Source organism: Halichoerus grypus, chromosome 6 (assembly GCF_964656455.1).
Source record: "Halichoerus grypus chromosome 6, mHalGry1.hap1.1, whole genome shotgun sequence".
NCBI lineage: Eukaryota > Metazoa > Chordata > Mammalia > Carnivora > Phocidae > Halichoerus > Halichoerus grypus.
Window position 1 is genome coordinate 154,439,383 of NC_135717.1, and position 142,878 is coordinate 154,582,260.

General features: G+C 43.2%; 2 protein-coding genes and 1 non-coding gene across 5 annotated transcripts; 1 reads left to right on the forward strand and 2 right to left on the reverse strand.

Annotated features, from left to right (window-relative positions):
• Positions 1–1,285: 1,285 nt before the first annotated feature.
• On the reverse strand, positions 1,286–25,558 carry HAL (histidine ammonia-lyase). 2 transcript variants are annotated; one of them, XM_036085835.2, is made up of 20 exons: positions 24,986–25,558; positions 24,322–24,382; positions 24,188–24,215; positions 23,783–23,857; positions 23,621–23,693; positions 23,449–23,515; positions 23,111–23,148; positions 22,381–22,506; positions 18,804–18,943; positions 16,987–17,034; positions 16,199–16,346; positions 15,341–15,436; positions 15,194–15,252; positions 14,194–14,274; positions 11,567–11,632; positions 11,324–11,489; positions 8,769–8,903; positions 4,798–4,906; positions 4,629–4,698; positions 1,286–1,595 (listed from the first exon to the last, which is right to left on the reverse strand). In XM_036085835.2, exons 1-20 carry the CDS (start codon positions 25,230–25,232, stop codon positions 1,455–1,457), a joined length of 1,974 nt encoding a protein of 657 aa, XP_035941728.1. In that variant the 5' UTR covers positions 25,233–25,558; the 3' UTR covers positions 1,286–1,454. The 2 variants fall into 2 exon arrangements, with proteins under 2 accessions (XP_035941728.1, XP_035941730.1); XM_036085837.2 differs by having other exon boundaries at positions 24,698–25,128.
• Positions 25,559–29,381: 3,823 nt separating this feature from the next.
• Positions 29,382–62,085, reverse strand: LTA4H (leukotriene A4 hydrolase). 2 transcript variants are annotated; one of them, XM_036085846.2, is made up of 19 exons: positions 61,824–62,084; positions 55,841–55,971; positions 54,309–54,429; positions 52,687–52,755; positions 50,497–50,601; positions 49,459–49,511; positions 46,823–46,895; positions 46,414–46,554; positions 45,604–45,627; positions 45,075–45,145; positions 44,501–44,612; positions 43,592–43,736; positions 42,294–42,397; positions 41,803–41,873; positions 39,197–39,251; positions 33,274–33,369; positions 31,253–31,335; positions 30,539–30,643; positions 29,382–29,658 (listed from the first exon to the last, which is right to left on the reverse strand). In XM_036085846.2, exons 1-19 carry the CDS (start codon positions 61,980–61,982, stop codon positions 29,541–29,543), a joined length of 1,836 nt encoding a protein of 611 aa, XP_035941739.1. In that variant the 5' UTR covers positions 61,983–62,084; the 3' UTR covers positions 29,382–29,540. The 2 variants fall into 2 exon arrangements, with proteins under 2 accessions (XP_035941739.1, XP_035941740.1); XM_036085847.2 differs by lacking the exon at positions 31,253–31,335 and having other exon boundaries at positions 61,824–62,085.
• A 399-nt stretch (positions 62,086–62,484) lies between these two features.
• Positions 62,485–62,556, forward strand: TRNAD-GUC (transfer RNA aspartic acid (anticodon GUC)). Its single transcript has one exon. It is a non-coding gene; the product is annotated as a tRNA-Asp (tRNA).
• The last annotated feature ends 80,322 nt before the right edge of the window (positions 62,557–142,878 follow it).

Sequence of the window (142,878 nt, forward strand, 5' to 3'; positions counted from 1 at the left end):
TATTCCACGTTTACCTTGACATTCCCTTGGAGGCATGTGATAATTCGTTTGTCAGAGAGCTGTCTCGAAGACTCAATCAGAAAGTGCCCTGGAAGACCGCAGAGGCCCGTGGGGATCCAGTCCTCCCCAGACTGCTGGGAAGAGCCGCCACCAGACCGCTGGGTTTACTGGCTCGACTGGGCTTCGTGGCTAAGCACGAAGAAACCTCATTCGTGCCTGTTGACACTTTAGCAAAGGACAGAGTCCCCAGAAGGGCCTTTTGGTAGACAGGCTCCTCGGCCCACTTTCGGTCACCGAATCGCTGTAGGCAGCGGTTTTCACTTTGGTCTCCACCTTTTCCTGGGGACGGGGTGCCAGCTAAGGAGTGAAACCCTACTGTGAAATACACCGTTGGACCCGTTTCAGGCTGGAAGCGGGTCAGCAAGCTGGCAAGTGTGTCTGTTCTTTCCTCGGGCCACCGTAGATGTATTAGAGCCGTGGGCCCAGGCTCCCACCCTTGGAGTGCCTTGCACGCCCTTGCACACGTAGGTGCGAAGTCACAGTTAGCCTCGGGAAGCCAAGAGCTCCTCCAACCCGTCTTTCATCCAGATGATCCCAGACGGCCCTTTGCCTTCTTTTTTGAGGAAAAAACAGATTGGGTAACACATCCCAGGGCCCCATCGACCTTTGTCAATAATTCCTCCTTTTAAGGATTACCATTACAGAGAAGGGGGTGGTTACCTTTGATAAGATTCCTTATCTGTGGGACAGGAGGCTTCTTAATGCAGGGTTGTTAAAGGACTGTGAATAAAGTACTAACACATAGTAAGAAGGTAATAATACTAACCTCTAACTCCAGCTTAAGCATCTGAGATTTTTTTTTTTTTTTTGAGATGTATAGTGATATTTGATAAATATCAGTAAGGGCCACTCCAATAGCAATGCTTTACACAAAACCTCGTTGGACCTATTGACTATACTATGATGCAATTAATAGAAGAAAGAGAAGCTTCAGGACAAATTATGACTTCAGAAGAAGTTGTTGATCAAAGCCTCGTAAGGAACATTCATCATATCGTGGTATAATTCAAACAGCCACAGTTATCTAGTGGAGAGCTTTTCAAACCATAAAAAAAAAAGATTCACAAAAGTCTAATGTTTTTGGAAAAGAATATCATCAATCTGTTTCAAATTCAAATAATGTTAAATGGCCTGTGGCCTGTTGATACTGTTAAGGAAGAAAGAAAACTCCTATAATCTGAAAACAGCTTCTGTGTCTCAAACCAGGTCAACAAGAACACAGTGCTAGAGTGAGCAAATTTAATGCTGTCACCAGCCTAAGCAAAGGAGGTTTTAGCAGAACTGAACAATATAATGGATTGATCTACTTAAGAAAGTCCTCAGGCCTCTTCTTCAGCATGATATTGCTTGCTGTTCAACCAAGGACCTGAGCTGCTAATCTATGACAAAGCCCATTAAAGATCCCTGGACTCTGGAATTTTGATGGATTTCTTATGTAGAAATTCCAGTGAAAAGGCTGTTGGAGAAACAGGTCTGGATTCTGGAATATGTTCCATTCTGTATTTTTCAATATATGGTGCAGCGACCTCCCAAACCTGAGAAGGATAAAACAGAGTCAGAATGTTGATGACATTGTTCTCACATGCCAGTAAGCATCAGCTTCAACCGATCAAAACGTCTAGGGCGGAGTAGGCACGTAGCAGCTGTTTGCTTGCTTTCATTATGAGCCATTTGACACACGATCTGTGTCCATTAGTCTTTGGTTGCATTAGCAGCTTTTAAAATACAAAGTCTAAAGCCTTTCTAAAGTTACCCAGGAGGTTTTCAGCTGCTTACTCTTCGGAAGCAAAACAAGCCAACACACAAACAAAACCTGGACAATTCAGTGTGGACGGAATTAAGGAAAATTGCTCAAAGGTATGAATGTGCGTTTTCTGAAACAAGCTTTGAATAGGGCAGTGGATTTCCTCGTTTGCTGGGTCTCCATGGCGCATGTGCTCTACTCCTTACACTCTTTTTAAAAATTTTTTTTATTTACTTATTTTTGAGAGAGAGAGAGAAAGAGAGAGCGCGCACATGCATGAGCTGGGGGAGGGGCAGAGGAAGAAGCAGACTCTCTGCTGAGCAGGGAGCCCGATGCGGGACTCGATCCCAGGACGCCGGGATCACGACCTGAGCCGAAGGCAGACGTGTAACCGGCTGAGCCATCCAGGTGCTCTCTTTCCTTACACTCTTACTGCTCCCGGTGTGACCTGTGGGCCAGCAGCATCGGCCTCCCCTGGAACCAGACCCCCAGGAGATTCATATGCACAAGACGGTTTGAGAAGCAGCGCTTCAGACCCTTTTTGCTCTGTAGCTCCGCCCACCAGCCTATTCTCTTTCAGGCATCGAGTCTTCTCAGGTTCAGGTCCTGGTTTTGATTGACAGCTGCTTTTTATCAGCTTGCTGCTAACAACCAAGGAGCATTTCCTATCCTTTTGTATTACCTTAGAAAGTGTATCCTTGCAAAGGCTAACTTCCTCGAAAAGACCCCCGCGCCTCCATGGTCGTTGCTGCTTTATTTACGAACAGCCAGACGCGAAAGCCCCTGAGTGTCCACTGACGGATGTAGAGTAGCGCTCTAGCCCATCTTAAGCGTTAACCTGAGTCGAGGTAACACACTTCTTGCTTGCTGACCTAAGGCCCTTGATTGTAACAGCATTAACTGACTTTCTTTGAGATTTGCAGACCTCTGGCCTTGGGGAATGAAGGACCAGAACTTTCCCAGGCCCCAGAGGCCAGCAAGTCTGTTGGAAGCCGCCTTGGCTTTCTGATTAGCCCAGCGATCTTTATCCAAATGTTTTTCTTTTTTAAGGTCACACACATAAATGATTTTCCTTTCCCTTTGCACATGTGTAGCTCTTGCCCTCCTTTGCAGAAAGAACAGAACACTCTTGTGCCACCTCTGGGTACCAAGGAACCAGACCTCCTTGCTCAACTGACCCCCACCCCTGGGCACCAAAAAACTAGAACTTCTTGCACAACCGCCAAGGACCAAGATAACTCTGTAGCTGACATCATCAAGTCTGCACGTCGGCAAGAAATGTCACAGACCGCTGTACTCCGTTAGCTGATTAAGCCCTTTAAATATCTCTCTGCCTGGCAGAAACCGGGAGTGGGCTCTGGGACAAGAGCCCACCTTCTCCCCAGGTGGCCGACCTCCTGAATAGAGCTCATATTCCTTTCCCACCAAAACTCATCTCTTGAATATTGGTCTTTCAAGGGATTGGCAGCCGAATTTGGGTTTCAGTAACAGATGAACGGATAAAGACAATGTGCGTATTATTCAATCATAAAGAAGAAGGAACTCTTGGCATTTGTGACAACCTGAATGCTGTGAGGGCAGTATGCTAAGTGAAATGAGTCAGAGAAAGAGACTGTGCGATCTCTATGGTATGTGGAATCTAAATAGCAGCAGCAGCAACAACAAACGAACTCAGAGACACAGAGAACAGACTGACGGCTGCTGGAGGTGGGGGGCAGAGGGTGAGCGATACGGGTACACGGGGTCAAAAGGTACAAACCTCCAGTTTTAAAATAAACAAGTCCTGGGGATAGAATATGCAACAGGGGGACTAGAGTTAATAAGACTGTATTGCATATTTGAAAGTTACTAAGAGAGTAGATCTTAAAAGTTCTCATCACAAGAAAGAAATTATAACTATGTACAGATGTTAACTAGACTTAGTGTGGTGATCGTTTTGCAAAATACACAGATATCAAATCATTCTGTTGTACTCCTGAAACAAATATAATGTTATATGTCAGGTATATTTTAATTAATAAAAAAGGCTAACCCCTCACACACCTCTCTACCAGCACCAAAGTTGGCGGCACATGAGGGGCTTCCCCTCAAAGGGTGTAGGGCACAACTTAGGAATGACAGGTGTGAAGATGAAAGGGAAAAATCGTTCCCCAAGAGCAGAGCAATGGTTCCAACGGAAATCAAGAAATTCTAGAGAACATGATACCCACAAATTACAACAATAGGTCAAAGAACTTTAAAAAATATATTTAAAAAATGAGTCAGCCTATGAGGCATCTGACTCTGTTGGATAAATCTATAGTCAATGAAGCCAGAGGAAATAAGCAGTAAAGAGAACCCGTATCTCACCCAGGGTGATGGGGTAGGACAAACCACAGCGCTAGACAGACCCACAGACCTTTGAAGTAAAACCCTGGGGCTTTGTTTTGTCTTCAGGTCTGTTTAGTCATTGGGCCAGTTGGAGGTGGTGGTGATAGCATCACGGAAAGAGAACATGCTTTTGAACGAAAGAGAATATTGTTGGTGAAGGGGATCCATTAACCTTTCATCGCATTTTCTCCTCATGAATACCTGTCCCACACTCCATTTAAAGTCATTTCAGTTTCCAATCGCTAGATAGTCAATCTTTGGATGCAACATGGGACACTTAAGAGTTTATCAAATAGCGTTTTAGTTGCCTTGGAAGTTGCTTAAGTTCCTTTTTGTTCACGTCCAAGGAATAGACAGGAAACAGAGAGTAAGACAATATTTCTTCAGTCCCCACTCCCACTTGGCTTTCCCATAATGACCCAAAACTAAGAAGTAAGCCAAGTGGCCAACTTACCTTCTGCTCTACAAGCAGCCTGTGAGCAGCCTCAATGTCTGGAGCCATGAAGCGATCTTTTATCCAGGGCCTACCGAGAAAGCACATCAAACTATCAGCCAAACATGAACTGCTGCCAGGGTTCACAGTTCTGAAATGATGTCACATCCAGGGACCTGTTGGACTTTACCTTACAACAGAGCGCACCAGGTCATAGACCTTCTCCAGAGGAGTGGTTGTTCTCAGCGGGCGTAGAAACTCTATGCCCTGGCAGGCTGCAAGAAGCTCGATGGCCAGCACTACGAGAAAGGTGGAGGGTACAGCTGTTTGAAGCTGATTTCATGCTGCGGGGACGTCACTCACATGGAAGTTGACAGCCAACTCTAGCCAACTCAGAGGTGGCCGGTTCTCTGTCTATTGGTAAAATGAAGCTGCCTTGGTATTTGGTTACCATTTAAAATTTGCTTTTCTACCCCCTTGGCTGTATCTTTAATGTTGAGAAGGGCAGTGCTATCCAGGTAAATGTCTTAGTTCTCTCCTTCTTCCTTCGTTTGATCAAGATGGATGGCATCTGTGTCCTATTTCTACCTTTGTGTAAATGTCCATTTGTTTTTAGTCTTGCTGTTTCCCTTTGGCCTGAAATACCTGGCACATAGACTTTCATCAAAGGACTGAAGGAGTCAGTGAATGAGCAAATCTTCTGTTGAGCTGGATAATTCTATATAATGTTCCTTTCAAGCCTTCAAACTCAGAGGCTCCCAAGCCCACTAAAACTGAAATTGTAGAAATGGGTATCTTGCCAACTTTAGGTTTCTTGATAAAACAGTCTTTACATGTTTTTTTTTCCCCCTAGTTAAGAACTCTTATTAAATGTACCATACCTTGCTATCAACTTTGAATACTGAAATCTAAATTTCTGTACATTTGGGTTCCATTATTTGCCAAGAAAATAATTTAGAAGCTTCAAGTTGATCAAACCATTTACGTGGTCAACTGAAATGGAGTACTAAAAACATTTGACTTCTTAAAATTTATGAAGCACACTCCAAACTCTGGTGAGTACAGACAGGTCACCATGGGAAGGGATGAAGTCATGGAATCCATTTTGGACCTGGAAGAAACTTCACATCTTCTAGTGCAGTCCCCTCACTCTATGCATAAGGAATTGGAAACTTCCAGAAGTTGAGCTGGGGTGGACTGGGAAGACATCTGAGATGAAATCTGCACAGCTACCAAGGTGGAGTGAAAAAGTGAACTGCGTGAAGGCCTAGGGGAACAGCGTTACAGGCGGAGGGGCCAGCAAGGACACAGGGCTGAGGTACGGGTGTGTCCTTGGCGGGTACAAGAACCACCACGGTTCTAGTGTAGGGAATGGAATGGAGAGAGGTGTCAGTAAGAGCCAGAAGCCAGATCACGCATGACCCTTGTAGGCTACAGGAAGGGGGCTGGATTTTGTTTTGAGCAGAAGTAAGGAATTGGCATATTTTCAGCAGGAACATGATGTGGTCAAAATTACATTTTAAGAACCTCACCCTAGTTATCATATGGGGTGACTGTAGAAGAACAGTAGTGAAAACAAGGAGACCAGTCAAAAGGAGATGACGGAGCCTTGATTTGGTGTCTTTTGATGGTAAGGTTGATTTGCTGATGAATTGGATAGAAGATCTGAGAACTGACAAGTGTGACTCCTTAAGCTTTTGGCCAGAGCAACATGTTCAATGGGGACATTAGGAACACACCTTGATAGGCAGCTAATAATAACAAGTGTTGGTGAGGATGTGGAAAAATCAGAACTCTCAAACACTGCTGATAAGAATGTAACATGGTAGAGCCACTTTGGAAAAAACAGTCTGGCAGTTCCTCAAAAAGATGAACATAAGTTACCATATGACCCAGCAATTCCACTTTAGAGAAATGAAAATATACATCTGCGCAAAAACTTGTACACAAATGTCCATAGCAGCAGTGTTCATATTAGCCAAAAAGTGGACAAAACCCAAACATTCCTCACCTGATGAATGGATAAACAAAATGTGGTATAGCCATACAATGGAATATTATTTGGCCATAAAAAAGGAATGAAATGCTGACACATGCTACAACATGGATGAACCTTGAACACATTATGCTGACTGGAAGAAGCCAGTTACAAAAGACCATATATTGTATGACATTTATATGAAATGTCCAGAATAGGCAAATCCACAGAAAGGGAAAGTACATCCATGGGTGCCTGAGCCTGGGGGCAGGGTGGGGTAGGGAGAATGGGAGAATGATAGGTCAAGGGTGCAAGGTTTCTTTTTGGGATAAAAATGTTCTAAAATTGATTTGTGGTAGTGATTGCACAACTCTGTGAATATACTAATAACAACTGAAGTGTACAATTTAAATGGGTGATTGTGTGGTATGTAAATTATATCTCAATAATAAGAGCACTTAACTCTCCCACATGTATCTTAAAATACCTTAGTCCTTGCTTATCTGCTGTTTCACCTTCTGCTGTTTTGGTTGCTCACAATCAACCACGGTCTGGAAGCAGGTGAGCCTTCTGGTGATTCATCATTTTCCTCTTTCTGACAATCATCAGAAAGTCAAGAGTAGCCTAACGTTACCTCACAACCCCTGCATCATTCTCCTCACTTCATCTTACCCCGTAAGCATTCTGTCATCCCACATCGTCACAAGAAGGGTGAGTAAAGTACAGTAAGGTATTTTGAGAGAGTTCACATTCACCTAACATATTTCAATATATTGTTATAATTGTTCTATTTGATTAGTTATTCTTGTTACTCTCTTACTGTGCCTGATTTATAAATCAAACTTTATCATGGTATGTATGTATAGGAAAAAACATGGTATACAAAGGGCTTGGTACTCCCCGTGGTATCAGGCAGCCACTGGGGGTCTTGGAACATCCTCCCAGCCTCCATAAGGGGGGGCATTACTGTAGTGATATTCTTTTGTCATCCAACGGCTTCTGATACAGCTGCAAAAACTTAGTAGCTTAGATAACAATGCTTAAAGGAAGGCAATTCGTCTTTAAAAAAACAAACAAGCAGTAATTAAGAAGGCAGGGAGAGGTTGGCCTAATACAGCTCCACCCTAGGAACTATCTACTGAAAGATATGGATCTGAATCTTGTTAAGTCTTCCACAACAACCGGGAAATGCAGGGGACAGAGATAACATGCAGAGAGCAAGTTAAAAGTAACACCACAAGGAGGCTAAAAGGTAAATCCAGAATGCCAGTCTCTAACAGAAGACTGACCTGTCTTTTTAACTAGTCAATGGCATGAAGAAAAAAAAGGGAGAGGGAACTGTTCTAGATGAAAAGAAGCTTGAAACTTTGACCACCAAATTTAAAATGTGGGCCTTGAATCCAGATTTGAACAAACCCACTATACAGGCATTGAGATATTTGCGAAATTTTGAATATGTATTCAACGGTGTTGCCAAGACTTACTGTTGATTTTTGTTTGATATGATAATGGCATCACGGTGGATAAAAAAAGCATTCATATTTAAGGGAAGAAAATAATGTCATGGGATTTGCATGAAAATAAGAAAAGTCAAGGAAAAAAATGAAGTAGGGGCGCCTGGGTGGCTCAGTCGTTAAGCGTCTGCCTTTGGCTCAGGTCATGATCCCGGGGTCCTGGGATCCAGCCCCGCATCGGGCTCCCTGCTCCGCGGGAAGCCTGCTTCTCCCTCTCCTACTCCCCCTGCTTGTGTTCCTGCTCTCGCTATCTCTCTCTCTCTGTCAAATAAGTAAAATCTTTAAAAAAAAAAAAATGAAGCAAATGTGCTGTTGAGTCAGAGTACAGGAGGGTTCATGGTACTAATCTCTCCACTTTTGAATATGTTTTCAATTGTTTAAAAAATTAAGCCAACCAGTGAACCTGCTTAGACAGCAGGTGTGGTTCTTAATTTTCAGCGAGCTTCAGAATCACCCAGAAGACTTGTTAAACCCAGATGGTTCTGCTCTCTTCTCTAGAGTTTCTGATTTAGCAGGTCTGGGGCCGGGCCCAAGAATCTGCCCTTCTAACAAGTTCCCAGGTGATGCCAATGCTGCCGGTAGGGATCCTCCGGTAGGGATCCTATGTTGAGGATCGCAGATGTAGTCGTTTATCAGTGAGGCTCGCTGTCCCAGACTGGCTGGGTTTACCTTGTTCCACGTGCTCGATGACCCGAAGGGCCTTCCTTGCTGCCCATCCTCCCATGGAGACGTGGTCCTCCGTGGCAGCGCTGGTGGAGAGAGAGTCCACAGACGAGGGGTGGCACAGAGCCTTGTTCTCAGAAACTGCAAGAGGCCAGTGCAAGGTAAGTATGCTGCCTATAGGAAAAATTGCCACGTTGGCTTCCCAATGTGCTCGGCAGCATGGAGTATCCTCTCCAGGAGCTCTTGGTTGTTATCGAAACACCAGATGGTCCAAAATTATTTGGGGAAAAGGAAACAGGTTGGGTTTATATCAAATTGAAAAGGAGGGAATAGTGAGTTCTGAGGTAAGACCAGATAGGAGCCCTATTACAAAGCCTAGTTGAAAACACTGGAAGCGTTTAGCATGCTGGGGAGAATAGGGGAAAAAAGACGTGATGGGCTTTTCCAAGTACTCGAGAACAATGGACTGACTGTGCCACCAGGGGAGGCATCAGAACTCAGGGTGGTTATTCGGGGATGGAGACCGGGCCCACAGGTCTTGACCAAGGAGATTTCACAGCTCAGAATATCCAGGGATGACAGAGGGCTCCATGACCGCCGGACATATCTTGGGGAGGTGGGGGAAATTCTAGAGATGGCCTAGATCAAACTTTATTGTGCATATGACTCACTCCATCTTGTCAATATGCAAATGTCGAGTTTCGAGTGGGGCCCGAGATTCTGCTGTTCTAACAAACTCTCAGTGGATGGCTGGATTCTTGGCTCGAGGACAACACATTAAGTATGGAGGACCTAGATTCCAGAGCTCCTCCCTGGCTCCAGAAGCCACGGAGAGAGTTTTCTCCCTTACATTTTTGCTCCCGAGAGTGGCTGGGTGAGGCTTCAGTTGTTCTCTATGCTATAAAGGATCCTGAGATAATCTAGCGATGCAGACCAGGTGGTCGGCTCGTCCTGGTCCTCCCAGAACTTTCCAGGTTTCAAGCACTGCAAGTCCCAGGTCCTGGGACCCTAAACCTCCTTATATGGATATGCAGTCTGTGGTTCGTTCAGAAAGAGAAGTTCAGAAAGAGAAGTTACGTGTCCCCGAAAAAGAAAACTACCCATTTCATTATAATGAAAGCAAGTTGAACAACTTCAATAGGCAGTTTAGGGAAAGCCAAACACATTCAAATGAAGCTTTCCGAAGTCCCTAATGTTTTCTAGATCAGTTACCACTACCTCCCTATGTTAGTGTGAGAAGTCGCTACCCTTTAAAGGAGTATTTTAATAAGGAGGTAAGCGAGCAATTAGAAGTTACTGGGAGGAGGACACAATGAATTCAGGGACTCCTTTGGGTTGTGTAGAGTTTTCATGTGAGGCTTCGGTGAGGAAGGGGTTAGGAGTAATATTAATAGCAACTAATATTTATTTAGTGCTTACAATATGGCCAGGCACAGTTCTAAGGCTTTATATGCATTAATTCATTTAATCCTCAAATCAGTCCCATTAGGTAAATTTATCAGCTCCATTTAACAGAGGAGCAAACTGAGAGTAAGAGGATTAAGAAACTTGCTCCATATCACACTCCTGATCAATGGCAGAGTTGGAATTTGGACCTAGAGTCTATGTTCTTAATTAAGCACGTGCTCTCCTGCCTCTTGGGTAGGTTTGCCTAAAAAAATACAGAATGCTCAGTTAACTTTGAATTTCAGATAAAAACAATCTTTTAGTACAAGTATGTCCCAAATAATTCACATTTAATTAGGCATCCTGCATTTCTATTTGTTAAATTTGGCAACCATATTTTAGGATTAAGTATGGATTAAAATGAGATCCACATTAATTGAAGTGAGAGCACAGATTTGAGAACAAAAATGCCTGGGTTTGAATTCAATTCTACTTACTAGTTGTCCAGTGTTGGGTAAGTCACTTAACTTCTCAGATCATCGGTGCAATGGAGGTAATAATAGTACACGCCTCATGGTATTGTTGTGACCATTAAGTGAGCAAATATAAATGAAGCCCTTAGCACGTCCTTTGTACCGGACCCTGTTCTGATGTGTTAACTCACAGTTTTGAGTCAGAAATCAGCTACACTGAAGCTCAGTTTTCATGGAGGGCATCCTCTTATAAGCATTTTTGCACATTGTAATCACGTATTTATGTTCTTAGTGGTTGGTATATCTAATAGGATGTACCCAAAGCTTAATCATTCAGGTCAGTTCAAGTTTTGCCAATAATTGTAGATATCTTTGTCTTTTTCCTTCTGATAGTCTTCAAATTGAGATTAGGGAAAAAGCTACAAAGATGAAGTTCCTATGTGATATCAAATTGCTTCCTACAGAGAAATTATGGAAACCTCATCATTTACAAACTTATTAGGGTGTTATTATGTCTAGCTTTGTTTAGGTTTTATTTAGTTTTTTTCTAAAGAGACTTCCCTTCTGCATTTCTATCAAGACTGGCAGGATGCAAATGAGGTAGGCAAAAAGATTGCATTCAAGGACAAAACGTGACTTTCAGATGAAATGGACAGGCTTGTGTTCTGGGGAACGGGCAGTATTCTTGGGCGGTATTCTTACCAAGCGCCGCGGCGGTGCAATGAGCAATCATGAACCCAGAGTTCAGACCACCTTCAGCCACCAGGAAGGGAGGCAGCTCGCTGAGAGAGGGGTTACAGAGCCTTTCAATTCTTCTTTCACTAATTGAAGCAAGTTCATGGACTCCAATGGCCAAATAGTCTAGGGCCTAGAAAGAGTATCTCAATTCAGTTGGCTTAAATTGGAATATGCTTTCAGGGTCAGGAACAATTCTAAAAAGCTTACTTTGGCTGGGTATTCACCATGGAAGTTTCCTCCAGAAACAGTCTCTCCCCTGCTGGCAAAAACCATCTTGCAAAACAGGTTAAGGCTAATTTTTAACACTTGTAGCCCTTGTACAAATATGGGAGGAGGGAAGGAGAGTCTACAAGTTGTTGACATAAAGGGACACAAAAACAAACAACAAAACAAATACCCGAAACCTTAAAGATGAATCATGTACACCTAATTGGGGGCCAAGGAAACATGGAACATGAAATTTTTTTTTCTGAAATTAGAGTTTCTCAAACACCATAACTATCATAGTCTAATGGTTAGTTAGTACTTTCCCTCAAAAAGTTTGTATCTGAAACTAAGAACAGAGACCAGGACACCAGTTCTATTTCTTCAGGGGGCAATGTGAGCTTGTGCTTGGTAGAAGAATTTGCTGAATGGAAGACTCTGCTGATGAGCAACCACCAAACTGTCTGGAACAATCAGTTCTGGGAAGATTTTCAAGCTCTCTACTCAGTGATCCTGCAGCCGCATCCATAGCAAATGGCAGCCAATGGGCTGTTGCAAACCCATCTAAGGAGGAGCATATTAATGCCCTCAAGGATCATTCCATTCTATCATGCACTTCACTTAGAACAACAGGCACCCAGACAAAGGCAGTAACAGACCCTTCTTAAAGATTCCAGAGAGCTGATTTATACCTACTGGACTAAAGAATATTTATTATTTATCAGCTAGGAACTCACTCTGTGTGAGAAAGGTTCTGACTCCCAAAGAGCTGGAGGTGCATGTATTACATTAACTTCACCAAGTTGGGAGTTACCCTTTTCGGTACATATAACCATGAGCCTATTAGGCCCAGCACTGGCTCTTCTCCACTAACCCACCCCCAATCGCAGGCCCTAGTTTTCTCTCCATTCTCTGAATCCTTATAACAAGTAATCTCTGCACCTACTTAGAACTTAAGCATGTTCAGTTCTCCAGTTGTTCCAAATTTGTTTGTTGGCTATCAGAGTATGGTAATTAGAATTTAGCTTCCATAACATTTAGCAACTGTGTAATAGGTACTTTATATCTATAATAGAAAAATTGAGAAGAATATTCTTTCAACTAACACCAGTATTGCAGGAGAACTCCCAAATATTACCTTATTGGAAATTCATCAATAATTAATCTTTAATTGAGAAAGGAAAGTACTTTTGGCTGAAATTTTTGCTGGGGCAAGTGGTGGGAGAAGAATTTAGTGAGGAATTATCCTTCTCCCATATCCACTAATTTAATGGATTTTTATTTTATATATATACTCTTTGTTTTTACTATATAAGATACCCTTTCAAGTCTAAATTATGGGGGCACCTGGGTGGCTCAGTTGGTTAAGCACCTGCCTTCAGCTCAGGTTGTGATCTCAGGGTCCTGGGATCGAGTCCTGTATCCCGCTCGCCGCTCAGCGGGGAGTCTGCTTCTCCCTCTCCCTCGGCCCCTCCCTCCTGCTCATGCTCTCTCACTCTCTCACACTCTCAGTCTCTCTCTCAAATAAAAAAAAAGTCTAAATTATGTAAGTGTAGGATGGATATCTCTCTTCTACAAGAACTGATAGATGAGACAAGACTTACATAGACTTCATGAAAGCGCTACTCCATTGTGGGGTGGGGGGAGAGGGGTGGAGTGGTGTTGAGGTGAGTTGAGAATTACTTAGTGTGGGTCTGACTTAACTGTAAAATAACCTGACACTGAGGACATAAAACATACATCCTGAAGTAAGCTTGTCAGAGAAACCACACTGGATAAATCTTACACAGCTGCTGTGAAACCTGTCTGCTAACCTCAGCTAGGAATGGCTTCCAGGGTGGTTAACTCAGCACTTTCTCCGGTGTTAAGAACTGAGGCAGATGTGGGATAGGAAAAATATATTCCTAAGGGCTTGGGTGGTCTTCAAAGGCAGTATTGAGTATCTCTGTGAAGTCTTTGCCGGTGTGACTTGTGACTGATCACCTCGACATCTGTAGGGAACTATACCATCAAAGAACATTCCAAAGCAGAAATAAATGGCTCTGCGATACCCACACCATGAAGGAAAGAAGGGCTCCATCTTTGAGAAATGGAAGCATTCTTACTATTCTTTGTAAAATTTGGAAACACTGACTGAAACACCATGTCAAAAATAAAAACTTGAGACGAGGAAAGCCATAACTCTTCGAGCAGTACTTTGGTAAGTGTTAACAAGTTGCCTTCTGTTTAATGTGTCACTAGAACCAAGAAGGCTTGCATCAATGCCAACCTGCCCGGGGTCCCCACAGTCACACTTGTGACCTATGTCTTCATCCTCTATCAGCAATCTCAGCAGCAAAGGTCTTCATGAACCCTCTCAGCCAATGCTGGAAATATCTCCTTTAGCCTTTAATGGGTCCATTTGGAAAGCACAACATGTTAGACTCTGAAGTGAAATCAGGTGCACAGACCTGCCTCTGTCACTTACCAGCTCTGATCTAGAGAAAGTCACTTAACCTCTGAACCTTAGGTACTTAGTCGATGAAATGGAGTGACAGAACAGAGATGCTACACCGGATGATCACTTCAGCAGATCTAAAATTACCAGCTGGAATTCTACAATTACAGTTTAGTAAGCAGTCAAAAGATACAGGATTATCTGTTGCACTATTAAGTTCTGTGGTAATGATGTTCTTCACGAACGCTATTGTGTCATTCACCACACCATGGACCTACAATACAAGATTAAATGAGTGAGTACATTGAAAACACTGATAATGGCGTCTGTCACACAGAGTCTGATATTCATATTAGAATAGCAAGGAAGCAAGTTTTAAAACTGGGATTTGGTTGTGCCATAGGGCTAATTTAGCAGTTCTTTCCCATAAATGTTTTCGATCAACTAGCTAGAATGGAACTTGCTGAGTCAAAGGAAATGAAGGTGTTTACTCTAGGGAGGATTCTTGATGATTACACTCTAGACTAGAATCTGGCACAAAATGAAATATTGTTTCATTCTTGAGAAGTACATTAATCTCTCATCCAACTAACTGCCACACACAAACGAGCTGTAACCTCTGCAATGCTGAATGCCTCATGCCAACTCCTGTCTGCTGCATTTTTTTTTTTTATCCAGAGTTAAGCCTCACAGATTTATTTGTGATGGTTTATGTCTGCTTATTAAATGCAGATAAGGTACAACAATGATGTGCACTTGAATTATGATTCGCCTTTCCTGTGACCATCTCTGTCAGGCTCGTTCTTGTGGAATCTAAAAGAGAGAACCAGTAAAATTCCACTAACTGATTAGGATGATGTGATTACTAAGAATTTTTTAAAAGCTACAGCAGTAAACCAACACAGCAAGTTGTCTCTTGTGCTTCTGTACAAGAGAACTGAGCAAAGCAATTCAAAAAGAAACAAACAGCTTATCCTGGAGAATAGAAACTCTACAATGATGGGACAAATGGAAGTATGATATGCATAATTTTTAAAAGAGGCAGTAAAGACATTTGGATTATAATTGACCATTACATGACTTTTTATTTTTTTATTTTTTATTATTATTTTTACATGACTGTTTTAACACTTTCCTCTTTTTCTATTTCCGCCCTGAATTGGAAAATAAAAAGACTTTTTTCATTCGTTTACCTGTGGACAGCAGCGCAAGGTGTATGCATCCTGAACACGATCACAGAACCTGTGACTTTCTGTGCAAGGGGATGGCAAGGGACACGTGATCAATTTTTCCACAAAACACACCACCAAATGAGCTCACTCACATAAACATGCCCAGACCTGCTATTTCAGATGGGTGGTGATCTGAGTCCAAGAGTGACCGAAACCGAAAAGCAACTTCAATTTGCCCACGGTGAGGGCGGACTGCGTGAATGTCTAGAATTGATGAAGGAGAAGAAGTCTGAGCAATTCTCATATTAGAATGAACTACCACTGATGGTTCAGGATCATCCACGCTGCTGACACAAGCCCTCAGAAGTCCCAGAGGTTCTTACCAGCACTCACAGTTAGAAACTTCACTCCAAAAGCAAGATTTTCCTCATCAACCGCATTTTTTCTACTTTAAATATCCAAGTGCAAACTATGTGTTGAGCCCACTGGGAATTCAACTCAAGACCCTGGGTCTACCCTAAAAAGATTTAGGCTCACATAATGGAAGGGAGCTCCACAGTGGCCAATTTTTGACAGTTTTCAATCATTTTTAGGCCATTTTTCTGTCCCACTACATATAATGGTAGGGAGTCTTCAAATTCACCACTTTCCAAGTAAGCTACGACTTCTATAGTTTTTCCCTCCCAATTTTCTAATGGGGACCAACTTTAATCCCACTCTAGGTCTAAAACCCTGTGAGCAGATTCCTAAGACAGTTCACAGTTGGATGGGAGTCAGACCTGGGTGATCCAGAATTCTGGGTGAACTCTAGAGTCAGCATCTGTCCGTAAAACGTGGTCATTTCAAGATCAAGTGTGGCATCACTTAGAGGGAGCTGTAGCAATATTGTGTATGCCATAGGCATTTGGGTATTTCCTTTTTCCCCTACCGTCCACCCCCACCACTCTCATGTCTAAAGACCTGGACCAGTCCACCCAACCAGCTCTGGTTGACTGAATAGCAAGCCGGTGGAAGAGCCATGCTGACCAGTATCGAAGGCTTTGGTGGTGCCCTTCAGCACCTCAAGGGTCAAGGCCGCCACGATGTCTGCCTGGCGCGCAATAGCACTGGCTCGCTCCACGGCTTCACAGCCCAGGGAGGTGATCATCTGTGTCCCGTTGATGAGCGCCAGCCCCTTTGGAAAGGAAGAGATAAGTCCTTTGCTGTATTTATTGTAATCCATGTACAAGCTGATTTCATATCTTTTGCTTCCATAAGAGAAGAGTTAACCAGTCAGCTGAATGATGTTTCTGTTTTCTAAAGTGCAGGGCAGGAATGCTCAGTAAGCACTGGAAGATTAAGTGCCATCCTGTGTGAAATGGTTAGTAGAAACCTGGCAAGTGAAACGCCTGTTACGTATCCCCATTCTCAAGGCAGCAATGAACCTCCAGTATAGGACTGCATATAAAATCTTTAGCTCCTAATTATGCTGCTTTTCTTTAACTGGTCAACATTGTGGACAAGACAGCTTAAGACATTTCTGGTCCAAGACTTGTTTGAGAGCACCCTGAGGGATTTTGACCTACAGCATCCGTTAGGGATCCTTAGGGATCCCGATTTGAAGTTTAAGTTCTTAGGTAAGAGAACCCATAAGCCTCTGTGGCATGAAGAATCTTTTGAATGCTCGTGGAGGAGTCCTTTCTTCAGTGACAAACTTTTAACAAACATGAAAACCACGTTTATTTTAAGAAACCAGAGAGACAGATATTAAGACTGAAAATAGTCTATAAATAAAGACTTGTAAGAATGAGTAAATTTTCCTCGAATCTCTTTACCTCTTTCGGTTTCAAAACAACTGGTTTCAATCCATGAGCTTCCAGGACCTGCAGAATGATTAAAAAGATAAAAATGGGTACCCAGTGAAATACCAACCTATTTCTGATTTCATAAGGAATCGATAAAATATCCTTAAGCCTAAAGATCTGTCTCATAAAAGGTTGGACCTACGTGAATTGATTCTGTTCATCTACTCTGGTCTATGCTCTAGTTCTGTTCTTTAGTCTGAAAGCAGACTTCTAGTTCACATAATTTTTATACTTAAATCAGGGGCTTAGTGTCTGCAGAAGTAACCCTGAATTTTGGTTTCTAGGTCCTTTGTATTCAGCTTCCACCTTAGTGACTCCCTTTTTTCCTGCTGCTTCCTGAGCACATATGAGCACCTGTACTGTGCTGAGGCTGAGTTCCTGACTGTCCTCAATTCTCTGCCTCCAGAGCTTGACCTAAAAAGTCCTCCACCCTCATCCTACTTATCTTAAACACTGACAGAAATAAAAGAAGTCAAACAGTCACTATGCTAAAAACCCTCTAGGGAGGAAGGAAGACAGAGTCAATACCATTCACTTTGTCCACATCACAAGTTTACTGGAGTACTTGCTACACACCAGACTCTTCTGGGTGTTGGCCTGGGGCTGGCCTAGGAAAACCGAGACAGACTAGCTCAGGGGCAATTACAGAGTAAGAGGATGTTAAGTGCTCTAGGACGTAGGAAGTGCATGGGGTTTGCTGGAAAATGAGCACGTAAGATGCTAGGAGAGCACAAAGGAGGGGCTAAAGACATTTGGAGGGTAGGGAAAAGAACCAGAGGAGCAGAGGGGGAAGTTTCTCTGAGGACTTCTCAGAAGGAGGAGCAGGAGTGAGTGGGGAAGAGAAGAATGAGCATGTGCTGGTCCCTCTGTCCCTGACACAGCACATTCCAGCTGTAAGGAACCTCCAGTTCCTGTAGAACCAAGGGGGAGGGATTCGACCAAGACGACTCTTATAAACCACACTAAGTTTAGACTTCATTCTAAGGACAATGGGAAGCATTACAGGCTTTAGCCAGGACATGCTGGAATTTGCTGTGTGAAGGGGGCTGGGCAAACACTGTACACAGAGAAATAAAGATCAGGCCATAGGGAACAAAGGTGATCTGGAACCTGTATCCCCCTAAGGATGATCTGTTCCCTTAACTTCTTCCTCCCCCTTGGTCCTCTGCCCTTTCACTGAGGGGGACCTCTCAGCAATTGACCTGAGGTAACACTTCAAATAATTCTTTGGGCTGCTCTGATGGAATCTGGATATGGATGAGGAAAACATTAAAGCTTTATCAAAAACAAGCCCTTCTGCTTTGCCACTGGGGTAGGAGCTTGGGGGGAAATGGAACCAGCTCTCCAGAGGCCATATAGTAAGTGCTATGATCCACGGCTCTGCACCGTGAGACCAGCAACTCAATAAATTCACAACAGTGTGTGACCTGGAGAGGCACCGGAAGAGCCTCTGTGTTTTACAACTCCTGAAATTCCCAGCAGTGTGTGACCTTCTGGATAGGTACTAGGAGAGTTTTAGTTGCAGAATAAATTGCTGGGATTAACAACCGGCCACTGTACCTTTTCACCAAGGTGACCACCAAGTCCAGAAGCCTGACGGTAAAGTATGGGAGCTAAGAGCCTTACCCAGTTTGACTTGTAAGCTTCAGTTTTCATCTACAAAACAGGGACGGCAGCGGCTCCCTCACGGGGCTGCCGCAAGGATTCGGTGCCATAAAGCATGCATGTGCAGCCGGCATCCAGCCTGGGGAAACTTCTGCACACGGAAGTTGTTATTAAAGTCTTACGTATTTCGCATCAGCCCAGCCACTCTTTGGAGACCACATCTTCCCTTCTCCAATTAGCCCAAGAGCAAGATGAGAGAGCGGGGCAAGGTCCCCACTGGCGCCAACGGTTCCTTTCTCTGGAACGTAGGGCAGGCAGGAGGCTGGGAGAGAAGGAGGCACCCGTTACTTCTGGCTACCCTCCTTTTGCCAGTGAGACCAATCTCCCCCAGCAGGAGCTAATATCATTCTATGGCACAAATACCTGGGAAAGACGACTTCTCAAGCACAGCTAATGCTTAAGGGACCTGGCTGAGCTGTTATAAAAGACAGAGGGGAATAAGGTGGGGGGGGGCAGGAAGGGGCACCCTCCCAGTAGCAAAAAGCCATCTCTTGTGAGCCCCTTGAAGTTTAGACTGTAAAGACCTGTACTGTGAAAACTAGAAAACACTGATGAAAGAAACTGAAGCCAACACAAAAAATTGGTATATTTTGTGCTCATGGAGTGGAAGAACTAATATTGTTAAAATGTCCATACTACTCAAAGCCATCTACAGGTTCAGTGCAATCCCTATCGCAATACCAATGGCATATCTCACAAAACTAAAACAAAGAATCCTAAAATGTGTATGGAACCACAAAAAATCCCAAATGGTCAAAGCAACCTTGAGAAAAAAGAACAAAGCTGAAGGTATCACAATCTCAGAATTCAAAATATACCACAAAGGTGCAGTGATCAAAACAGTATGATACTAACATAGAAACAGACACACAGATCAATAGAACAGAATAGACAGCCCAGAAATAAATCTGTGCCTATATGGTCAATAAATCTATGACAAAGGAGGTAAGAATATACAACGGGGAAGATAGTCTTGCAATAAACGGTGCTGGGAAAAGTAGACCACTTTCTCACACCATACACAAAAATTACCTCAAAATGGACTAAGGACCTAAATGTGAGACCTGAAACCATAAAACTCCTAGAAGAAAACATAGGCAGTAATTACTGATTGGCCTTAGCAACATTTTTCTAGATATGGATCCTCAGGCAACGGAAACAAAAGCAAAAATAAAGTATTGGGACTATACCAAAATAAAATGTTTTACACAACGAAGGAAATCATCAACAAAATGAAAAGACAACTTACTGAATGGGAGAAGATGTTTGCAAATGATATGTCCGATAAGGGGTCAATATCCAAAATATATAAAGAACTTACAGAACTCAACACCAGAAAAAACAAATAATCCAATTAAAAAATGGGCGGAGGACCTGAATAGACATTTTTTCAAAGAAGACGTACAGATGGCCAGCAGACACATGAAAAGATGCTCAGCGTCACTCATCACCAGGGAAATGCAAATCAAAACCACAATGAGATATCACCTTACACCTGGCAGAATGGCTAAAATAAAAAACTCAAGAAAAAACAAGTGTTGGTGAGGAAGTGGAGGAAAGGGAACCCTTGTGCACTGTCGGTGGGAATGCAAATTAGTGCAGCCACTGTGGAAAACAGTATGGAATCTCAAAAGATTAAACATAGAGATAGCATATGATCCAGTAATTCCACTACTGGATCCAAAGAAAATGAAAACACTAATTTGGAAAGATATATGCCACCCCTATGTTTACTGTAGCATTATTTACAAGAGCCTAGATATGAAAGCAACCTAAGCATCCACTGATAGATGGATGGATAAGGAATAGGTGGTGTGTACACACACACACACACACACACACACACACACACTGAAATATTACTCAGCTATAACAAACAATGAGATCTTGCCATTTGTGACAACATTAATGGACCCAGTGGGTATTATACTAAATAAGTCAGACAGAGATAAATACCAGGTGATTTCATTTATATGAGGAATCTAAAACAAAACAAAACAAAAAGACAGAAACAGACTCATAGAGAATAAGCTGATGGCTGACAGAGGTGGAGGCACTGGGCAAAATGGGTGAAGGGGATTGGGAGGAGTCCAGGCTTCCATTTATGGAATGAATAAGTCATGAGGATGAAAGGTACATCATAGGAAATATTTTTCTTTAAAGTTTAGACTCTGTCCTAAGGACAATGGAAAGCATTACAGATTTTAGCCAGGACATACTCAGGTTTGCTGTGTGAAGGTTGTTGGGGGAACGCTGTACATAGAAAAAATCCAGATCAGGCTGTATGGAAGAAAGGTGATTTGAAACCCAAATCCCCATAAGGATTATCTATTCCTTTAACTTTTTACTCCTCCTTGGTCCTCTACCCCTTTGCATTTACTATGCATGTTCTAATCAGACCTAGACATTTTTAGAAATTGTAATAATGTATCTTAAAGATCAGGAACTAGCTGTTGTTCATTATAGTCTTGTTCCTAAAAACAAGTTAGAAATGATCTAAATATGGAATTAAGAGACTTCCATTTGGCCAAAGAGTGTGTGTAGCCATTAAAAGCTATTTGGGGGGAAAAAAAATGCTTGGAGAATGTTTGGAAACATGTAAATATTTACACCAGAAAAATAATATAAAATGTTCTAGAAGGATAAGGCACACCAAAGTATTCACAGGGGTTCTCTGAGGAGGTAATTATAGGCAACATAGTCTCTTTTTCTTTTTTTGCCCAGATTCCTAGGCACGTAGCCTGCTACCTCACCACCACTTATAAACAGACATGTACTGTTTTGGAGGAAATTCTCAGTTATAAAAAAAAAAGTCCTCTATTTTCTAAAGTAAACTCAGACTCCTAATAGCAGTGCGTTTTCCAACTTCTAAATAATGTCGGTAGGATAAAGTAGTGCCATCCATAGGCCAGCTTCCAGATCATAGTTCACCCTAGGAATTCTCAGAACTCTGGGCACCCAGAGGTGCCCTATATACCTATATACCTTCACCCCAAAGAGTTTCCTGAGCCTGCACTGATCTATACTGTTCATCCTTATCTGTGAGAAGGGATAGTGGCCTCCCAAGCATTTCAAATCTTGTCTCCATGTTGGACTTTTTCTGTCCTGAGAAGTAAGGTCCGAAGAGCTGAACTGCATTGTATCCTGGCACAAGATGGCTTCCTGGTCCAGAAGCAAATCTTTGATCTCTTTACATTTCTGTTCTATCTTCGCAAGAAGTTAAATTTCAGTTATTTAAGTCTGGTTATCCCACCATCTGGGGAGCGTTAAGATTTCAGATTCCTAGGCACTAACCAGAACTACTGAAATGGTCTTTGGGATGGACATCCAGGAATCATTGTGTTTCCCAGATGATTTGATGCAACCTCTCTAACCACATCTGGGCATCACTGAATTAAAGGTTCTCTCCAGCTTTGAGCTCAGGGACAGACTTAAGGGGTTTGTTCCAGACTTAAAGATGCCAAATACTAAGTGAAGGGTGATGAAGAATGAGTTGAAGGTATACAGGAGTAAGCATCTCTGTCCCCACCCTCACCCCCTCAGCTATCCTCCTCTTCTCCAAGCCCATTTCCATTCATCTCCATTATTTTATGTCGTCTTGTCTCTGCTAGTTCCTCACTATGCCATCAACGAACCAAGTCTACCTGTGGTACATGCCCAGCCTCAATGGAGGGTCAGCCTGGGGACCCATGGCATTACCATTAAATACTTCGATAACTTGCTTGAGGGTCTCCAGGGAAATGCCACTGTATCCTTTGGCTAAGACATTGATCCTTAAAGCCAAGAGCATCCGACATCTCTCAGGGATTAGTGGTTTCCCAACACCTGCAAAACGGAATTGATGTTTTTCTCTCAGAAAATCAAAGTCTTTTCTACCTCCATCTCCCAAATCTTTCTCCAGTTCCGTCCAGTCTCCTACCACCTTTCTCTTCTTGACTCAGATATTTGGACTGCTCTCCTTCCTGATTGCCCTGCTTCTTAAAGTCCCATCTTCTAGAAAAATGGGAAACCCCAGTTTTGCCTTTTCAGTTCTCTTTCCTAGAATGCTTCAGTGAGCCCCACCTTCCCCAAGACCCTTAGAATAGCACCCAGCCTGGATTCTTGACAGACCTTCCCATCTCACCTCATCCTGATGAACACATTCCCTAAGTTCACTTCGTTCCCTGAATGCACCATTCTGTTGGCATGGCAATATACATGCTCCTGCCCCAATCCCATCCCTCTAGTTGGCCCATTCCTTTTCTGAGATTCAGCTGAAAGGTGGTCTTGTTTGATTTCTGTTTTCCTTTCCCACCTGAGCCAGAACTGGTACTAGTTTTTAGAATGCACTAGCTATTCACGGCTGTTACAGGATACCTCACACTGTGCTGTACTTTATTCACCAAATCAAACAAGATCTAGAAGTCATTTAATGTTTGAAATGATTTACCTGAAGAATGTGAACGTACTAAGTTGACCTGGAGCTCTCTGGAAGAGAAAGGGAAAATCTCTCTTAGATACCTCACAGTGAAAGTTTCCCCTCAGCTGGGGAAATGAAGGGGAGAACAGGTGAATCTTTGGTGGGACAGAATAAGGCAGTGTGATGCAATGGAAGAAACCAGCAAGCCTGTGTTTTCAATGCCAACTCATATGCAAATGAACAGGAGATTTATCCTCCTCATTTGGAAACTGGGGCAAGTGTTAATTATTTCTCTTGTTGAAAGAAATCTCAAAGATGGGGGCAGGTGGCATGTGAATGTGTGCTGAGGAGGGGGGAATCAGACTTACTCTAGCTTACTGACAGGAATTACAGTTCTGGCAAATTTCCCAAAACCTGTAGTTATACCATAAACAACTAGAACAAAAAAACAAAACAAAACAGTAACAGACATGGTACCATTAGATGCAGGCCACTTTTTAAAAGTCAATAAAAAGAACTGTATGACATAGAAAAGGATACCAGTTTTTTCTTTCACGATGCTATCTATGACTTCCCTGGATTTTTGCACCTTCTTTTCAGCAGCTGGGGTGAGCTAGGAAAACGGTCAAAGCTGAGCCCGTTGAAGACTCCCATGTGCAGTGAAAAAGATCAGAGGACATCCTTCCCCACCCTCCCCCGTACCTTTATTTTGTAGCGTCCTTTCCCCAAGTTGACCAGATCCTCTGTGGTTAGAGTTTCCCCATCTAAGGCAATGTACTACACAAAAGAAGGGGACCCCGGTGAGCTTGAGCAGCTTAGCTGCTCCACCAAGAGCGTAGGGAAGCCTCAAGCAGAACTGAATTTGGACACTCAAGAGATTTTATCCCTGCTCTGAAACATAATTGTGCTAGTGAAAAAGCTTGCTCAAGAGGAGGCGGAGTAAAGAAAGCTAGAAATGAGCATAATGCCTTTTCCTAACTCCATAGAGCAGGATAAAGCCCTGTGCTAACTGATACATGTTCGCTCATAAATTCTGCTGGCCCTACCCCTCCTGAAACGAGGGGAACTTAATTTTCTTTACAAAAAGAGTGTTGACTTGAAGCTTACCTTTTCAGGCTCCCGGTATTTGCTGTATCTGAAGCCAGGTAAAGGAAAACCCTGGGTAGTGTGACAAAGCCCCAGCCCAGTCCCTGGCAGGAGTAGCCCCCAGAGCAGACCATCCGGCCTGCAGGAAAAGATACAGGTAAACTCCTTCTGGTTGTGATGGAATGAAGTCAGGAGACATGGCATCGCCCTCTATAACTGAAACGAGAATACCAGAGAGGCTCCTTTACGGATCGCTACGGAGAGCCACATTCGGCGTTGCTGGTAAGCCAAGAAAGGGCTCTTCCACTGCCTCTGGCTTCCATAGAAATGGCTGCTTTAAGACGACCTCAGGGGCTTTCAAGTGCTCTTAGCATCTTTGTGAAGGAGGAGGGCAAAAGGCAGAGACACAGGTGTCAGGTGTGGGCAGGGGTTTAAACGGAAGTTCAAGATCTAACCCCCTCCCTGACCCCAACCCCCACCCCCAGCTTTATTTTGTTTTCAATCCGAACCCCTTAGGTCTATTCCACTGGCCTCCAGTCCGCTGAGGTGCTTTTGAAGGGAAGAAGGATCTTCAAAATGATGCTGGAACGGCAAAGGGATTCAGACAGGCAGTCTTGGGTTCGAATGTAGCCTTTGCAGCTTACTAGGTGTACGATTCTAGGAAGTCAGCTCGTTTCTGGGTCCGTGGCCTTGCTGTAACGGGGGATGGGAAGCCTCCCCTCTCCCAGGTGCGTGCTCACTCACAGCCAGCCCCACCTTCCCTGGGATGGCCGGACCGCCGAGCCTCCTTCCTGGGCATGCGTGGACTCGGCCACTCACCCACTTCCACGAACTCGTTGTCCTCCAGGGCCACCTCCAGCGGGTCTTCGTGGTCCAGCAGGCCCAGGCCCTTGCACCGGCGCACGAGGAAGCGCACGTCGTCCACCGAGGCGAAGCCCCCGTTGTCTGGCTTATTCTTGATGTACCTCCTGACGGCCTCGCGGCCCAGCCAGCCGATGGTGAGCTGCGCGTCCCGGCAGGGCACGGCCAGCCATTCTCCGCGCACGTGCACCGTGTACCTGGGCATGGCTCCGCGTCCTGAGGGGGCCCCTACACCGGCTCCTCTGTCCGTGGCGGCCGCCCGGCGGGGAGAGTTTTATCTGGGAGTGACTACTGAGGTGTGGTCGGTAGGGATGAACTTCCAAAACACGCCCCCTCTCTTGCCTTTACTCATCCACACATTGGACAAATATTTATTGAGGGCCGCACGGTGTCCCTTTGGGTTTTCACAGCTGAGCTTGGGGCAGGAGAGGGGGATGCAGGCAGGCTGCGTGGTGAAGCCCCACTCACACAAGGCCTGGCTTCTCCTGTGCTGGGGGTCCCAGTGCTTGCTGTCACTTGCTGGGGCCTCTCAGGGTCCCCGATTTCTCTCTCCCCTGGCTTCTGTGTTCTCCTCCACTGAGGGCAGCTTATAAACACCATGTTCCTGTTTTTATCTGGAATTACTCAACTATAAAATGCACCTTCTGGTCCACTGTGACACCAGGGAGTGTGGTAATCTTCATTTTTTTGTTTATTCCACAAACATGTGTTGAGCAACTATTCCCTGCCACCACTAAGGTTTTCTAAAGCTGTCCCTCCACAAGGGAGACTGCAAAAGTCAGAGATCATTCTCACAAGGAAAGGTCACCATCTGGATGGATGAGCTGTTGTGGCTTGACGGTTAATAGCTCAGACAGCCATGGTTGGGACTCCAGCTCCACCATTCATTAGCTTTGAGCAAGTAAGTTATTAATTAGCCTCTGTTTTTTCTTCAAAAGGGAAGAGGCAAACTGCCTCACTGCTGTATTTGCAGTATCTACTTGGGATCCAATCCTGGCTCTGCCACTTACGAGCTATGTGACCTCTGGGCAAGTTATTTGACTTCTTGGGGTCTCAGTTTCTTCATCTCTAAGCTGGAGATAATGATAGCGCCTATTTCAAAGGGCTTTAGGGAGGATTAAGTGAGTTTGTAATATGTAAAGCACATGGTGCATTGGGAATGTTCCAGAAGTGTTTGTGATTACTATTATTTGCACTCGAATGCTCTGTATACCTATATTGCTTTCTAAATTTCTTTCGTCTTGGTACGTGGATATCCCTAATCCAGTTAAGCATCTCAACACAGTTAACTGCTCCCTGCACCCAGTTCATTACCAGTAGATTAAGGAACCCTGAAAAGCATGAAAAAGGAATCAAAGAAATGTGGGCACTGTTGTAATAAGCAGCATTTTAGTAATAAGCCAGTTTCTAGAGATTTGATTATTGCAACAGAAAGATCTTGACATGTGTTTCCACTAAAACTGACTTGTGTTGGGAATAGACACAGTTGTTCACAGAAAACACGAACACTCAGAATCTCTCTTTCCCTGACAGCTTCTTGAGAAGCATACAAAGAAAGAACTACCCCTCCTTGAAACTTGCACTTCAGTCACCCACATCCTGACCGCACTCTGGAATTTGTCACCACCTGAATTTGATGCACATAAGAAATCTTAAATTCCACTACCCCACCTTCTGACTATGACCTTCCAGCCTTCCAGTTCTCCCCTTCCTTCAGTCCTCTTTGCCCTTGGACCTGACTTCTGGTTGGCTCCTCCTTCCCTCCATTTCCCACCAGCTTCCTCACTTTCTCTCCTAGGAAGCCGGCGTCCTTGTTGCTTACCTGGGCCGCTCTTTCTTTACTACTTTGAAATCCTTTTATAACCCTAAACCTATGCCTGCATGGAGTAAAACTCAACCCCTGGGTCATCACAACCGACTGCTATCTGTGTTCACCTGGTGGAAGCCTCTGCTACGGAAGGTTCTGTGGTGGTGACATCACGGCACTGTCCTTCTACCTGCCCCTCCCCCTCAGCAAGTTTCCAAAACATTCACCCTGCTTTTCAACATTCACCTCCTCTAATTTTCAGAGGAGGACCTTACCTCTTACCTCTCTGAGAAAACCGAGGCCCTTAGATGTGAAGCACAACTTTCTACCCTCCTCCATTCACTCAGCCAACAAATATTTCTCAAACACTATTGAGATAGCGTTCTATCCCAAGCACGATGCTAGGTGCTGGGAATAAAATGAGATACATTCTCTGCCTTCATGGTGCTACTCTCTGGTGATGTTTGCACTTACCAAGAAGACTAATAAGAAGTCCAAGTATCCACTGTGCTGTGAGAAAACCCAAATTACCTGGGCACTCCAGTTGCCAGTCTCCGCGGAGCCCAGCTTTTGCATAATCTCAAGACAGACATCAGACATGTGAGGGAAGAAGCCTCCAGATGATACCACCTCCCAGCGACGTGAGTTTGAAGATTTCAAGTTCATGCCCTAGGCATTGCGGAGCAGAGACAGCTATTTTCACTGTCTAGATTGATGATCCAAAGATCCCATAAGTCTATGCCTTTACTTCTGTTACTCTTTATCCATCTGGAACACACTTCCAACTTCCTTTGCTTAGCTAGGTATTTCTTATCTTGTAAGCCTCAGTGTAGGCCTTCTCTTCCCCAGTAAGCATTCCCTAAACCCTTTGGTTGGGTTAAGTAGCCCTTCCCCAGGTTGCTTTAGCATATTTCTTCTTTAGCCATATATAGAAATTACTTATCTTTGTTCACCCAGAAATTATATGTATATCCCAGCCTGGCACAAAGACATCCATCACACGCTTAGTAGCTGAAGTGTGTAAATGTGGACTCCATTGAGTTGGCCCCAGGCAAACCTGTGATGTGTGTGTCTACTGCCCTCTACCTGCATCATAGCATCCTTCACCGCCACCCTTCTGGGGGCCCTTGCCCCAGTTCACTTCCAGGCTCACTCATCAGTGATCACTGGAATGTGACATTAGCCCAGAGCGCGGGGAGAGCTTACGGGGCAGGGGAAGCCTTCAAAAGCATCATTTGAGTCTGTGGATTTGCTGAAGTTTAATCACTTAGAACCTGATTATATACCAGGGATGTGACCTGAACTCTCACCTGTGGTCTTCCTGCCTGGAAGACAAGTGACAGCAGAGCCTTGAGAAACAGAATCATTTCGGTGTAGATGTGTCCAGGAGAGAACTGCTAAGGACAGTAAGCAAGCAAGCAGCTCGGGATTACGGGGATGGACAGGAATCTCTGTTTCTTTGATACCTGCCCCGCTTCTGGGGTGTTTGCGCCTATTTTAAGACTTCTAGCTAATGCTAGCACTTTTTGTGTATTTAATGACACCCTCACCCACATTTATACTCTAAGACACCATTCCTCTTGCTAAAGTTTATTTGGCCAGGGTGGACTCAAGCTGAGTCAGAGTCTCCCACCTCTGGGAATCTGGAATTGAGACAGTCTTCCCATGTGATAAGAACTATTTACAACAACAGCAAAGCTGGAGAGAAGCAGAAATGAGAGACAAGAAAGAGTATTGCTCCCTTGACAGTTCCAGGTGTCAGTCCTCTCCCGTCTGTCCATAGGTTCTTACAACCTCCCCCTACCCTGTATCCTTAAAATAATCCTCCCTTTCCTTTTCTGACTTTTAATCATTTGGGTTTTGTCACTTACAATCAAAGAATCCTAACTAATATGACTGTGGTTCCCAGACTGCGTGCAGAGGCGCCCTGGGGTACTACCGTGTACTCATGGGATGCTTTGTTACTCTCTTAGTTGGTTCAAGTCATTCTATTACTTCCAGTATGTATTATATGTGTGTATAATGGGTATTATCATTGTATTATTGCCCCTATGTGCTGCATGCTCTACATGGGTGAAGGATGTTTGGTGACCATTAAGGAGATGAATCAGCTTAGACAGGAGAGTATCTGAGGGACTGATGGGAAGTACTGGGGTTTGGGGCAGTCATCTGACCCTGATGGACAGGAGGGCAGGACAAGTCCAGTGGAGCAGCAGGTGGATCTGGGGGTGGGGAGCAGAGTGCTTCCCGGAGAGTTTATACATTTTGGAAAAGTGCGTTTATACTATGCCCACTGTGTGGCTGGGTGAGCAAATCCACCTGAGTGCTCATGTTATTTAAAAAGCAGAGCTCTCATCATGTTGAATTTTTGGCATGCGGCAGATTCAAATTAAAGAACTTAAAATACCAGGCAAATACTATGCTGACACTCTTGTGGTTGTGCTGGGAAAACTAAATATGTAACTAATGAAAAATTTTACACTTATAAATTAAAAGGTTAAACTTTGTTAAAATGCACCTAACAAAGACCATGGCACCGGTGGGGGGGGGGGGGGAAGGTAGCTCAGCTTTATTCATGAAAATCACTGACAAAACAATAAAAAGCCAGAACGAAAACAACATTTTTAGTTACAATATGAGCTGAACTTTTTTATATTTCTTCCGTTTAAAAAAGCGAAATGTCTGAAATCAGCATTTGGTAGGTCCTTAATCCACTTTTAAGTCTTTCCCCACCAGCATGGCAGTCACCGGGTGCATACTTGCTTTGTGCCCCTGGTAGGTTTGCACGGCTTCATGATGGGATTTGTCAAAGGCAGCAAGGTCCCTGGTGAGGGAACAAAGATGGATAATGACTGATTTTGGTAAGTAATATTTTATTTGGCAAGTATAATTTTATTATACTTGTGAAGTAAATGAAAAGATTAATGACGACTATCTGTGTCATGGTTCTATAGTTTTCAGAATTCCTGCCAAATCCATAGTCAAAATAACTTCACCAAGATATTCTTAAATTCTGTCTTGCAGCCAAGCTACAACTTGTTTCCCCTCTACCAAGCACTGCTTTAGTATACATCAAGCAACTTAGCCTTCCAACTCATTGCAGCATTTGAATCAAAAAGGTGTGCCTTTACCGGCTCATTTCTTGTTACCTGTCAATAACTTCAGGTTCTTTTGTGTCCCTGCCTACTCCCCAGTTATCTCCTACTTGCTTTTAAAGATCTTTCTGGGTACATAAGATTGTTTTCTATTTATTTCCTTCTCACCAGTGTCTAAACCGATTTGGCCCATAGTAGGTAATCCATATATGATGTTTCTAAAAAAGCTAATGAAATTACTTCAAATTTTAAATATTTAGAAGTGTTCATTCCTATTCCCAAATTATACCTACACTCTTTAACAAATTTAAAAATATTATTTTTAGATGGTGTTTTACAAAGTATTTTAGCAACAGGAAAAACATCTAAGATTGTTCTTCCCCATTCCTTTTTTTTTTTTAAGGGGGGGAGGAGCAGAGGGAGAAGGAGAGAATCCTAAGCTGATTCCATGCTGAGGGCCCAGCCGGCTGTGGGGCTCGAGCTACCGACCCTGAGATCATGACCTGAGCCGAAATTAAGAGTCAGAAGCTTAGCCCACTGAGCCACCCCATGGGGGCGTCCCCCCAACTCCTGATATAAATTCAAAGCACAGTCTGAGCTGCTTCTTACTTGAATAGGGGCCGTGTAAACTTCATTCGTCCTTGCTCAGTCGCCATTTTTAGAGCCAAAGGAATCGCTTCCTCCCATTTCGATTGAATGCAGAGCCGTAACCATCTGGAAAGTGGATTTTTAGGGGGCATGGGGTAGGAAACGAGGAGGACGGGGCAGGATATACAGGCATATCTGAAGATTACTTTTGTAATGATGAATAATCCCATTATAGTTATGCTGTACACCACTGTGTGTCTTTATTCTGAGAATCTCAAGTCCTTGTATATACAATTCAGTAATTGGAGAAGTGAAGAGGAGTTTGTTCTTGAAAAAGACCATATGTCTTAAAAGGTTTAGATTATGTCTCACACTACAGATCAGAATTAAGAAAGATTAACCACATAACAGAATTAGAGATTTCCAACTATTCCCATATCAGAGTCCACTTGGCTAGTTGCAGAAGAATGCCTATTTACCACGGGATTCCTAATTCTTTTTTTTTTTTTTGGTAAGGTAAGAGAAGCTTAGAACAAATTCTAATAAAAAGATTAATACTATCATCTTACAGTACTGCAACTATTCCTCAAAGACCACTATAATTATTTACTCAAGTGCAGTAAATTTCACAAGGATTTCTTAAAACTCCTGTATGTCTCAGACTCTGCTTTCCCTTTCTCCACCTTTTAAACTAGTTTCTACTTTCTTCCACAGAGACAAGTTAAAATGATGTACCTGAATCGTATTTCAGAATTGTTAATGGCATTCAAGTTGTACACCTCTTGCATTCGCTTTATGTGCCCCAATGGAAGAGGTGCCTAAGAGCAAAATAAAGAAGTACGATGTATCATTTCAACAGGATTCCTTGGAAGAAAGGAGCTGGAGAGAAATTCTTAGCCAGATTAAAATCCTAAATATTTTATAATATAGAAATGTCAGATAAAAAGAAAAGAAACAAATGCACACTACAATAAATTTTGTGCAAACTTATTCTGGATAAGGATGTTCTACTGGGAGCAAAGGGATAATTTAATTGGTGAGGTACATAAAGAATTAAATGAGAATTACTCTCCTCAGACTTTTTGGTATATATGAACACTAACTTTCTAACCCTTTCCAGAGTCTTTCAAGTTCTTCCTTATACCTTATAGATCTTAAATTTATTCCATTCTCCATGTTAAACCACAGTCCCTTAATTGTTTCCTCACTGATTATCCTCAGCTTTATCTTCGCTTATTTCCTCTGAAATCCCTTTTAAATGATCTCTATCCCTACAAAATAGCAGTTTTTAAACTTTTATATTACAGACCCCTTTGAAAACCTGATGAGTAAAATGGACCCTTTCCTCAGGGAAAAGAGAGATTTACTGTATAAACACAAACGTCTGTATGAAATTTCAGGGGGTTCACAGACCTCCCGTGCCCATCTTCAGCCATGCTAAAAGGGGGAGCAAGTCTGGGGAGGAAAGAAGAGCAGTTCAGTCTGGACAAGCAGGGAGGCTGAGGTGCTGCCCGGCGGGTGGCTACTGTTCTCTCCCAGAACGACTCCTCTTACAACACTCACCCCACGCTCGGGGAAGCATCTCTGCTCCGAGCGCCAGACCCTTCCCAAATCCTTTGGTCTCGGCTAGCCTCCAAGTCCGCCTTGGTAGGTCCACCGGTTAAGGTCACCTCCCAGACCCCCAGCTTTCACTAATTTTTGCCATGCCTATTCCGGAGACATCCTGTCAGGTGCTGCAGACATTTATGAAACCTCGGTGACTTGATGCCCTAAAAATGGATTCTTGCAAAGCCCCTGTTGCCTTAAATCCTAGTCGTCCTTTTGTGTTGATTCCATAGGAAACTCTGTCTAGTCTTCTCTATCCCTCTCAAGGTCCTCAGACCCAAGAGCGCCTTTCAGTGTAACAGTAAAGACCCGTCCTTCCCTCCCTCTCAAAATGCAGCCTCTGCTTGCCATTTCACATGTTCTTTTAATTACTTGGGTTTGAAACCTTAAAATCTGCTTGGACTCCTTCCTGTTAACCGCAAAATCCAGTCAGTCACAAACCCCATGCTTTCATCCTTCACCCCTGCTCATCTGGTCTGTTTCCTCCTTTCCTACTAGCTTCCCCTGCATGTCCTCCAAAAGTCCCCCAATGAATTCCACCCACGTTCCTCATGTTGATCCACTGGTGGACTTGTAGGATAACCCACCCTTTCCTCAAATGACTTTCCTGTTAAAAATGTTAGCTCCTTTCCTAGCTACTAAAACAGAACCTAAAATTCTTAGCTTAGCATTCAAGATTCATCACATCTGATGCCACTAGCCGTTCTAGAATTATCTTCATTAACTTCTGCAACACTGAGGCTTGGGACCTGAATTTCCACCTCTGCTAACACTGCTCTGGGCAAAGCAAGGCCCACTCCCACCAAACCTTTCCTTGACACTGCCAGTTGGAAGGGAGTTGTTCTTCACTGATTAAGCTTTTCTCAAATGATACCTAAAATATGCCTCCTCTTATTACCAAATTTTGTACGTGTGACCTTTCCTACTAGATTGATTATAAGCTTTTTGAGGACGTGCTATATTTCTTTCTTGCATATTTTCATATTCACAACAACACTAAACATAATGAGCATTCAACAAATGAATGAATTTTATGTTATTTTTTTCCATTAGTTTTCACATTAACTTTTTTTTTCCAAGTTGGGTTTGACATAAATGCTGCGCTTTTGTTATGCCCGTTGTAATTTCTCATGTTTTGAGCTAGTACTTACTCTCTGGAGCATCTGTGCTAAAAATTCGTTCAACTGATGAGAAGAGAGATCCTTCAGGTCTGCTGAGGTAAATGAATTTAAATCATCTTCTTTGGCCTAAAATAAATGTTACCTGGTTATTTCCATTCATGTACGATTTAAAAATATTTATTGGTCTATCTGACATAAAAGTAAAGATTAAGAAAAAGACAGAAATACAAGAATGCATAAGATGGTGAAAAATGTATTTAAGCCTTAGCTACTTTAATAGTTTTGAGATGATGTTACTATAACTTAAAAGCTGACATGACTCCTAAAATCTGTATTGCTTAAGAAAAATTAGACTATTGGGGCGCCTGGGTGGCTCAGTCGTTAAGCGGCTGCCTTCGGCTCAGGTCATGATCCCAGGGTCCTGGGATCGAGCCCCGCATCAGGCTCCCTGGTCTGCGGGAAGCCTGCTTCTCCCTCTCCCACTCCCCCTGCTTGTGTTCCCTCTTTCACTGTCTCTCTCTCTGTCAAATAAATAAATAATATCTTAAAAAAAAAAAAAGAAAAATTAGACTATTAATAGTAAAAGTGGAAGAAACTTTTGACATCCTTTGTACCATTCAAGATATACGGATTTTCAAAGTAAACATTACAAAAGCATATCAACTAATTAATAGGCCTATTTAAAAATTTGGGTAAAGGATCAAATTGCATATTCTCTTAAATATCACTAATGAAACTGATAAGACCACAAACTGATGTTTCCCTCCATCCCCACACGTTCTGTTTTTCCTACTTAATCTTGGAAATCATCTAAGAGAAAGAAAAGTCTGTCTGTACTTTTCTATTTAGGATTCACTGCCAAAAATCTTTGAGGATATGATTAAGAAATATTAAATAAAGCTTATCAAAGTAAGTATTTTAAATCTTTAAAACTAGCTTTAAATTCTTTCAAATTAGGGTTTCTTTTTTTTTTAATTATTTTTTAATTTTAATTCCAGTATGGTTAACATACAGTTATATTAGTTTCAGGTGTACAATATAATGATTCAACACTTCCATACAACACCCGGTGCTCATCGTGACAAGTACACTCCTTAATCCCCATTACCTGTTTCACCCATCCCCCTTAACACCCCCCTGTAACCATCAGTTTGTTCTCTATAGTTAAGAATCTGTTTCTTGATTTGTCTCACTCTCTCTCACTCTTTTTTTCCTTTGCTCATTTGTTTTGTTTCTTCTATTCCACATGAGTGAAATCATATGGTATTTGTCTTTCTCTCACTGACTTATTTCACTTAGCATTATTCTCTAGCTCCATCCATGTCCTTTCAAATGACAAGATTTCATTCTTTTTTATGGCTGACAATAGTCCATTATAGATATATACCATTAGAGATATTCCTATCCATTCATCTATCGATGGACACTTGGGCTGCTTCCATAGTTTGACTACTGTAAATAATGCTGGTATAAACATAGGGGTGCATGTATCCCTCTGAATTAGTGTTTTTGTATTTTTTGGGTAAATACCCAGCAGTGTGATTACTGGATCATAGGGTATTTCTATTTTTAACTTTTTGAGGAACCTCCCTCCTGGCTTCTACATAAACTAGGGTTTCTCTTAAGTTGAAAAGAAATATATGCAATGTTTAAAAAAAATCAAATAGGGCCAAATGAAAAATTCCTTTTTTTTGCTCCCTGTCTCCAAGTCCTATTCCTCAGTAACTAATAGTTCCTTGTATATCCTTCCAGAAAATTTAATGTATAAATATATAACCTAGTAAAGAAACATTATTTTACACCTTCCTCCCCTTTCTATCTCACTGTGAAACCATACCTTAGTATTAAAACTTACAGATCTCATTCTCTGCTCAGAAACACGCAGATTTAAACTGTCTATTAAGGATATATCATAAGTGGTAAAAACATGAAAAGCAATGGAACAATAAGCCAAAGGTCAAGGTGATGGTTACCCTGATGGGAAGGCAAGGTGGGTAGTGAGGAGCATGAGGCGGGGAGGGGTGTTCCAACGGTACTGGTGAGGTTTTATTTCTTAGGTTAGCGGTGGGTACATAGGCATTTGTTTTACAGTTGATTTTTACACCTTCAAACAGGTGATGTACATTTTTTTCATCTGCTTTTATTTAATATTTAAGAAAAACAACTGAGCCATCAAATGAGGCAACGAGAGGACTTGCTGTAATCACTAGTGGTTCCACAGACCACGAGTCCTCAGTCTGTCCCCGACACTGCCCGTTCCTGTTAATACTGAACTATTTATAATCGTCCGCCTTGGCTGCTGAGCCTAAAGGAGTATCTAAGCAGAAATCAGGAGCAGAAGCAGTTTTACCGGGTGGGCTGCACTACATTTTTCAAATGAAAACAGAGGTCCTAATACATCACACTGTTGTTAAAAGATCCCGTTTCCCTTTGATCTCTCTTAGGCTTTTCTCCATGACATGTCTGTGAACTACACAAAACATCGATTCAAGACACGGGTAGAAGAGCTGAAGCATGATCTGTGGCAAGAGGTATTACCGGATTTCCCTCCCTGCATAGACAGAATGATTTAGTGTACATAACGAAACCCCTCTTCTAACCATAACTTAAGACCTCTGGTCCCTGTCATTACGACACTGAACACAGGAAGCCCCCCAGTCCAGGCCAAGTACTGACAGCAGACGTGCAGACATGCACAGCTAGCCTGGGGGTGGGGAGCTGCCTAGATATTTTCTACCCCCTCAAAAAGATCCTGACCTAGATCTAAAGAGTTAGTAATAGTCTAACTTTGTTATGATGTTATGAGAATCTTCAGAAAGATGTCTATATTTTATTTTAAAGGATGGTGTCTTTTCCCTGGGGTTTCTGGTTCCATTTTCCTGATGTGACTTACTCCTGATTTGTTTTTCTTTCTTCTTCTGGCTGTCAGAGGGTTCCCTCAAAACCTGGAGCTTTCTATGCCTCTTTCTTCTTCTCCACATTTGATCGGTTTTCAAGGTCTTAACTAGCTATTTAAAATTAAACCTCAAAAATCTTTAAACTCTTTTATTTCCTCCTGCACTGTTCTAGTTCAAACCCCTCAAGCCTTCCGATCTGAGCTACTATCTCATCCGAACCGCTAGCTGGCCTTCTTACTGACTCTAACTTTCTCATCTCAGCTGAGCCTATATATTACACAGCTTGACTAAGGGTCCCAATAAACAGCTCTAGTCATTTCGTTTGCAATTCAAAAACCTTCAGGGATCCACTGCTGTTTACAGATTACGGGTTACAGTCCTTTGCTTGACAATCAAGAGCCTCTGTAATAGGGAACTAATTTATCTTTCCAACTTTGTTTTCCCTCTACTAATCCATGTATTTATCCAACAGTGGATAAATGTAGATGGCCCTGGGCATATAGAGGTGAATAAAAACAATTTCTGCTCTCAAGGGGCTTATGGCCTGGTGAAAGAAACAGATGCAAACAGTGCAGTAAAAAAATACAAATATAGTAAAAGCTTCCTTAAAATGAGCTCCACTAAAACCACTCATTAGATTAACTGATACTCTCCACCCTCTCGTTATGTAAAATGAATGGACTCATGTCCAGGGCACACCCTATGCTCAGAGTGGGTGGGCCACCCCGAGTACCTGTGCTCTTCTCCTCCCCTCTGTTGATTTATGTGTTAACCACATCAGCTAGAATTGTCTCCAAATGTGTTGATGTCAGTTGTAGTTGTAATCAGGAAATCTCGTTGAATAATAGGCAAACTGATCAAAGCAGAGTGCCAAGAAAAAGAAATTTCTATAAATATTAAGTTTATTGCTCTGAAAAATCTAAGTCAACTTTAACTTAAAAACTGCTGTACAAAAGAATGTTGCTACCGAATTTGTAGACAAGGTGCTTGTAAAAAGATGGGAATAACAACAGAAAAATCTAGAAGGGATACACATTGCTTTGCAAGTGTATTTAAATTCTATTTCCACTTTAAAGAAACTAAAATTAGAAGTTATAGGTTCATTAAGAATTTAGTTTATGCACTTGACATACAGCTTTGGCCCCATAGTCAAAGTTTGAGTAATTTATGTTTTCAATTAAAATAAAGTGTCTTCCTTATGATCAATTTTTATGACACCCTGCTTTAACCAATTTTAACCAATTTTTTTCAGTTAGCTGACTGGTTAATTGAACTGGCTGACTTATTTGTTCCAATCTGATAAGAGTACTTTAATGATAGCACAAAAAAAGCCAGAAATGGTGTGATGGGGCTGTTTACAGGATTCTATGGGAGGTAAGGAAGAAAAAGCCTTACTTAGCCTGGGATGAGGAGAGAACGAAGGTGGGAGGAAGCAGAGCGGGCAGACTGTAGAAGGCATGAAGGAATGGAATAACACTATCTTCATGAAACTTGATGGAACTTAATGGAAGTCAGTGTGGCGATGGCCCCAGGTCAGAAGGGGGGAGGAGGGTTGAGAGATGAACCAGAAGAATAGGCTCTAAGCTCTAACCAGATTGAACTCACCTCTCCATCTAGGCTCCATGTTTTGTTGCTGCTTTAAAAAAAAAAACTGTTTGAACTCTGTCCCTCCCACCCAGAATGTCTTCCTCTACCTCCTCCATGCCCAAACCATCCTCAGTCCTAGCTGAAATGCCCTCTTCTAGACAAAGCTCTCCTCCATGCTGCAGCCAACCTCAATGCACTCCCCCACCCCCCCAGGTGGAAGTATTGGTTCTTTCTGGTGACCTCTCGTTACTTCATCTGTGTCTTTTTCATGCTGCTCATCACTTACTGTTATTTATCACTAAACTTTAGAAACAAGTGTCAAAAGGCAACATCTAAATTTGTTGAAGATAACAGGATGAAGGATAGCAAAATAGGCTACCCCAAATATGCCTCTTTAGTATACTGATTATTTTAGCTGCAGGCTCTTGAAAAACAGGAAAGGCAAGGAGAGGTTTTCTCTGAACTGCACTCATCTGCCTAAAGACAGATCTTCCAAAAGGAACCCAATTGTCCTAGATCCCCTCCCCTGGGAGTTTCATCAGTCAGGCAAGATTGACTCTGATCACAGGAAAGGAAAAAAAAAACCTGACATCACACCCAGACGAACTTTGTCCCACACTATCATACCTCCTATCTATTCTTCTAAGGGCCCATTTATCTTTCCTAAAAATCCTTTATTTTCCCCTAAAAGGCCTTCTCTTTCCCTACTGAAATGGTATTTAATCCTGAATTCTGGGCCACCTCTGAGTTACTCATTTTTCCGCTGGCCTCTCCCCTGTATGCATGAGATAGACACATTAATACATTTGTTTTTCTCCTGGTAATCTGCCTTTTATTACAGAGGTCTCAGCTGAGAACTCAGAGGGTAGAGGGAAAATTACTTTTCTTCCCCTACAAGGATTATTCCTACATTTTCTGTTATTTTTCATGAAAGCATTCCCCAGGGCACATCTGCATTCTGGTTTCTCTAAGGGTTATATTTCAGGATAGACACAAAGAAGCTCTTCTTTAGGAGGTTCCACAGATGTCAACAACTAACACCGACCGACAGAGCAGAAGGGCCTCCGTTCTTCCCTAACAGCTGCACCAGCGCTCACCTAACACCCTTTGAGATTGACCTGGGATGGGGAAGGGCTGTATCTGAAGCAGCGTCTTACAAATGACTGATGAGGAAAAGAAGCAAGAGAAAACGCAAGTATTTCTGCATACCTTTTTTAAGACTTGAAAAGAAGCAAGAAAATGAGAACTAACACCACCAATATCTATTTGCTCCCCCAGCCAAACTTAACTTTACACATTGAGGGCTGGTATGCCACCACTTCGGACAAACTTGGCTTATGAATGACCTTTCCAAATACGTGAGTTTGTGAGTAAAGTACCCTCCCGCTCCCGTCCCTGCCACCTCCTTCCTGAGTAGAGACATGTTTGTACAATTCAAAAAGGAGTCAAAATCACACGTTAGTACTCACAGTCATCCACCGTTGACTTAAGGCAATGCAAGCATTTGTCAGCGTCATATCATAACTGCAAAGATGAAAAAATACTAGAGATTAAATTTCATAAAAATGTACCTGCTTTTCCATAAATGCAATGTTGAAGTTACAGAACATACTTAACTTTCAAAGTTCTTTTTTTTTTTTTTTTTAAAGACTTTATGTATTCGTTTGAGAGAAAGAGCAAAAGAGAGCCCGAGGGAGACAGCATGAGAGTAGGGAGGGGCAGAAGCAGACTCCACCCTGAGCAGGGAGCCCGATGCAGGGCTCGATCCCAGGACCCTGAGTTCATGACCTGAGCCGAAGGCAGACGGTCAACCGACCGAGCCACCCAGGCGCCCCTCAACGTTCTTTTTAAATAAAGCCCGGGGGGCACCTGGGTAGCTCAGTCGTTTGTCTGCCTTAGGCTCAGGTCATGATCCCAGAGTCCTGGGATCCAGTCCCACATCGGGCTCCCTGCTCCGTAGGGAATCTGCTTCTCCCTCTCCCTCTGCCCGTACCTCTACTCATGCTCTCTCTCTCGCTCACTCTCTCTCTCTCAAATAAAAATCTGGAAAGAAAGAAAGAAAAGAAAAGAGAAAGAGAAAGAAAGAAAGGAAAGAAAGAAAAAGAAAAAGAAAAAGAAAGAAGGAAGAAAGAAAGAAAGAAAGAAAAAGAGAGAAAGAAAGAAAGGTAGAAAGATAGATAGATAAAGAACTCCAGAGTGCTGGAAATAGGAAATCTTCTACCTGACTTAAATATACTGGTGTCATCTGAGAACTTGGAAATCCAAGTGGATACCAAATTAATGAAACACCTGATTATCCTCCGGAGAGAATGCCTCACCATCTCAGCAAAGATGGTCAAAAGCTTCAGTAGCATCCGCTGAAGGCGCTGGGACTCAGGTGGGCACATTTAGGGTCTGCTGTGTGGCAGGCACATTTCTAGGTGCTCATGACAACACAAAGTCCCTGCTTTTGTGGATTTTACATTCTGTTGTTCCAACTATCTAATCTTCCAACTTTGTAAACCATCCAACAAATCTGCGAATGCCTACGTGGCAGGCACGGTCCTAGACACCAGGGAAATGATGGTGTCACGGGAGACCCTTGGGAGACTCCGAAATCATGTGATGATTTTGTTCCTCTCTTTTCAGAAAAGGGTGGAAATAACAAACTCTGACCATTAAAGCCAAGCAAACTGCACTAAAATCTGTGTGTTCTCAACTTAGAAAATAAATCCTCTGTTTTGCAACAACAACGGAAGAAACTGTATAAGGTGCAAAAATTCTTGCAAAACATCCCTCTTTGTCCATAAATGATGCTTGCTTGCTGTGAAATGTTTCTATTAGAGAACAGTGGGTTCCTGCCCCTGTGGGCCTAAATGAAATGAGTTTTGATTAGAAGTTACCTCTGAACCTCTGAAAGACAGTTTGTGCTCTAGGGGAGATTATAAAGGAGTTAAAGCAGCGTCCTCCTTTGAAGTAGCTGCCAGTTAATCTTCGTGAAGTAGCCAGGCTGTGGACTGAAGAGAAAGCCTTTTGTTTGTCCCGGAGACCAAATGGGATCAGAGGTGGTACATTGCTCAGGCAGTAAATCACCTTCAACTAGAACATTCCTTAGCACTGATTTTGTAAGGAACAATAGGACAATACAAAACCTCTGCTGATCTCTTTCTGGGTGTCCTGAAACTTCCTTCTCATTGTCATGAAAAGAACTAGGTAAGGATTAGCCCAGGAAAGGGAAGCAGCCCTTATTTATGGCAAGGTCCTAAGAAAAGAAGTGAGCAAAACCAGATCAGAGCCCTGCTCTCATGGGGCTTCAGTGTCGTGGAAGACTGGAGTCTTCGTGGAGAAAGACTTTAATAATCACACAAATTAAAATTACTACTGTGGTAACAGCAATGAAGAGGCCATACACAGCACCAGGAAATCCTAAATGGGGACCGGATTTGGTCAGAGAGGTCAAGGGATATTTCCATGAGGAAGCAGTTCTTGAGCTGAGATTGGAATGACCTGGGTAAAGAGTACTGCCGGTGGGGGGAACAGCATGATCCTGGCTGGAACATGCGGTAGTTAGCATCCTCACATGACAACGTGTGGGGACCAGAGTTTAGGTCTCTGATTCGAGGAGAGTATTTAGTTTAAAAGGCAGTACATCGGAGGGGTAAAGCCTGCCAAGGTTTGAATCTCAACTCTTTACTTACTGTGCAAACTTCGGCAGGAGACCTTTACCTTGCTAAGTCTAATGTGCCTCCTCTGGAAATGGGGATGACAAATTAGAACACTGCTGTAATGATGACCATAATACTTATAAAAGTTGTATTTCTTATTGCAGAGGTTTTGACAGAAAGGAAAATATCTTCTCTGTATCACCATCCTTCAGCTGAAAGGAGGCATTCCATAATGATTTGCAGTTAATTGAATTTATATTTGTAATATCATGGAAAATTTTTTTTTGACCTCAGGGTTAAGGGTCAAACACCTACTATGTCTACTCTCTAACTAGGACGAGCTTAAGGAAGTCCTCAAACCCTGTTAGGTATTTTGACGGGCTCAAGGATTTCAGTGAGTAAGAAGGGAAGCATTAGCGGGAAGTACTGACTTGGGTTTTACAGGAGGCATTCCAGGAGAGTAGAGCCAGGTGGTCCAGTCAACTTGATTGAGAAGATCAACCTGTGAACACGAAGAACACCGAGGTTGCTACGGAATAACTTTCTCCAATGGGGGCGAAAAATAAATAGAAAAACAGACTTTTAGGTCCTCAAATCTGTAATTTTGTCTATACTGACATGTCAAGATAATTTCTAAGTCTCTTTCCTAAAATAAATTTATATTAACCAGCACTCTGTTAAATGAAGCAGGAAAATTAAATACATACAAAAAAATACATTTCTGAAACCTACTATTGCAGATCTCTCTGAAATAGTCACATGTTGTTGAGATCGCATTTTACATAGGAAAAAGTACCATGAAAGGTTGAGTCTTAAATTCTAAACCAATACTACTATTAAGGAATTCAAATCAGCCTAACAAATAGCCATTAAATACAGGTATATTGGGCATAAAAAATAAGAAAGCTTTTAAAAAGCCAACCTTATCTTTAAAGTGGGAATACAGGAAATCCTTCCAGTCATCAGTGGTTATGCTCTTGTAGGAAAACTTCTCAACATAAGCCTTTAGGAATCCTAGGAAAACCTCTAATAGTAAAAGAAAAAAAAAACTGATTAATGGAAAGGTAACTACTTAATATTTTTTTTGGTGCATGGTATGGTATTCTTGACCATGGAGAACAGAGAACTTTCAGAGAACAGGGAAACCAATAAGGGCTTTAGTGGTGAAAGAATGTTCAAATCAGAGGAGGTAGGACTTAAGCTGGGCCTTGAAGCATATATGTAATTTGGTGGAAGGGAGAAGAGAAATCCTAATTACAAGTAAGAGGACAACGCAATGAAGAAACAGAGAAGGAATCCACAACACAAATTCTAAAAGCAATTGCCTTAGTGTAACCAAGAGGAGGAGAACAAGATGGGACAGTCAGAATGTGTGCAGGTGAGGGAGGGCCTTCAAAGTCCACAGACAAAGGAGAACATCCAACACCTATCAGAAGGGGAAGGCTGCATATGTTCAGCCCATCTATATCATGGACAACTCTGCTGGCATTAAAGAGCATAAGGTAGATTTGTATGTTCTGACGTGGAAGGATGTCTGTGGAACATTGCTGAATTTAAAAAAAACAAAGGTAGAACAAATTTTATATATGTAAAAATGATCCATTTTCTTTTCTTTTTTTAAGACTTTACTTATTTGAGAGAGAGAGAGAGCGAGCATGAGCAGGGGAGAGGGAGAAGCAGGCTCCCTACCTAGCAGGGAGCCCAATGCGGGACTCAATCCCAGGACCCTGGGATCATGACCTGAGCTGAAGGCAGACGCTTAACCAACTGAGCCACCCAGGTGCCCCAATGATCTATTTTCTGTAATTAAAATATATTTGTCTGTTTGTTCACTTATACTTAGAAAAAGATCTGGAACCATGCACACCAAACTGCTAACAGTGGTTACCTGGGGAATGGAAAGGGGCTGAAGGACTCTCACTTGTTACTCTTAGAAACTTCTGTACTACAGAATTTTTTTTCATTGAGTACATACTATTTTCCTAATTTTTAAAATACTGATGAGTTTTTTTTAAAGTTATGGAACACGATTTTGAATTCAGCATATTCAAGGTTTGAAGTAGAGAGGTCACGTTAGAAGATGATACAGATTTTCTTCAGCAGCTACACACAGAATGAACCGGAAGAATAAAATGGAGCAAAAACAACAGTTAAAAATGCTTCCTTATTCTTCACATTGCCCTCAAAAAAAAAAAAAATCAGAAAATGCCAACTACTTGCCTGGGCCCCCAAGAAGTTGTTCAAGGTAAAAGAGTAAAGCAAAGCCCTTCTCGTAGGGCACTGAAGAATATGCCACGTCGGGGTCCACATTCGTCAGATCGACCACAAGTTTGGTGTAAGGATGCGTATCTCCAAAAGTCTTTACCTGCAAGACACAAAATCAGATGAACGTTCAAATATGTTGGTTATTAGCATGCAAGCAAACTAATAAGGAAGTATTACTTCACTCAAAGGGATAACTTTAGGGGAATCTAGAACTTAAACTGAGAGACTAGAAATTGTAGGGTATGTTAGCACAAATTTCTGTAAGTCTGTTAATGGAATGGCTACTTGTGTCATGTTCCATGATATTTCCTGCTCAGCAGTAGGCTTTATTCTTATAAAAAAACTAGAAAAATGTTTCAATGCCTGGTCAGCAAATTCAGCCTTCAGGAGGGAGCACTGAAAAATTCAAACTAAGTAACTGACTATATTAATTGCAAAGACCCAATGAGGTCCTACTGATCATGAACGTGACATTACACAGGCTAATCGCTGTATCAATAAAGTATTATACCAGGGCCCCTGGGTGGCTCAGTGGATTAAGTGTCTAATTCTTTTGCTTCGGCTCAACTCATGATCTCAGGGTCCTCGATTCGAGCCCCACGTCGGGCTCTGTGCCCAGCGCAGAGTCTGCTCAGGGTTTCTCTCTCTCCCTCTGCCCCTCCCCTCCGCCGCCCCACACACTCTCTCTCTCAGATAAATAAAGCTTTAAAAAAAAAAATGGAATATTATACCAGTATCTGCTTGATTTTCCACACCTGTAAGTATGGCTTTCTTGTTGCTACTTAGGAAAGCTAGTTTACAAACTAAACTTTCGAATGCCTATTCAACTTTGGAGAAATGCTTTTCAAAGCATGACTCACTTACCGAATTCTGTAGTTCTCCCCATCCTCCCAGTGCGTGAAAATGTCTGAACTTTTCACCAAACAGTCGTCCACAAATGTGGCGTTCCAAGTACACAGTATGTCCTTCGTTTAACCTGAAGAAAGGTTTTTTGTAAATAAAAAACAGTGCACAGCTGCAAGGAACAAGCAATTTAATCAAGATATTTTCTTTTTGGCTTTAGTAAAGAATTGTAGAGCATGGACACTATAGTCTAAGCAGATTGCCTATTTGGCTACTCTGCATTCCATTCAGAACAATGGGAAGCACAGCCCAGCAGATGGCAGCGGGGAAAATCCAGCCATGGTTCTCATTTTACGTGCCCGTGTATTAAAATGTGACCCTACCAGGAACTAAGTAACAAGCACGAGCCGAATGCCCCTACTCTACCTGACAGTGTGACAAGTGTTGTGGAATTTTTTTTTTAAACTGTCTACCAAAGAGATGATGACAAAGAAAAACAAGATACTGCCACAAAACAATTTAGAGTGGCGGGAGGCAGGGAAAGAAATTAATAAGAAGAACCAATAAAGAAACATTAATAATAAAAAAATCTTACCAAAAGTGGTCCCAAGTTTTGTTGGTCACTAGATTTCCTGTCCAACTATGAGATATTTCATGTGCAATAACCTAAAGTGGAAATGATGTGTAGTAAATAGTGGAAGGGATTAGTGGTAGAATTGATCGCCTTACTCTAAAATAACTCTGTAAGTAAGCATTCTAGTTCTTTCAGTTCCACATTGTTCAATTTTTTTTTTAACATCAGCTGAGATATTCAGGGAGTTAGCTGAGCAAACAAATCATCATTTAGCCAAAGACAAAAGTATGGTTTAAAAAATTAGAAACAAAAAATTATTTAGAAAATATTAAATGGACACAACTTTCCATTAAAATATATTTCATAAACATCTCAAGAGATCAGATCATAAAATGTTATGAAATCTATTAAATCTAACTGTTAATATAACAACCCCTAAGTTATCTTTTATAAGTGTATCTTCAACATAACAATACAATGGATATTTAAAAAATCAGCTGACTTAATAGTTCTTTTGAGGGTAAGACCACAATAACAAATTTTAACTTACATTGGAGAGTGACTTGTCTCCTGCCTAAAAAAGATGAAAATTACCTTAGTATTCAAATTACAGACTATATTTAAAAGACTGCCTACATCAGGACGTATTCCAGCATTAATAGTACGCTGTATTTCTACTGTCGCACTCAAAGGGGTTCAAAAGCAGAGTATGTATTGAGAAAATAAAACAAAAAAAGGCAGGACTAAAAAAATAGCATGATTCTTTCTCTCCCTCATCTGGGAATTTTTCCATGACCAGGAAGGCCAGTATACCTATCTCCAACTTCCAGGAAACATTTCTCCTTCCACTTTTTTATATCTGTTCTTATTTCCCTTATGTACCTTATTCTCTCCTAATTACCCACAGCATATTTAAGAAAAGTCCGTAGTGATTTAAAGTAGCATACAAAGGCATATAAATTATAGTTATATACTGTAGGTCTAATCCTTCCCTATACATGCTAAAGTGAGTTTTTGTTTGTTTTGTTTGACCTGTCCCTACATGCCAAGTATAAATGGTCTAGTTTCTGTGTCTGCATACAGAATTCGTCCATATATTGCTATGACGCTGCCTCCCCTCCCCCAACGCCCCCACACACCTTGAATATAATAGTCTTGTCTCCCTAATGGCCAACTTATTTTCTTTTGAAAAAATGAGATGATGAAAATGACCGTAATAAGCAATAACATCAGGAGGAAGAGGTATATAAATAAGAGAAAATATTGTTTAAAACAAATAGATGATCAGGAGCCTAAGGCTCTTCACACCCAGCTGTGTGTGTGAGAACTCAGCTGTGCGTGCAGACATGCTCACACTTACCAGCAGAGTGGGGGTTACGAACGTGAGGCAAGGATTCTCCATGCCGCCGTAAGGGAAGGACGGTGGCAGGACTAATAGGTCATACTGCCCCCATACATACGGTCCTCCCAGATCTTCCGCAATTTTAAGCATAGATTCAGTCTGGAAAATGAGTGCATATATATTTACGTGTCTTAGTCATTACAATGATGAATTTCTTCAAAGTACCTGTTGCTTTCTACGAAGGTTATGAGTTAAGGATGCTCATTTTAAATTATATTGATGCAAAAATAGTAGCAACTGCAAATCCACACAGAATAAGAGATATTTGATTCTCTTACCATATCACTTAACACCATCGCATTTCATACTTAAAGTCTTAAATCTATTGTCTACCAGGATTATTAAAAAGGGCAACTATATGACCAACCTCAGAAAATTCGTAAGCAGACTTTTCCACCTGCTCTTTCTCAGACCAAACCAATGTTCTTGGGCCAATTTGCCTGCAAAATTAAAAGGCTTAATAAAAATGAAGTTCAAGACACATTACTTACTTGGTTCTAGGAAAGAGCTAAAGTACTATCTACACGTCCTGACAGTAGGAGTATGATTTACCATGTGCTTTTGGGGAGGACGGGAGGTTTAATGGCTTCTCTGAGATACAATCCTGTTGTATGCACACCAGTAAATAGGCAGCTCTATAAGGAGGCCCCGTCTGGGCCAAATGAAAACAGAGACATAAGGTGCCCCCAAAGATTAGCTTACTGGCTCTGGTAAGAACTTTGGGGATCTAGTTTCCTCTCACAATCTCACAACTATAGAAACCCAGTCATGGCTCAGTAAGAGGTTATTTGTTATGCACTTAAAGGTTGAACACTCATAGAAGAAGAAACAAATAGAAAAAGAAGGAAATCCTGTCACGTGCTAGAACATGGCTGAACCTTGAGCACATTATGCTGAGTAACCCAAGCCAGTTACAAAAGAACAAATACTCTCTGATTCCGCTTAGGAGGTCTCTAAAGTGTTCAAACTCAGAAACAGAGAGGAGAATGGTGGTTACCAGGGGCTGGGGGGAGGTGGAAATGGGAGTTGTTGTTTAAAGGGTACAGAGGTTCAGTTTTGCAAAATGGAACAGTTCTGAAAATCTGTTTCACAACAATGTGGATATACTGAACACTACTGACTACTGAGCTGTACCTGTAAAAATGGTTAAGATGGTAAATTTTGTGGGGTTTTTAGCCACAATTTTAAAAAAAGAAGAAACAAATAGAACTATGTATCACTTACACAGGACTAGAACACAAAAATATTTTTTTCATCTAAATTTCATCCTAAAAATTTTACGTGCACCAAACCCCAGACAAGAGTTCACCAGGGTGTCCTGCCCCAGAGAGAGCAGTTGCTTCTCAAACTTTAATGTGCATACAGATGATCTGGGGAGCTTGTTCATATGCAAATTTTGATTTAGTAGCTCTGGGACAGGGCCCAAGAATTTGCATTTCTAACCAACTCCCAGGTGATGCCAAAGCTATTGGTCTCTAGACCACACTGGGTAGCAATGGTAACCCGCATTAATCCAACAAATTTAATGAGAGCCACAAGTATGAGCTGCATATGTAATTTTAAATTGCCTAGTGGTCACAACTGAAAAAAGCAAAATGGAAGCAGATGAAATCAATTTTAACAATATAGTTTGTTTAACCCAATATATCCAAAGTAGTATCATTTCAAGATGTAATCAACATAAAAATTATTGATGAAATATTTGACGTTCTTTTTTTCATACTAGGTGTTTAGAAATCTAGTGTGTATTTCACACTCCTGGTACATCGAAGGCCCTGGGTGGTTAACGGCTGTTGCATCCCACCCAGCATGTCTTGGCCCCACGGGCTGCAAAGCCAGACAGCCTAGATCTGGGTCCTGGCCCTGACGCTTCCTAGCTGCATGACCCGGGGGCAGTTATTAATACTCACCGAGCATCAGTTTCTTTATTGGTAAGATGGGAAAAACAATCACATCTACTCCACAGAGTTGCGGGGGTTCCATGCCATAATGCACTGGGGTCGGCATACAATAAGCCCTTGTAATGGTCAGCGCTGTGACAGTTACTAGAATTACCATTTAGTGAGTGTTTCCTGTAGGCCAGGAGCTTTACCTATATTGGGTCGGTTAATCCTCACAAAAATCCTTTGAAGTACATACTGTTCTTTCTAGTCTTTAGGTGAAGAAAAGGAAACTCAAGAGGTGAGCTGCCCAAGAATGTGGATAGTAACTGCTTGGAGCTGGACCTGGAATCTGAGTTTACCTGACTGCTCGATCTTGTCCACATTTCTGGCAATTTAAAGAATGTGACGACTACAGATATTCTTAATTTTCAGCTGTTTAGAAATAAGACTTAATTGGGCACCTGGGTGGCTCAGTTGGTTGAGCGACTGCCTTCGGCTCAGGTCATGATCCTGGAGTCCCGGGATCGAGTCCCGCATTGGGCTCCCTGCTCCGCAGGCAGTCTGCTTCTCCCTCTGACCCTCCCCCCTCTCATGTGCTCTCTCTCTCTCTCTCACTCTCTCAAATAAATGAAGAAATAAAATCTTTAAAAAAAAAAAAGAAATAAGACTTAATAAAAAATTAAGAAGGGCACCCTAGCTATTAGTAAAATTTCAATAAAATCTTTTATTTCTGTAATATTTATAGGTGTCCAAGTGCTTTAACATATTTTACCTCACTTGTTCAACTAGGGAAAAGGGAGATATTACAATTTCAAGGATGAGGAAATGGAAGTTATGAGAAGTGACTAGTTCAAACTTATATTGGAATCCAGATCTCTAACTAAAGGCGAGAGTATGCTCATTCTGCAATACCTAGAAAATCTGAAGGGTGACTGGTAAAGACTTTTTCATTTAAAATTCATTGTTATTTACATTTTATAATTAGATTTGAATTTTTCCAGAGCTGTCAGTTTGGTATCTTGAGACGTGCACAAATGAGCTACTAGTTAATCTTGCCAGAGGTTCAAGATACTTGAAGTTTAATCTTTTTGTAAACCTCAAAATTTGTTCAAAAGCTCACCTGCTTTCTAAAGCTCCAACAACTAAAGCAATCAAGTAGCAGGGGATGGGCACCTAAAGGGGCAAAAAAAACAACAACACACACACATGCTCAAATTAGTACTTAGAAATGTTACAGAGTAAGATAATTCATATTTAAAAGTAAGTAAATTCCTTTTCAAATCTCACCGGTCTCATTTTTAGGGGGTCAAATAGTTCAAAATTGTGATGTAAAACATTTCAAAACATCTATTTCTCTTTTATTTTACTAGGAAAGACAGCGTCTGAAATGTGAAAGACATGACTGCACATAATATTACCGGGTCCATTTCAAGCATTTCTCAAAAATTAACCTGTAAGGAACTGTGCTTTTTTCTTAGGCTTTTCGGTTTTTTCCTTGACGTAAAACAATTTTTTACTTCCTTTTTTTAAAAACACTCCTGGTATATTTGAAAGACATATAAAATAATCCAGCAATAAGAAGATGCTGAAGGTTCGGGAGCTTGGAATCACAGATGCTGGGGTGGGAGCAAAATTGTCCACTGTGGTTCAATTACATGTTCTCTTTAGAAGGTCAATTAAAAAAAAAAAAAGCATGAATAAACACATTTAATTCATTAAAGGTCAAAGATACAAGTCAAATTACCAGCTACATAGGAATTTTAACCTTAAGGACTGTAACAGAGTTGGGTTTTTTTTGGGGGGGGTCTAATATAGCTCTTCCATTTGTAAACACTAAATAACCACAGGCCTGCACTGTGGTAGGAGGGTGGACAAAAGTGTAACTTAAAACAACAGAAAACCTGCTGCTAACTGAGATGAGGGAGAATGGGATCAGGCCACACTCCCTACTTTGCTTATCCAGCAACCCCTTTCTTTAGTCCAGCTCTGTAAATAGAGCCCAACATTTTACAAGCACAAAAGAAATGAAGAACACAAAAGACAGAAGCTGCTTTTGAAATTCTGAAATATTTCAAAAGCAATTTTACTCTCTGGATGGATAAAAGCTATTTACAGTTCACCAGCAATTAGAACAAAAAAGGAGGCCCTCAGATCTTACTTTTTGGCTGAATTTATACATTTTCCTGCTCGGGTCTTCTGGGTCAGGTGCTTCTCCATCACGAATGGCACTCATAAGTGCCACCAATTCTTTAGGAACAGATACCTAATCAAGAAGAGAAGTCATTTCCAGTTCTAAAGAAAAGAGTCTATGTATCTTAAACTGCATGTGTAATAGACAATGAGCCCAGTAAGTTTAGACATATCAGGTTTATAAATAAAATTAGCGATATATAAAACTGGCTTCTTTAAAAATGAATGTGAGGTATCTATCTATCCATTCATCCATCCATGTTAAGAGCATTTGGTAGAAACTAGATTAGAATTCCAGCTCTGCTACTTACTAACTGCATGGACTTGGGAAAATAATCTCCCTAAGCCTCAGTTTCCCCATCAAACAAGAGTAATTCCTCATAGGACTGCTGCAAAGAATAAGTAGGGAAGAAGAGCCCAGCAACCTTCCTGGCAGGGCTAGTCACCCCTGTCCTCCTCCACACCCTCAGAACAGATTCACAAGGTATACTCACTTTAGGACAGCGAATACAGTTTTGAACAGTTTTATATTTAAACCATACACTTGGAGTTACAAATCAAAGAGCTTTTTAAGGGTCATGATTGTGAGAAACTAAGAGTTATTGCCCAAAACTGTGAAATATTTTCTCTGGGAATTTGTATGGAAAAGATGCTGATGGGGCAAACCTTATGGTCATTTAAAAAAGAATTTTTTTTTTTAAGATTTCATTTATTTATTTGAGAGAGAAAGCAAGAGAGAGAGAGAGAGAGCACAGTGGAAGGAATGGCAGAGGGAGAGGGAGAAGCAGGCTCCCCGCTGAGCAGGGAGCCCCCTTATGGTCACTTGAATGTGCACCCAAGCTCCATGGTTCTGAGTTTTATTTCTAATGAATGCTAGAATCAAGGACTATCCCTTCAATATTAATGATCTAGCAAACATACATCCCGTGAAGTTCTAGATTTTCATATTCTTCTTGCCTGGCCCAGTATTTAAAGCTATTTCTGAGGCAGACACAGAATCAGAACCTCCAAAACCAGTGCTACAACAACCATAAATCTAGAGCTAAAAAGCACTCGGGAAATAATTTAGTTCTGCTTCTTCCCTTTATTTAGGTGGCGATGTGTTATACAGATGAGACAACTCAGGGTTTTGAGGTCATAAGACTTGCCCCAGGTCATGCAGTTAGTAAGGGGTAGAGAAGAGTCCCAAACCTGGGATTCTTCGTCTCCAAGTATATGGTTTTCCACAGCACTATACATACTAGGTGTGGTTCAGTTGTGGGATGATCTCAGAATCAAGAAGCCCCCATAAAGACAGGTTAGTCCTCAATTCTATTTGCTTGGTCTGAGTAGGGCTGGCCTGGGACCTAGTATGTACATATATAGGTACGTATGTCTTTAGTATTACTTAGTTAGTACTTATTTATTATTATAGTCCTTTTCGTAAAAGGATTAGCAGTACCTACAACAGGAATCAGGTGGACATGTAGTCAGATAAGTCTGTAATCTATGCCTGTTAGGGGACCTAGATAGATAGAGGTTCACGTGGCTATAGAGGGCATTTCTAGAACCTTTAATGCTGCAAATGGTAATTTTTTAAAGTTAAAAGATGTTTTCCCCAAATTCTTGTTTTGAGGTCCGCTATTCTGAATTCCTTTTAAAATCAGAATAGTACCCATTTCCTTTTATTATGCTTATGTTCAAAACTGCCTTTAAAAGAGAGATGCACTGCCATGGGATCCAGCTGCGCATTGGGCTCCCTGCTCGGCGGGGAGCCTGCTTCTCCCTCTCCCTCTGCCTGTCGTTCCCCCTGCTTGTGCTCTCTGTCAAAAGAATAAATAAAATCTTAAATAATAAATAAATAAATTAAATAAATAAATAAATAAATAAAAGAGAGATGCAGGGGCGCCTGGCTGGCTCAATCGCTGGAGCATGTGACTCTTGATCTCAGGGCTGTAAGTTCAAGCCCCACGTTGGGTGTAGAGATTACTTAAAAATAAAATTTTTAGAAAAGAGACGCAAAATGAGGTCCACATCTTCTTTGTTACATATTTCATATAAAAGTTAATTAAGTAAAATATTACTAACTATAAAAATCCAGTTATTAACTCTGCTTATCATTTATACCACATTTACTTAAATGAGTCATTTAATTCAGTTAATAATTTGTGATACTTACCTCTGCACTGTAGGTTAATTTCACAGAAGGAGTGTCCTGGCAAGGAAGAATTGCTCTGCAGTGGATGGCCTGGGAGGGGGGGAGGGAAAAAGAAAAAGCTATTCCCCTTTCTTATAAATCAAGTCATTAAGAAATTATTAAAATTGCAGCACTGCCCTTTGACACGTTCTTTTTAAAAATACGTCTCCCATTTTTTTCAGATCGCGGATAGAAAAGTCTGATTTCCCATTTTAATGTATGGTCAATCCTCACGTTTCAGTTGAAGCATGAAGCAATGTTAAGCATCGTCTCCTACTCTCTGCTCAGAGTAACAGCAGTACTCAGTGATGCTGGTAGGGATCCTGAGCAAAAAGGCTCTTTAGTGAAATGAAATTGAGAACCATGCTTACTACATCCCTGTCTTAAAGAGTCATTTGGAACATTAGCCTCCTGGAGACTCTGAAAAGGCCTACAATAAAGAAACCTGTTTGAATTCTTACACTTGTTTTAACAGGAAACTATCTTGCTCTGGTTAATTATTAACATCTAATGGGAAGCCCATTAGATGTTCTGAGGAAAACAGTTTGGGGAGTGTTGCTAGACGCTTGACATTCCAATCTTGCAGCAAACTTTCAAAGTAAAAAGTAAGAAGAAAAGGAAGGAGAAAGAACGGTCTTTCTCAATACCATCTAGACTTGTATTTAAATTTGAGTCTAAGGTAGTACCTATTACTTAGGAATATTGAGAGGATTAAACGTGCAAAGTATCTAATATAATGTTGGAAAATACAGTTAGTGTTTAATGAAATGAGTTCCTTTAGTTGTAAATTATTTAATTACTAACGGAATTAGTTTTTTTCCCTTTCAGAAGATAGTTTGATATGTATTACCCTTGTGACAGATTGTCTCTACTGATAGGATTCTTTATTCTTAGTTTTTAAACAGAAAACAGAAATAGTTTAAATTGTATCATTTTAAAGGTCATTTAATATGTTTACATAACATATACATTTGTAAAAGTATAAGGAAAGTCTGGAATGGTTGCACACCTAACTCAGTGGTGGTTATTTCTGGGCAATGGTACCTGGAGAAGACTGAAAAATCTGATCTGTCACTTTCCACTTCTTTACTGTTTTTTTTTTTTTTTTTTTAAGATTTTGCTTATTTATTTGAGAGAGAGACAGTGGGGGGGGAGGGTCAGAGGGAGAAGCAGGAAGGCAGTCACTTAACCAACTGAGCCACCCAGGCACCCTCCACTTCTTTACTGTTAACATTTTTCATAACTAGTACCTATTACTTTTGTCTTATTAATTTGTCCTTTCTATTTCATAACCACTTCTTGAGTGTCCACTCAAGAATGCCAAGTTCTATGCTAGGTGCTAGGAATATAAATATAAATATGACCTAGACAGTCCACTTTAAGTGGACATGATTTCAAACTGAAGGGAGTTTCTTTTTAAAAGTGATATATGAATATGTTAATAATGAGATAGCAATGAAAATATATATCATTTTTATAACATAAATTAAAATACTATCTTAGGTAAGACCTGAGTATCCATAAGACCACTGTCCACTTTGCTTCAGTAAACTGAATGTGCTGGGAATTTTTTGTATAATAAATCATTCCAGAACTTTTTTTACCTGGCACTGACTAAAGAGATACGGGTGTTCCTTCCCAGAAGTTTGTTCAGGAGTGAGCCACTGAAGAGCCGAAGATTTTGGAGATGTCTCAAAAGAAATTTCTATAACGACTTCTTGATTTCTGTATGCAACAAACAAATATATTAGTAGAGTATAATTTAATCTAACTAAAGTTTGAATTCATAATGCACAGACTAAATAATACAAATGATATTTTATAAGGTCTTGTTACTGATGGAGAGTAAGCTCTAGGAATGCTGCGTCCCCAGTTCTTACCTGAATGCCTGCCTCTGGATCCCTTCCACTCTACCATGCCAAGTGCTTAGGAAGACATAACAGGGACTAATATTCATTGAATACACCACCGTGTGTCACGCACTTTGCACCTGTGGTATCATGCAATCTTTCATGACAGTGGGAAAGCGGAAGAAATGATTTTGGAAGTTTGACTACCACACAGCGGTGGGAGCCAGAGGATGACACTGAGCAGTGCTGGTCTGCAAACGGTTACTGGACAAGTCAAGAAATGGAGTAAGCCTTTAGAAACTTGTAGAGTCACTTTTACGTCCGTTGAATCTAGGGATCAAAAACGTGTGCTTGCTTTTAATCTCTTCTTCCTAGTAATTCATTTTTATTGCATTTTATAAAAGAATCAGTCTGTGACAGACTGGAAATAACAAGAACTGGTCCTTTGCCCCAGATAGTTTGAGCAGTACTGATAATGAGGAAATAGCAAGAACTCTGGAGTCCTGCCTCTGCCACCTACTGGTGGTGCTGTGAACTGGGGCAGATTATTTGACCGCTCTGGGCCATTGTTCTTGATCTGTAGAATAGGGTCAATGATATCTACCTCACAAGTTACATGTGGGTGTTTCCCTTCTTTTTCTTTTTTTAAGATTTTATTTATTTTATTTGAGATAGAGAGAGAGCACGAGAGAGAGTGAGCATGAGCAGGGGTAAGGGCAGAGGGAGAGGGAAAAGCAGGCTCCCCACTGAGCAGGGAGCCCCACGTGGGGCTCAATCCCAGGACACTGGGATCATGATCTGAGCTGAAGGCAGTCGCCTAACAGACTGAGCCACCCAGGTGCCCTGCACTTCTCTTTCTTAAACAGCAAGAGAAGGCATGAAAACATTGGCCACTGAAAGGTGGGGTCAATCACCCTTGTTTTAGGCCAATGGTTTTCCACCCTTTTTCCCCTTCCCAATTTATCAAGGAGTGGGATATACTCCCAAGTCATCCTGAAATGCCTCCTTAAGATGGCATGCACCCATCATCACTCTAGACCACTCCCATGATCAGTAAAGAAGTAACAGTTATCAAAAGTTCTATTCTTGAGTATTTTATACAATGAATTTCTTTAGAGTCTTAAGAACATATAATTTTCACTATAAGCTTTAATCTGAACAGCAGACCAGTAAGAACACCAATTACTACATACACACAAACTAGAAATAGGAAAGGAAAATTGTCTAAATTAAAAACATTTTTCTCCATTATTTAGCTATATAAAAGATAAGGATAACATTCATACTTGCTCAGAGCAATAGGAAGAGAGATTTCCATTGGTGATCCTTTGTAACTTTGTTTTTCTCCAAGAGTATATTTGACTTCTTGGCCATTGATGACCACTTTTTCTATCGTGAGGTCCTTTGTATCCAAAGTCTAGAATTAAATTAGTATTTTTAAATGATAAAAAAATTGTTTAATATACACCAGAGAACATGAATATTAGATATAGGTTAACTATAATGATTACAGTATAGAACTAGATGCTCATAGAGAGTAAAATAGAGTGAAATTACAGGAATTAAAGGAGTCAAAAGTTAGTGTAGGTCCTGTCTCTTGGGACTCTAAGCTTCCTGAAAGATTTTTCATTCTAAAGTTTGCATATACATATTGTTAGGTAATTCTGGGATAGTCACACAAATTTACGGTTTTAAGTGTAAGTCAAATCTAAGTTAAAATGCCTTTGCCCCTGTCTCCTAAAACTTAACTTCTCTGCTACAAAAGAAAAAAAAAAATTCATCTATAGCTTAAGCTTCACCATGACTCCTTACCATATATTTCTTCCTGGAATTCATATAGTCCAGCTCCTATGTACTTTCATATATCCGGAATTTAAAACAAACCTTGGCACTTGTTAGGCAAATAAGCGGGCTGTACATTGCCGTTATGTATATCGAAAGAGCCCAACCTGGTGTGGCAAGTCCGACCGAATGATCTACACAGGACCGAGAGAGTGTATCTACTTGCCGTGGCCCATTTTGGACAACTGCTTTGGCAGGAAAGGAGAGGCAACAAGCCTCTGAGTGTTCTCCATCCCCCTAATCCTCTGGGCCCTAGAGGCCATACCTTTCACTATCTCTCAGCTAATCTCTTGTTCTAGAATCGTCCACCTTCCTATGCCACAAGACTGTTTCTGAACAACCTAAACAAGTCTCCCATGTTATGTTTAAAACCTCTCCTGATCCTTCTGCCCTGATAACTATTCGTCTCCTCCCTTTCTTAGACTCCATGGGCAACCTGTGGCTGCTATTTCTACTTCTTCATCAATCTCTCCTCCTTCCCTCTCTTCAGTCTGGCTTGCAACTCCTCTGCTACTGAAAGGGGATGCCTCCTGATCAAGAGGTCTTTCTGCTCAGTAATCTGGACCTCTGTCCGCTCATAACCCTTATGGGCCACATCATCTGTTTGAAGTCCTTTCCTTGGCTTCTTTGACTTCACACATAAATGGTTTTCTTACTCGTCTAATGCTGTTTCTTCCCCTCCTTTCTAGCTCCAAAAATGGATTTGTCCCAATGTTCTAGCCTCGATCCCTTGATTTTTTTGAAAAAGATTTTATTTATTTATTTGAGAGATAGCATGAGCAGTGGGAGGGGCAGGGAGAAGCAGGCTCCCTGCTGGGCAGGGAGTGCCCTACGTGGGGCTGGATCCCAGGACCCTGGGATCTTGGCTTGAGCTAAAGGCAGCTGTTTAACCAACTGAGCCATCCAAGCATCCCTGGATCCCTTGATTTTCTTGCCATATTGGACACACTCCCTAGTTCTCGCTCATCCCACATCACCAACCAATTCCTTTGTGCTGATGACTATTTCTACAGTCGGTCGGTATCCCTTCCCCCAGGACTGCCGCTGGATCTCTTAGTTGCCTGCTTGACATTTCCAAGGGAAATATGGCCTCATATTCAATGGGCTTCTAAAAATTCTAAAAATGAAGCCACCCTTATGTCCCCTAATCCATTCTCTCCCTTGATTTCTCTCTTCCGTTAACAGAATCCACAACGTACCTAAGGTTTGGGACATTCAAATAATCCACAATTGATCCCACTGCCCAAGCCCCCATAGCCAATTAACACGTTTTTCTTTCACACTGTCCTCATACTTTTTTCTTTTTCCTTCTACCACCACTCTGGGTCAGACCCTGCCTTAGAACTGCCTGCGATCTGATCTCCCTACCTCTGGCATCTTTCTACTGAAATCTGGCTGGCAATAGCATGTGGAGTTAGAAGGCCAGTTACCTCTCTTTCAGGCTAGTTCATTGCATGATAAGCTCAGGAAAAGTCACAAGGGCAATCATTAATTTGATTTCTACCTCTCTAGAGTCAACAATAGTTAGGTGGAAAGAAATCTCCATTCTGGTTTGGCTTTTTTTTTTTTTTTTTAAAGCGGCTGAATTTGTTGGGGTGTCATCTGTTTTCCTCCAAATAGGTAATTATTCCTTTTGGGTTACTTTCTTTCAGGGGTACCTCAACAATTGCTACTCTGTATTAGTAGAACTGACTTATCTTCTTGCACTTGCATGTTCAGAATATTTGGTTTTATTAGGTTTATATCTTACTAAGAATAGGGTTACTCCTTTGTCCCTTCATATTCCAGTATCTATTTCTGGCTATCTGACTTATTTTAAAAACTTGATTAGAATATCTATGTCTATAACTACTCGTGTTTATACTGCTTTTACAACCATAAGGATGAATCAACTGGCTCATTTCCCAGAGGGACATATTTGATTATCTCTATTGCCTAAACTTCTCAAATCTAATCAGAATCAGAAGAGCCAGATTATTGTCATGACTATTTTTTGAAATCTTGTTCATATCCTCTGTACTTATTATAGCAGTCAGTCCACATCTCTCCTATAGCATTTACTGTACCACATTAGAATGGTATGTTTTCTACTAGATTGAGGGTTCCTAAGAAGACACAGAATGTTACTTAGGCTTGCATTCCCAGAGTTTAGCACAGTGCCTGAAAAAATCGTAGGTATCAATTAATGCATGAAGCAAGTCCTGAGCCAAGAGAAAAGAGAAAATGCAGTGTTTAAGCCATATATTGCCAAGTCTTAACCTCAAATATCATTCTCAAATTACTTAAGAAATTCCCCTTCAAATTTCACTAATAAATGTTGTTAAACAATTGATCAAAAAGAGTAATAGAAAAAAAAAAAGGAAACTGGGTGGTTGAAAGTTGGAACTAGTACTTTTCAACAAAGTTTTACTGAACACCCACTATATATATAAGGCTGAGATACCATATGTAGTTATAAGAAACAGACCTACCAACAGTAGGAAGTTACTAGGGATATAATTTACTATATCTCACAGTATCCTCATTGAATAACGCCCCAAAAAACAGTTCTACTTCTAAGCAGCTGGCTAATTGCCATGTTATAACTAATTCCCTTTTTGCACAGGCTGCTGGGAAGCTCCCCGTAAACCTCACAACTCACTTCTTTTTTCCTAGGGCCTTACGCCATGTGTTTGATTTTCTCTATCCTTATTCTCTCTTCCTCCAAATTCTTAAATTGTTTTTAATTTTATTATACTGTATATGTTGTTTTAAGTGGACTCAAATTCTTTCTGTGACAACGCATCGCTTAAATTAAAAAGCTTTAGGCCTCAGTATTATGTCTCAATCTACATTTTCTACTTGTTATTTGCAGGGTGCCATAATGAAAAAAAAAAATAGGGTTATTGTTAAAACCCAAACCAAAACAACACCTTGATTTGGTTCCCAGCTCAGCCATTTACTTAGTGAAGACCCGAGGGTTTGCAGTCAGAAAGATCTGTGTTCACTTCCTGGCTTCTGCCACTTACTAGTATATGATCTTGGCCAAGACATTAAAACCTCTTTGAGTCACCAGCTGACAGAACACCTAAAAAAGGTGAAGATTTCAATAAAAGAAACAAATGCTTGGAAGTTATCACAAATGAACACTGAACTTGAGCACAAATAACCCAGAACTTCAAAAGGATTTTTAGAAAAGCTGGGATTTAGTCCTAGTAGAGCTCCTTCAACATTCCCCAGCATCAAGGACTCCAAGAATGGAGAGAGCAAGGACACTTGATGTCCTCAGCAAGCACTGCCACTGGGTCCCCTCACCTCCAAGATACAGTTACCACTATGACTAGTGCAGCCCATATAAGGCTTAGGCACTGCACTCAAACTGAATTCACCCATCAGTTCATCAAACTTTTGAGTGTCTACATGGCAGGTGCTATACTAAGAACATGATACAAAGAGCCATGAAACATAGCCCTACCTTCAAGAGACTGTAATCTAGTGGAGGAAAGAAGCTGAGTTTGAAGAAGTAAAACCGAACTCTTGGCCTCAAGTTGCCACTATAAATAAGCAAACAATTATAAACAGATGTCACCACAAGTAGCCTTCCTTGTATAAAATCTTAACATTATTATCATGCTAGTCTCCAATTTACTAAACAGACATGCCAACCAGACATCATGATTTAAAAGTCTCCTCTCAGATTTGGGGAGTGCAAAAACAACGGGCAGCTTTGAGGTTGGAACATTGAAGGTACATTCTTTTCAAAATTTAGGCATTCTGTCTCTTGCTTCCTCAAGGATCAGAGGTCAACCTTTATTTGTACAAAACAGGTGAGAGTGCAAGGTCACAGTAAGTAGTGATAAACTATCAAAATCTACTTTCTTTGAATAAAAAGGGAAATCTCATTGAGACGGGATTTCAGCCAATCCTGCCAGAGCTAAGCTGCCTGCAATAAAAGATAGCATGGTACTTCAAGCAGACCAAAGTACAACCTACAGGGAAGTAGTTACCTTCTTGCTTGTAATACCTTATTTTCTTCCTTGTAGTACTTTTGGTGACTAAATATCAATACATAGGGGAGTCGACCTACTTTTCAAATCAGAATTAGTCTAGCAAGATGTTAAAGGACAAAGAGTAGGTTACCTGCTCTATTAGTTCACATTAATGAACTCAAAATATACTCCTATGACACAAACAGGAGTCATGAGAACCACCAATTCTTATCTAAATTTATTATTATGCCCAATTAATTGACCCCACTGATTTCCCACCATCAAGCCTACAACATTCAGTGATCAGGTTGCTTAATGTCGTTCTTAAGTAGATATCACAATACTCTATGCACAATACACTGTCGCTGGTCTTTTCTTGTCCCTCTTATTTCCAAAATGCTCACCTATGAAATTCTTCAGGTGAGAGGTACAATCCAAATACTATCACTTTGAGTAAGAACACTGAAAACAGGTTATGTTGTACAGATAAAATAATTTAATAACATTCCATAAATCTAAACAAGTTTTTCATTACTGAAGTGGCTTAGCGATGTTGTAGAAGTATATTACTTTCTAAGAAGCGCAATTAATTCCTCGCTCCTTGGAACCAACTATATAATACATTGTATTGAGATATGCTTAGAAAGCCTGAATGATCCACCCGTCATTACATTATTTGAAGGGAAGGGTGGTAAGAATCATGACCCTGGAGAAAAAGAGCTGTATCTAGAGTTAGCTGAGACTGGAAGTATCCAAGCAGGGGGTAGGGAGGGGTCTCAAACCTACGGGGTTTGAGAATGACTGGTAGAGGGACTGAGGGAAGACTCCCATGGGTCGATGGGTCCTATCCTGCAGAAGTGCGGGCTGAAATAAGGTGCCTGGGAGGAAAGGGTCGGATCAACATCGGCAGGGCAGAGGGTCTGAGACTTAGATGAGACTATGGCCTGAGGAAGGTGCGCTGGGGACTGGAAGAAATTTGGGGCCTGAGGAGGGAGTTCTGGGCTGCAGGCCCAGGAAATGGGGAGGCCACAGGGGGCTTAGCGCTGGGAACTAGGATAGCGGGGGAGGGAGGATTCGGGCTAAAATGAAGCCTGAACGCAGGATGAGAGCAGGACGTGGATGCGGTGCTAGGATGTGCTAGGGACTGGGGAGGGCGTCTGGGGAGTGGGGTGCAGGAGGAGACACTGAGGTATATGTAGCGGGTGACGGAGGGATGCAGAGACAGAAGTGGGATTGGGAGGAGGTGATACAGGGTGAGTGGGGGGCGAGGAACGGAAGGCTGAGAAATGAGTGAGGGCTGAAAGGGAGGTGAGGAATAATGAGTTGCGGGCTGTGGAGGGGCACCGAGGGATGCGCGGGGCAGACCCGAACGTGGGGCTGGGAAGGGGCAGCAGCGGGGTGAGGGACGAGAAGCGGGCGGCCGGGGAGAGGCGGGCACTGGGCGCGCGTCCCACCGTACCAGGCTTCGCAGATTGTCCTCCTGAGACTGCACCGTGAGCGCGGCGGTGCCGGTCAGCACCCGGCGGGTAAAGTCGACGCTGCATCGCAGGTGCAGGTGCTTGGTTCGGCAGATCGAAGCCGGAGAGGCCAAGGAGCACGTATCCACTACCTCGGGCATGGCTCTGGGGAGTCTCTCCGCACGACGATCCGCACGCGAAAACCCAACAGCCAGACTACTCGACTGAGAGGTAGAGGAGAGAGAGAGGGAGGTAAAGAAGAGCAAGAGGGGCTCGTGGCGCCCGCCGGGAAGGGAAGTTTCTTAAAGTGAGAGAAGAGTGAGGTGTAGCGTGGATGGAACTACAAGTCCCGTGGTGCAGCGCGACAAGGCGTGCGCTTTGCTCCCTGGGAGTGTGTGTGTGGAGAGGTTCTGAGAGGACCGGGAGCATTCCTGAAAGGGGAGGAGGAGGAAGAGGAGAGTGGGGGCAGCTGGAGGACCGCGGAAATGATCAGAAGTGCAACGGGGAGAACAATCGAATGCTTCCATTTTAGTTTCGTTCAACTTCGGTGGAAGTTGCAATGGCAATGGCAGAATGTCAGACCTATTGGCAGTAGCCAATAACAAGGACGGAGCAGGGTGATAAGCAATAAGAGTCTTGTCGAAAGAACCGCTTGCGTGCGATTCCTCGTTAGTATAGTGGTGAGTATCCCCGCCTGTCACGCGGGAGACCGGGGTTCGATTCCCCGACGGGGAGGCACCAGAAAAGTCTGCTTTTTGGTTTTCTTTTCTTTTTTTTTAATCGGAATACAACAACCACGATGAAAATACTTCTCCAAACATTTTAAAAGTTAATACGAAAGAAATGTCAAATTAGCTGTAGCTTTACATTTTAAGAGTTGTTTCGTTTCTGGCTTGCCATGTTGGCAACCCAACACACGCTAAATTGTTGTCAGTTCAACAAACTTTTCTTTAGTGCTTATTATGTACATTTCCAGGCCCTGAAGAGCAAAAACTGAATAAGCCAATATTCCCGTTTCAGAAACTTAGGAAGGTCATTTCAATATACTGTAATGAGAGAATTCTGTGATAGGAGTATGTGTGGGCAGCAAGATTGGAATGCAGAGCTGGGACATCTAGCTCAGCTCTGGGGCCCTTTCAGAAGGTGAGGAAGGGTTGAAGGATGATTTCTTTTGGGATGGGACCTCAGAGTTGAAACTGGAGAAACTGGAAGGGGACAGGTCTCAGAGGACTTTAAACAGCTGCATCTTTAATCCTGAATTCGTGAATGGGGGGGCCCATTGAAGAATTGTAAACACGTGAGGGACATGGTCAGATTCATGTCATCCAGAGAACACTGGTAGTTATTCAGAGAATGGATAGGAGTTATCAAAACCAGAGGCAGGTGAGTTAGGAAACTATTCAAATAGTCCAGGAAGAAGATGTGGGGTCCTCACATAAGGAATAAGTAAAGATAGAGAGAAAGGGGGAAATGGAAGGAATACTTAAGAGACAAGTGGATTCACAGATTAAGAAGAAGCCTAAGATGATCCTCAGATTTTTGGCTTCTGCGTGTGAGCAATCATTAACCAGAGATAGAGACCATATGAAGAGGACAGATTTACGTGGGGATGATATAAGTTTAATTTTGGACCTAGGAGTTTGAGAGCATATGGGACTCTAGTGGAGATGTCTGTGAATCACTTGATGTTTAAGTCCATAGCTCTGGGGAAGTTTATGGTAGATATGAGAAGGTCAAGTAATGTGGTATATAAAGTTATGACAGTGGATAAGCTCAGCCCAAGTCGCACGTGTAAAGAGAAGAGCAGTGAAAACAGGTTGAAAGCTGGGAGAACACGAGGTTTTAACAAAAAAAAGGTTAAAGAATGAAGGCAGTCCTTTCACAACGTAGGCATATATCAAATCACCACAATGTACACTTTAAAGATCTTACAGTTTTGTTGATTATACCTCAATAAAGCTGAAATTTTTGAAAAGGGGGGAGTAGAGTAAGAAGAACTCATGAAATAAATTAGGAAGAGCCAACCAGCAATGTTAAATGCAGGGAGGACCGTTAAAATAAGGAGCCTCCTTTGGATTTAGCAATGGGTGGATGTAGGGAGGATTGTGGTTTTGTTGAGTTTTGCAGTTTAGTGGAAGGCGGATGCCTTCCAGTAGGCAGTAGCTTGAGCAATGAAAGAGAAGAGGGAAATAGAACATAGGCTGCTCTGTCAAGAGCCAGTTTGAGAAAGGAAGACAAAAGAGGAATAGAGAGGCATATGGCATTGAGAAAGGGTTCTTTCTTTTTTTTTAGGGAAAGGGAACCTTTAGCATGTTTAGATATAGAGGTGAAAGGATTTCTAGAGAAGAGAAAAATAAAGATTTAAGAAGTGTGGGAGATAGTTGATGACTTGAGCATTGGCCAGAGCTGCATAGCTCCATTCTGTATCAAAATGATCTAACAATTAAATTTGGCTCCGGTAACAGAAAAAGATGCTATGTATGGGGGTGTCCTGGTGTTGGCCCCAGCAAGGCAAAGGAAAACAAAATAAAATAAAAACATGCCAAACCATGAAATCCAATATCTTATACTTGCAAAAGTCTGAATTTTATAGGGCCTAAGAATCCATGACATGGTTGACATTTGCATACATTTTTTGAGGCCTAAAAGTATTCTAGGTGTTACCAAATCAAGGGTGACAAACATGATGCAACAGAATTGATTTAGTCAAAGAACACATAATCAAATGATCTTCCTTATGGAGGAAGGATAATTTATTTGTCTTAATAAAAGAATGTCAATATCATTGTCTTCCATTATTGATTACCAGGAGCCCACAGAGTTTATGCCAGTGTGTTCAAGAAGATAGTCACAGGCAACTGCAAATGAATGCCTCAAATTGATTAATAGATTAATCAAAAGACAGATATACAGTAGCAATTATTTTCTAAGATTTCACTGACACCCAAATATAGAGCGTACAAAATTAGCAATTCACAAACAATAGAAGTGTTCTTCGTATCCAATGGTGAATTGGGAAAGTTTAACAAATAAAGTTTTCCATTGTTTCTATAAGGATAATATCAGAGCTTATATACAAAAGGAGACTTTATTAAGGATGAAAAAAGTGACTTATATAAAGTTTTATAAAAAGAAGTAGTACATAAACTTACAGAGCCATTTGAACAGGAAGTATTCCAGCTTGACTGCTCACCTGGAAAAGTTACTAAACCCCCCAAAGCCTCAATCCTTTTGGGTGAAAAACTGAGATACCTGTGTCTCATGGAGTTGTTAAAAGGATGAGATGAGATAATGTATGTGAGGTGCTTAGCATTGTGCTTGGTATCATGATCATCTATTACGTGTTTGCTGGTATTATTTCTATTGGTTTTTATTTTGTCTATTTTGATAATTTCAATATCTATTCTTTCTTGTTTTGTTAGCAAGAGTTTTTTAGGAAGACCTGGGAAATGAGAAGTAACCAAGACATGGGAAATAAGCAGATCATGACAAAATAGACTTCTAAAGAGAGTTTGCAACATCTGTTTTTGAAATATATTTATATTTAGGAAAATTGAGAAATTGCAATAGGTGCATTAACACGTGACTTCCCATTTCTATCTAGCTCTGCAAGGATCACCTACACACGCCAGGTTTCAGTCAAGCTGAAAGCACCTTGCGCAAGATCTCAGCTCTCTCGTGCTCTTCCTTAAACCTTAATCCCCATCCAGCCCCCATCTTTCCTGGAGAGAGTTCTCCTTTTCCCTCCCAGGACTCTGTCTCCCCACCCTTCCAGTCTGGGCAGGAGTCTAGTCGAATCTCTTGTCCTAACAGAACAGAGGTGTATGTGATGCCCTTCATGTTCTCCTTCCAATGGGTGAGAAAGTAGAAGAAATTATTTTAGTTCCTTTTTTTTTTCATGTTTAGCTCACAAAATGGTTGAGACAGCCCTGACCGGTTTCTCCATTTTTCTGTTAAATTTGTTTTTGTTTGTGCAAGAATTATATACTTACTAAGCATATCTCTAGTCTGTTCATGCCAAGAAAAGGTTTGGGCAGCTGGGGAGGCCAGAAATGAAAGAAGCACAAGGCAGAGTTCTTCCAATTTATTTGTCCTTCTCCCCGATGAGATGGAGTGTCCTGAATTTCCAGATGACGTATTTTTCCCTCTCTGAGCATGTTCATTGGATGGATAAACAGAGATATAAATGAGTAAATGAGATTTCCCATGAGACCCCAGGGATCCTTTTATTCAGTGCTTTACTCTTTGTTGCCTTTGGGGCTGAGAGAAAGCTGCCTTGTGAACTCTTCCCTGTGCTCTCATGTCACCAGGCAATGTGTTTGCTTGCAACAGAAAATACCCTTTACCGTCCTCTTGCTAATGGGAAACACTTTACAGACCTCTTTATGGAAGCATACTATCCACTCATAAAAGTGCACTCATCATAAGTGTATAGCTCACTGAGCTTTATAAACTGAACACACACCAGTGCAATCAGTACCCAGATGAGATACAGAGCATTATTACCACCACCCCACTAGATGGCCCCCTCCAATTCCCTTCTATTCTCTGTGAACCTTGCCCCCAGTGGCAGTCGCTGCCCGACTTCCAACAACACAGTACTTCTACATGTTTTGCTAGGTATATTTCCTTTAAGCAGAAATGTATAGTGGGTGCTCTCATGCCTGGATATTGTAGCTTATATGTTTGTGAGATTCCTTTATATTGCTGTGTATTGTTCTAGGTTATGCATTCTCATTGCTGTGTAGTGTTACATGTGTGGGTAGACCAGATATATGTATCCATTCTACTGTGGATGGACACTAGGGGAATTTTTGGTTCTGAGTTATCACGAATGCTGCTGCTGTGCACCTTCCAGAACACGTCTTTTGGTGAACATATTGTAGCCAGGTTTTGATGTGCTGCTTTGAAGTTTGGACAGCATAACCCATGCCAGGTGACATTCCTTTGGGACCACTGCACCAAGCCAAAAATCATTCCTTGCAGCAACCCTGGCTTTGTAATTATGGACACAGACCCAGTGAACTCCCAGCTGGAGGAGGGGACAGTGGATCACGCAGCAAGGGAAGCTGTTTTCAAGTTACAAGAAAAAAAAATCTTCACAAATGCTGATCTAGATCATCCTTTTTTTTTTTTTTTCCCTCTCAGTCACTACTGTTTCTTTTCTAGTTGTACCTGATTATAAGGTTCAGCTGTACTGGGCTTTTTTCTGAATCAGAGATTCCAGCTCGACTTACATTTTTCCTGCTAAGTAGCCAGGGTGTTCCATCAGAGCAGGTACTTACACCTTTTGTTCCGATGGCTTAAAGCATGAGTGGGGCTTGGCAGGTGTCATTACTGGTTTCAAAAGCCATATTTCTGTCTCGGGTTGGCTGGCTTGGAGCCCAATTTCTCTTGTTTGCCAACAGTGCAGGTTATTGCTATTAGCTTATGAAGTAGGTTTGCAGCGAAGACCAACCTCAAAGGCTTTCCTTCTGAACAGTCTTCTCATCTACAAATTTGTGTTTGAGGAATTAACTAGTATTTTGTCATTTCTTATAATAGGCCTCTTATACTTGGTATCTGCAGTTGAGCAAACCCATGTAAGAGACTCACATAGTTGACTTGCTCTTCACCTTCTCCCACAGATGTGTGTTTCAGTGTTTCTCAAGCTGAGCCATGCACTTCCCCTTACCTCGCACCCTGCCTCCCTTCCTGGCCTCCAACACAGCTTCTTCTCCAGCCAGACTCTACTCCTTTCCCACAGATGCACCTTACGGGCTCCCCTAGGTCACAGGGCTGGAAGGCGCTCCCTGCTCACTCCCCTCACCTCTGTTCGCTGCCCCGTTCTCTGGAAAGATTTTCCCCCATGTATTGTCCTTCCCCTGCTGGTCCTTCATTTTTCTGAATGGGAACTTTACATACATACACACACACAGTCAACCCTCATTATTTGCAGATTTCATATTCGTGAGTTTGTCCATTCACTAAAATGTATTTGTTACCCCCAAATCAATACTTGTAGCCCTTTCGTGGTTACTTGTGGACACACACAGAGCAGTGAAGAATTTGAGTTGCCTGAGGCTCAACGTTCTCAGCTGGGCTGGAACTAGGCAAAGCTGAGCCTTCTTTTTTCTGCCTCTTATACTATAAATGAGTGTCCTTTTTGTGGTCTGTTTAATGTCATGTTTTTCACATTTTTGTGCTTTCTGTCGGTCATTTCACTGTTTAAAATGTCCTCCAAGCAAATGCTCAAGTGCTGTCTCATGTTCCTAAGCGCAGGAAGGCTATGATGTGCCGCATGGAGAGCAAACACGTGTTAGATAAGCTTCGTTCAGGCGTGACTCAGAGTGCGGTGGGCGATGAGTGTGATGGTAATGAATCAACTGTATATTAAATAAGGTACTTTGGACAGAAACACACATAAAACAGGGTCATGTATTGATTGGAAAATGCAACTAAAAGTTCGCAGAACCCTACTGTGTTTCCCCTGGGAGCAATGGTTCAGGCTTCAATAACTAACTCAGTATTCACAACGACTTTATAGAGCGTCATTGCTGCAAATAAGGAGAATCAACTGCATATACTTCTTGCCCGTCCAGTTGGTTCGCATTTGTTTCCTTCAATCTCTCTGTTCCCAAAGGGGTTAAAGTGGCAAGCTTTTCTTGGGCATACCTACTCTTCCTTGAACTCTCTCACAGCACCCAGCTCCGGACAAATGACCATGGGGCCTCAGTGGATGGGAAGGGGAATCCAAGAAGGGAGGGGAGGGAGGATGGAGCAAAGGAAGGAGGGATGGTGGGAAGGAAAAAACTGAGGTTATTGCTTTGTCCAAGAGAGCTTGGATTCCCAGAATTTCACAATTTCTCAGTCCTCACATGCTTCCTCTTTATGTCCAAGAAGAATCATTGAACTAGAATAATATAAAATTAGAAATTAAGTGATATTTTGTGATAGCTTTGGCTTTTATTTCTGCTCTTTAAGGAGTTGAACAGAGCAAATCTTCCAGATTCTTTTGAGCTTTAAAAAATTTTTTCCTTCTCCTCCCCCTGCCCACTCTCCACCCCTTGTCTTTCTTGGGCTAGGATAACTTTATAATTCCCCAACTCTAGGCCAAAAGGAAGTGGAACTCCTGGCAGGCATTAATACACCTCTGTGGTATTATCAGGCCCCTTTCGTGGGTGGCAAGCAGCATGGATGTTGGCTTGTCCTTGGGAAGTTCATTTTATGAACTCCGTGGTTCATAAAATGAAACCACGAGAGATCAGAGTGGGAGACTGAATAATGAAATTATATTGAGGTGGACCTGTCCACAAATGCTGTAGGAGTTCAATGGAGAAGTCTGTGGGCATCTTTCTGGAAGCAGTGAGGCTTGCATGGAAACATAAAGCAGGAGTCTCGTTTTTTTAATTGCCAACCAATATCAATAAAAATTGGGGGGGCACATCCTCAATAAATGTGGTGGGTTTTTTTTTTTTTTTTTGCTTGTTTATAAATTCTCTACTGTGTGCTAATGTAATTAATGAATATCTCATGGTGCAAGATACATTGAGAGGGTCATTGTCAATGATTGTGAATATAAATCCTGAATTTTAAATAGCCATCTTCATAATTTTGCTTTGTATGGCAAGGGGCTACCTTCCTGTCAGATTTGATTTGATCATCATTGTTTCATTTTGTTTGTTAAATCAGTGTGGCCACCTTATCTTGGAACAGAAGCATCAGTTCTGCCCTTTTCCTTTGCTCACTTGTACTTATGTTGTACCTTAGGCATTGAGGCTGCAGTTTGTGAAACAGGACCATAGAACTTTGAATTACCTGGGTGCCCAGAAAAGTCATGAGCCTGCAGAGGGCTTTGGCCCGGGGCACAGGAAATGCCAGCCCCCTGAGAAAAGTTAAAGGGAGAGTAGAAGAACAAAGTATAGTCGTTTCTGATTACATCTCACAAGTCATCTCTGTGAAGCAGACCGCTTACATAAATAAAATTAGAGATTTAATATTTTCCACCTGTACCCAAATGACTGCCTGCATGCATGCATCTTCCCCCCTTTGGAAGTTTGCATGGTAATTGAAAGGAACAATAATTCCAAAGATGTTGATGGTGAAGAACATAGTCAGACACCAAAGGCAAATTCAGAAAAAAAGCTCACACTTCCTGAACCCCTAGATATCTTTCCAAAGAATGAATCCATCACATTTTACCTGAGATGCCTATGTGCACTGGGGCTGGCCATTCCACCCCGGCCTGGTGATCAGAGTGGGGATTCATTGGGCTTTCTGTCCCCTAGAAGGAGAAGAAATAGCAGCCCCTGGAAAGTTCTCTTTCCAGCTTTAACTGAGCCTTGAAAGGGACAAATCATCACTTCTGCCGTTAATTGATTGGTCACACAGACCAACCCTGATACAATAGGAGGGACTACACAAAGACACGAATACCAGGAGGTGGAAGACATTGGGAGCCTTGTTGTGGGCTGGCTACTACTGTTACGGAACCTGGACTGGATCGCCCAATGGAAGAACCAAGCGGCACCCGGAGATCTTGGAGGATGGGAGGTTTATTTAACGCCAGCGGGCTCAGAGGAGAATGATCTCCAAAGGTCTGAGCCCTGAGCACAAACAAAGGGGGTAATTTATACACTTCTACTTCTGCATACTTGGCACTTTGGTGCATGTGGGAAGCAGGGCAGAGAGAAGAACCTGGAAGAGCCCCGGGGCAGGGGCTGGGACTCGCTTGCTGGCTCGGTTGGCCATCTTAGGAACAGATTTTTCCTTATCATTCCGCCCTTTGATGCCCCTTTAAACACCTAGTTTAGAGGGCATCATCTTCATCTTCTAAGGGGCGATAGTGAGTAAGGAGCAACTGGAGTCTGATCTTAGCAATTTGAGTAGTGATAAACCTAGTAGGGGCATTAAGAATACAAGGAACAAATGCTACTATGAGGAGAAGCAATAGGAGGGGGCCGATGAAGAGGGCGAACCAAGGGAACCATTGTGAGAGGGAATCCCACCAAGTGGTCTGCTGGAGTGCTTCCCACGGGTGATTTACTCGTTCCTGTAATTGGGTCAGAGTTTCTTGGACCACCCCCGACTCATTAGCATAAAAACAACATTCCTCCTGTAAGAAGAGGCAGAGCCCCCCCTGCAGGGCCATAAGTCGAGCCCGCGCCTGTTTTGGAGGACCACTGAGGCCAGTGAATTGAGTTGGCATTGCAGGGCCAGGGCTGACTGAGTGAGGGCAGAAAAGTCGGCCGTGAATTGTTGAGTTAGCCCCTGGTACGGAACCTGAGACATCCCGACGCCAGTGGTGCTGAGGACAACACCTGCTGCAGCCGGCAGACTCACGGTAAGAGGGATGGCTGCGGGGGAACGTCGAGGGCGGCTAGGAAGTCTCCATATGAGTGGGGCATCGCTCCCGGGGAGGATTGAAAGATCGGGTAAGAGACTGACAAGCATGCATGATTGATTGTGCAGGGTGATGCAGATGTATACACCTTGATCACAAGCCAGACAAGTGTTGTTAGGCACACAGACCCGACTGTGACCCATGACGGGAGAGGAAGAGTTTCCATACAGCAGTACCAGAGCCAGAAAGGGATAATCTGAGGTCCCCGGTGCCGAGGTGGGAGGTGACACGGTGGATTGGTTGAGGATGACACCCAGGTATTGGACGGGACTGGGCTTCATACAGATCCAGCAGTCAGACACTAGGGTTGGATTTGAGTGGTTAAGTGCTTGGTGGGAGGCATTAATCATACCTAACAGTTGTGCTATAGATGCTTGCTGTGTGAGGATGGGGGACCCAGGGATAAGCCAGGGCAAGTTATTTTCTGTCTGACTCTGCAAGGCTTGGGTGAACACAGACTTAATCATGAACTTGGCCATGGGGTCAGTCCCTATAGAGTGATATTGGCCCAACAGGAGAGGGATTCCTGTAGCCCATGATGTGGCATTGGGTTCTAGGATTGAGAGAGTGAGCGGTATAGAGATTGTTAGGGCAAGAGAATGGGGTGGCGTTTCACAACAAGGAAATCCGGATGTCACTGTGCTGTTTGAGGCTCCACCACCCATTGGACCATCGTTCCATTCCCGGACAAGTCGCCACCCATGACTCGCATCCCCAGGCTTGCGAGCAGAACTGAGGACAGGTGTTTGGCTGTTGAGGCATAGGGCCCCCACAGATATAGATATCTACCAGCTGGTAAACTGAGTGAGGACCATGGTAGCAACACTGTCTATGAGGTTCCCAGGAGGTATCAAGAAGTTGGCATCCATCAAAGTGGAGGTCAACCTTCTGTGGGTGTCCATCCCAGGTGGAAGAAGTCAGTGGGGGTGCTGGTATGGGACTGAGGGGGATAAGCTGGAAAGTCCATTTGCCAGTAACGGTGATACGAGAGTTTGTCCCCCTTGCCTGGCCGGACAAGCTAGAGGCAGCGCGGAGGAACAGCACACCAGGCAGCAGAAGACCAGGACTGACTGGGGCCAGGAAAACCACGGTGAAGTGCGCTCAGGAGTAGACAGCAGAGGGCCAATAAAAGTGGGATCTATGACCTCAGTTAGAGGGAGCCATTGTGGCTAACCCGTCAGCAGATGAAACCCGTGGACAAGTAAGTGCAGTAATACACCCTAGGGTCACCCAATAAGCAATGGCAATAGTAAGCCTCTGGGGGAAAGTCCAGTCAGGAGGGGCAACAGTGTAGAGTCGGACTCCTAAGATGAGGGAAATCATGCCGATGAGAGCCAGGGACCATGGTGAGCAGGTGTCCATTTGTCGGTGGGGTCTCATTGAAGGCGAAGCCGGAGCAGGTTCATGAGGTCTGGCTCACTGGCGCAGCTCCTCGTCTGAATGATGAGCTTTCTTCACTCTGGAGTGGTGGACCCATGGGGTGACACCTGAAACCTTGAGGGCAGTAGAGGTGGTTAGAACAACAGTGTGGGGCCCTGTCCACTGCGGTTTGAGGGGGGTCTTTCTTCCAATCTTTGACCCAAACTGAGTCCCCTGTCTGGAAGGAGTGTACCTGAGACCCTAAGGAGATTGGGGCCCTCTCAGTGGTGTAATTTTGTAATTTATTTAGGGTGACCCCCAGGGCCTGAAGCTGCTCCTTTATTTTTTTATCTCCTACCTGATGTAGGTTTCCTGGAAGGCTCCCTAGCATGGGGGAGGCCGTCCATATACTAATTCGAAAGGGGAGAAACCTAGTGTCCCAGGCATGCAGCGAGCACGCAGGAGAGCTAGGGGTAGCAGATCTGGCCATGGGAGGTTAGTTTCCTGACAACACTTTGCTAAGGTTCCCTTGAGGTTGCCATTCATCCACTCTACTTTCCCTGAGCTTTGGGGCCGGTAAGCGGTGTGGAGTCTCCAGGTGATGTTGAGAGATTTGGTCAAGACCTGTACAATGTCTGCTATAGATGTGGGTCCATTGTCACTATGGATTGTTAATGGCAGGCCGAACTGGGGCACAATCTCCCGCAAGAGGACTTTAGCTACTTCCTGGCTTTGCTCCGTCCTGGTCGGGAAGGCTTCGACCCACCCAGAGTATGTGCATACTATTACTAGGAGATATCTGAACGCCCTGCTCGGCTGCACATCTGTGAAGCCTACCTCTAGATCTTCGAAGGGGGTTGCTCCCATCCTCTGGACACCTGGCGGGGGCCGCGGTGCAGACCGAGCATTGTTTTTAGCGCATGTTGTGCATCGTTCACTCGTTGCTTGGCATAGTGCCGGCAGCTGACTGATGTAGTAGTGCTTCTTGAGAAGGGCCTCTAATGCAGTTTTTCCCAGATGAGTGAGTTGTTGGTGTTCCTTGACTAGATGCCCTCCAGTTGCTGTTGGAACAAAGACGCACCCATCTAGCATCATCCACCATCTCTTTTCAGTCCGGGTGGCTCCCTCAGCCATGGCCCATTCTTTTTCTTTTTAGTGTAACTGGGCGGAGGGACTTCTTCTGGGGGTGTCAGGGCCATGGTGAGGGAAGGGGCTCTGTCCATGTCCTCCCTGGCTGCGGTCTTGGCTGCCTCATCTGCCAGACGATTTCCCCACGCTATGGGGTTGTCTCCTTTCTGGTGTCCCTTACAGTGCAGGATCGCTACTTCCTTTGGAAGCCAGATGGCTTAGAGGAGTCTCAGTATCTCCTCTTTGTTCTTGATAGCTTTTCCTGCTGCGGTTAGGGGCCCCTTTCCTTGTAGATGGCTCCGTGTATATGTACAGTAGCAAAGGTGTACTGAGAGTCAGTGTAGATGTTGACTCACTTGCCCTCAATGAGGGTGAGGGCTTGGACTAAGGCATATAGTTCAGCCCGTTGTGCTGACCAGCTAGCTGGTAATGCCTTAGCTTCTAGGACTTCATTGGTTGTGGTTACTGCATAACCCGCTTTCCAGGCACCCTATTGTAGGTAACTGCTGCCATCGCTAATAGCATGAGCTCTGGATTCTTTATGGCTTGATCCCACAGATCTGGACGGCTTGAGTAGACTTCATCTGTTACTTCAGAGCAGTCATGGTCTGGTTCCCCTTCTTCCATGGGGAGAAAGGTTGCTGGGTTTAACGTCCTTACTGTTTCGAGGGTGACTCGTGGGTTTTCTCAGAGGAGCCCTTGGTATTGTGCCAGCCAAGAGTTGGAAAGGAAGCAGTGGCCCTGTGTTTTCATGAGGGACACAACTGCATGAGGGATGCCGACGTTAGGTTCTTGGCCCAGAATGACCTTGTCTGCCTCCTTGATGAGTAGGACTGTGGCTGCCAGCGCCCTGAGGCACGGTGGCCATCCCGTTGCCACAGAGTCCAGCTTTTTTGACAGATAAGCAACTGGCCGTTGCCAGGGCCCAACGGTACAGGTGAGTACCCCGAGCGCTATCTTTTCTTTTTCATGTACAAAGGGATTGAAGGGTTTTTCTACATCTGGTAGGCCCAGGGCTGGAGCTTGCCCCAGGGCAGTCTTTATCTCTGTGAAGGCGGCTTCTGCTTCCTCAGTCCAGGCAGGGGGTTCTTGATCTGGTCCCCCTAAGAGATCATAGAGGTGTCTTGCTATTGCCAAGAACCCAGGGATCCAGATGTGACAGAATCCTGCAGCCCCCAGGAATTCTTGTAGGCCCCTTTTTGTCTGGGGCTATGGCAAGGAGATGGTGACCTTTTTTCTCTCTGGCTTTAGTTCTCTCTTTCCTTTGGTGAGGAGGAAACCGAGGTATCGGACTTGTTGTTGGCAGATTTGTGCCTTCTACCATGAGGCTCGGTATCCCGAGTCTGACAGGAGCTGTAGGAGGGCCTTTGTGCCTTTTGTGCAGTCTTGTGTGTCACTGGTAAGGAGGAGGTCATCCACATACTGGAGGAGGGTGCATCGTGTGGCCTCTCTTGGGAAGCTGGTGAGGTTCGCAGCCAGCGCTTCCCCAAAGAGGGTTGGTGAGTGTTTAAACCCCTGTGGGAGGCGTGTCCAAGTCAGTTGCATATGGCGCCCTGTATCAGGTTAGACCATTCAAAGGCAAATAGTGGTGGCTCTGGAGAGCTAAGCAGACCCTTCAAATCTAGGCAAGTGAACCATCTGGCCGACCTGGGGATTTGGCCGAGGAGGATGTATGGATTCAGGACCACTGGGTGCAGAGAGATGGTCACCTTATTGATGGCCTGCAGGTCTTGAACAGGTCGGTATCCCCCTCCTGGCTTCTTGACTGGCAGGAGTGAGGTATTCCAGGCTCACTGGCACTCGACTAGAATACCTGCTTCTTTGAGTTTGGCCAGATGTTCTTGGATGCCAACCTTAGCTTCTTGTGGAAGGGGGTATTGCCTTTGCCTCTGAGGTTGGGCTTCTGGGATCAGTTCAACAATGATAGGGGCCTGATTCCCGGCTAGTCCAGGTGGGTTGTCTTCAGCCCATACTGAAGGGAAGGTGAGCCTGAACTCCGGCGGGCTGCTCGGTTGGGCCTGGGTGCAGAATAGCCTCCATTCTTCTTCCCTTGGCATGGTAATTGCTAGTATTAGAGACCCCATCTCCTCTTGCCTTGGGTTCAATTGGAGGCTGGTGTGTCTGGTGGGTTCAAAGGTTATTTGAGCCCCAGGCTTAGAGAGTATGTCTCGGCCCAGGAGGGGGATGGGGCAATCAGGTAGATAAAGGAATTTATGTCGGACCTTGTGCCCATTCTCCTTACAGTAGGCACATTGATCCCTTTCCAAGGGGGTTCTGGGTCTCCCCCCTTTCGGTGGCCGGGGTCTTCCCACCTTTGTGTCGTCCTTTTCTTTGAGGGCAGTGGCAAGGAAACTGACTTTCTTTTTCATCTTTTTGTCAGCTTCCCTTTCGACTGTGACCTCCCTGTTCATGTAGACCTTATTGGCAATTTCTATTAGCTGAGTGATGTTCATCCTGGTAAAACCCTCTAGTTTCTGAAGTTTTTTTCTGATGTCTGGGGCAGCCTGAGCCACGAAGGAGGTGTTTACCATCTGTTGGCTTTCCTGTGCCTCGGGGTCAAATGGAGTGTATATCCTGTAGGCTTCACATAATCTTTCCTAGTAGTCCCCAGGGGATTCCCCTGGTTGTTGAGTGACTGAGGATACCTTAGTCATGTTCATGGGTTTCTTAGCTCCTGCCCGGATTCCCCGGAGGAGGGCCTCCTGGTACCGGTGGATGTGGGCCTGTCCCTTGGTTGTGGTGAAGTCCCATGCTGGGTGCTCTTTGGGTGCAGCTGTATTAGCCCAGGCAGCAGGGTTGATGACTCCCGCTGGTGCGTGCTCTTCTAGGTACTGCCGTGCTCCTTTCATTATTCTCCTCCTTTCCTCTGTGTTAAACAGGGTGTGGAGTAACTGTTGGCAGTCTTCCCAGGTTGGCCGATGAGTCTGGAAGAGGGATTCCATGAGGTCTACCATAGCCTGTGGTTTCTCAGAGTAGGATAAGGTGTTATGTTTCCAGTTGAGGAGGTCAGTGGTGGAGAACGGCTGATAATACATCATGGAATGGCAGGGTTGGACTGTCCCATCTTCATTGCACCTCTTGGGTTCCTGCGTCTCTCGTACCGGCATTTGGAGGGCACTTATGCCTGGCCTGGGGCGTGGCCTGGCTGCTGATCCTGGAGAAAGTGGATCCTCTGGGCCTGGGGGTGCCGGTGAGACCAATGGCGGTGGAGTGTCTGGAGCTGAAGGGCTAGGTGTAGACGGTCTTGGGGGTGCGTTCGGTGGGGGCAGGATCGGTTCATCCTCAGGATCTCATGCTAGGATTTGTGGAGACTGGGGCTTTTGCCGATCTTCTTTAGGTCACTTGGATGAGGCGATTAAGACCCTGGCTGGTCCCTGCCTATTGCAAGTGAATTGCACCCAGCAGGGAAGGGTCTGGGCAATTCCTAGCCAGGAGTCAATGTACGGAAACTGGTCAGGGTGTCCTGGTTCTCCTGTTACGACTCATCATATTCGACGAATCTTTGGGACATCCAGTGTCCCTTCTAAAGGCCACCCGACATTAAAGGTAGGCCATTCCAATTCACATAGGGTTCTCAACTTGCCGGGGTTCATCCTGACTCCATAGTCTCCCGAAAACCCTTTCTTGAAATTTTTGATCATGGTCTCTAGAACCGTAGGTTTACTCTGCCCTGATCCCAGGGTGATGTTCCTGTGTGCGGTGATGCAGAGACAGACAAGGGGGGGATGCCCCCTGTAGTGAGGCAACCAGTCAGATACCTGTCTGTCCGTCCCAAAGGAGCTTAGGGGAAGCTTAGCTGTAGCGGTCTCAGTATTGTGACTTACGTTCGGAATCTATTCTGATGCCACCCTAGACTGTATGCTGTTCACCACAGAATCGCGGACGGGCCCACTCAGACTCTGTAGGCTTCTGGGGACCTTAAGGGTGCCCGCCCGTGGAGTCACAGAATCAGTCCGCTTGAGCAAGCCAGGTTGGACTGCACATTCACTCACACATTCACACTCCAGAAGTTATTACATTCCCTCCCTGGGAATCCCTACCTGTGAGACCTCTAAGAGGTCTCTGGGAGGTGATCAGACTCCGCTTCCACCCCAACGGGTGGGCCTGTCTGGGTCCTGGGACCCCAGGCCTTACCGGAATCCGACGTCGGGACCAGGTCCTCACCTGCTAAGTCTCCTCGAGTCCAGCAGGAACAGCGGAGCGGGGCCGGCCTGAGGCGACTGGGGCGGGAGACTGCCGAAAATTAGGCAGGGTGCGCCATCTCTGTTACGATCCCTTGTTCCATCACCGCCCCGCCATTGCCCCAAACCGGTGGCAACAATGGGCCAGAGCGGTTGGGTTTCCCAGTCAGGGAACCAAATGTTACGGAACCTGGACTGGATCGCCCAACAGAAGAACCAAGTGGCATCCGGAGATCTTGGAGGATGGGAGGTTTATTTAACGCAGGTGGGCTCAGAGGGGAATGATCTCCAAAGGTCTGAGCCCTGAGCACAAACAAAGGGGGTAATTTATACACTTCTACTTCTGCATACTTGGCGCTTTGGTGCATGTGGGAAGCAGGGCAGAGAGAACCCAGACGAGCCCTGGGGCAGGGGCTGGGGCTCCCTTGCTGGCTTGGTCGGCCAACTGAGGACACAGATTTTTCCTTATCGCTATCATGAGGTAGGCATTATTATCACTCCCATTTTGCAAAGGAAGAAACCGAGGTTCTGATAAATAAGTAATTTGCTCAAGTCACTAGCTTGCAACAAACAGAGCTGGGGTTCAAACCCAGGGAGTGTGACCCCAGATCACATCCTTTTTGAGCATGGCCTTGTCCTCTGATCTCACCACAAGCCTTTTTCTAACTTCCTTTCTTCACCCCATTGCATGAAACAATGCAAATAAGATATATTTCCTTTTGCTTAGACCATTTCAAAAGTCATTGTTTCTTAAGGGTGGAGGTTGGAGAGTTTCCAAAGAAGGAAATACAATGAAGCTATCTGACCAAAGTCCCTAACATGTATACAGTAATTAATTAATTAATTAATTAAGGAAATGTCACACAGAGACTAGGAATAACAAGACCATTGACCCAATTTCAGAGCCTGACATTTATGAAATGATCACAAGGTAGAGTGGGTCATGTGTACTTCCTGTTCAATTTCTCTCTTCCTGGTTGTTTGGGTCAGGTTTTCTCATGAGGCTGGGTGGGCTAAATTGAGCAATGTTCTGCTAAAATAAATCTGCAGTATTAGACCTTAGGAAACAAAAGCCGGAAAGAGAAACTACATTTCCTATAAAATGTGGAACTGTGGGATAACATCTTGCCAACAGTATGACTGGATAGAGAGCAATTTCTGTATGAGAAGGAATGGGAGTATATATGATATATAATGTTATCTGCATAAATGATCATGAGAAAGGTAAAGTTTTGTCGTTCTTTTGTTGTGATTTTTTTAGTAACCAAATCTGTAGTTGCACTAAATTGTAGGCCATTATTTTGAACTCGGTATGGCACAGCATTAATCAATAAACACATTTTGTTCATTTAGGTTAGCATTTTCTATGTGTCAGGGCTTATTCTAAGTGCTTTAGACATAGTAACACATTTTTAAACTTTTAAACAAAAATTTGAGGTATAATGGACATACAACATCAGATTAATTTCAGGTGTGCAACATAAAGATTTGTTATTTGTGGACATTGCAAAATGATCACCACCATTAGTCTAGTATCATCTGTCACCATACATAGTTACAGATTTTTTTCTTGTGATGAGAACTTTTAAGATGTACTCTTTTAGGAGAATTTAAAATATGCAATACAGTATTATTAACTATAGTCACCATATTGTACATTATATTCCCATGACTTATTTATTTTATAACTAGAAGTTTGTACTTTTTGACCCTCTTCATGTATTTTGTCCACCCCCCCCCACCCCCCACCTCTGGCAACCACCAATCTGTTCTCTGTAACTCTAAGCCTGGGTTCTTTTTTTTTTTTATTCCATATATAAGTGAGATCACATGGTATGTATTTATCATTCTTTGCCTGACTTATTTCACTTATTATAATGCCCTCAAGGTCCATCCCTGTTGTTGCAAATGGCAAGATTTTATTTTTTAATGGCTGAATTACACATACACACACACACCACATTTTCTTTATCCATTCTTCCACTGGTGGGCATTTTAGTTGTTTCCATATCCTGGCTATTGCACATAATGCTGAAATGCACATGGGGGTGCCTCTATCTTTTCGAGTTAGTGTTTTCATTTTCTTTGGATAAATACCCAGAAGTGGAATTGCTGGATCATATGGTAGTTCTATTTTTTTCAAGTTCTTAGTTTATTAATCCTCTCATGACAGATCTGCACAATCACCACAGATAAAGTCACGGCAGAACCTTTGCTCCTTCTGTTGTCCAGTCTCCAGCTCGCTTGTTGCCCGCACCAGCACCGGCTTTGGCAGTCCCCCTGACCTTCTTCATTCTGTTCTGGTGTTCCTGTCCCTGTTTTCTTCAGGTCTTTTTCTGCTCACACAGGCCATGTCTTGCAAGTCTATGGTTGGGTTCATTTTTCTTTGCTAGTTGTCTCGCCACCACCCAAATGGGTTCTGAATCCAAATACAGAGATGACATCTGGTGTGGTCTTGTTCATTTTGGCTAGTTTTCCCCCAGATTTCTGTCTCAGGTACTGTTGCCTTTCCGGGGTGAAGAACATCACTGAGCATTGTTTCCTCTGTAGTTGTTCGTCCGTCATGAACTGCCTGGTCTGGGTCAGTTACTGTGTCATTCGTGATGGTGGCCGAGCTTCAAGCAGCCAGCGAGGAAACAAGAATGACTATATGGTAGTTCTCGTTTCTCGAGGAACCTCCCTACTGTGTTCCACAGTGGCCGCATTGTACTTGCATTCCCACCAACAGTGCACAAGCGTTCCCTTTTCTCCACTTCCTCACCAACACTTGTTGTTTCTTGTCTTTTTGGTAATAGCCATCCTAACAGGTGTGAGGTGATAGCTCATTGCGGTTTTGATTTGCATTTGAATTTGACTTTGATTTGCATTTCCCTGATGGTGAGTGATGTTGAGCATCTTTTCATGTGTCTATTGGTCATCTATATGTGTTCTTTGGGAAAATGTGTATTCAGATCCTTTGCCCATTTTTTTTTAAAAATCAGATTGTTTTCTGCTATTGAGTTGTATGCATTCTTTATATATTTTAGATACTAACCTCTTATCAGATACATGATTTGAAAATATTTTCTCCTATCTGGCAGGTTGCCTTTTCATTTTGGTGACAGCTTCCTTTGCTGTGCAGAAGCTTTATAGTTTGATGTAGTCCCACTTCTTTATTTTTGCTCTTGTTGCCTTTGCTTTAGGTGTCAAATTTTATTTATTTATTTATTTTATTTTATTCGATTATGTTAGTCACCATACATTACATCATTAGTTTTTGATGTAGTGTTCCACGATTCATTGTTTGTGGGTGTCAAATTAGAAAAAAAAAGTCATTACCAAGGCTGATGTCAAGGAGCTTACTGCTTATGTTTTCTTCTAGGATTTTATGGCTTTAGGCCTTACATTCAAGTCTTTAATCCATTTTGAGTTAATTTTTGGTATAATATATGTTATAAGATGATGATCCGGTTTCATTCTTTTGCATGTGACTGTTCAGTTTCCCCAGTACCATTTATTGAAGAGACCGTCCTTTCCCCCATTGTATATTCTTGGCTCCTTTGTCATAAATTAATTGACCGTAGATACTTGGGTTTATTTCTGGGGTCTTTATTCTGTTCCATTGATCTGTATGTCTGTTTTCATGCCAGCACCATACTACTTTGATTGCTATAGCTTCGTAATATAGTTTGCAATCAGGGAACATGATGCCCTCCTGTTCCTCTTTCTTTTTTTTTTTTTTAAGATTATTTATTTATTTATTTATTTGACAGAGAGAGACACAGCGAGAGCGGGAACACAAGCAGGGGGAGTGGGAGAGGGAGAAGCAGGCTTCCCGCGGAGCAGGGAGCCTGATGCGGGGCTCGATCCCAGGACCCTGGGATCATGACCTGAGCCGAAGGCAGACGCCTAACGACTGAGCCACCCAGGCGCCCCTCCTGTTCCTCTTTCTAAAGACTGTATTGGCTATTTAGGGTCTTTTGTGGTTCCATACAAATTTTAGAATAGTTTGTTCTATTTCTGTGAAAAATACCATTGGAATTTTGATGGGGATTGCATCAAATCTGTAGCTTGACTTGGGTAGTATGGAGATTTTAACAATATTAATTCTGATACTATGTTGAATAAAAGTGGTGAGAGTGGGCAATCTTGTCTTGCTCCTGATCTTAACGGAAAAGCTTTCTGCTCTTCACCATTGAGTATGATGTTAGCTGTGGGCTTGTCATAGATGACCTTTATTATTTTACACTTTTCTTTTAATCCTGACAAAACTCTGTAACGTAGGTACTATTACGTTTCCCATTTTACAGATGGGGAAACTGAGGCACAAGTATTGTCCTGGTTAAGTTCCAGGTTACCTAAATTACAAAGTAACCTGAGGTGGGACACCTGGGTGACTCAGTTAGTTAAGCATATGCTCAGGTCATGATCTCAGGGTCTTGGGATCAAGCCCCGCACCGGCTCCTGCTCAGCAGGGAGTCTGCTTCTCCTTCTCCCTCTCCCTTTGCCCCTCACCCCGCTTGTGCTCTCTTTCTCTCTCTCTCAAATAAATAAAATCTTTAAAAACCAAACCAAACCAAACCAAACTGACCTGAGGTTAAGTAACCAGCCAAGGTTACATAGCTAGTAAGTTTCAGAATTTGGATTCAAACCAGGCACTAGAGGGGCAGAGCCTGGCTTTGAATCAGGCTCTTTTCCTGGTACAAAAATATGGATACATAGGTCATTCTCTTTTGTGACCACATAGGCCATTCTTGCCACTGGGATCCCCTCCCTCCCGTTCTCACTCCTTCTCCTGCCTGACCAGCAAATTCCTGCCCTTTTTCCCAAGAGTCAGCTCAGGTTTACCCTCTGCTCCGAAGGCTTCCATGACAGGTGTCCAGATTTAGGCACCTGTTTCTCCATGTTGTTACTACGTTTTCTTCATTCTGTTGAGACATTTGTTGCTTTTTAAATCTACTCAGCTTCTAGTCTACTTTCTCTGTCACCAGTTCTGTGACGTACCTCTCCCCGATTTCAGGGGTGGTCCGTGTGATCTGAGACCAGCCAGATCAGAGCCTGCCTTAATGGCAGAGTTCAGAGGCAACCGTGTGAGCCAGGTTGGTCTACTCAGAGTGAATCCTGGGACATGACAGGAGCTTGTGGAGAGAAACACAGGATTCCAGTGTAAATCTGGAGCTGCCGGTAGCCTTCTCTCTTCTCAGTGTACCTGAGGATGAAGCCACACTGAAGAGAGGGAGAAAGGAATGAAAGTGAGAGTCGGCTGGTGACATTGTTTGAGCCTCTGGGTCCCGACCCACCTAAATTCAAGATACACTTTTGGACTTGATCAGCTAATGAGTTCCCTATGTCAGCTTATGCCAGTTGGAGTTTTCTGTCGCTGGCAACCAAGGGAATACGAACCGGTAGGTAAATTCTACTATGTATCTATAGCTAGCTCTTCCACGATACCAAAGTGAACTGGACCATAATCCTTTGGGGGTAGTAGATGCTCAGTAAATATTTGTTCAATGCATTTAGCTGAAGAGTGTTTTAGAGGGACCTGAGCCTACAGCACGGACACCTTTATGGAGGCTAATGACTTAGTTGGTACAAAATGTAATCAAGGGACTCAGGTTGAAGAGTGGGATTGAAGGAAAGGGACAGACACCAGACAAAGAATGAACTAGGCGATGATACAGAGTGAGTTGGAACAATAGCCAGATTAAAGCTTGAGTGCCGCCCCATTCTGTGTTTGTGTGTCTGTGTGTTTTAGCAAACTTCTCCTTAGCAGCCTACTGAGTTAAATTTAATATTACTAGGTGGTTATTGCCTATCTAAATCACCCATCTCTGTCAGTTGATCACGGAAGAATTAATGTTAGACAATCAGAGGCTCACATATGAGCCAATAAGCATGATTATCACACCAAAAAAAGAGCTTTTATGAAACAACACATTCAGGTCTTCCTAGGGATAGGACCGGGAGTTCAGAGGCCCAGACAAGTCAGTGTGCGGTGACAGGCAGTTCCTGGACAATGTAATGGTGCATTAGCTAAGAACAGAGGCCCCGAGTAAAATCGAAACTGGGAGGTGAAGCTAGCCTCGACTTCTCTAACCACCAGCCAAGACGACACCCGGTAAGAGACGCTAGCAAGTCATGTGTGGCACACCCTACAACCAGCTCCAGGATCCAGTGGAAGGGAGGAACAAGACCCCTCTTTGCTTCCCATCACCTCCCCTAAAAAAGGAGCCAGGTCCTACTGAGACTCAACTTCTTCCCTCTCAGCCTGCCCCAGGAAAGATCAGAGGGAAAGAGAGGCGCCATCTGTTTTGCTCTGGGGTTGTTGTAATTTTGCTCTTCTGCTTTGTCACTGACCTGCAGACGGCCAGCCGCGAGGTGGACTCTGGGTGACCTATGCCTGAATCAGCCATGGGGAAGAGTCCATACTCTAGGATAAACGATCTACAGCAGTCCAGATGGAACATTCTATGATGATGGAAATGTTCTGGATGTAGTCCATCATGGTAACATTAGCCACAGTGGCTATTGAGCACTTGAGATGAATTGATGGCTAGTGCAATTGAGGAATTTAATTTTTTTTAAAAGATTTATTTATTTATTTGAGGGGGGAGGGGCAGAGGGAGAGGGAAAGAATCTCAAGCAGACTCCCCGCTGAGCGCAGAGCCTGATACAGGGCTCGATCTTATGACCCTGAGATCATGACCTGAGCCAAAATCAAGAGTTGGCCACCCAACCAACTGAGCCACCCAAGCGCCCCGAGGAATTAAAATTTTAATTTAATTTAATTAGTTAAAATGAAAATTTAAACAAGGACTAGTGGCTATTGTATTGGATAGCACAGCTGTATAGTTTCTTTCTCTCTCCTCTCTCCTGTTTTGCCTCTTCTACTTATTTCTCCACCCTCTTGCTGAAATAGCTTCCGTGGAACGTGGGCTTTCTCGTTCTTAAAACCCTTCCAGTCTGGGCCAGTGCCCTGACCCAGTGGATGCACACTGCCTCAGTTGAATGTGGTCTCTTTTAGCTAAAGAGGAGGATTCTTGATCATGAGTCAAACACAGAATCCATAAAAAATAAAGCATTATGCTGCCATTTCAAATTATTAGTATTTTACACAACTTCTGGTTATTTACCTTTTATTAGGAAGAAACTGTAAGGGCAGGAAACATGTCTGTGAAGAGTTTGGGAGCCAGACTTCCTGATTCAAGATCTCACTTTTTCATGTATTAGCTGTAGGCTCTTGGGCAACTTACTGAATTTCTTAGTATCTCAGGTTCCTCCTCTGTAAAATAGCAATAATCATATTGCTGTATTATTGTGGTGGGTTGTGATGAAGCTTAAATCATTTTTTGGTGTAAAGCACATACGACAGAGCTCAGCACATAGTAGGTGTTAATCAACGTTTACTAATATTACTCCCTCTGCCTAGCACCCTTCCTTGCACAGAGCAGGTGCTTAATAGATGTTTGTTGAATGAATGAATGAATGACTGGATTAAGTATGTTGCCACCAGGTGGCAGTAGTCCCTCACTTATAAGGACTAACCAAAGCACCAGACTTTTATCAGTCCGTGAAATTCCCTCCTGAAGTCCCAGATGCAGTATGAAGAACTGAACCCCTTCTCTCTCTTGACCTTCCTTTTCCTCTAATCTCTGCCCTCTCTCATGATGAACCTTTCCTCTTTTTCCCACTGTATTAGTCTGCTAACGCTACCATACAAAAGACTGGGTGGCTTAAACAATAGACATTTTAGAGTTTTGGAGGCTAGAAGTTCAAGATCAAGATATCCGCAGGGTTCACTTCTGGTGAGGCCCCTCTCTTGGCTTGTAGATGGTTACCTTCTCACTGTGTCCTCACATGGTTCCCTGTGCACACGACGAGAAGGAGCTTCGATATTTCTTCCTCTTCTAATAAGGTCACCAGTCATATTAGATTAGGGCCCTACATTTAACCTTAATTACTTCCCTACAGGCTTTTTCTCAAAATACAGTCACATTGGGTATTAGGATTTCAACATACGAATTTGGGGGAGACACAATTCAGTCCATAATACCACTTTTATTTCTCATCTCTGTTCTCATACTTCTTTCTTACTTCCTATTATTCTCCCATCCCTCAACATTTATATAGCTTTTCTAGGGCTGGTTTTACAGGTTGTAACTGAACAGCTCTGGGGGGAATCATTCATATCATAGCATAGATTTTTATATTACAACAACGTTGAGGCAGATGTCAGTAACCAGCCAGTCCATCCACACCAGCAGGATAACACCCAGTGGGATGAGCCTCCAACACTCTTGGATCCTCCACAGTCTGCCTTTACCTTGGAGCAGACATTAGGAGCCAAGCCTGGGAGGGAAAGGGGAGGCATATAGTACTGTGATGTAAACTAGCATTATTGAACACTCACGCTGTGCTGCACACAATTTGAATCCCTCTCCATGTATTACATTTAATCATCAAAACTATGCTCTCATTCTGTAGATGAGAAAACTAAGCTGCAGACAATGCAACAGAGCCTCCAATTAGGAGGGCACATAGTAGATGCCCAACAAATGTTTGTTGAATGAAAAACTTCTGACTCCCTAATTTCTATCTTCTCTTTTTTTCTTTAAGTAACTAAGCTGATGAATTCTGTCTGGACCCGGGGATACGCAAGAATGGCCACATTTCTCAGGCTCCCTTGTAGCTTGATGTGGCCACGTGACTCAATCCTGACCAATTGGGTGTGAGTAAAAATGAAGGTCTGCAATTTCAGTGTTCCATCCTTGAAAGGAGGCTGCTTGCTCTCTCTGTCCTCTTTTCCTTGCTTGGACAAGGATGAGGCAGTCCTGAGCCAGGTTTGACCATGCAAACCAGGACCACAGGACGAGGAAGGGCAGAGGGACATAGGGGGAACCTGGTCCCCAGATGAGCTTATGGGACAAAGCCATGTACATGCCTACCCTACATCTACCTTTAGATTATTATGTGAATACGAAATAAAATTCTGTCTTGTTTAAATCACTATATTTTGGGGTGTCTTTGTTACAGCATCTTAGCCTGTTCTTTAACTAATATGGAGAGGTTAAGTAACATGCCCAAGATCACAAAGGTAATAAATGACAGCAAAAGGATTTTAATTCAGGTAGGATTTGAATCCAGAGCCCAAGCTAACTGTACAATAACAATCCAGAGTCCAAGCTTAACTGCTAACTGTATAATAAGATCTTGTTCCTCCAAAAGTTCATAATCTCCGGACAAGACCGCCCCTTATATTGGGCTTTCAAGGACAGTCCAGTGGTCTCTAAAATACCAATAGTATAATCTTTTCACTGAAGACCTGGAAGCCCCATAATTATTCCCTTCTTTGGGGCAGTAGAGAACTGGGTAAATGTAAACACAATGTGGGAGGAGCAACACAAAAATCCATTATCACCAAGGAACTCTAGGTGTTCGTTAATTCCTCATGCTATCTGACCTGTCAGGGTTGAGACTGAGTGGGAAATGGGACAGATAAAATTTGATGGAATGTATGAAGGAGGTGGGTAAAATAGAGTGTGGGGGAGCAGAGTGTCTGGAAAGGAAACAGAAGAATCTTTTGCCTTGAAGAAAGGTGTGGTAGACAGAGTAATGCCCACCCCCGACCCCCTTCAAAGACATCCATGTCCATGATCCCTGGAACTGTGAGTAAATTACATGACAAAGGGATTTTGTAAATGAAGGATCTTGAGATGGAGAGATTATCCTGGATTATTTGGGTGGACCCAATCTATGCTTAGGGGGCCTTATAAGGGAAGGAGGGAGGCAAGAGAGAGAGAGAGAGAATCAGAGAAGCCAAGATGATGACAGAAGCAGAGATGAGAGGAAGAGAGATTTGAAGATGCTACACTACTGGCTTTGAAGAGGGAAGAAGGGGCCATGAACCAAGGAATGTGGCTCTTACCTAGATGCTGGAAAATTCTCCTCAAGAGCCTCCAGAAGAGTGAAGCCCTGCCGCCACCTTTGTTTTAGCCAAGTCAAACCCATTTTAGACTTCTGACTTCCAGAACTGTGAGATAATAAATTTTTTAAAGCCACCAACTTTGTGGTACTTTTTTTTAGCAATAGGAAATACTACAAGGAGCGTGGTCATCAGGGTCCCTGCAGGAAACAAGTGGGACACGTATAGACTTCAATGGTTTCATGGAGGTCTGGGCACAGTGAAGGGTACAGAAAAGGGATGGAGAAGCACCAGGAGATTAACAACAGCAAGTAGCCAGTACCATCCTGAGGTCTGGAGGCCTGGGGGCAAGAATGGCGTCACTGCAGACCAGTGAGAGCTGGAGTCATGAAGAAGCCCTCCAAGAAGAGGCTGTGGTCACAGAGGCTGGGCTGTGGGTTGGGGACATCTCCCAAAGGTGTCTGTTAGGTACAGTGAGTTCCGATGGCGAAGAATTCTTTGTAAGGCATTCGTCCCTAAGAAAAGATTCACAATGAATTCATCACTCAATCTCTGAAGTCAAACCAGACGCTATTAACAGCTGACTTAATGAGGAAGGATCTCCATGAGACACACCTGTTTTTGTCTTTAACTCTTGTTCTAGCTTTTCCTTTGTCTTGAATATGTAAAAATGCTTTTTGTGATTATGACTTAATGCTTCTTATTTCAACACATCCTTTTAATGGAAAAAAACCCCCAGATATAAATGGATTATAGGGTATAAAAAGAAATGCAGTCACCCATGCATACAAAAGCCTATATTATTAGCCAAAGCTGTAAGCTGAGTACCACGACGCACCTTGGGGCAGTGACCCATATTTTAAGCAAAGTAGCAAGGGGAAAATGTAAAGTGCCCCAGGTTTTAATATAGTGTGTAGGGTAGTGGTTACCCTAGTCTTGCAAGTCATACCCAGAATCAGTTGGGGGGAATGTGCAAGAGAGAATGGATACTTTGATCTTTTCATAGTTTCCTTCTTGGTAAATAAATTTATATTTTCAAGCTGAATCTCATCTTGTAATTTCCTGCCAACTTTAGTTCTCTGTAAAACTTACCTGTACTTTTTCCACCTCTGCCCCCAGGCAGTCAACAAACACTTTACCTTTTGAATTGTCTAGATTGAAATAAAATATTTTAGAGAAATGAAGCCTGTGGTAACAGTCCCCACAGCCCTTCCCCCCAACATGACATTAATTCGGGCCTCTGTGTTCACTCAAACTTTGCAACTGCCCTCTGATTTATATTAAATATAGCCACATTTGAAGGCTTAGAGGTAATCTAAGTGGAAACAGCTTGATTCTCTAAAGAAAAAAATAATAAAAATCAGAGTAAAATAATTACAAGCGAATTGGAAGAACAGACTCAATTTTGTCACCAATAATTTTTAGAATTTGTAGAGTGTCATTTGTTATGACTCTCTGTTTCCACATCTCCAGCCAAAACAAGTTCTAAGCACATTTGAATGTATTTTTATGGATGAAGTCAATGAATTTAACATGATAACTTTTAAACCATTTTAAATCCGGGTAAATTATGTAGTGAAATCCCATTCATTTGGATTTTGCCCATGTTTGCCATGATTTGGATACGAGTTGGTTTAAAGTTTAACTTTCCCAGTTACTACGGAAAAGAGTTTACTAGGAAAATAATATAAACAAGATTTCAATCTATTTAAGAAGCCAAATGGCTTCCAAGCACTTGAAAAAGTTTTGGTATTTTCAATTTGCATAGAAATTATTTATTTTGATAATGACAAATGATTATCAAGTTTCCTGACTTCACTGATATTGACATAGGACTTTTTAAGCTTACAAAACATTTCTGTGAGTCAGGATTTTTGTTCTGTGTAGAAACATTAATTCATTTCTTCACTTCACAAATATTTTACTGAGTACCTCCTATGTGCTGGGCAGTGATCCAGGTGCTAGAAAGAAAACTGCCAGATTAAACCAGGACTTATACCCAGGTTCATACCTCCCACACCCTAGTGTCACCCCACTAGGTATTGAACCTGGAAGGTCCTTTAAGGACAGAGTATATGTCTTAGCTATCTGATGCTCTGAACGCCCAGTATCTAGAACTGAGTTTAGCACATATTAGATGCCCAACAAATGTTTGTTTAATGAAAAACTTCTGACTCCCAAGCCAGTGCTCTTTTGCTAGAACACAGCTAATGCTTGTTTAGAGACACTTCGTGTTAAGTGCTGGGCTAAGAAGTACATCCTCCAAATAAATGCTAAGAGGTCCCTAGTATTATTCCCTTCACTTAATAGATGAGAACAATGAAAAATAGATAAGAAAAAAAAAAGAAAGAAAAGGTAAAAGTAACTTGCCCAGGGTCACTTTCCTAATAAGGGGCAGAACCAGAATCGGTACAGGGATGTTTAATTCTGATGCTTGTTCTTCCTTCCCTACTACTCTATACCGCCTCTGGAGCGGATTCTGAATGGTTAGGTAGCTACGTGCTAAAATTCAAGGTCTATAAAGGCAAGTATTTTGTACTTTGTTTTGTTACTACTGCATTTCCAGAGCCAAGAATGTATCTGGAACACTTTGGCCTCAGGCATGCTCTCAAGACATATATATGTGGAATAAATAGCTTAATTAAAGATGATCTGACAGGACCTGCATTTGGTAGCATTTGTTCGTTCATTTGTTGTATTATTGCTACATTTGGTAGCATTGTTTGACGTTTGTTGTATTATTGACCATAGCAGACATTGTTAGTTGCTATTTCCTCCATCGCTCCAGTGGGAGTAGCTCTGATTTTGTGTCCATCTCATTCAAATATGACTCGAGGAAGAAGCATCCTATTCCTGCTCTGTGGTAAAATCCTATTGGATCTGAGCCAGTGATTTTCAAGTCAGTGTGATTTGGCAATGTCTGGAGGCATTGTTGGTTGTCATAATAGGGGGAGGGTTGTGCGACTGACATCTAGTGGGCAAAGCCCAGGGATGCTGCTAAACATTCCGCAGAGCCCAGGAGAGCGCCCCCACAATAAAGAATTATCCAGTCCAAAATGTCCGTGGTGCTGAGATGGAGAAACCCTGGTCAGAGCCAACCCTAGTGTTTCCATTCTTGGTGCAGTGAATGCTTTAGATCCGATCACGTGAAGTGATTCTGGTCAATGAGACATGAGCAGAAATCCACAAGGCGAGTAAGGCAGACTATTGATTACCTCCCCATGTTCATTTTTCCTTTTGAGCAGTAGCAGTCCTCCGGTGTTGGGATAGGCATATGCCCAACCACTATACATCTCAGGCTCCCTTACTGCAAGGTATGGCCACGGGACTGTTTTGGCCAATGAGCTATGAGAAAAAGCGTTGAGTCTAATTTCCAGATCATGTTTTTAATAAGGAGATTGCTGTTCTTCACTTTTTCTCTTTTCCACTTTCTTCGGACTGGGAGTTGGTATTTGTGATCCAACTTGAAGCAAGAGCACAACTCCAGGGAATGGCAGAGTAACAAGATAGAAAGACTTAGTTACATGGGGATTGGTACATGAGACATAAACAAGCTTTCTTTTTAAACCATCATATTTTTGAGACTTTCTGTTTTAGTGGCTTAACTTGTATTCTAATATGGAGTGCTTCTGACTAAGCTTTTCCTCTCTGATAAAACACACACACGAACCTATACACATGCACACGCACATACCTACACACAAACACACACTCACACACAAGAAATGACTGTTTGTCCAAAGGATGTTGTGGGGTTTGTGTGGAATGTCTGGAACCATGGCTGCCATCTTGTGACCATGAGGTAAGGTAGCCAGAGGGTCAAAGCTGACCTTCTAAGTGAGAATGGCATGGGAGAGTTGTAAAAAACCTAAATCTTTCTAGACATTGTTGAAGCATTCAATTAACTAACTTTGCTTCTGCCCTACCATAGGACTTCTTGTTAAGTAAGATAGTAAATTCACAACATCATTTAAGCTATTTAGAGGTGTTCTTTTAAAAAAATTTGTAGCCCTATCTTGATTCCCTCTACGTACTCAAGCATAACGATATTACTTGTCATTATAAGAACTCAGAATTTTTTTTACCAACTTATATTGCCTTTCTCCTTATTTCCTACCCTCCCCCGGTTAATGTGACTCAGTGAAGTTTCTATACTTGAGGTGAGTATGCTGGAAAAACATACACCGCCAATCCCTTGAGGAACCGAGGATGCAGGCAGCAGCTGCGGCCGCTGTAATGCTTCTTGCGGAGAATGAAATTGAATGGGAGGCTCAGCTTCCAGAAAGTCAAGAGTAGGACTGCCACAGAGAATTGCGTGGGCTGTGAGCTGCCGCTGCGGTGGTGGTGTTGGGGTGGGGGGGGCGGCGGGGGGAGGGGGACAGGGTCCTAGGGCATGCCGTTTCCGTGTCAGTGGTGTCCCCTAGCGTTCTATAGTGCACGACCTGCACAACTACCCTAGGTCATCCCAGATGAGAGGGTGCCCCACGTCCAGTATTTTAAACCAATTATTTCCATCTGCTTTCCTGCCATTAAAGCCTCACTCACAGCCCTTCCCGAGTTACGCTGCCTGGACGCTGCCTGAAGCCACTAAGCTCAGGCTAACTGGCTTGCAACGTAGGCAGACTCCTTTGGTGATCTTGAAATGACCCCAAAGGCTGTTCCCTGGAGGCAATGACAAATCCTCTCTGCTTTCCTCTTGGCAGGGGATGTAGAGAAGGGCCTCTGCTTTCTCCCCAAGGGCTCTGCTTTTCACATCTGTGCACCCCCCCACCGGAGGGCCAGTGTGAAGGTGAATCTCCATTCACTTCCTATCAGCAGCTGGCTCCTTCTTTTGGACTCATCTTGAATCATTTGCCAGACCAGCCAATTAGCCTCTTCACCTTTCCTGAAGCTTCCCAGGGAAGGAATAGCACAAGCAGCAACTCCCTCATTATCCCACTTCTTCTAAGCACTGTGATTCTGAGTCCCGCCATGGGAGAGAAGCTAATTTGAACGGACTCTTTAACCCTTCTTTGAAAGACTTCAATCTCAGTCTCTCTCTCTCTCTCTCTCTCTCTCTCTCTCTCTCACCCACAGCATCTACAGCCTGATCCAAGGTAGGAAACAAGGTGAGAGCATGCAGCATTCAAGAGTACATTTGAAAGTGAGACATAATTTCAGATGGACTGTAGTTTAGAGAGATCACAGTTCTATTTAAATACAGTGTGGCAGGAAAAACACAGGGACTATATTTCCTGATCCCCACTACAGGACACAATAAAGACTTTTTCCTAATTTATGGATTTGTTCATATAAAAGAAATTTTATCAGGGTATAAAATCAACTTGTATTGTTATACATTTAATAAATTCTCTCTATTAGGAAAAAGTGTAATTACGTCTCTCGTCCCCCAAACCCAGGGTGAATGATTGGTTACCTTCCAGCTGGGCCAAAGAGATTCTCCCAGTTCTGTTATCTAAGGCATCTATTTGAATGTGTTACTTCTCTGATCCCTGAGCAGAGTGTCCATAGGCTGGACAGAGTGGGCAGCCGTTTCACCTCTGTGGACCGTGGGAGCAACGGAGGGGGGTAAAGATATTTGGGGGGTACTCCGTGCACAGAGGGGTAGCCATATTTGTGTTCCTCTACTCTGCTGTCGTTACTGCAACGTCTTTGTGTCCTGTGATTACTGCATAGGGGAGAGGAGGGGCTTGGATTCCTCTCGAAGGCTGGGGCATTGGTGGACAGAGGATGAACCACACTGAGGATGACGTCCCCCACCCCCCCCAGGCAAGCTCATTTCCATGTCACTAATCACAGGACTGTTGTACTTTAATGAGTGAGTATCAGTGCGGCATTCCAGACAGTGCCTGGTACCCAGAACGCAACACCTAAGGGCCCGCCGCTGCCTTGTGTCCCTCTAGTCCGGGGCCCTGTGCAAACACGCACTCAGTACAGGTTTGGGGAGTGGATGACTGTTGGGCTCTGTGCACTCTGGTAGCTCCAGCTGTCTCTGAAGATCTCCCTCTTGGTTGGTTCTTTTTCTCGCATCCTTTACCAAAAGGGGCAGAAGCTCAATTCCTGAGCTAAATCTTGAACTAAAGGGCTCCCCTTGCAGCTCTGTTCCACGCGAGGAAGCTTCTGATTGTGCAGTAAGCTGGGGACCCCTGTCGGCCGCAAAAGAAGAAAGGAAGCTGGAACCAGCTGGAAAATACAACTGCTGCAAGTCAACTGCAGGAAGTAGCAGTTGTCTCCAAAAATGCAGTTGCACCAGATTTTATATGCAACGAGGAGGGTTGGTCCCTCTGGAGAGGAGAGTGGGGAGTTCCTTCGAGAAAGGAACTGACTCCTGTAAATCAGGAAACCTCAAAGGACTGACGGTCCAGGGGAAGGCCCGGCACCTCCCCAAAGTGAGTCATTTGCTCCCGCTGAACCTGGAAGCTCAGGCCCAATTCTGCACCTTTGTGGTGCCCCTGTCCTGACTCTGTCCCCCAAGAATGTGATCTGTGAGCAGATTTACACCTTTCACAAGACACCCTTTTGTGCGGAAGGCTCCCTTCCTATTGTTTCTCAGCCTGGCGGCTTCTAGAACCCTCCGTGGGAAGCCTTGCCCTGCACTCACCCTCTCCTGCCTGACCAGAGCCTCACCTGTCCTTCTGGGGCCCTCTGATTGGGAAACCTTCCATTTTACAAACCAGTGAAAGGCATGCGATTAAGCTTGTAAAGCAAAGCAGTGCGCCGCCTCCTTTTCTCTCATTCCCTCACGGGGAGCGCTCCGTTTGTTGAAGAAACCAAAAGTAAGTTGCTGGAGATTGCTTAATGGGGTTCTCTTTTGGGGTGATGAAAATGTTTGGGAGCTGGGCAGAGGTGGTGGTTGCACAATACTGTGAATGTACTAAAAGTCATGGAACCGTGTGCTTTAACATGGTGAGTTTTACAGGATGGGAATTTCACCTCCAGGCAAACCTTAAATTGCTTTTCCCACCAAGTAGTGGCCCAGATTCTCAGGTAACCAGGTTCAGGGAAATACTGTCCATGGAGGGATGAGGAGAGATACCCAAGGGGAGCAAGTGGGGCTTGCCCTCCTCACAGCTGGAGGCCAGGTGAGCAAGGAAAGAAGAGAAAGCCAGTCCAGCGGCCCCAGGGCATGGGCTGAGGCAGCTCCTTGCTAAGGCATCAGCTAGCCCTTGAGATAAAGCTAAAATACCCCAAGGTTTAAATTTTCTAGAAAGACAACATTTCTTTTTTTGTGTGAAGAGTCCCTTCAGCTGGGTGGGTGACAACTGGCCATTCAGGTTCTCTGCATTAAGCTGTCATTCCATCAGCACACCTGCTGGAGGCTGACGACAGCCTCTGAACTGCTTGAAAGGCTAATTATCAAATAAAGAAGCCAGCATTCGCAGAGTTTCCTTTCACTTCTGCCTTTAGTAGAAGCTTCAGGAGGCATCCCGCACCTGGGTTAGAGTTGTCAGCGAAAAATACAGGGTGCCCTGTTAAATTTGAATTTCAGATGAAGAACAAATATTTTTTAGACACAAGGATATCCCAAGTGATATATGGGACATAATTAGATGGAAAAGGTGTTTGTTCTCTATTTGTAATTCAAATTTACTGGGATGGCCTGTATTTTTTATTTGCTACATCTGGCAACTTATGAAGGCCTCTGAAATTTTGAACCGACAGGGTTCCAGGCTATGCTCAGGTCTCGGGTTGAGAGTGGGGATGGTCTCCTCTGGGGCTCTACCCCATCAGTCTCCCTCACCCCCTGCCCCCGTGAATATTCAGTCTCCCAAATGATTGTACAGCGTCAATTAGCACATGCTCAAGTTTGTAACACATGCTAGGTTCGGTGCAGTAGTACCCCGAAGACGCGCCCCAGCTGGGACACGGCCTGCAGCGCTGAAGCTTCCAGATGCACACAAGCTGTGATCAGAGGGAACGTAAAAGGGGCCAGCTCAAGCCAACCCCGCAGCAACGCGGCTCCTGAAGAAGACTCTGCTGGCAGGATCCGTTCCTGATAGAAAAGTTCTTAGAGAGCTGCTTGAAGCTGACCATTCTGGCGTTGGACCTTCTCCTCCTGCTTTTGTTCTCCTGGGTTATTCTCGGGCCCCTGAAGGCTCCGTGAGGAAGGAGTCTAAGCACGGTGGGAAGTGGTTTGATGAATAGTTAGGAACTCACCATAGCCTAAGTGTGCTCCCCTGGCTATGAGCTGGACCCTCATTATGAATGTCCACTTGCCTCAGCTAAGATCTAGACTCCAGGACTGGACAATCGAAAGAAAAGAACTCTCTGTCAACATCTAACCCCTGGAAATGATTGACAAGACTGGTAATAAAGAGCACCCCCCACTTCATCAAGCCCATCATTCAGCCCCTTTGCTTCATTTGCTTGGAGATTGCAGGCGGGGGGAAGAAAGGCTTGGCCCTCACGACGGAACTCACCCCAGTGTCCACCCGACCCTGCACAGTTTAAACAAATCAGCTATAGGCTGAGGTGGCGGTCTTGCCATGTGCGTCTCCCTAGGTGGAGGCAGTCTGCCAGACCCCCTGAAACACACAATGCTCTGGCTCCCACTCAAAAACACCAACACTCATTGCCGACAATGTCCCCACCTACCACCCGTCCCTACCCACCCCTTCCTGGAAAATGTGATGGAGGAGGGGTAGTGGGCCAATTCCAACACCACCTGGCCCTCAGCGGCAGACCTGGACGCTGGCCCGGAAGCAGCCCTGGCCCCGTGCACAGACAGCTCCTTGGGGACATGCACGGGGTGCCACATCCTTATTCTCACAGCTTTAGCTTCCTGTGAGGCTGTGGGGTCACCTCTGTTGGTTTGGGTCTCTCTGACCTTGGATGATATGGGAAACAGAGGCCAGTGGGTGACATTGCGAGGCTGAGCTCTGATATGTCGCTATCCGGCTTAGGGTGGGACACTTTGTCCCCAAAGAGGGAGGGTGACTTCCCACCACACCCAGTCACAGCACAGCCTACAACAGCCCGCCCCTTCTCCCCATCTAACTCTAAAAATATATGCCACGTACGATGGCCCAGTTGCCTTCGGAGGTAATCCAAACCTGGTCAAGGAGCTAACAATTCTTTGTCTACTGCTTCAGGAAGTCTTAACTCCCTTTAGGATAGCTGGGTTTTGGAGACTTTTTTTGGAGGGGGGGGTGAGTGGAAAGTATAAAAGCATATTTTCAGAGGTTTGCTCACTAAACAGTGTTGTGCTGAAAACTCCCAATGATTCCAGCAGCAACTGATTGAAATCGTACACTCGCATTGATTTTCACTAATCCAGAAATCTTGTAAATACGGTATGTTTCTCTCAAACATTTCAAACTGGAAGTGACTCTATCACATTTGCCTCGTCAGACAAAACACCCGGCAGCCTCAGCCAGATCCCAAAGGGAGAAGACTGTAAGTGAAATTTGGCTCACTCAACATGGTCCTTGAAAAGACTAAACAAAACAATCACGAAAATAGTACGAGAACCCGATGATAGGACAGATCTTCCTTCTTACACAGACTCAGCAGAGTAACTGGATTTCCTACGCACACACAACCTGTTGGGGCCATTCAGAGTATTGAAGTGAATGAAACGAGAGAGATTCTATTTCATCTCAAGTTTTCTCTAACCGCCCTTTGTGGAGGGTCTTTTATGTGTCCCTTGTCAAATTTCTCCTCAGCCCGGGGCTCCCTATTTGTCATTCCATGCCCAGGAATGCTCCAGGCTTGAAAATTCTTCAGGCCTCGGTTTAAATTCGGTTCCTCAGAGAAATTTTTCCTGACTACCTCCTTCTGATTCCCTCTTAACTGACCGCTACCTTAGCTTAGCTTCTCTTGTTATAATTTCTTCCTGTTCTTGTCACCATTAGAGCATTTACCACAAATAGCATTTTTTTTTAAGATTTTATTTATTTATTTGACAGAGAGAGAGCACAAGTAGGGGGAGAGGCAGGCAGAGGGAGATGCAGGCTCCTGCTGAGCAGGGAGCCCGACGTGGGGCTCGATCCCAGGACCCTGGGATCATGACCTGAGCAGACGCTTAACTGACTGAGCTACCCAGCCACCCCCACAATGGCATTTTCATGTTTAATTATGTGATGATGCATTTACTATTTGGCTTCTTCCTAAGCTATAAACTCCATAAAAGCAGTGTTATAGGTTGAATTGTGTCCCCGCAAAAAAGATATGTTGAAGTTCTAACTCCCAGTAACCCAGAATGTGACCTTATTTGGGAATAGAGTTGTTGTTGATGTAATTAGTTAAGATATTGACTTACTGGGGTTGCTACCCTAATATGACTGGTGTCCTTTCTATATAAAAAGAGACACAGAGACAGAGACACTCAGGGAGAATGCCATGTGAGGATGGAGGCAGAGATTGGAGTCATCCAGCGGCAGGCCGAGGAACGCCCACATGCTGCCAAACCACCAGAAGTTAGGAAAAGGCAAGGAAGGATTCTTCCCCGTGGGTTTCTGAGTGAGGGTGGCCTTGCCAACACCTTGGTTTCAAACTTACAGCCTCCAGAACTGCGAGAGAAAAAAATTCCTGTTTTACACCACACAGTTTGTGGTACTTTATTACAGCAGTCCTAGGAAGCTAATAATAAGCAGGGATGTTATCTGTTTTGCTTCTTGCTGTATCCTCAGCACCTAACCCTGTCCCAGCAAAGAGTAGATGCTCAGTAAATGTTTCCCGAATTGACGAACAGCAGGCTTGAAGATTCACCTTTTCGAAAGAAAGAATTTCAGGCTGGTTGCTGACTGCTTGCGGTCAACTAGCAGGATCTTGTTTTACACTCCTTGGTAGGATGGTAGCAGTTTTGTGTGTGTGTGTTTTTTTAAGATTTATTTATTTATCAGAGAGAGTGTTATCGGGGAGAGGGGCAGAGGGAGAGGGAGAGAGAATCTCAAGCAGACTCCCTGCTGAGCGCAGAGCCCCATGCAGGGCTTGACCTCATGACCCTGAGATCACGACCTGAGCCAAAATCAGGAGTTGGACGCTTAACCGACCTAGCCATGCAGGCGCCCCAGGATGGTATCTTTTTAAATAGAACCGCATCATAACAAGCAAAAGAAAGAACTGACAAAATGTTCTGTGCTACCTTTCCCCGATAGCTCTCCATAGGCAGAACACTGAAGTTCTTCAAGGACTTTGGTTAGAGCTTAGAACTTTACCTGGAGGATAGTGTGTGTTAAACCTTCATGAGGAGGTGGGAGTGGGTGTCTGGTAGCAACACTTACTGGGGAGGATCCAGGACAAGCCCCAGTTAGGTGTCAGTGGTGGGAATATCGTGCATGTCCTCGAGGACTCACCCAGCTCAGCGGTGTGAAGGTTGATAGGATTCACACAGAAATGACTCCCATATTGTGCAGAATCTATTCATTCTTCACAAATGGTCCCCACCCTTGCTCAGTGTAATTTAATCTAAAATTAGTGGCATGGGATCACTGATGTCAGAACAACTACCCCTTCCTGAGGGAGTCAGCCAAGTGTTTACCGGGGAGGTGACTTTTGAACTGGTACATGGTTGGCAGGCTGCATGTGTCACCCTGAGCACAGCAATTTCAGTAGAGTGATAGGGTGGAAACCAAATTTTAGTAAGTTAAGACAGTCCTTAGTAAGGTTAAATTGTACTTTCAAGCAATTTGGCTTGAAAGGGAGAAGAAAGAGAGAGATGGTCTTTCTTCTGTCTTCCCATCTCAATTATTAGCATCTCTCCAGTTGCTCAGACCAAAACCCTATGGATTAGTTGGACTGTGCTCGCTGTCCTAACAAACAACTCCAGTGTCTCAGTGGCCCAACAGAGCAAACGTTTCTTTCTGATTCATGTCAGAGTCCAGTGTCTGTTGGCTGGCGAGGGAGTGTCGGGGGAGGGGATGCCCGTGCTCCCCACAGCCGTTCGGGACCCAGGCTCCATCTACCCGGCTCTGCCATCTTCTTGCAAGGTGCTACTCAAAATGTGGTCTGCAGGCCAGTGCTGGCTCATAAACTCTTTGTTACCATTTCATGCCAAGATAATTATAGAATTGAGAGTGTTTAGAAATTATAGCAATTTGACAGAATAATTTCAGGTCTATTGAATCTAATAATAAAACAAAAATTGAATTGGACTTATATTTTGCCTCCTTTTTAATTTAATCTTTCCAGCAATTATTTTTACTGTATTTTATAAAAGCAGCAGGCCATGACAGATTAGAACTTAAAAGAAAAGATCCCCACCACAGATAATTTGGGAAGCACTCTCCTAGTGCCTCAGCCTCAGAGTCCTGGATCTCTGCACCTGATCAGCGGAGAAGGCATGGAGAGCTGCATGGGAGGTCTGAAGCCTGGGAGGGGCAGACACTATCTCTGACTAAATCCCATCAGCATGGACTTATCACATGGCCCCACTTAACTGCGAGGGAGTCTGGGAAATGTAGTCTCGTTGTGTGCCCAGGAAGAAGAGGAAGAGGAAGGAGAAGTTGGTGAGCTCAGTATTGTTTGCCATTCCCCAGCAGCCATCCTTGACTCATTTCATTCCCTTCTGGCCTCCATACAATCCACTGGCTATGACTGTTAGCTCTGCCCCGACGATATGGGTCCACATCTCTTTTTTTCCATTTCTGCTGTCCTACTCCAAGTCATCTGACTGGTCTACTTCCACTCTGCCCTCTACTTTTGCATTCCTACTACCTCTTCCTGCAACCTTTCTCTGCACAAAATCAGGGGTAAAATTTTTACTTATGATCAAAACGATGATGTCTGGGATTTGCTTCAAATAATCCAGTGGGAGAAGGAGGTCGGTGGAAACATAGATGATATGTATTGATAATTGTGGGAGCTGGGTGATGGGTGCATGGAGATGTGTTATATTTTCTACTTTTCTATTTGCTTGAGATTTCTATAATAAGGTGTTTTTAAATTTTTTTTTTTTAAAGATTTTATTTATTTGAGAGAGAGAATGAGATAGAGAGAGAGCATGAGAGGGGGAGGGTCAGAGGGAGAAGCAGACTCCCTGCTGAGCAGGGAGCCCAATGCGGGACTCCATCCAGGGACTCCAGGATCATGACCTGAGCCGAAGGCAGTCGCTTAACCAGCTGAGCCACCCAGGCGCCCAATAAGGTGTTTTTAAAAACAAACTTCTCACACATAAATGAGGTTATATCCAGGATGACTCCTTATAGCTGTGTAGTTGTATTCTGCCCCAGCGTGCCGGGCCAGGGGACAATGGGAGGCTGAAGTCTGCAGGACAACATCTCTCAGGGAGACCAGCATCCTCACAAAGGAGTCTCCATAGCAAGTGGGGGCCATTATCGTGCCTTTCCTCTGTTTAAAACCTGTGGGTGGCTTTCCAATGTAATTGGTATATGGTCATTTTTTTAAATGCCCCTACTTGACAAAATAGTCAGCAATCGGATGTCTGTAGTCCTATTGTTGTTATTATCATTATTATAGGCTGAATAATGGCCCCCAAATATGTTCCATCCTAATTTTTGCAACCTGTGAATGCTCCTTTACATGGCCAAAGGGGCTCTGCAGGAGTGATTGAGTGAAGGATCTTGAGATGGGGAGATTCTCCTGGATTGTCTGGTTTGGCCCAGTGTCACAAAGGTTCTTATATGTGAGAGAGGCGAGGCCAACTCCGCAGGAGAGACAGTCAGAGAAGGAGATGAAATGCTGGTAGCAGAGGGTGGAGGGCCGTGACTGCTGGATTTGCGGATGGAAGGAGGGCCATAAGCCCCTTAATGCCGGCAGCCTCCAGGAGCTGGAAAAGGCAAGGGAACAGGTTCTCTAGAGCCTGCAGAAGGAACGTGGCCCCATGACACCTCGATTTTAGCCCAATGAGATTCGTGTCACACTTCTGACCTACAGAACTGTAAGATAATAAATTTGTGCTATTTTATGCCACTAAATTTGTGGTAAGTTGTTCTAGCAGCAACAGGGGATTAATACGATGATGTTACTTAATATTCTCATGCTGTCAAATGCAGAAGTCGACCTGAGGAGGTGATACACTCCTTGCTGTGATCTGCAGACCAGGCTCCATCAGTCCTGCCCGTCTGTCCAACCTCAGCCGCTGCCTTTTCCCTTTCACTTGCTTTGCTTCAGCCCTATGAGCCTTCTTTCTCCCTTAAACTCCTTCAGGCCCTGGATTTGCTGTTCGTTCTGTCCGAAATGCCCTTCCCCCAACTCTTCACATGGCCAGCTTATATAAGCATTTGGGTTTCGGCCTCAGTGTCGCCTCCTCAGAGATTTTCTCTGACTATCCCATCTACAGTAGCCCTTCCAACCCTTCTCCTTATTTCATAGCCCTTATTATTTTTTTAAATAAGCTACATTTTTAAGAACAATTTTAGATCTACAGTAAAATCCCAAAGATCACACAGGAAGTTCCCACATACTCCCACCTCTGCACCCAATATCCCCTATTACCAACACCTTACGTTAGTGTGGGACATTTGTCATGATTAGTGAACCAATATTGATACATTATGTGAACTAAGCCATACTTTATTCCGATTTCTTTAGTTTTAGCCCAACGTCCCATCCAGGATCCCATCCAGGGTACCACAGTACATACATTTAGTTCTCCTCTCAGCTGTGATAATGTTCTTTTTTTTCTTTTTTTAAAAAAAATTTATTTATTTATTTTTAGATAGAGAGTATGGGGAGGAGCAGAGGGAGAGGGAGAGAGAAAATCTCAAGCAGACTTCATGCTGAGCGCAGAGCCCAATGCGGGGCTCAATCTCACAACCCTAAGATCGTGACCTGAGCCAAAGTCAAGAGTCAGTCACTGAATGGACTGAGCCACCCAGGTGCCCCTGCGGTAATGTTCTTGATGACGTTGACAGTTTTGAGGAGTACAGGTCAGGTATTTTATAGAATGTTTCTCAACTGAAATTTATCCAATGTTTTTCTCATGATTATACTGGGTTATGGGTTTGCGGGGGGAAGACTATAGAGGTAAAGTACCATTTTCATCACATTATATCAAAGGTTTATTATTTATGATCTGGTTTGATTTATGACTATTGGTGTCGACCTTGGGCACCTGGCTGAGGTAGTGTTTGTCAGGTTATCTGATATAAAATTACTCTTTTCCCCCCATTTGATACTGTACTCTTCAGAAGGAAGTCGGCATGCACAACCCATACTTAAGGAGTGGTGTGTTATATCCTTGCTACTTTTTGAATTTATTGTATTTATTGGTTTGATTATGTGTTTTGGACACTGTGTCTGGGCTAACACACAGCCATTCTCAGCCCCCTTCTTACCTGCTGTTTGCAAGCAGATGCAAGGATGCCAGATGCCTATTTTCCCGGTCACCGTCCTGACAATGAAACAGAAGGAAGTCTGTCTTCTCGTGGGTTTAGGAGGAGGCTTTTGCTTTCCTCACCAAAGAGGTAGACACTATTGTTCTATTGTTTCCTTCTTTCTATGCTGAAAGTGGAATCCTGGCACTGCCATGGCCATCTTGTGACTATGAGTGACAAACATAATGGCAAAAAGTCAACATGCTAAAGATACCAGAGCAGAAATACAGAAAAAGTCTGGGTCCTTGATGACAACTGATGCTAGCAATCACCTTCCTTTGGACTTTGTGTCATTAAGAAGAGTTTAGCCACTTCGAGTGAGGTTTCCAATTCTTGTAGTTGACAGCCTTCTTAACTGATAAGGTCTTTCTTGTCTTCTATGAAAAATGAAGTTCTATAAGGACAGAGACTTTGTCTTGTTCATCTCTGTTTCCAGTAGTTGACATAGAGTAGATACTCAGTATGTTCTCGTTGTATGAGTGAAGAGATGAATGACAATTTAAGGGAGAGGTAGGGTCTCAGGGAAGATTTTTTTTAAGAGTTAAGGAGATTAGGGCATATCTGTAGGATAATGAGAAGGCACCAGAATAGAGAAAGAGATTGAAGGTATAAAGAGAAGAGATAGGAGAGGAGGGGAAGGAAAAGATAATTCATGAAGGATGGTCTCAGGGGATGGGATCCCATGGCCTGGTGGGGGTGTGTGTTGGATAATAAAGGGGGAAGCAATCAAATAGAGGCCCTTAATCTCCTTAGTCAGGACGATTCTGAGGCTCAACCAGGAAGCTATGGAACCTCTCTCCGGAAGAAAGCACGTAGCCACATATAACCACATTTTTACACATAGTTTCATGAGGTTTGCAGACGCTGCTCCCCCAGTCATCCGTGGTTCCGTAACTTTTAAATTTTAGGACCAGTGCAATTAAGAATAAAATGGGAGAATTGGTATCAGGTTACCAACTTTAAATGGCCTAACTAAGGCCATTACAAAATAAAACAGTTACTGTTTACAATCTCATCTTTTCATTACAGAATGGTTATGTTCATCTCAAAAAAGCAGGAAGGATCTAATCTCTTAAAAAGTACTATTATTTCTATTGGATAAATTTAGCATCACAGATAACTCACTACATTGTCCTTCATAAAAACACAGTGTAGATTTTAAAGGCAAACAATTTGAGTTCAGCCCTGTTCCTGACTTGCTGTGTAAGTAAGGACCTTGGGGAAGCTTCTAGACCTCTCTAAGCCTTGGTTTCCTTCACAGCAAAAGAGGAGAAAATAGAACCTAACTCATAGGGTTGTTGTAAAGATTAAATAAGATAATGTCAGTTAACCAAATCCTAGCAGCCACAGATAGCCAGTTAACTTTTGGGGAAACGTCCTTCTGAATATGGACATAAAAATGATCATAGATACACAGATATAGATACATCTAGAAACACACACTCACAGAGCCATAAGCACACGCACAAATCAGATGCTTCTGTGTGTATTTCTTTGTACTCTGCTTTCTCTCCCTCTTAACAATATATGTGAATATCTTTCTGGTCGCTATGTATCCTTGTACAACATTATTTTGAGTGGTTAAACAGTACTCTATAAAAATGGCATGGGGGGCCTGGGTGGTGCAATCTGTCCAGTGTCTCTCTTTTTTTTTAAGAATTTATTTTTATTTATTTATTTGAAAGAGAGAGACAGATAGTGACAGAAATAGCGAGAGAGCACAAGCAGGGAGGAGAGGGAGAAGCAGGCTCCCACTGAGCAGGGAGCCCGACGTGGGGCTCCATCCCAGGATCCTGGGATCATGACCTGAGCTGAAGGCAGGCGCTTAACCGACTGACCCACCCAGGTGCCCCCAGTGTCTGACTCTTGATACCAGCTCAGGTCATGATCTCAGGGTCCTGAGACAGAGCCCTGCATGGGGCTCCACGCTCAGCGGGGATTCTGCTTAGGATTCTCTCTCTCCCTCTGCCCATCCCCCCACTCGTGGCCTCTCTCTCTCTAAATAAGTAAATAAATAAAATCTTTTTTAAAAAGGCATAGCATCATTTATTTGCCTGATTTCATCTTATTGTTGTTGAATTTATTTCCAGTTGTTTATAATGATAACTCCGCAGTGACCCTTTTTCTAACTAAAGTTTTCTCATATCTATGATTATTTTCTAGAAAAAAATTCTTAGATGAAGAAATGGTGTGTCAAAAACAAATACAGTTAAAAAAAAACAGACTCTTAACCATAGAGAACAAACTGATGATTACCAGAGGGGAGGGGGGTGGGGGGATGGGTGAAATAGGTGATGGGGATTAAGAGTACACTTATCATGAGCACTGAGTAATGTATAGAATTGTTGAATCACTATATTGTACACCTGAAACTAATATAACACCGTATGTTAACTATACTAGAATTAAAAAAAAAAACCTAAGGGAAAAAAAGATAAAAAAAAAGATATATACAGTTTATTTGCCTTATAAAGGCACTTTGACTTTTAGAAATATCATGCTAATTTTTATTTCTCCCAGCATGTATGAAACGGCCCATTTCTGAATTCCCTTATGTTACTGTTTTGCTCTTCTAAATTTTTCCTTTTGTTTGGAGAAAAATGATATTTTAATTTATATTAATGTGATTACTAGTAAAGTCAGGTTTTTTGAATGTATATTGGCTAATTATACTAATTACCTTGTGAATTTGCCATTTGTATCTTCTATATGTTTTTAGAATATTTACATTTTCTTATTGATTAGTAGGAGTTCTTTATATAACAAGACTAATCATCTTGTGTCATTCAATTATGTTGCAAAAGACTGCATCATTTGTATTTCTGAAACCTAAACAGAAGAAAGTATGATGAATGACTTTGACAGTTACCCAGGACTTTGAATTGGGAAGGGGAGCATGGGGAAAAGTCAAGGAGTCATGACATTTTAAAGTGGTGATCATCACCGACCTTGAAAAATCCCTGCTGGAGACGCAAATAAACCTGTTCAGGGGGCACCTGGGTGGCTCAGATGGTTAAGCGTCTGCCTTCGGCTCAGGTCATGATCCCAGAGACCTGGGATCGAGTCCCGCATCGGACTCCCTGCTCCTTGGGAGCCTGCTTCTCCCTCTGCCTCTCTCTCTCTCTCTCTGTCTCTCATGAATAAATAAATAAAATCCTTAAAAAAAAAAACCTGTTCAGAGGTGATGGCTGGGTAAGTTAGGAGGGGTTGCGCAAAGACCTACAGAAGGCCTTGGATGCTAACAATAATCTTGTTCTTTCCTAGGCTTGGAGTTTGTAAGCCAACACCTTGGGGTCTGATTGTTTAAATAACTTTAGATCCACAAACAGCTGTATGAGTTCACCCTCCTTTCTCTACCTTGAAAACAAGAGTAACTTTTCCATCTCCAACCTTGCCATTGATTAATAAGAGCACAGGACTTTAGCATTATCCTTAGTTCTCGAATCAGTAATGTCTTCCTTTTGTAATAGTTCACATGGTATAGCATTCCTTATGATACTAGTAAGCATATTGTATACAAAAAAAAAGAACACATTCTGTAATTATCATGACGTTTTGCAGAACCAAATATGCTAAAAACAGCTAAGCACATACTAGTCCCTTAATAAGTATTTGTCAAACTGAATGAAATGAAACTTCTCAGAATATCACAAAGCTACAAAGTCTGGATATAAAATAGCAAGATTTACTTTTAAAAACTTGTTTCTGGATGTAAGTGAAAGGAGTCAGTAATTGGCTTTCCTTTTAGAATATGGTCAAAGAAATCATGGCATGCCTCACCTTTTTTTTTTTCCTTTCTTTCTTTTTTTAATCTTAGATTGGTAGACCAGACCCAGCTAGTTCTGAGCCATGCTCTTGCCTGGGGAGAAACGCATCTCCATTTTCTGCTCCCGTGGCAGGCTATGGGACCGAAAGTCTCTACCTTTCTTTTAGTTCTGTGAAACAAAGCTCTTAAAGTTACCTGGATATTTGCATAACACACATCATCCTGGGTTTTGTTTGCAGGTTCTAAAGTAAATAGTTTTTTGGCTTTCAAACTTACATGGCACTAAAGAATGGAATTTAGGGTTGGCTCAGGAGGTGGATTAGACGAGGTATTATAAATTCCCAAGTGTGCCCCAGGATTAGGGTCTGGCTCTTAGAGGCTCCAAGACTTTCCAATTAAAGCTAGGAATGTTATCCTGAGTTTATGTTGGTTTCCATTACTGCTGCTGCTCTCGGCCAAGCCAGAGCTCATGACAGATTTTTTCATGTTCTCAAGCAAATGAGAGTAGACAGCACTTATATAGCACCCTTTTTCATATATTAGGCACCATTTTCCACATTAACTCATTGTGTCCTAATAATAAACCTATGAAGTAGGTTGTATGAGGAAAATGATAGTTGCTGTAACAAATAAACCATAAATTTTTTTTAAAAAGATTTTATTTATTTATTTGAGAGAGAGAGAGCATGAGCGGGGTGGGAGGAGCAGAGGAAGAGGGAGAAGCAGACTCCCTGCTGAGCAGCGAGCCCGATGTGGGACTCGATCCCAGGACCCTGGGACCATGACCTGAGCCGAAGGCAGATGCCCAACAGACTGAGCCACCCAGGTGCCCCTAAACCATAAAATTTTATTGACTTCATCCAATAAATGAGTATTTCTCATTGCATGTAACTCATTTGCAGGTGTTTGGTAGAAAGTTTAGGGATCCAGACTCCTTTCATTTTGTAGCTTTCCTATACCTTCAAGCCCCGAAGTCCTTCTCTTCTAACCAGCAAATGGAGAACAAAAAAAGAGGATTATCTGTTGGAGGTTTTTAATGCGTGAGGCCCGAAGGCAGTGCACATCTGCTCGTGCCATTTGCCAGAACCCAGACACATGGCCTCATCTGACTGCAAGTGTTGTTAAGAAATACAATCTATGGGGTACCTGGCTGGCTCAGTCAGTGGAATATGCAACTCTCGGTCTCAGGGCTGTGAATTCGAGCCCCATGTTGGGTGTGGAGATTACTTAAAATCTTTAGAAAATACATTCTAGATGTATTTCCAGATAAAAGAGAAAATCTATGTGAACACATCGATTCTGCCACAGTCCACCCTTTGGTTATCAAATAATCTCACTCAACTCACCCTTCTTCTTCGCATACAAAGAACACACTCATTCCCTTCCCAAAAGAGACAACCCAATGCCCATTACAGTTATTGCATTTAGCTAAAAATCCTGTATTTCCAGGTGATGTCTGGCCTTCTCCATCAGGATGGGGTGTTTTCCTCATTGTCCACTGACCTGTGAGTTAAAGGACGGGCTGCCCTATCCTCTTCATATCCAACATAAAATGGTGGGCAAGGATGGGATAAAGTAACAGCTGTGCCCATTTGGAAAGGGAAGATGGAGAACACAGCAGTGCTGGCACCTAGGAACCATGAGGTGGGTGTTGGTGAGCCTGTTCCTTTGTGAGGGCTGCACAGGCCCTGAAGCCCACTTCCTGCTTGTGCAAATTTGGAGGCTCAAAGGTTGGTTCAAGATCCTAACTACCAAAGGCCTTTTAAATCTAGGCTCATTTTTTTTTCCTTTGGCAATATAATTCCCTAAAAACTTAGAATGTGCTCATCTTTGCTTCCCAGCAATCCCATGAGCAAAAACTCATATCCAAAGCTTTTTCCTATACATACTTCTCAAGCTTCATTTATTTATTTGCTTCCTCACTCATGCTTCTCTCTCTTGAGTTAAGAGTGGCTGTCTTGAGACTATTTGTAATAATAGGCGTGGATGGGAATGTCACATCCTTCATCAAATCTTTGTTAGTAGGTCTGAGTCAGAAGGGGCTTTTTTTGCTCAAATATATTGTTTATTATTTGTTTATTATTATTATTGTTTATTATTAAAATGAGTAGGCTTTTCTAACCCTTGAGAGCTAGTGTTTCTAGACTCTGTAACCTCTTTTATGTCTGTTTGCAAACCAGCCAAGCTTTCCTGAACTCATCTCTTTCTTATAATTCTTGCTAAGATGAGAGTTGTGCAAGTGACTACTTCCTCAGTTCTGTGCCCCAGGTGTCTCACTCACCTCACCCTAGTCCTTGACCTGGGAAAAGTCAACACATCCTACTCTGACTCTCTCCAACCACTTCCCCTAGGACAACAGGCTTAGTAGGCATAATGTCTGCCATTGAAGGCAACGTTGTACCAGATGTTTGCCACTTTATGAAATAGGTTTCCTTCTTTCCAGCTTCTTATATCCCTTTCCTCAATAATTACCACTCAACAGCTAAGCCAATGCTGTATTATTTTAGGTTTTGGTTATAGCAGCACTCCACTTCTAGGTACCAATTTTTGTATTGCTTGGCATGACACTAGATGCTATACCAAGCCCTGGAATTTCAGCTCAAGACAATAGTAGTTATTTATTTTCAAAGCCACACAAATGTAGGCACCTTCTACGTGGTGAGTTAGGGCTTAAGGTACTGCCACCTTGACTTCTGTCTTACCCTGGGGCCATGGAGTCCTTTGCTTCCAGACAGTAAATCAGTGAGAACACAGAGGATCATCTATGGGAGGGCTTTAATGGCCGGGCCTGGAGGTGGTACACGTCAGTTCTGTCACATTCCATTGGCCAGAACTCAGTCATGTCCACATCTAGTGCAAAGGAGGCTGAGGGATATAATCTAGTCATGTGCTCAGTCTAGTCATGTGACTGGTGAACACTTGAGAGCCTCATTGATAAACATATACAGCCCCCCAAAAACCCTGAGCCATAAACCAACAACTTCATTGTGTTTTCATAACATGTTGGTCTCAATAAGGTAAGAATGTGTCCTTATGGAGGTCTAAGTGTTTGATCACATCTGAGAGTGACAGTAAGGACTTTGTTTTTAAATGGTGTGTCATGGCAACCATTTCCTGGGCATCCCAAAAAGTACAATTAAGGAAGTGGGGGATGTAAGTCAGGGAAGAGAGAAAACCCAAGAAATAGGTTATTGTCAGGGGCAACAGGTACTCAATCCCAGTGGAGATCTCCTGAGAAACCATGTAGGACATGCTTCAGAATCACCCCTCTGGAAGTCAAGGAGGCTGGGGCATTTTTCCAACAAGTCCCATCCATGTTGATGAAGTACCATCTCCTCTGGCTATGGGTTACATTTACAAACAGCCTAGCAAGCACCTGTGACAGGCAAAGAGGAAGACCTCTGCAGGCTCATGGGAGGGGCAGCTGTGAGCCTGGCCCAGGCGCTGTCCATTGCTGCAGGAGGATCCGGGTGGACCTGAGAACACGGGGCACCTGCTGAGATTGGAAGAGGCCCAGGGAGAGAGAAACAAGGACTCAGACATAACACAGGCTCTACCTAACCGACCTAATCCACCTAACCGACCTCACAGGTTGTACCTGTACTCTGGGTGGGACTGAACTCTGCCTCCTTTGTGCATTAACTAGTATTAGCAGCCCGCATTGATGGAACATTCACTGTGCCAGGAGCTGTACTAAGGGCTTGACATAAATGATCTCATTTAATATTCATTGACCGTCTACCAGGTACCAGGGGAGAAGCAAGAGATGAGTAAAATTTATTCTCTGTACTTACTTTAAACTCTGGCAGGAGGGATAAAGTGAACACACAGAATTTATACAGTAGAGGATGTATTGGGGTCCAGAATAGTTACAAATAATTATGAGGTCTCTGGGGCATGAAACTGACTTCTGGATGGTGGATCAGGTGTCTTTGAGGAAGAAGAAGGAATTTGAACCTATCCTTGAAGGATGGGTAGGAGTTTGACAAGCATATTAGGGGAAGTGCATTTGTGGACAAAGTGATGGAATGTTTGGGAAGGTGGAGGGCAGGGGGACAAGATGGGCATTGCCAGGAAGCGGTCACAGTATGATCGAACCTAGGAGTGGAACAAATCTGTAAGCCAGATGTGATACCAAGGTTGGAGGAAGCCAGATCAAGCATTAAACTGGGGATAGAGAGTGTATCTAGTGGAAAGCAACAAGCATGTGGGAGAGAAGTTTTGGGGAGGAGCGAGCTACGGGGAGGTGGAGGCAAGTGATTCAGGAATAATGCCACGATGTCTGTAGCAATCCATTCAGTCGCTCGATATCTACCCCTCATTCATTGCTTTCATGCATTCAGCAAATATTTATTGAATACCCACTATGTTCCACCCATTTATATAATGAGGACTCAGTAGAGTACAAATCTACGACATCACAGAGCAGACACAGAGAATACCATATTTTAAAAATACCTCATATGTCAGATAAGTGGCAGGAAGAAAACCAAGCAGGGAGGGGTGACAGGGAGTACTACCTGGGAAAGAGGACTGGTATTTTAAAGAGGGTGGTCAGGGATGGTCCCACTGAGAACAGGACATATGAGCAGAAGAGCTGAGGTTGTAGGGGAGTGAGCCATGTGTCTCCCTGACGGAAGAATGCAATTACAAAGACCCCAGGCAGGAACAGTGCCTTCCAGTCTGGAAACAGGAAGGAAGCTAGGCATGGCTGGAACAGAGTGAGTGAAGAGCACAATGGTTGGTGTGAGGTTAGAGAGGGGAAGGCAGACCAGATGGTGAAGGTCAGTGGTTCTCACTGGGGTGGCACTGTTTGATAGTATTTCTGAAATTCATGGAGCTGTATTTGTTCTAGTGTAGTTGTGTCTAAATATTTCCCATGTTAAAATACATATTTTATTATGGATTACTTTCTCTTAATTTTTGCTCTATATTTTAGATGGGGCATTATATGATTTTCTTTTTTAAAAATTGTGTGTGGAGGGAGGTGGTATTATCCTTAAATTCCATTTCTGGACTGCAAAGGATGTGTTACACAATATTTGCTGCTAAAGGAGGCTTTGAGTCAGACAGGGTCAGGAGGTTCTGAGGAAAGACCACAAAAGCCATTGTCAGGACTGCGGAGTTGACTCCAGAGCAGAGTGGTCTGAGGAGAGTTAAACAGAGAAATACCATGATCAGACTTAAGATTAACAGCTCTCACTAGCTGCCGTGTGGAGAAGAGACTATAGGGGGCGAGAGTAGAACCAGGAGGCAACTGCGGGAGGTTAGGAGGTTACTGCAGGATCTTTGTCCCGGCAGCTGTAACAAAAATACTATCGACTGGGTGGCTTATAAATCATAGACATTTATTTCTTACATTCCTGGAAGCTGGGCAGCCCAAGATCACGGTGCTAGAGGACTTGGTGTCTGGTAAGAGCCCAGATGGCTGTCTTTTGGCTGTCACCTCACGTGATGGAAGGAACCTCATTTATAAGGGCACTAATCCCACTCATGGGGGTAGAGTCCTCATGATGTAATCACCTGCCGAAGGCCCCACCTCCTAAGATCATCACACTGGGGATTAAGTTTCAAAATGAATTTTGGGGAAACACAAACCTTCAGAGAATAGCATGAAGTAACAGAGCAGAAGATGATGGTGACTTGGATCAGGATGGTAGCATGGAGGGATCGAGAAGTGGTCTGATTCTGGAATATTTTTTGAAGGTGGGACCTGTAGGATTTTCCGACAGATTTGACAGGGAGTGCGAAAGAAAGAGAGGACTGGAGAATGACTCCACATTTTCGACCTGAACAACGAAGGACGTTGATGTCATCAACTGAGATGGGAAGCCCATATGGACACTGGAGGGCAAGCCCACACTCTATTCTAGAGTAGATTTTGGGAAAACACCAGAATTTACAAGACACCAACTATGTGCACTATTTTAGGCACCAGGAACTTTCACAGGTCTGATGTGGAATATTACATAAACAAGTTCTTCAGGACAGAAGTGGAGGCCAGCAAGGAGCAGGCTGGTCTGACATGCAGGATTCCAGTTAGACTGTAGGTCGTCTGAGGTCAGAAGCATGGTCTGGCATCTTGACCACCTTGGCCACCCCCAAATGCATGTTTGGTAACTATCTGTTGAGTGAATGATGATTCATTGTCTCTAATTCCCTTAGTGATTCAAGTCACAATGGAATAAAAGTCTACCCAATGTGAAACCATTACGCTATTAGACTCCCTGTTCTGATTTTAGACAGGGGTTTCTTTTAGCCCATTCTGAATCTTCTTCTATGGCTGCAGTCTCTCCAGATCAGACACACTGTGTTTTATCTCTGGATCTGCAGGGCCCACCATCTAGGAGGTTTTGTTGAATGAATATTTATGGAATGGATACATTTTATGTATTTCTTTTTTAAAGAATAGTACAAAGAACTTTTAACAACAACAACAAAAAAGAACTTTTAACATACACCTTATACTCAGATGCACAAATTGTTATATTTTGCCACATTTGCTTTATTATTCTCTCTGAACTATTTAGAGTAAGTTCCAGATTATCATGTTATTTTAGCCCCTAAATATTTTGGTGTATATTTCTCAGAACAAGGGTATTCATTTATGTAACCATCATACCGTTGTCAAAGTCAGGAAGGATGGCCACAATACCTATATGTAGTGTACAGTCTTACTCAGACTTCACCCTTTGTTGCAATAATATCCATTATAGCTTTTTTTGTTTCTAGTTCAGAATTCAGTTGAGGATCACACATTGCATTTAGTTGTCCTTTCTCTTTAGTCTCCTTAATTCTGGAACAGTTCCTAAGTTTTTCATTTTATGTATTTTTAAAGAACGCATTAATTAGGTATATTTTTATGATATAATTACAGTATCCATTTCGTTCGTCTCCCAAAGTTTTCCTTTCTATTTTAGAATAATTATTGTATATATATTGTTTATTAACTATCATTTTTATGACTGTGTGATAATCTATTGTACCTGGATAAACTATAAACTATAATTCCACTATGACCTTAGATGACCCCGTCAGAGGCCCAGGATATACATTTAATAATTTGGGACAGCTACTCCTTCCAATAGAAACGAACAAGCATGCTCCCCGAGGCTTCCGGTATCCTCGTGCTTTGAGAGGAACCAGCCCTGGGAGAAACCTGACATCCTAGAAAACACAGAAAAGAGATAAAAAGAAAGCTGGGTTCTTTTGTGACATGTTTGAGTCACGATATCCATCCTGACCTGAAATCTATCCAGTGACATCTATTCAGTGACATGAGCTAATAAACTCCCTTTTATTGTGTATGTGAGCTTGAGCTGTGTTTTCTGTTACTCGCCACCAGGTACGTCCTGACTGATATAAGCAGCTTTCCATGTACATGCCGTCCACAATTCTCTGGCACAATGCTCTTGCCACCTGGGATCTCAGAACTCAGGAAATGGTCACCCCAGAAAATCTGCAAACCATTTGGGGCTTCGGATTGGAGAGTGACGTCATGTTCCGGGAGAGGAAAGGCCACCGTCAGAGCGCGTGCTGGTCCAAACTCCTGGAGGGGTGGGTCCCAGGAACTGTCAGGGCAACAGACATCACCTGGCATCACTGGTCTCGGCGGCTCCCCGAGCAGGGAGGGCCCGGCGTTCCTCCTCCAACAGAGGGTCTTTGGCAACTTGCTTCTGAAATGAAATGGAAACTGATCCTGAGTGTGGAGTCTCCATGAGTACCACCAGCCTGCTTCAACATTCGTTTCTGAAAATCCTTTACCGATTTGTGCTCCTTTCAAGACAGTTTAGGTTCATGATGAGCAGGACAGGCTGTGGCGTCAGATGGCCTGGACCTCTCTCCTGGCTCCCCCAGTGCTAGAGGACCCAGAAGGGCTCTTGGGGTTGAGGTCAGCCGGCAGATATGGGCCCCGAGACATCCCACTCTCAGCGAATCCTCTGCAAACCGTAGTCACTTGAGATCTGAGAGGACTGCTGTGTGGTAGACTTCCTGGAGCCTCTCGGCCCTAATTGTCTTGACTGTCATCGAGTCTAAAAGGAATTTTGGTCTAGTGACTAAGAGCATCAACAGGCTGCAGCCAGACGGCGAGAGTCTGGATCTTAGATCTGCCACCGGTGGACTGTGGCAGTTATTCAACCTCTCCGTGCCTCAGTTTCCCCCTCTGGAAAACGGAGGTAATACAAAAGTATCTCCTCGACTTGCTTGGAGGTTAAATGGGTTACTCCAGTAACTCTTAGAACAGTGCCTGGCATCAGTGAATATCAGCTATTAAATTGCCTGCAACTTGCTAATACGTAATGATACAGAGATGCCAAAGGCAAAAAGGAGTTGAAGGAGAAGAAAGAGAAATGCATATATGAAGCAGAGAGTGCTCTTTAATGTCTGACAGAGAAAGAGAATGGTCGGGGTGCCTTTCAACGAGGCCCAATCTTCTCTTTCCAGCCAGGGTGGGGTTTCTGGGCTGGAACCAACGAGACGGAAAGGGAAGCCCAGCCATCTCCTTCCTGCTGTTGTCAGCCTTCAGGACCCATGGCCGGGGTGGCGCTTCTTTTGTGCTGCAGTAATCCTACTCCGAATAATAACAACCATCCCTCACTTTTTCATTCCACTTGAAGTTTCCAGATCCCTTTCACACAGCTCTCTATATTCCCCTTCCAGTAGAGTCTGTTGTCTTCCCATATCACAGATGGAAAGAATAGAGTGTGGGCGGGCTTGCCGTCCAGTGTCCGTAATATTCAGAAACATGCAAGCATCATGGATTCTTTGTTTTCCCTTCTTTATGTTTTTATTTTCAAAATGTTCTACAGTTTAAAAATGTATTGCGGTGGGGGCCAAGGGGTGCCTGCTGGCTCAGTTGGTAGAACATCTGACTCTTGATCTCAGCTCAAGTCTTGATCTCAGGGTTGTGAGTTCAAGCCCTGCATTGCGCTCCACACTGGGCATGGAGCCTACTTTAAAAAAAAAAAATGTATGGGATGCCTGGCTGGCTCAGTTGGTTAAGCATCTACCTTCGGCTCAGGTCATGATCCCAGGGTCCTGGGATCGAGCCCCGTATCGGGCTCCTTTCTCAGCAGGGAGCCTGCTTCTCCCTCTCCCACTCCCCCTGCTTGTGTTCCCTCTCTCACTGTCTCTGTCAAATAAATAAATAAAATCTTTAAAAAAAAAAGATGAATTTTTTTTAAAAAAATTATAATGCCAAGACTCAGATCTAACTACTGTTAAGATTTAGTGTAAATTAATGACTCTAAATCAGGCAGGGGATGGAAGTGGAAGGAAAAGGCATACGTGGGGATTATTTGGGGAGCTTTTAAAATATACATGTGCTTAAGGCATTGTACCCAAGGGGGAAGGGCAAGCATGAGGATTTTGGGGGAAAAATGTTAGGTGATATTAATGAACAGCCTCTCCTTTCCTCTTCCACATTCCAATGGCTCCACCCCATCACCATGAAAGCCACTGGCGTATCTTTCCAGTCTTTTTTTTCTATGCATAGCTTCAGGTGCACACATAAATAGACGCTGATAAATAACAAATCAGGAACTAATAAATGGTAGTTAAAAAAAAAAATTAAGGCAAGCAGGAGATGTTGGCCTATAGTAGGATGAAATTCCTAATTGCCCTGGATTTGTGCTGTACCTCCAAGACACATTAGTAAGACAAATACAAGTTTCCAGGTTGGAACCTGATGGGCTTTCTCAGCACCAACAGCCCTTCCTGTGAGTGTGTTGTTCTGTGATTTGGCAGGTGGAAGTGGCCAAGTTATTCTCGGGCCCGGGTTCTCCCAGGGGCCTTGTACCCGGGGCCGATGTGTGCTTCACAGGCTCGCAGACGCAGCTCCGTGCCAGGGTGCTGGACAGGAACCTGTGCTTGTATTAGTCCCCATTCCGGCCCGTGCGAGCGCGTGGGGCAAACCCAGCAGGATGCCTGGTGTGTTCTGGAAGGAGCGAGGGCCTGAGCCGTGGAAGGGAGAGCAAGAGTGAGTTCTTCCCGCCTCTGCTCCCTGTGACAGCCCATCGTAGCACCTGCGACCCCGCTCCCAGGTGCTGACGTCCCCTCCTGCCCCAGTCAGCAGACTGCGTGCTCCTTATGTGCAGGAAGCAGGTCTGGTGATTTTGTCTTTCTTCCTCTTTGTATCTTGTTTGCTTGGAATGGTGCCTGCAACAGCAGCTTCTTGTCGGGATGAAGAATGGGCATAACCGTAGCTAACATCTAGAGGCCGCTCTGTGCCTCGAAGACAGACTAAGAAAACAAAAGTTTCCTTTCCAATCTTCACAACAACCCCGTAAGGGAGAGTCGAGACTCTATGAGTCTCCCCATTGGAGAGCTGAGGAAATTAGGCAGCGCGAGGGTGACTAACTTGCCCAAGGTCACACAGATCGCAGCTGTCTGCGATCAGACCTGGGAAGCTGAGCTCCGGTGTTCAAATTCATGATGCCCCCTCTTTGCTACTTCTCTCAGCCCCTCTCTCCCCCAGTCAAATGGCCACAGATATCACCGTAAGATTTCACGTCCTCACATGGCTCCCTGATCAAGAACCGTCGAGGCCAGGCTCCCCGGCGTGGCGTAGAGGCTGTCTACGATTGTCCCCGGTCAGCTTCCCACTGCAGAGCAGCCTTTGATCCCAAACTGATTCACAAGCTGTGCGAGCCTGGCTGTGTCAGTCTCTCTCTCTGCTCACGCTCCTCAACCGTGAGGGAGGGCAGCAGTGATCCCGACTTCGTACCACGCTAAGAGGAGGACTTAATCATCAATGACGTGGGAACGGCTTAGCATGTGGATTTGCAAGTTTTTTCAATCAAGGGTCAGATGGGAAATATTTTCAGCTTTGTGGGTCATACGGTCTCTCCCAGCCACTCTGCCACCATAGTGCAAACGCGGTCAACAGACGCGGGACAATAGGGGGAGGAATGAGTGCGTCCGGGGGCCGATGCACACTTATTTATGGACACCGAAATGTGAACTTCAACTAATTTTCATGTGTCGTGAAATATTCGACTTTCTATTTCCCTGCAACCATTTAAAAATATAGAAATTTTCTTAGCTCGTGAAGAGTACAAAGACAGGTGCCAGGTTAGATGTGGCCCCCAGGCTGTAGTTTGCTGACTCTTACTTCAGAATATTATCTGGTGCAGAGGAGCTTAATAAATCCAGGAGAAACAGTGGGAAGTAAGGAGACAAAGGAGGAGTTCGTAAGGTGCCAAGGGCTTTGACTTGGTAGGGATGTGTGGATGGAAGGCACAGGCCAAATATAAGAGCCTAAGCCGAGGGACAAACATCTCCTGAGCACTGATGGTGGCCAGGCACCCCTTTCTACATATCCTACCATCCCACCCTCCCGCTGACCCTGTACCTTTCATCCTATTTACAGAGGCGATGAATGAGCCTCAGAGAGGTTAAGTAACATGCCCAGAGTTGCACAGCTTTTACATGTTAGAATCAGAATCTGAACCTGGTTTTTACAGGATACCGAAGACTGCTTTTTCTCCTGTATTGTCATGCACTGAACACATAATGAGAACCTATGATGTGTAAGGTGCTGAACCAGGTCTGGGAACACAGTGGTGTCAGAGATTTAGCTCTGACCAGAGTATAGTCTAGTAGGAGACCAAGTATCCGAATAAGCAGTTAATCTCAGGGTGAAAACTCTTAGGATGAGAACATAAGGGAGAGGCTCAGAGTTGAAGGTTCTAACCCACATTTGAGAAATCAGAGAAGGCCTCCTGAAGGAAGTAATGTCCAAATGAGGCTGTAGGTCAACAAGGAAAGACCCAGGAAAGCACCAAATAGGGAGTAATAATACTACGGTCCAATGTCTAGCCTGCTTAACCAGGTCACCTGTTGGTGCCCCCTACGCCTGAGAAATCTGGTTCTGAGATTTTGGGCCTTTGAAGGGCGCGTGTTCTTCCCAGGAGGGTCCCTGAGTCTTCTGCCCTTAGGTGTTGTCTGCCCCAATCTCTCTCTTCCTGAAATGCTACCATCGTTTTGCCCCACAGCTCCCTGGAGAGGAGACTCAGCCCCCTTTTCTGTTTTTCTCATTACTTTAAGTACTTGATGAATTTGGTAAACCTGACTCAAGATTTTGGTGCCAGGAGGGGGTGCCGCGGGGAGGGGTCACTTCTGGAGCCCAGGGTTTCCGCCCTCTCCTGGCCCCCCACTTCCTTTCTGGAGTTGCAAACAAAATCCTCCCTTTGTCTTGCTGGGAGGGTCCCACCCACCTCCGGCCCTAAAGATCTCGGTTTCTACTTCTAGCACTTCAGCGAAATATTTTCTCAACAAACACAGCTCTACCTTCCTCACAGGAATTCCGATGAATAAAATGTTCTTCTCTTTACACATATATTGTCTCATTTGCTCCTCCTAGCAAGCCTCCAGAATACTGCCATTGTCCCCATTGGACAGAAGGGAAAACTCGGTAACTAGCCCAAATTATAGTGTCGAGAGTTAAGGACAGGACTGTCTGATTCCAAAATCTTTCTCAGCCACTCCATTCCGTTTTCTAATACCAGTCTGATTGGATCTGGAGAAGGCAGGGAAGATGAATATAGCCAGAGGCTGGGTCCGTAAAGAATATTAATTTTGCCAGCGACGCCGGCAAAGGGTTATGGTGTTGGGTTTGGGGTGAGAACTTGCAACCTGGCTGTGGGCACCCCAGAACACTCGGACCTGGCCTGAGAACATTCCTGAAAGTAGCACTGCGGTTCTTTGATAACTAAGCAGACGCTGAGGAGACAGAAGAGGAAACAGGAAATGAGGAGAAAGGAAAGGAAGCAAAAAGAGAGCTGGTTCTGTATTCAACAAACAATTTTAGAATTAAAGTGAATCCTGCTATTGAAGCCAGAAACTCTAGAGAGGTTCACACGGGCCAAGGTTTTTGGCCAGCTCTTCAGAGAGTTTGGTTCCAAGCTGGGGAAATGAAGTTACTGTGAAGCCAGAGTCCCAACATATGAATCAAAGCCTCCTTTTCAACAACCAGAAGGATCTGGGGACGGAGTCCCTAGCAGTTTCAGTGCTGCAAGCTCTGGACCCCGGCCACGTGTGGCTATGTGAGTGCGTGGCTCCGTGTGGCCCAGAGGAAAGCTTGACGTGCAGCAGAGAACAGGGAGCCCCGCCTTCAGGAAGCCTTGAGCGAGGAGCAGCTAAAATGTGCTTCCTCTTCCTCTCTCTCTCCAGCCCTGAAGGTCACTGTGGGCTGACAAGCCCTTCCCCCACACCCTGTGACTGAGTTCAGCTCCCCTCACCCCACCCCTGCCCTCACAGGGGCCCTTGGCTGAATCTGAGAGGTGGCTCTTTACCCCCATCGCTCTCCTGGCCGGGCTCTCTCTCCTTTGCCCTTCTGCTCTTGAAGATGGAGGGAGCCAAATGCCACTATCACATTGGCAGACACTGGCTGGGCCCCCGAGGTCTGCTTCTGTTTCGTGAGTGTAGGACAGTGGGTGGTTCTGGAAGTAGGAATTCTTCTTCAGCATCCAAAGCAAAGATTGCTTAGAACAGTGTCTGGTCCGCAGTTCCTGTTGTAGAGTTATTAGCCTTTATGCTCCATCCTGGCCCAGCTCCTGGGTGTGCTAGAGTGAGCAGGGAACAGAAGAGGTGGGGGGTGACGGGGCCTTGAAGGTTACATATTCGAGAGGCGGATGGGGCAAGTGCATACACAAAGCTCATGAGAGGGAATTAGCAAGGTGTCTTTGTAGAAAAGCAAGTGGACCAGATGGGATCAAGAGAAGCATTCCTAGAAGTAGTGGGAACATCTTAAAACTCTTGGGGCCAGGTTGTTTAGGGTCTTGACTGCCAGGCAAGGGAGTTTGAACTTTATCCTACAGGTAATGGGGAGCTGGATGATTTGGATTTTAACACCCTACATTATTTTGCTATCCTAGATTAAGACGTGGTATTTAATTGAACTGCTACAAAGTTCAGAGGTACAAAGTTGAGCTTGGTGTGAAGGTGAGCTCCTACCTTGCATTTGGGTTCTGTGTCTTTCCTTTCTCCCTCCCCACTCCCTCCTGTCCTGTTCTCTCCTCCCTGCTCTCTTACTTCCCCTCTCTGCATTTTATCAATTCTAAAACTCTGTGCTTTGTATCTTTCTTGTAGTTGGTAACTAATCCTGGGACTCTTCGCATCAACTGGTGAGAAGGCTGGAAATGTGACAGGTTCTTTTTTTTTCTCTTTAAAGCAGGATTAGGCAGCTAATTACACATTCTGTACAGAAAAGAAAGTGTCTAATTTCTCGTCTCTGAGGTTGTCAGATGCCATCGTGTTCTACCAGAGACTTAATTTATACTGTCAGGCTTACCATGGGATAGTCCATATGAAGCTCTAATTTGAGTTATCTGTGGGTCCCATTCTCCCCAATCCTAATAGACCAATGGTTTTCAACCAGGGAACAATTTGCTCCACAGGGGACCTTTGGAAATGTCTGGAGACATTTTTCGTTGTCATAACTTGGGTGGGGATGAAGGGTAATGTGCTATTGGCATTTAGTGGGAGGAGACCAAGAATCTGCTAAACACCCTACAATGCACAGGACAGCCCCCCCACAACAGGGAATCATCTAGTTCAAAACGTCGGCAGTGCTGAAGTCTCTGACAGAGACAGGAAAGCGGAGCGAACTGAGTCAGTTATCTGTGTGGATAGGCTAGGGATGAGGCAGGATAACTGATCTGAGGAAAAGGTCCACGGGAAGCAACTGTTCTGAGAAGCATTTGGCTTAGAAAGAAGACAAGAAATTTTTAATATACTCCTATGAGCAAATATAATTTGCCTATTTTTACTAGCTCCCCCATGGAAATATCAAAATTTCAGTATATTGCCCCTCATGATAATTAGTCTACCAAAAACTTGTCACTGGAAGTCACCATTTGTCAAGTGACTTGTGAAACCTGATGTACTCATGGCTTCTGAAATGTTACCTACGTGAGTAGCTTTGCTATGTTTGGCTTTATTTTGAAGGCTTTGACTTTAGAAACATAGGTAATAGTCTGGAAGGGAGCAGGTACCAGATAGCCATTTTGGTGGGGGAATATGTAGCATTTTTATATCCAAGTGGTAAGTCATGAAACTTGATCCTCTTAGGAAGAGAGTGGTTGATTATTAACTGCATTTGGAGGAATGGAGACACTCAGTGGTTCGCTGGGTCTATAATGTCTCTCACAGATCGGATGGTCTCAGCTCTCTCCACAGTAAGCTCTGCTCACCAGGCTTGGTCCTCAACTTTGTCCTCTCTCCTGTCTGCACTCATTCCCTAGTGTCCTCATCCAGTCCCAAGGCATTCATCCTCTCCGTATGCCAGTGGCCCTTCACGCTCACAGGCAATCCCACTGCATTGTCCTCCTTCCCTGAAGAACCATTTCCCATCTTCCTTCTCCTCAACCTTCCACTATCCCCTTCCCCATCACTCTGCACAGATGACCTCGTTTCCTATTCCCCTGAGCAAACAGAAGCTATCAGGAGAAACTTCTATAGATTCTACCACATCCATCAGCATCTGTGTCCTTTTGTTCTTCTTTCCCTCCAGTCGCCGTGGTCCACCTCCAAGTTCGTCCCCTCTGCGTACTTGGACATCATTTGCCTTCTTTCTCCTGAATTTATACTTTTCCACCCTTGCTCATCTGGATCATTTCTATCAGCTTATGTACAACATATTCCATATTAAAGAAAGAAATCTTCCTTGACCTCCATCTCCCTCTAGCAATTGTCTCAGTTTCAGTTCTATTTAACAGCAAAAAAGGTTGCCTCCTCATCCTCATTATCTCCAACTTGTCTCTCCTGAACCCTTTTTACTTACACTTTCATCCCATCAAACCAGCAAAACCTATTCTTGTCAAGGTGACCACGACCTCTATTTGGCCAAACTCAATGGTTAATTATCAGTCATTGAGACATTCAGCATGACTCCCGGTAGCCCGGGACAGCCAGTGTTTCCTTAGTGAGATGTCTTCAATCCAGGAAAGATTGAGAATTAATTACAGAGATGACATAAATCAGATCCATAGTATTGTTTTTTTTAATGTTAAATTTGGAAATAATCTGTGTATATTTGATATTTTAACATTTGTAATGTGTAGTACTTCAAAAAAAATTTTTTTTAAAGATTTTATTTATTTGACAGAGACACAGCGAGGGAGGGAACACAAGTAGGGGGAGTGGGAGAGGGAGAAGCAGCCTTCCCGCGGAGCAGGGAGCCCAATGTGGGGCTTGATCCCAGGACCCTGGGATCACGGACCCGAGCCGAAGGCAGACGCTTAACGACTGAGTCTCCCAGGCGCCCCGATAACGTGCAGTACTTGTAAAGTTTAAATGAATTTGGTATGTTGGAAGACAAGATGCTATATTCAGAGACTTTTGTAAGAGGCTTACAAAACTAATTTTGTAATCGATTACAAAATTCTGAACTGGTTACACTACATTTATAAGTTTAATTTTATTGGTTTTACAAGAATGACTGAAATAGGATTTTTTTTTTTTTTTTTAGTCGATGAATTCATACTTCGTTAATTAACATAGAGGGTGGGAGCCAAAACCTGGATTCTGGAGCCAAACTTTATGGTTCACAAAGCAATTCAGATATTATTAGCTATATGACCTTGTGAGAATTACCCTCCGTTCCTCAGTTTTCCTGTATTTAAGATAGGGATGAGAATAATATGATTTATCTGCTGGAATTTCTGTGAGAATTACAGGAGTTGATGATGTAAATTGTTTAGAACAGTTTCTGGACATAGTAAGGGCTATGTTAGCTGTCATTGAAAAGCAAATCAAGTATATTAAATTTATAAATGTAGTTAAAAACCTTTAAAGTTGTTTAATGAACTAAGCCTAAATGGAACAAACCCTTAATCAAAGCCTCCCATAAAACAAGTTGTTAAGATTTTCCTTGGAAATCACATAATAAGATTTGTAAAAGTGACTTAAATGCTGGAAAGAAGAAGTAAGATTCTAAATTTGTTACTCCAACAAATCAAATATGGCTTACAAAAATAAGTAGCCCCAAAGAATATCTTTCTAGTACAACAAAGTTGTCTTCTGGGGCATTCGAAAACTCACAAAGGCCAGACTAATTGCCTAAGAGCCTTGACGTCTTGTGGTTGCCTCTGGGCTTTGGAAGCTTCCGGAGGCAGCCCCAGGCCCAGCCGTGAGGAGCCAAGCTTAGGGGAATCTGCAGCTTGAAGTAAAGCTGCCCAGCTGAGCCTGACCTCAATTAGCAATCCTCAACTGCCCCACAGGTAAGTGAGAGAGTGCTTTATACATATTAATGCATTTAATCCTTACAATAAGTCTATAAAGTATGTATCTACTCTTATTCAGGTAAGGAAACTGAGGCACGGGGAAGTTGAGTAATTTGCCTGAGGCCACATAGCTAATTAGTGGTCACACAGTGGGGGTTCAGATTCAACAAGTCTGGCTCAAGTCCACGGTTAACTACACTTTGATATTGTCTATGCTAGCATAATCTATGACGTTTTAAAAAAATTGACGGTTGTAGTCCACTACATTGATTTCATGACCCTGCGATTCTAAAAAGCACCTGCAAGGAGTTATTCTGTGAAAGAACTAAAAGTCAGACCGTCCCTCAAGAATCTTAAAAACAAAATTTCCATAGTTGGGTTGTGTTCCTAGAGCTTGTCATCACTGCCTTCCCCCTGACTCCCAAGAAAAAGCCCTCTGAACGTGCTCCTTTGTGCCTTGGTGGTGAGGAGCTCAGCAGATAGAATAACACTGGGCCAGACGTTCTCTTCCCCTCACTCACCCACTTCCTCCCAACTCCCAGGTGCTACAAAATCAACAGGAATTCACCACTTCCTGCTGAAAAAGAGGGACTGTCACCAGCAGTCCAGGGAAAGGCAAGGGCTGCATCCTAGGGCTCTCGGGAAGAAGAGTGTGGGTCTCAACCAAAGAATAAAGTTTGATCCAAGCACAGCAGTTTCTGAGGGGTCCAGGCCACCCACGGGGGCAGGGCAGGGAGGACCTCTGACAGTTTTAGAACTTGATTTGAAATAGAAGCTGTACCTGCAGCATTACCAATTCGAGACGGAAAGGGGACCGGTTAAAACTCTCATTCCATTGTGTACATAAAAGGCCAGCCTCGGGCAACAGAACGGCTCCTTGATTTGTTTTTGACACACTTGAAAAAAGTATTTTTCCCAGTTTTATTGAAAAATAATCAATGTACCTCACTGTACACATTTGAGGTGTGTAGCACGCTGGTTTGATTGATGTATATTGTGAAATGAGTACCACAGGAGGTTTAGTCAGCATTCGTCACCTCATAGAGATACAACAGAAAGAAAAGAAAGAAAAATTTCCCCTTTGAGGAAAACTGGTAGCATCTATAGTCTTAACAACAATTCCATAGATCACATAGCGGTGGTGACTACGGTCATCATGTCATACGCTACCTCCCTAGTCCTTCTTTATCTTGTAGCTGGAAGTTTGTACCTTTTGGCCACTTTCCTCCAATTCCCCCTCGTTCCATCCCTGCCTCCGTCATCACGGGTCCGACATCTTCTGCTGAGTTTGGGGTTTTTGTTTTTTTGGATTCCACATATAAGTGAGATCATATGGTATTTGTCTTTCTCTGACTCATTTCACCTAGCCTAATGCCTTCAAGGTCCAACCAGGAGAAAAAAAAATACTTACATAATTACAAGTTCCATGTGAAAAGGAAATAGAAATACAATGTTCAGGTTTACATATATATATGAGCCTCAACTCAAAACTAATATCAAAGTGTTGATTTAGGGGGAAAAAGAAGTTAAATGAGGGCAACTGGAAGTATGTGGAAAAGGTGCTTTATACAACAATCTTTCAACATTTCTCCTATACTCTGAATATTTTAAGTAAAAGTAATAGGAACGTAATAAACTCTGTCCCACTACATCTTACCTCACAGGGATTGTCTGCAGGGATTCTTTAGGGCAGCAGATGACAATCTTGCTACAGTTGAGAGACTGACAAAAAGTTTCCATACTGTACGTGGTCTATCTCTCTCTCTTTTTTTTTACTTTTAAAAAGAAAAACCCAGAAGGATGCATCAGATTTGTATAAATGGGGGTATGCCAAGAGAGTGGCCAGTTTGGCTTTATGATCTTATGGAGGAAAATTCATGACCCTACGTAAACACACACACACATACACATACATACATATACACACATACATACATATCTGTACATATATATATAAATATATAATATATACATATACACATGCACATATATCCTGAACCAGCAACGGGGCTTTGCTTTTCTTGCAAATAAATATTATTTTTTCTTTAAAAATGTTTTTTATGCAAAATGGCACTGTTCATTTTGGTTAACCATACCCCGAGTCTCTAACAGTATTATTAACAGTATAATAGTCTCATGCTGGTTCATGTTCTCAATGTGCCTTTTCATCCCCCCTCATAGGAACCTCGGGGCTGTGACTTGGTTTTACACAAGGTAATACACTCCACTAGAGCAAGAGCTGATCTGGTGGTGGGGACCTTTCAGTTCCAGCCTAGAGTCAGCCATTGACAAATTTTGGCTTTCTTGTTGTCCCTGGACAATCTTTGTTTATCCCAGGATCTAATTTAGAGATTAAAAATTATATTGTAGCTGCTTTTTATAAAAATAATAATAAGACTCAAAAGAATGAGTAAAGCACTCTGATTGCCAATTAATCGATCTGCAATCCATTTTTACCAGTAATAATACATGTTCCACCCACTGTGGAAGACACCACAGTGGAGATCCCTCCCTGTATATGGGATTTGGGAGACATGAGATACTCCTCTTCTTTTTGAATTTTGGAAATTTTTGTTTTGAAATGATTTCAAACTTAAAGTTGCAGGAAGAATACAAAGATCCTGTATGCGCTTCCTCCAGATTCCCCAAGTGTTAACAATTACCTAATTGTTTTTGTCATTCTGTCGTTTTGTGTGTGTGTGTGTGTGTGTGTGTGTACTGTGGGTGCACTATTTTTTCCTGAACCGTTGGAGAGTAAGTTTAGACATGATGCTCCTTTACTCCCAAATACTGTAGTGTATATTTCCCAAGAATGAAGATGTTATCTTACAGTATAGTTTTCATATTTGGAAGTTGAAACTGATACCATATTTTCTGAAGTACAGTCCTTATTGGAGTTTCACCAATTGTCCCAATAATTTACTTTGTAGCAAAAACAATTTATTTTTCTTGTCCCGGATCCAGTGCAGGGTGGCCGGGCACATTTAGTTACCATGTTTCTTTAGTGTCCTTTAATCTGTAAGTGTTCCTCAGATTCTGTGTCATGGCCTTGACATTTTTTAAGAGTACTGACCAGTTACTTTGTAGAATGTTCATCAGTTCCGGTTTGTCTGAGATTCCTCATTATTAGATTCAGGTAATATATCTTTGGCAGGAATACCACAGAAGTAATACTGTTTCTTTTCACTGCATATTATGAGATATGTCATGTCAATTCCATTCCTGTGATGTATTAACTTTGATGGTGAAGATGGTGTCTGCCAAATTTCTCTATTGTAAAATAACTATTTTTCTCTTTATAATTAATAAGTAATCTATAACAGATACTTCCTCATCAAACTTTTACTAAGTAATTTTAGAATCCAACTGATGATTCTTTCTGAATAAATAACTATGACAGTTTCTAAATGATGATGATGGACAAATAAAAATTGTATATATTTAGAGTGTCCAACATGATGTGGGTCTTTTTTAGATTGGTTTATTTACTTTGGAGAGAGAGAGAGAGAGAGAGAGTGGGGGGAGGAAGGGCAGAGAGAGAGAGGCAGACAAGCCGACTCTCCCTAAGCAGGAGCCCAACACGGGGCTTGATCCCAGGACCCTGAGATCATGAGTCAGATGCCCAACTGACTGAGCCACCCAGGCACCCCAACTTGATGTTTGATATACATATGCATTATGAAATGATTATCATAATCAGGCTAGTTAACATATCTATCACCTCACATTGTTACCATTTGTGTGTGTGTGGTGAGAGCATTTGAGATCTACTCCTTTAACAGTTTTCAAGTATATAATATGTTATTATTAACTGTAGTCACCATGCTGTGCGTTGGATCAGATCTCCAGAATGTAGTCATTCATCATATGGCTGAATATTTGTGCCCTTTGACCAGCATCTCCACTCCTCTCAACCCCCCAGCCACTGGTAACCACTATTCTGTTCTCTGTGACTCTGAGTTCAGCTTTTTCTTTTCTTTTTCTCTTTTTTCTTTCTTTTTCTTTTCTAAGATTGCACATAGAAGTGAAATCATGCAGTATTTGTCTTTTGGTGTCTAGGTTATTTCACTTAGCTCACTTAGCATAATGTCTTCCAGGGTCATTCATGTTGTTGTGAATGAAAGTATCCCCTTCTTTTTCAAGGCTGAATAATATTCCACTGTATGTATGTCTATATGTGAATATATACACCACATTTTCTTTATCCATTCATCTGTCGATGGACACTTAGGTTGTTTCCATATCTTAGCGATTGTGAATGATGCAGTGGTAAACATGGTAATGCAAATATATCTTCAAGATAATGATTTTATTTCATTTGGATATATACCTAGAAGTAGATTGCTGGATCATATGGTATTTCTATCTAATCATTGATGATCAGATGAAAAGGCAATCCACAGAATGACAGAAAATATTTGCAAATCATATATCTGATATGGGTCAAGTATCTACAATATATTAAAAAAACTCTCACAACTGAACAACATAAAGACAAACAACCCAATTATAAAATGGATCTGAATAAACCTTTCTCAAAAGAAGTTATACAAATGGCCAAAAGATGAACAACCTCATTAACCATTATGGAAACTCAGATTGAGACCTCAATGATTTCACACCAACTATGATTACGATAACAACAACAACAACAGATAATAAGTGTTGATAAGGATGTGGAGAAATTTCAACCCCCGTATATTGGTTGCTGGTGGGAATATAAAATGCAGTCATTTTGGAAAAGAGTCTGGCAGTTCCTCAAAATGTTAAACCTAGAGTTATCATATAATTCAGAAATTCTAATCCTAGGTGTTCATCCAAGAGAATTCAAGACATATGTCCACACAAGAAAGTATACACAAATGCTCACAGCAACATTATTCATAACAACCAAGAAGTAGAAACAATCAAAATGCCTATTGATTGATGAATGGATAAACAGAATGTACATCCATATAATAGAATATTATTCAGCTATAAAAAGGAATAAAGTACTGACAGATGCTACAACATGAATGAAACTTGAAAATATCATGCCAAGTGAGAGAAGCCAGACCTAAAAGGCCAGATGCTATATAATTCCCTTTATATGAAATGCCCAGAGTAGGCAAATCTATAAAGATAGAAAGTAGATTAGTGTTTGCCTAGAGCTGTGGGGCAAACAGAGAGTGAATTCTAATGGGTACAGTTTCTTTTCGGAGTGATGAATAGGTTTTAAAATTGATTGTGGTGCTGGTTGCACAACTCTGAGTATACTAAAAACCATTCAATTACACACTTTACGTAGGTGAAATGTATGATATGTGAATTATATCTCAATAAGACTGTTATATACAAAGAAAGAGAAAAGCGAGAGAGGAGGGAGAGAAGGGAGGAACGAAAGGAGGAAGGAAGGGGAGGAGAGAGAGAAGGAGGAAAGAAGGAGGGAGAGAAAAAGGAAGGAAGGCAGGCTAAACCATGGATGGCCTGTGGATGGGGAATGTAGGGGATGAGGTCATCATGGCGGACAGTAGGTAGTCAAAAGCAGTCATCACATTGTGGAAGGTCCTGTAGGCCATAATATAGAGTCTGGCTTTTATTTTCATTGTAATGGGCAGCCATTTGAGGGTTTTAAGCAAAAAGGTGATATGATCTGATTATAAAAAATAACTCTGGCTCTTGTGTAGAGATTATGCTTGGGGTTGGGTGGCAATCCCGAATGTGGGGAACTCAAATGAAAGGTTCTGTGTTATGGACTGGGTCACAGGAATGGGGAATTACACACTTTCATGGCTGATTCTACCATCTACAACAAATAGGCTTCATCCTTCTCTCTGCCTCTGGCCCATCCTCCCTTCCTCCTACACCCTCTCCAGCTTCTTTTCCAAGGAAAGGGCATATGATAAAATTAGCAAAGACCATCACCAGATCTTCAGCCTATTCACTATGCTTGGTTTAGAAATAGGACTATTCTAGTCCATTCAACAACTCTTTATGGAGCAGGAGAATAATAGAAGGGCATGTGGACAATGGGATCATGACTTTTCCCAGACAGGGTCAGAAGGGAGTTCATGGTCAGCGTGCTCAGTGCAATAGAGTGTGTCCCACTGGGGTTCTGAGGACAGAAAGGCCAAAAATGAAAGAAGATATTTTCTTGATTTTTGAGTTACAGTTAGACACGAAGTATGGGTGTGCATTCATGATGTTTAGAGAACTGCAAAGGATCAAAAGAAATACACAGCTCACTCTTATCACCTCTTGGAGGTTAACCAGTAACACTCCTAATAACATCCCAACCTGAGCATCTGCTAGTCTGCTAGGGATGCCTGAGTTCCTGCTTCTGGAGGCTGATGAATGGTGTTGCCCAGAAGGTATCATGTGATACAGTTAGTCCATCTTCTTCTAAAACACCAATCAAGAAGTTCTCTTCTTACCAAAGTGGTGTAAACTCCTGGAAGGAAAATTCAGGGGTTATGGGTCCTGCAGCTTACCCAATTTTGGAGACCCTCTTTAAGGAAAAGTACAGAATTAGAAGTACAAATTTAGATATGAAATGAGGATTGACAAAATTTAAAATGTTGACACGTACCATAAACACCACAAAATCCATTAAAATAACAATATTTTATTTATTAATTGACCACGTGGGATACCTTGACAATATATTTTTCCCCACAGTTTTGATTGCCTACTCTTTTACCTCTCCATATGACAACAGTGTTGTAAAATGGCCATCTATAGGGAGTAGGAAGATAATCCTGTCTTTCCTTTTGCATGGTTATTTTTTTTCCTTAATGCTCATGATTTGGAAAAGTTCCTTTGCATTTCAGAATCTTTTCTTGGCCATGCTCCTCCTGCAATGTCCTCTTACTCTTGCTCCAATGGTGGTCTTTGATAGCAGCTGCCACAGCAGCCGGTCCAACTGGGCCAGGTCCTTGCCTCTCACTCCCATGCTCCTGCTAGTCCTGGGGTAGCCATGAAGCCTGGGCACAATAGCTTCTGAGCAGAGAGCAGAGCAGCATCTAGTTCAAACTTCTCTTCTAACGATCAAATGTAACATTGGAATGTTCCGTGAGGCCCACCAGGGCCGGGGGGCCTGGGTACTGGGTGGATGCGAATATGGTTCAGGCTGCCAACTAACCCTTCCTGAAATGCCAGCACCACACCAGGACAAGGGGGTGACCTCTAATCTGGGATCAGCTTTGTGCCCCCCTATGTCAGGCGCCTGCAAGCTTAGAGGGCAACCCTTGGAGCCATAGCAGGGGCCTGCCCAAATGAAGGTTCAATTCCATTCATCTCTCAGTAAATCTGCCTCTCCAAGCCCCAGTTGTCACCAGGAGAAACAGCTGTGGCCACTGGAGAAGAGAATAATTACAACCTTGTCCGCAGCAAAGAGAACCCAGATAAAATGGCTCCAGGGAGAGAGACAGAGGGCTGCAGCTATGTGTGAACTTCCATTGCTATCGTTCAAGTCTCCTTTAGAAATCAATTTACAGAAATAGTGTGAGACAGTAGTTCATATAGTACCTGGCCCGCGTGCATGAACAAAGATTGGCACTCATTCTTTCAAGGCAAGAAATAAACGTTTTGGATCAGATGTCATGGATAAGACCATGTGCAAAGCATACAAGTAGGTCAAGAGCAATCTAGAACTGTTCTCTTAGCCACATTTCTTTAGTGTTATCACTGGCCACTCAGTGAAGAAGAACAAAGAATTACAGCAGTAGTGAAAATGTATTCAGTGCTTACGTGCCAGTCAGGATTCTAAGCACTTAAGCTACATGACTCCTGTGGTCCTCACAACAGCCCAAAGAGGTAGAAACAGTTATTACCCCTTTTATATGGAAGGGGTAACCTGGACACTCACAGGGTAAGCCTGCTCGTTCAGCTGGGCTGACAGAGCATGTGCTCTTCACCACCTCACTAGAAGGCTCATTTCCATTCATTCTGTCTGTTAGTTCATTATATATAAAAACATAAAGCTCGTTGTATATAGTTCACATTGCAGAGTGTGGGGTGAATTGTTTACAATCAGTTCTTTGGGGGTCTTCATGAAGTTCCTAGTGAATACATTTCAACTATTGTATGTGTGTTACATACATGTACGTGTGTGTACTGTTTATCTATGTATCCCAAACTGTGTATTTTTCACTGAATGCAAAAATACTTAAATTACTAACATTAAGTTTCTGGTACCCAAAGGTTTAGGGTTAGGATACCAGTTTGGCTACTGTTACAAAAGTCAAAGTAATAGTAGCTTAAACAAAATGAAGTTTGTTTTTCTGTCCTGTAATAGTCAAAGTGTAAATAGTCTAAGGCTAATGTGGTGGCTCCATGATAATGGAAATCTGAGTTCCTTCCTTTGTGTTTCTCCTTTATCCTCAACAGAGGACTTCCATCTCATAGTTGAAGATGGCTGCTCTGGGCCCTGCCATCACATCTGCATCCCAGCCTATAGGAAGGGCAGAAGGAAGATGTGAGAGTGATGTTATCCTTTCCCTTTAAGGTCATGGCCCAGAAATGGCATACATCGCATCTGCCCGAATCACTTCTGCCCACATTCCATCAGCTGAGAATTATTCTTTCTCTCATTTAGGTGCAAGGGATGTAGCTGGAAAATGTAGTCTTTAGTGAAATATCATGTGTCTGACTAAAACTCAGAGGCTGTATTATCAAAGGATGAAGGGCAGATTGGCTATTAGGGGACAGCCAGCAATCCTGCCACAGGGGGGAGAAAAGACAGATCAACAAGACTTTGTGTAGAATTCTGCCTTGACTTATTTCTCACTGAATTCCCCAAGTTGTATCCACATCAATGATTTTGCTAGTTTTCTGTACCTTTTAAGAACACAAAGAAGCTACTGGTTACTGGTGCCTCTAATATGAACATTTGCAGAGTTCTGTTTTTTTTAGCAGAGAAGCTAAAAATTCAGTGGATAACAAAGTCAATCTATGTTCCTGCTCACTTAGGGCGTAAGCATAAGAAAGTTAAGTATATGCATAAGAAAGCCCAAAGAAACACACTAACTGGATGCTCCCACAGTACATGACATGAGGCTTTGATGGATTGAATCCTTTTCTATTGGCAATTCCATAAATTCACTTGAAAATGGAATGGATTCATTTCTATTCAATTCTAGAAATAGGATTCACATCTTCTTTTCCAGCCCACTACGTGCCACATTCAAACTCAGATGTTGGCTTCCACATTAACACAGTGATACATTCTAGATACAAAGAACACACCCTTGGAACAAATTGCAAGCTTGGGACTATTTCCTCACCTTGTTTACTCTGATCGGAATGGCTGGTTCAGGGTATGTAGTTTGTGTGTATTGGTATCCTCGTTGTAGAATCCAGCAACTCCGAGTACTGAGCTCTAAACACTGTGATCAATGCGAGGCTGGCTTGATGATCCACAAGCATAATATAATTTATGCGTTCATGTCCAAGCTCAACGAGTAAAACAAAAATTATGACATTACAGGCCATGTCAAAATGACTCTAAAACCACCAGTCAATTTAACGATATAATCAATCAAAATCCATCAAATGGCTGGTTTAGGAAACCAGCTTACATGGGCCATACAATGAGACAACCAAATTTGTCCCCCATCAGTGAATTGGCTGTGCTTTGTGAAGACGCAGGCAAAAAGAACGGTAAAACCAGGGGCTCAAGAAGTCATCACGTACAGCCCCCCGTCTAGGGTCAGGTCAATACTTAACCTATTTTTAGCAAACTTGAGTAATGAGAATTGAACTGTCTTCCTCTGAAGTCTGTTCCAGGGTCCAGTTAGGAAATGCTGTCGTTCTCACAACCGCCATTGTGCTGCAATCTCAGCCCATTTCCTATAATTTGCTCCTCCACGGAGATGGAAAACAGATGGCCATTTCTCCCCTTGTGATGATCTTTCTTGTTCAAAACGGCGCACACTCAGTTCGCTCTTTTTCCACGTTAAAAAACCCAGACTCCTTTGCCTGTTTTCAGACCCCTCTTTTTATTTTCCAGCTATTGTTGCGGCTTTTCTATGGATTTCTCTGCATCTCTCTTAAAATGCAAAGCCCTACACTGAGTGGTTTAAAAATGGCCTTGCTTGGCCTGAGGAACGTGGAAGGACGGTCTCAATCTCAGTATCTCCTAGTCCTGACCATAGGCCGTGTGTAAATTTTAGTCCTCAGTGGCCTTCAGGTCATTTCTTTGACCTGTAAGCCTCACTAATTTTTTGCCAATAAGGATTCCATTCTGCTTTTAGAAAACTACTTCTCTTGTTTGTCAAGGTGACTTAGGGCATGATCTCTCCTCCAAAATGTTATACAACCGCCAAACTTGATGTCCTCTGTGACTAATAAACACATTCTAAATGAATTACTCCAGCTTCAGACAAAGATTGTTAACAGCCCTGAACTAGCACATTTGAGTCACCACTGCATATTTCTCTCCACTGGCTGCTTCTGGGCACGAACAACTCTGCAAGTGCAGTTGGGTTCGCTTGGCTTATGGGCTAGATACAGTGGAAGGAGCGATAAAGACCCGGCTTTGGGCCAGACCAGAGTTTCTCAATGTTGGCACTATTGATATTTGGAGCTGGAGAATTCTTTGTTCTAAGAGGCTGTCCTGCACATTGTAGGGTGCTTAGCAGCATCCTTGGACTCTAGATGCCAGTAGCAATCCCCTGTTCAATTATGACAATTAAAAATGTCTCCGGATATTGCCAAATGTCCCCTGGGGGGTGGGGAGGGCAAAATCAACTCCAAGTTGAGAACTGCTGTTCCAGATGTTTGACTTCCCTTTCCAGACAGAAAACAAATTGGTTCAAGAAAATTTGCTCCCAACCAAACCTCATTATCTACTACCCAGCCTCCCAGGAATGGCTGGACTGAGCACTCATCACAATGCTGAGGAGCTTTTCTGTACTAGTTTCATTCTCTGGGATCAAGATGATCACACCCACTTCTTACATATAGAGTGGTTGAACCATGCATGCAGGAGCACATAGCCACCAAGAGGCTTATTTGAACCCGGATCAGCCGAGATCCAAAACCTCTGCTCTTTCTACTATCTACTGCAGCCTCTCTAGACGAGCAGACGATTTACAGTTCCTGGAGTCATCCTTTCCCTTTATACAAGACTAAGATTTCATCTTGCAAGAACTCTGGAGTCTTTAAATAAAATCCACCACTGGTCCTCTCGCGTAGCCAAGAAGGAAATCTGGGTGGAGAATCCCCTGCCAGGGCTGACCCTGAAAGATCTGGGTTTATTTTATTAGTGGAGATGCAGTTCCCTTAAAAAGCTGTATCTTTCCGCCCTCTGCCCCCCTCCCCGCCCCAGGCTTAAGAGTTTCACTTCCTCTTGGGATGGCTCTACTCAGCCCATCCTCACACTCAGAGCCGTGTGGCCCTATCTGGTGGAGTGCCATGGCTCCTTGGACTCTCCTTCACCAGTTTTCGCCTCTTTCAGCCTATTGGCTTCCATTGGCACAAGAACTTGTCATTCCCCAAACACCTGCTCATGCACTATCTTGGTTGATTCCTGCCACACCTGTTAGGGAGCCTGAGCGGCCCGATTATCAAGAGGAAGAAAACAGAGGGACAGGGAGGCTCTAGATCACCCAGCTGGTACATGGCTGGGGAGGGCCTGTAAGTAGGGGTAAGCCTCCTGGCCTCACCTCCAGAGCTCGGACGAGGGGACACCTGTTTTGGTTAGATGGCCCTGGCGTTCTTTTTATAAAGTCTGTGCTTTTGTACTTGTTCACAATCCTGTTTTGTTTCAACATTTCTCCAAGAGGGCTAGTTTCCTGGGACCTCCCTTCTTAAGCTCCTAGGCTGAGGACGGATTTTGCACTGGGTTGTCACACAAACCATTAATAATGGCATTGTTTTCCTCCTTCAATAGCACCCCCGTGGTTTTCCTTAAAGATGAATTTATTTCTTTATACAGTCACTCCCAGGTCCAAGGAAACCTGTTTCAGCTGCATCCATGCAAATGATCTCTTCTGCCCCCCCCACCCCACGCTGCACCAGCACCTCCCCGGGTTCACCCCCACCTCTGCAGCCACTAGAGATTTCCTTCCCCTTCTTTCTGGTGCATATCCGGCCCCGCCCCCCACTCAGTGCCCGCACCTCCCAGAGCCCCCCAGCCACTCCTTACCAGCTCGGTCTCACCCATGCCTATCTCACTGCACTGAAGTGAGAACTGGATAAAACACTGCATGTGAACTATGTAGCCCTATACACAAGAAGGGTATTATGACGAATTTAGTATATGATGTGAAAAGGGCATCCTGTTCACTCAGACCCTTTGTCCCTCAGATTTCATTCCCATTGGCTTTTTCTTGCCAAAACCCTGAGCTCGAAGAACTGCACCTTCCTGCAGCCTGTTTTCTTTATCTCACTGATTTCTCTCCTTCCTTCCTTAGAACCCTGAATGTTATCATTCTGTAGTCATTTCCACTGAAGTTCCCGGGCATTCTCTTCCAAGATGGGAGAAATGTGGATATGTTTAAGGTCTGAGCAAGACTCAGGAGAGAGGGAAAAGTTGAAGATATGGGAGACAGGCTTACTGAAAGAACAAATAGCAGAGGGGATAAGAGAAGATGGGGTCCCAGGAATAGGAGCACAGACTGAGTTAGGAGGGACAGAAATAAGATGGGTGGATATGTAGACAAGCTGAAGGCAGGGTAGGGAGAACATTTCAAGGTCATAATCTTGTGCAGTAGGAGGCTTAGTGAAGTTGGATGTTGGGTGAGGCACTGGATGACTTAGCAGTGCTCAGTGACCCCAGTGTAGGGTGGAGAGGGGTTTTGGGTGAGTGAAGGTTGGTGGTTTGGAGGGCAGGTGTTGGAAGAAAAAGTTGTGAAGGAGCAGAGCACCCAAGGTCAACCTGATAACTGGTAGAATCCAGGCTTGGCAGGAAGGAATTAAAGTAAAGAGGGTTAGTAGACTTTGAGTTCTCAGCAAGAGACGTGAAAGGCTAGACATTTGTGGTCTGAAGCCTGGAGGTTAAAGATGGCTGACAGAGAACACTGTGAGGTGATGACAAGGACAGTGGAAGTGAGGGCCACCCCACACAGCTGTGGGGACATGCTCTGCTCCCATGATCTCGCTGGCGTTGCGTGAAATGGTGAAAACCTCACCTGTCCTGTCCCAGGAATGAGTTCTGAATGACCTGAGCTGTGCCTTGCTTCATCCTGGCTCCACTAACCCTCCCAGCTGTCAATTCCACCAGCTTCACCTTTGCCTTGGCCTCTCCTCAGATATCTTGCCTGCGGTTTACTCCACTTCCACAAAAGGCTGTGACCATTCCCAACAACGATCCCGCCTTTCCATCCTGGTATTCAGATTCCCTTGGAGGATACCCTCTCCTCAAGGATCCCCCTTCTTCCACACCACCTCGGAGCAGGCTGCTTTCTCCCCACTGTCCTTGGCCTCAGGTGGGATGTGGATAGGCCTCCTGGATATTGAAATCACCTAGACCATGGCAGCCATCTGGGTAGAGAGGAAGATTCTAAGGCAAGTTCTCAGTGAATGTGCAGAGCTGATAGCATATTATTTTTCCCCAATAAACCCAGCGTCCTCTGATAGAAACTAGTGGGGCCCGAGGCCACCTGGCAGACATGTGTTCCATCTATGTCATTCCAGTGTGGCCAGAGCTTTCCATCATTCAAGAGAAGCCAGAAACCTAGTTTTGTATGTAAAATCTCCTGATTTTCTTTTCCTTTTTTTTTTTTTAATTAACATATCATGTATTATTTGTTTCAGGGGTACAGGTCTGTGATTCATGAGTCTTACACAATTCACAGGTCTCACCATAGCACAAACCCTCCCCAATGTCCATCACCAGCCACCCCATCCCTCCCACCCCCCTCCACTCCAGCAACCCTCAGTTTGTTTCCTGAGATTAAGAGTCTCTTATGGTTTGTTTTCCTCTCTGGTTTCATCTTGTTTCATTTTTCCCTCCCTTCCCCTATGATCCTCTGCCTTGTTTCTCAAGTTCCTCCTATCAGTGAGATCATATGATACTTGTCTTTCTCTGATTGACTTATTTCGCTTAGCATAATACCTTCTAGTTCCATTCATCTTGCAAATGGCAAGATTTCATTTTTTGATGGCTGCATAATATTCCATTGTATATATATACACCACATCTTCTTTATCCATTCATCTGTTGATGGACATCTAAGCTCTTTCCATAGTTTGGCTATTGTGGACATTGCTGCTATAAACATTGGGGTGCACGTGCCCCTTTGGATCACTACATTTGTATCTTTGGGCTAAATACCCAGTAGTGCAATTGCTGGGTCATAGAGTAGCTCTATTTTCAACTTTTTGAGGAACCTCCATACTGTTTTCCAGAGTGGCTGCACCAGCTTGCATTCCCACCAACAGTGTAGGAGGGTTCCCCTTTCTCTGCATCCTTGCCAACATCTGTTGTCTCCTGACTTGTTAATTTTAGCCATTCTGACTGGTGTGAGGTGGTATCTCATTGAGGTTTTGATTTGGATTTCCCTGATGCTGAGTGATGTTGAGTACTTTTTCATGTGTCTGTTGGCCATTTGGATGTCTTCTTTGCAGAAATATCTGTTCATGTCTTCTGCCCATTTCTTGATTGGATTATTTGTTCTTTGGGTTTTGAGTTTGAGAAGTTCTTTATAGATTTTGGATACTAGCCCTTTATCTGATATGTTATTTTTATATCTTCTCCCATTCTGTCAGTTGTCTTTTGGTTTTGTTGACTGTTTCCTTTGCTGTGCAAAAGCTCTCTTTCTTGATGAAGTCCCAATAGTTCTTTTTTGCCCTTGCTTCCCTTGCCTTTGGTGATGTTTCTAGGAAGAGGTTGCTGTGGCTGAGGTCGAAGAGGTTGCTGCCTGTGTTCTCCTCAAGGATTTTGATGGATTCCCATCTCACATCTAGGTCTTTCATCCATTTTGAATCTAATTTTGTGTGTGGTGTAAGAAAATGGTCCAGTTTCATTTTTCTGCATGTGGCTGTCCAATTTTCCCAACACCACATTTTTTTAATTTTATTTTATTATGTTATGTTAGTCACCATACAATACATTATTAGTTTTTGATGTAGTGATCCACGATTCATTGTTTTTATATAACACCCAGTGCTCCATGCAATACATGCCCTCCTTAATACCCATCAGCGGACTAACCCATCCTCCCCTCTAAAACCCTCCTCCCCTCTAAAACCCTCAGTTTGTTTCTCAGAGTCTATAATCTCTCATGGTTTGTCTCTCTCTCCGATTTCCCCCCCTTCATTTTTCCCTTCCTTCTCCTAATGTCTTCCATGCTATTCCTTATGTTCCATATATGAATGAAACCATATGATAATTGACTTTCTCTGCTTGACTTATTTCACTTAGCGTAATCTCCTCCAGTCCCATCCATGTCGATGTAAAATTTGGGTATTCATCCTTTCTAATGGCTTAGTAATAGTCCATTGTATATATGGAGCACATCATCTTTATCCATTCATTTGTTGAAGGGCATCTTGGCTCTTACCACAGTTTGGCTATTGTGGACACTGTTGCTATGAACATTGGGCTGCATAGGGCTCTTCTTTTCACTACATCTGCCCAATACCATTTGTTGAAGAGACTTTTTTCCATTGGACATTCTTTCCTGCTTTGTTGAAGATTAGTTGACCATGGAGTTGAGGGTCCATTTCTGGGCTCTCTATTCTGTTCCATTGATCTGTATGTCTGTTTTTGTGCCAGTACCATACTGTCTTGATGATGACAACTTTGTAATAGAGCTGGAAGTCCGGAATTGTGATGCCACCGGCTTTGCTTTTCTTTTTCAACATTCTTCTGGCTCTTCGGGGTCTCTTCTGGTTCCATACAAATTTTAGAATTATTTGTTCCACTTCTTTGAAAAAAGTTGGTGGTATTTTGATACGGATTGCATTAAATGTGTAGACTGCTCTAGGTAGCATAGACATTTTCACAATATTTGTTCTTCCAATCCATGAGCATGGAATGTTTTTCCATTTCTTTGTGTCTTCCTCAATTTCTTTCATAAGTATTCTATAGTTTTCTGAGTACAGATCCTTTGCCTCTTTGGTTAGATTTATTCCTAGGTATCTTATGGTTTTGGGTGCAGTTGTAAATGGGATCGACTCCTTAATTTCTCTTTCTTCTGTCTTGTTGGTGTGTAGAAATGCAACTGATTTCTATTCATTGATTTTATATCCTGCCACTTTACTGAATTCCTGTATGAGTTCTAGCAGTTTCGGGGTGGAGTCTTTTGGGTTTTCCACATAAAGTATCATATCATCTGCAAAAAGTGAGAGTTTGACTGCTTCTTTGCCGATTGGATGCCTTTTATTTCTTTTTGTTGTCTGATCGCTGACTTCTAGTACTATGTTGAATAGCAGTGGTGATAGTGGACATCCCTGCCATGTTCCTGACCTTAGGGGGAAAGCTCTCAGTTTTTCCCCATTAAGAATGATATTCGCTGTGGGTTTTTCATAGATGGCTTTTATGATATTGCGGTATGTGCCCTCTATCCCTACACTGTGAAGAGTTTTAATCAAGAAAGAATGCTGTACTTTGTCAAATGCTTTTTCTGCATCTATTGAGAGGATCATATGGTTCTTGTTCTTTCTTTTATTAATGTATCATATTGATTGATTCGCGGATGTTGAACCAAACTTGCAGCCCAGGAATAAATCCCACTTGGTCATGGTGAATAATCCTTTTAATGTACTGTTGGATCCTATTGGCTAGTATTTTGGTGAGAATTTTTGCATCCATGTTCTTCAGGGATATTGTTCTGTAATTCTCCTTTTTGATGAGGTCTTTGTCTGATTTTGGGATCAAGGTAATGCTGGCCTCATAAAATGAGTTTAGAAGTTTTCCTTCCATAAAATCTCCTGGTTTTCAAATGATGACCCCTCATTCAAAAGAAAATTTTAAGCACCTTTCTGGCCAAACCACCTCTGATGGTTGAACTTAGCATAAGGGTTGCCAGTTTGCCTGGGTAATGCTGTGGACAGGGCAGAGGGAAACAAGGAGGAAGCTTGTTTCCAGCCAGAAAACTGGGGGGCCAGAGTGGGGATGGGGTGTGCCAAGGAAGGAATTCCTTATGAGGGGTGTATTGCCCCCTGGCTTGGACTCAAGAAACAGAGTTAACAACAAATTTTAAGGTTTTATTTTTCTCTCGACATTTCATTTCTTATTTTTAACCCTTCAAAAAGTCTGTTAACCACGCACAGACTTGGTTGGTGCTGTTTTGGGAAACTGAGAGGTGGGCAACAAACGGAAGTTAGACTTCCCTGACTGGGCCCTCCTTTGGGGGAGCTGCACGACATTAAGGGGCCAGTAGGCCTGGAGAACCCACAAGGTGGTGGCAGGTGAGCGGGCAGAGGTGCCAGGCATGGTTGGGAGAGCGAGAAGGAGCAGGAGATGAGAAGAAGCAGCTGAAACTGGGACTGACCCTGCTGAGAACCACAGGACCAATGATGATCATCCCCGAAGTCGGTGGAGGCTGACCAATGGAAGGACCTTCACCAGATGCTACGAGGTGGAAAAACTGATCATAAGAAAATATTACAGAATGATCCCTTTTGTGAGAAACAAATGAATATTTACACGACTATGTGTGCATGGAAAAAGGTCGGAGGAATTCATACAAAGTAGTAAATGTGGCCACTACTGGATAGAAGGACAGTGGGTGAGTGGGTAATGCTTGCACAATGCAGGGATTGCTTTTGCGGTGGGGTATACGTGGGCTAAGACTCTGCAACTGCTCCTTCTCTCCTAAGAGCCTCACACTTATTCACTGAACTGGTCCTCACTTCAGCCCTATGCACGTGGTACTGTTATTACCCCCACTTTACTCTTGATGGGGAAAAGAAAGTGCGAGGAAATTTAATAACTTGGCCGGAGGTCATGCAGTTAGTAAGTGGTACAAGCCCCTTCTGGAGTGGTCTTAGAAATGGTACAATGTTGTTTTTATAAAGAAAGAAATTATCTGCACATTCCAGCACTTATTTGAAAATTTGTGTCGTCACCTTCTTTTTTCCTTCCAGGTGGCAGTTAGGAGGGTCAAAATTTCTCACCTGAACCAAATCTAATACAAACCAAAAGTTTCCCCAGTGGAAGCATTCAGGACAAGTACATCTGCTTTCTTCTCGATCACTGATGGTCCAGACCCTGTTCTTAGTCTTCACTTCTTTCCCGTTCATTTATTGGCTGGCATTTTATTATGTGTATAAAATCAGTGTTTACCTCTCCTCTTTTATTCTTCTGCTGTTTACCTGAATATATACTTAACTCCAAAAAAGAGTAGGTTAAGATTGAGCACCTTTCAAAATACATCTTATTTAATTCTCATATCACCTTATCAATTAGGTGCTCTGATGAGCCTACAGATGAGGATTATGAGGCACAGAGAGGTTAAGTCACTTTGTCAAAACCACACAGCAAGTAAATGGTGGAGCTAGGACTCAAACTCCAGTCTGTCTGATTCCAAATTTTGTGCTTTTAAAGGTTACACTCTACCGTGGTTCAATATGGTAAGTGAATGAACAAGCCTCCTTTGTCCTGCACCTCAGAGTGTGTGTGGACATCCCTGAAGCGTAAGGCTGCCTGCTTTTCCTGCCTGGTTCTATTACTTTTGGCTAAAAACCATGGCAACCTGGAATAACCCAGGCCTCTTCAGCCCACATGCTTGGCATGTCTGCCAGGCCACCGTGTCTCACGTATGCGGATTACATCATTGCCCTGGTCCTGATCTGAGAAGTCAGAATCTCCTTCTCCTCACATTTATATATAAAACTTTTCAGTCAGTCTGTCAACATGAGTTTTCCTTTTGCTTTCTTTTCCCTTTGCTCCCATTCTGGCCCTGTCTT

Coding starts and splice junctions, on each gene's coding strand:
- HAL (XM_036085835.2), bottom strand. CDS start 25,232: ATGCCCAGGTACACGGTGCACGTGCGCGGAGAATGGCTGGCCGTGCCC. Junction 24,216..24,321: donor CAACCAGAAGGAGTTTACCT/GTATCTTTTCCT, acceptor ACCTGGCTTCAG/ATACAGCAAATACCGGGAGC. Junction 4,907..8,768: donor CATCGAGCACGTGGAACAAG/GTAAACCCAGCC, acceptor CCTTTCTCGTAG/TGCTGGCCATCGAGCTTCTT.
- LTA4H (XM_036085846.2), bottom strand. CDS start 61,982: ATGCCCGAGGTAGTGGATACGTGCTCCTTGGCCTCTCCGGCTTCGATC. Junction 49,512..50,496: donor TGTATAAATTCAGCCAAAAA/GTAAGATCTGAG, acceptor TTGCCCCTTTAG/GTGCCCATCCCCTGCTACTT. Junction 33,370..39,196: donor TAAGTCAACGGTGGATGACT/GTGAGTACTAAC, acceptor CATTTATTTTAG/GCCAAAGAAGATGATTTAAA.